Source organism: Calonectris borealis, chromosome 10, assembly GCF_964195595.1.
Source record: "Calonectris borealis chromosome 10, bCalBor7.hap1.2, whole genome shotgun sequence".
Taxonomy (NCBI): Eukaryota; Metazoa; Chordata; class Aves; order Procellariiformes; family Procellariidae; genus Calonectris; species Calonectris borealis.
In genome coordinates this window covers 19,733,697-19,871,475 of record NC_134321.1, presented here as the reverse complement: position 1 = coordinate 19,871,475, position 137,779 = coordinate 19,733,697, and the positions used below count along the sequence as shown (strand labels likewise).

Below are 137,779 nucleotides of genomic sequence, written 5' to 3'. Positions count from 1 at the left end.
TTAGCAAGGACAACTGGGTTCAATTAGTAGCGACAGCTTAATAGCTAAAGGTGGTCTAACTAACGCTGGGTTCTTCTGGGCTTCCCAACCGGGGCAGAGCCCTCCTCTTCCTCCCCACAGAGCACGGGGAGGGCGGGATCTGGTGGCAGTGGTGATGGGGACCCTCGTGGGGACATAGCTGTGCTGGTCCGGGGTGGCAGGGGCTGTGTAGTGGCCTGCAAGGGACTGTGTTTGTCAGAGGAAAAGCCATTTTGAGCAAGTGCTGCTCGCGCAGCCCCGCGAGGCGCAGCGGCAGCTCCTGGGCAGGGACGTAACGGGGCGGTTTGGCCGAAGCACGGTGAAGGCGTGTGTGCGTTGAGCTCGGCAGGGACGCAGGTGACAAGGCTGAGCATGGCCTGTACAGATAAGGACCATGCTGATGGTGGTGCCAGCGGGAGCGAACAACATGCCAGATGGGCAAGAGGGTGTTGTCCGAGCTGCGGTGGCTGGCACCCATGGCTGCTTTCCTGCTCGCCCGGCAGAGAGCAGACCCCAACGTCGCTTTCAAATATCCCAAAGGAGGGAAAGCCGGTGACATGAGGAAACTGAAGACAGCAAGATGTGGAGGTGAAGGGCCACCTGCAACAGCTGACAACTTCTACAGGGAGCAAAAGGCCTGGCCAAGCTGCGTTTCCTTGCCTCTGACACAGGCAGCCCCGGAGTGGTGTGGGGGACTTGCTCGCTGGCACCCTGGTCCTTGGTGCTGCACCCAGCGATGTGGAGGTGGGGACAACCATTGCGGTGCTGGTGAGTACGTGGGTGTGAGGGGAGGGAACGTGTGCGCCAGGGCAAGTCGTATCGTTTAGAAAGGGTTTGTAACAGCCCCCTCCTGCCGGAGAGGTCTAGGGGCTCTGTGCAAACCGGGGGTGAGGAACTGCTCAAGAAACTTGCTTCAGAGAACCGTGTGGAAGTTTAGATGGAGGAAGGGTCATCCTAACGCTTGTGCGTTAAAACAGAGACATTCGGGGACTGCATGGCACAACCAGCAGCCAGGAGCAGCTTGTCTGGATCTGCAAATTGGGAGGGTCTGGGTAATGGTGCTTTTAATGGGCATATGGATGATGACCCTGAACCACAGCGGCCCGATAGCTCTGTTAGGGTGGAAATAGTGAGGAATTACCGCGAACTAGAGCCTGAGTGAGTAATGCAAAATCTCAAAGTGTAGCAAGCCTTCACACTCCTCCTAGTGATCTCCAAACGAGGGCAAAGAATTTGACAAAATGTGCGGAAGGGGGCCCTGCCTGTTACGGAGGTCTGCAGCCTGGGCAGCAAGCCGGGGCTTCGGTCCTCGTGGGAGTCCCGGGCACGCGGGGGAAAGACGGGGAAGGCGATGACCTCCTGGGGATGAGCTCCCTAAAGGGAGCAGTCGTGGTGGTGCGGGGTCTGGAGGAGCAAGCCGGTGTTCTCGAGTCTGGAAATTGTTCATGCGCAAGGGGGGAAGAAGGGTGACTGCGATGGGACAGCATTTTCAGCGGCACTGGAGGGAAGCGGGGAATTTGGGAGCAGATTAGTAGCTGCTGTACAGGCTGCCCTGCGCCCGGGGGTACCGGGCACCTGCGTGTGCCGAAAATGAGCACCCACAGAGCGTCATTCCCAAAAGGAACAGGAGGGAGCCTTTACAACCACCAACTGCAGGGACCCTTTATCTGGTTTTATTAATTTGCTAAGTGGGTACATCTGTCTTGGTGAAAACCTGTTAACGACTGATGATACGTTATTAATTGGGAGATAATAAAACAGATAGATGTAAGAGCAGCTTCCTTTGGACAGATGGACCTCACTAAATAATGTATGTTCCTTGGCTTAGCTGCCTTCGCTTGCTCGCTCGCTTGTAATCCGCGTGATGTGCATATGTGAAAGGAGAGGCAACACAGCACTTGCCAGGGCTCAAGTCAGGAACAAGAGAGGAGCAGGAACAGACTGCAGTGAAAAGAGGAAAAAAAATTAATTAAAAAAATATAATTGCAGGGTGCATCTGTCTCCAATCAAGAGAAATCCTTTTTCTCTCCGTGGAGGTAGACCTACCTCCCATTGGTTATATTAATCATAGAAATACTAGGTTTGTTGGCTTCCATTGTTCTGAGGATCATAGTAAATGATTACGGGAAATCAGAAATACTGCTTGTGGCTTAAGATGTTGGAACAATACCGTGTTACTCGCAGAAGTGCGGGATTTCAAGGGGATGTGCTGTGTGTGGCTTGAAAATGCCACTTGCCTGGGCCGAAGAGAGCATCCCAGTACCAGCCTGGGGAAGATCAAGATAATCCCTGCATTTGATACTGGCTTAATTCCTCTTCCCCAAGGTAACCCAGCGAGTGCCTCTCTGTATTCCCTTGAAGTTGTGCGTGTGTATATAGGGTATGTAAATATATACGTAGGCATGATGTCTGCCCATGTTGTGCATCAGCCGGGGCATGTCCAGGATTAGGAGCCCTCCACCGGGGTTGGGATGAGGTGACTGGAATGAAGTTATTAACAAACTGGAACAGATAAATAGAGTAAGAAGCTCAAAGCGTTAAAAAGAAGCACCAAGCCAGAAAACATCGTATTCTCTTAGGAAAACAGCAGCATAGGTGGTGATGTGGAAACCCCGACTATTTATCATTGGTATAGTGGGTTTGATGTCTTTAGTATTTTTTAAAGAATGGTCACCTAAAGCCACAGCTGTATTGCAACTACCTTTATATCTTATAATGCCTTTGTTTGCATTTTGAAGATTATTCACAGCTATGCTGGTGCTGTTGCCACGTATAGCATGTTGCCTTTGTGCCATCCTGTGGTGATGGGTATGACTGAAGATTACAATTTCTTTTTATTTTTTTTGGAAGGCCCAGATAAGAGTATTGGAAGAGATCACAAGGTAAGTCCTGTGTTGGAGCAGTTGATCGGCACGGAGACGCACAGGAGGAGGACTGTGGCGATCTGGCCTGTATCAGAACTAGTGTGGCCAGCAGGAGCAGGGAGGTGACCGTGCCCCTGTACTCGGCACTGGTGAGGCCGCACCTCGAATCCTGTGTTCAGTTTTGGGCCCCTCACCACAAGAAGGACATGGAGGTGCTGGAGCATGTCCAGAGAAGGGCAACGAAGCTGGTGAAGGGCCTGGAGCACAAGTCTGATGGGGAGCGGCTGAGGGAACTGGGGGTGTTTAGCCTGGAGAAGAGGAGGCTGAGGGGAGACCTCATCGCGCTCTACAACTACCTGGAAGGAGGTTGTAGCGAGGTGGGGGTTGGTCTCTTCTCCCAAGTAACAGCGATAGGACGAGAGGAAATGGCCTCAAGTTGCGCCAAGGGAGGTTTAGATTGGACATTAGGAGAAATTTCTTTACTGAAAGAGTGGTCAGGCCTTGGAACAGGCTGCCCAGGGACGTGGTGGAGTCACCATCCCTGGAGGTATTTAAAAGACGTGTAGATGAGGCCCTTAGGGACATGGTGTAGTGGGCATGGTGGTGTGGGGTTGATGGTTGGACTCGACGATCTTAGAGGTCTTTTCCAACCTTAATGATTCTATGATCTGTAACCAGTGCTAAGGTGGGTATGAATAGGAGTGTGTGTGCAAGGAAGCAGGGGAAGACAAGGCAGAACAAGGGTTTGGAAGGATGGCCCGTGAGGGTGAGGAAGGACACTGTTCTGGGAGCACTGCTGCCAGGCTGTGCTCGGCACAGGGACATTTTTAGGAACAGGCAATAGGAACCCTGAACTTCATGTTGGCCAGTTTGGGGGGACCAAAAGGGAGGTTAAGTCCACCGATTAGAGGGTGGGAGGCATAGGCAGGGCACTTCTACTTGGCCCCCTGCCCAAGGTGGGGGCCCATCTTTGAGCTCCGTCAGCCACGAAGGTTGGTGTGCAGGAGGCTGATTCGGATGTCTGAGAGTCTCTGGAGCAAGAGCTGCTTTTTCCCTTTTCCCAATGAAAAACAAGTAGATAGTCTTTGATTTCCAATTTTTATTCATACTAATATTGATACAACAGGGATTCAGGACCTTGTAAGTGGAACATAGCGATGTGAAGAGCTGGAGTTGTGCTTTCTAAAAGGAAGAAAACAGCAAGGCGGGATGAGGGAAGCATTTGTAAGGGGGAAGGAGAGAAAGAAACCAGTGAACGTGCTTCCCTGCACAGCAGTAACCTGCTTCAAGGGGCGAAGAGGTGCAGCTGGAAGGAGGGTGGGGACGGGGCTGCCCCTCTCAGCTCCAGCACAGCTGGAGCAGGGTGACAGAGGTGAGTTGTCCTTCTGCAAGGTGGGAGCAGGACTTTTCTGCTCTGGATTGAATAAAACAAGTGCTGCTTTATCTCAGTTATGGCTCTCTCCGGAGTCCGTTCCGAAGAGCAGAGGTGACACAGCCTTTTGCTAACGTGTGGTCCCCGCTCAGCTCCCCCCGGGACCTCCACAGCAAGGGGGGTGCGGGCTGCAGGGAGCAGAGCAAGTCGGCAAACACAAACGCTCTGCAGCGAATATACACCATGGGGCTGCTTCCCTCTGCAGCACGGCCCCAAGGGGGTCCACGAACGCAGGAGCTCGTGACGTGCTTGCTTTGCAGAAGCAGCAGCTTACCCTTGCAGGTCTGGCTGGAGTGTGTGAAGATGGCCCAAAAAGCCCGTCAAGGGGTGGGCACAGGATGAGGTACCTGTCCTCCTGCAGCCTGGACCTGGGAGAGCAAAATGCGCGTTACTGGGGAAGTGCAAAAACTGAGACCAGAGCTGGCCACATCTCCCTGACCTGGCAGGTCTGTTTGGGGACCCTCTCTGAAATGCTCTGTGCAGCTTGGCATAGAAAAATATCACATCTCTGCAGCCCAGGCGCACCCACTCCATCAACGGTGGCGTTAAACCCCCTGTTTTTCTCAAACAGAGGTAAAACCTGATGCTCCACCAATTGGGTTTGTACCCTCAGCTGCAAGTGAACTAAACAAACCCAGCCCCGGGGATTTCTTGCCTAATACAAGTGCAGCTACTGCTGGGCATCAGGGGCACTGCACGCTTGTACAGGTGCGGCTGCACTCAGGCAAGTCCTCAACAGGCAGAGCTCTGCCGGGACACCCCCAAAAGCATGGGGACACCAGCGAGGAGATGATGAGTGGGCCACAGTTCTTCTACTGGTAAAATCTTTAGGAGTGAATACATTGCAATTAGCCATTTTTTACATATCTTTCAAACAAATCTGTAGGTCTTCTCTTTATCTGAAATGAAAGAGAAGAGTAATAAAAATCTGTATGTGCCGCTAGTTGAATATGGGAAGATACCCGATGAGTATCGTGAACGATTTTACTCATTTAATGTTTTAAGACAAGGAGTACAGGAATTTAATGTTCAGAGGAGGTTGTTGCTCAAATCATGCCCCCGTTTTAATGTAGGTTATATATTTCCATATTTATCCATGTACATACAAGAAAGACCATTCTATTCTTTGTTCCTTGCACTGGGGACATTATGCTTTCAAATGTCAACAAGAATAATCTTTGTGAAACTGCGCTTTCACGGACTTCCATCCAGTAGCACAAAGATTCAAAGGAAGATGAATGACATTATAATAAGTCACATAATGACCGGAATAGCTGAGATAAGCACAGACACAAGCCCTTGTCCAAATTCTAAATTGATTTTTTTCGCCAGCACGTTTTGAAAGGGATATGGTTTGGCCAAGCTGCTGCTGGGGCGTGTGTGGGGAAGGGGTTGAACGGGACGAGATGGCACCAAGCTGACCCACAGCAGCACCCCTCACCATCGGTAAAACAGTGCTGGCCCAGGGAACTAACACCACGAAAAAAAGCTTCCCTGCAGCGATGGGCAGCCACAGGACACGCACCTTCCCCGCTGACCTCCCTGTGCTTGATCTCTGCCATGTGTGCTCAGGGTCCTGCTGCTGCAGCTCATCCCTCGCCGCGTGCTCCAGGCCACCCTGGGCATGACGTTGTCCACCAACTCGCGCTGCTCCGCTGGCCAGGTCTGCTGAGGGTGGCTCCCTGCCTGGCACCCGCTCCCCTCCTCCCTCGGGGGGGTGCCCGGCTGCTGGAAGGGGAATCAGTTGTGCTGGTTACTCCCAGCTGAGGAAAAAGGCAGCAGCAGTTGGTAGGACAAGGGGGAATGGTTTTAAACTAAAAGAAGGTAGATTCAGACTAGATATGAGGAAGAAATTTTTTACAATGAGGGTGGTGAAACACTGGCACAGGTTGCCCAGAGAGGTGGTAGATGCCCCATCCCTGGAAACATTCAAGGTCAGGTTGGACGGGGCTCTGAGCATCCTGATCTAGTTGAAGATGTCCCTGCCCATGGCAGGGGGGGTGGACTAGATGGCCTTTAGAGGTCCCTTCCAACCCAAACCATTCTATAATTCTATAGCATTTCCAGTCTCGAGAGGAGATCTGCGGCTTGCCACAATTGTGCTGGCACGCACCAGCGTTGTCTTCTTGCACTGGGGCACACGGGGCTGGCCACGTCCCCAGGAAGCAGAAGTGGATCAGCAGCACAAAGACCATCCCAGCTGTGCACAGTGCTGCCGCAAGCACTTCTCGGTACCTCCAGGAGCACGCTTCTGCTCCATGCATGTGTTGCTCAGCTCGTTTGTGGCCTGGAGGAGGCCAGTCCCATCCAGCTAAAGTGCACCTCGCTTCCCCGCGGAGCGCTTGCGTGTGCTGCAAGGAAGCTGGGGAATGAGAGCGTTACACCCCCGGGGACCGGAGTCCCCCATCCCACACAATGGAAGGATGGGCTGGTCCAGCAATGGCAGAGCACTGGATAACAGCTTGAAGCTCACCCTCTGGAGCCACCTCCAGTCATCAGGTTACAAACACGGCTGTTGCGGACAACGCCGGTGAGCAGCTCCCGTGCTGCAGGCTGCCTGTCTGCCCAGGTACCGGGTGACTTCACATTGCATCATGCTGGGCTTGATCCGGAGGGAAGGAGAAGATCAGTCTGAGGAGCTGGAGTGCCTGTGTTGGGGTGGTTTGGATTCCCATCAAGCGGGAGCAGCAAGAGCAGGGTCACCCCAGCGCCGCGGTGCCCTCGCCGCAGTCCCACGCGACCCGAGCAGGGCCAGCGTGGTGGTAGTGACAGGTCCCACCAACAAGCTGGTGACAAAGCTGCTTCTAACTTTGGTCCGAGGTCCATTGGGGGGACGGGGCTGCCTACATCAGGCCGAAGTCCATCCAGGAGAGCAGTGTGGACCCAGTGCAGACCTACCGCAGTACAACTTGGGAGAGGAGGGCTCATGGCCCAGGCCTGGGCTTAAATGGAGCCCCCAACCCAACAGGCAGCGGGTGGGTGAGTGGGGGCCCAGGTGAGGCCAGTTAGTGCCCCCCAGGGCCCCAACACCCTCCCTGGCCCCGCTGGGATCTTGGGCCCCTTGGGCCCTTCCTATCGCTGGGGCTCAGCAGAGGGGCTGAGCAGCTCTCTGGGCGTAGGATGGTTACGCAGCAAAGTCCCTTTGCTCCAAAGCCCTGTTGCTCCAGCGTATTAATTTGGCTCAGGGGTGCACGTCTGACACCGATCTCCCGCCTTTCCCCACTTTACTGCGCTTTGGATTGTGTCCTGGAGCAGTTCTGGAGAGCTCAGGCTTGGGAGAGCGTCAGCTGGATTCCTTTCAGATGAAACCAAAGCAAATGTGCTCCAGGAATGCACCTCACCCTCCCCAGCCACTGATGGGCGTTCAGACCAGACCAGAGCTCGTCTGGAGTGAAAAACCCCATGTAAATGTATAGCACATACATCAGGTCCTCGGCTCTAGGGGTCTGCTCCCGCTGCACCACGCTAGCGCGCAGCCACCAGCGCCCAAATCCTCCCCGCTTGCCCTTTCCATACATTTAGTGTCTTGAGTCACTCGTGGACCAGAGCTTTCCTTTGGCGATCCCCCCTGCCAGGCAGCAGTGGGACGCTGCCTGCGTGCCTCCGCTCCCCTTCCGCCCCGCTGCATTTCGGTTTCCCAGTTCACAAGAAAAAAAAAGGAGCGATGGATCCGATGGGCTGCTTTACTCCCCTCCCCCCCCATTAGGTGTGCCTTGAGCTTCAGGAATGAAATATTCCGGCGAAAACCCGAATACTTTCCTATGACTCCATGCAAACCTGGCCAAATAAATCCAGTTACCGCTAGATGGCAATTGCTGCTCGCGGATCCCGGGCTGAGCCCACCGGGACGGAGGGTTCCCAGCAGCCTGGGCTGGTTTCATGAATGAAGGGCTGCCCCCCGCTGCCATTCCCCCCCCCCCGGCTCCTCCCTGCTGCCTCCAGCCTCCAGGTGCTTTGGGTTTGCTGGGGGCAATGCGCTGGAGGCTGCTGGGCTGGCAGCAGGGTGGGCTCATCACCGCTGAGATCCCGCAGGCTCCTTGGCTGGTGAGTAGCTGAGAGATGGGTTTAATTGTTCATGAGCTTGGCAGCCCAGGCTGGACCAGGCTGCCTCGTTTCTCGCCCCGGGAGACCCGGCTGGGGTCGCGTTCCCAGTGGGAGCTGCTCAGCCCGGGCGGCTGAACCAGGTCCGACCCGCTGTAAACTCGCCTGCTTTCACAGGCTGCTTCGTTGCATTTTATATCTCTGTGCAGAGTAACTTAGGAGTGACTTGTCTTTTCCCAGCTCCTACAGAGCTTATCCTGCCGCTCCGTTTGCCATAGTACGCAATGAGAAGTTTGGGGTAATAATCTTTTATGGTTATATCTATTAATGCCTTAACTTGGATTCCAGGAGGGTTTATTGCTATGGTAAAGCTCTCTGTCTCCAGAGCTGGTTTTTCTGGAACCCCTTGACTTTGGTGCTCTGCTTTGCTGCTGAGGTTTAACAGCCCGAAATCCCATCTGGGACAGATTGTCACTGAACATCTAGTCCGTGCTGGGGACTTCTCCGCTGCTCAAAGACAGCTTTGTCGGATTTCCCCCAGCCCCCAAAGAAAAATCAATCATTTGCCTCCAAGCAGTTGTCACAGCCTTGGTCTGAGGAGAAAAAAATAGCTTCCCTGGTCCGTGGGGGAATTGTCCCCTGCTCAGGCTTCATGAAATCTGTCGGGACAGGGAAATTGTGCTGCTTCAACCTCCCTCTGCGATGCCTCAGCTCTCGGAAACTTCGGGACGTACAATATAGCAGGCAGAAAAGAAACAGAGCCTGAGAAATGCCGGGTGCTCTCCAAAAGAGTCCTTTAACTAATGATCCTTCTACCTGGAAGCATTGCAGAGCCCGGGAACGGATGGCCGGGAGTCGGGAGCCTTACACGCCTCGAGCGTCTTGAAAGCGATGGGTGGACATCTCGGTGCGCTGGGGTTGCAATGAGGGCGGGAGGGAGAAGACTAAATGTTTGTTTGTCTAGAAACAAATAACAAAGCACTTGAAGAACTTAAATTAAGACAAAGAGGGTTATTTCTTCCTATCCTTGAAATAAGGCCACCTCTGGTGCGAATTACGGCTCCTGAAAGTGTGCGGCAGCCCCACAGGGCAGCCTGGCCGAGGGATGCACTGACCACTGGAGATCATCAGGAGGCACCTAACAGGCAGGGTGGAGCTGGGCTTCGGTCAGCCCCGAGCCTCAGCCTGCTCCGTGGCTGTGTTTCATTAAGCAGTTTATTGCCCATAAGGAATCACTGCATTAATCTGGCTGCTGAGCACGGGCATGAAATTTCTGCGAAGCTGGAAACCAGCATTTTTTTGTTGCAGCCTCGTGCCCAAGGGGAGGGGGAAAGTGCTCTAGGAGATTTGGGCACAGAACTGCAGCTCTCCCGCACGCATGCCGGCCGCGCGACCCGCGCGCAAGCCGCGGGGAGCTTTCTCTTTGCCAAGTGGAGCGTGTCCCAGCTTTCCGCCGGCCGGTCCTCGCACAGCCTTCAAAGGGAGGGGGGTTTGGCAGCCCCGATGGGTCACTGACTTGACACGATGGGTTGCTGTAACGTATAGATTCCTCCTGCTGAGTTAACGGTATTGAAAACGACAGAGGCACAAACACCCTTGTGATTTATGAGCTGGGGATGGGGAATTCAATTGGAAAGCCAGGGCAGAGATATCGGCTCTATAAGAAATATGGGAAGAATTCATCCCTAATCTAATCTCACCGAATTCCACAAGGATGCAAGACAGGGACCATTTGCTCCGGTTCCGGTTGAGATTTAAACAGGAAACCCCCAAGGATGTAAGTTGTTCTCCCAAATACCAATGCGCTTGTGTGTGGAAGCCGGAGAGGCGATGCCACGGTCTGAGCCATGTCGGCTTGCTGTAAGAGGCGATGCCAGGCTGTGGGGCTGCCAAGCTCAAGCGGAGGGAGCGGGAGCCAAGCCTGGGGTCCTCGGCAGGACTTGCTGCTAACGATGCTCTTTGCAAATCCAAGCCCTCGAGCCAGCAGGGCTGGCGGATGTTCTCGCCGGCGAGGGTTTCTGGCTGCCTCGCTCTCTGCCGTGCTCCTGTGACACCCTCTCAGGGGCTGTTTACAGCAAGGACGAAGATTTATTGTAAACCTTGGCTCCCAGACTCTCGGAGCTGCCTCTTCCTCCAAGTTTGGTCTATCCCCACTCCCGCTGGGATTACAGCGAGAGGCGGCTTCGAGAGCACGGGGTAATTAGGTCTTTACAGACACTCGCTCGTGCGGTTACAAACCTGGTGTTGAAAGCAAAGACACAGAGGTCAGCCAGCTGAGTAACCCCCTGGCCCTGGGGGCAGCTGGGAATGGCTTTTGGCCGGGGAACGGGGGGACATAGCCGGCCTCACCTGCCCTCTTTGAGGAGCCCTGCTCTGGGAGGAGCTGCTCGGGAGACCCCCGCTCCACCCTGCTCGGGGTGGCAAGGAGCTCCTGCAGAGGACAGGCTGCAACGGGAACGAGGGCGAAAACAGCGTTCCCTGTTCCGGACTGGGTCTCCGGCTTTGGTCCTCTCGGGTCCCTGTGAGCCCCCATCGCCTCCCCACCCACGTCTGCCCTGCTCACCGGAGCTGGCTGCACCTCCTCCGGCTCTTTTTGCCTGCGGAAACTGAAGCACCGAGTGGCAAAATGACCAGTGTGAGGTTGCAGAGCTGGGCTCACAGCGCAGGGGACCGAGTCATTCTGCCTCCCTAAAGATTAGATTATCCCAAATCACAGCCATAAAAATCCAGCATCTACCTGTAGCTAGATGCCAAGGAATGACAGTGGTACCCGGGAGGGAGCACTCCACACTCCCGGCAGAGATAAGCCTTTATTATTCCCCAATGTGGGCACTGTAGGACGTTTGGGCTCTGCCATCCCCACGCTCAGCGACCCCACGTACCCCCCGATCCACCCCTGCAGGCACGCCACGCGCGCTCCGGGCCGGCACAACCCAGCTCCGCCAGCGGGATGGCACGGCACGGAGCGCAATTGTTGCGAACGTCACCCCCAGTTGACTTGGGAGCCTGCCCAGGGTATGGTTTCCCTAAAACAATGCCGTTCCAGCCATGTGGGGTTATTGTTCTTGTCTCGCGCGCTGGCGAGCTGCCATTTATTGTGCGCAGGAACTACGCTGCTTCTCCCACCGTCGAGTTCAGGTTTATTTCCCCCTTTTCCAGGAGGAGACCACTGATGTCAGCTGATTTGGCCTGAGCGTTTTGTAGTGTGAAAAAGGAAAAAAAAAAAAAGGCTTTCGGTTTCAATCTGTCCATTGTCCACTGAGAGAAGAGCTGGTCTTCCCACGGTGCGTGCTCCCACACGGGCGGGTGGTGGCAGCTCTGCCACCGTGCGCTGCAGCTACCCGCTCGCTGGTGCACGGGCGGTGGTAGAGTCGGGCTTAGTGCTGAGCTGGTCTGTGGTGTAGGAGGCTGATCTGCTGTTTGGAGGAAGATGGGACGCTTGGGGTCAATCCCTGCCCTGCCAGGGTTCCCGTTTGGCCATGGGCAGGTCACGTTGTCCATCTGTGCCTCAGCTCCACACTGGAATAATGACAGCCATGGTGGCCTTCCACAGAGTACGTGGAGGACTGAGAGGCCTTCACATGAACTAGGGGTTGGACAGGAAGGATGTGTCCTGTGCCTTGGGCGTGGGACGCGGCGGTGGTTGCTTCTGGGCTGCACTGGGGATACTGGCACAGGGAGCCGTGCTGTGAGGAGGTACCTCTGCTTGTGACCATCCGCTGGGTTGGGCTCTCTCTGTTTCGGCTAGCCAGTTAAGTGATTGCAACAAGGGGAGCTGGCTGCCTCAGAGCATGCTGCTGCCAGCAGTCGCCCTGGTTCCCCTCGCACAAAAACCTCGGCAGCCCACCGGTGACCGACCTGCCCCAACCCCTGAGCGATGTGCCTTCATCTTCAGCTCAGCCTGGAGCTGACCTGGTGTCTCCTGGGGAAGAATGAATGCGCAGCCAGCTGGGGTGCACGGCCCGGCGTCCACCCACAGTGTCTCTGCTGGTCGCTGATCCTAGGAAACACCCTGCAGAGAGGCTGCAGCCTTGCTCCAGACAACTCCCTTTGCCACAGCAGAGCCGCTGGGCTGGGGACCGCGAGGTTGCTCAGCCACTCGGGAGCTCACCGCCGGGCAAAGAGGTGTCCCCCGGCTCCCCGAGCAGCGTGCCGGAGGAAAGGGCAGCCGGTTGAGGAGGCTGCCGGAGCGTGGTGCTCTGCAGGGGTCCAAGGCTTGCAAGCCAGAGAGCTTACCCGGCAATCCGGGCTGTAATTACCGAGGAGCCCAGCCAAGAGGCTCTGAGAAGAAGCAGATATCAGTGCAGGCACCCTCCATCCTCATTAAAATACTTTCTCTGGCAAAGCCCCCCACGCCTGCCCAGCCTGTTCCAATTAGCGCAGCGGGCCGGGGAGAGCAGAGAGCAGGGCTCCTGTTGATGAAAAGAAAACACTGCAGAGCTTTCAAGTGTCGGGGGAGGCGGGTGGCCCCGGCAGGGACAGCGAGAGGCCCTGGGAGCGCGACCGGCAGCCGTGTTGCTGGCTGGCAATGGTGAAACGGATGAGCCGGGTCACTGAGCAGCGGAGCAGGTGCTTCACAGCCAGCTCCCGCCTGGAATGGCCCTGGGATTATAGCTGGGGAAATGCGGCGAAGCCAACAGCTCTCTGCGAGGTGCTGTTGGATCCCTGCCCGATAGGTCTGGAGGTGGGGAGTAATAATCCCACTGTGAATGACGAAAATGCGTGTTACAAATTGTGCAGGTTTGCTGCAAAATGCCTTGGCAGCTTAAGGTAGCAATAGGCTCTGGCTTGGGAGTGCTGGAAAAGACGGCAGCCTGCCCGTCCAGGGAGCAGGGATGCTTCTGCGCTCCCCAGGGTGGTTCTCTGATGAGACACCCTGGGGACGGGGCTGTCTCCAGCCCTTGGCTCTCTCCTGGGGTACTTCAGAGAGGCCCTGAGGGTGTTGGTACGTGCGCACCAGGACCCTGACCAAGCCCACCACTTCCTTGCCAGGGGCCACCGAAGGACCAGCAGCCCAGGTGATGGCTGAGCCTGCCCAGGTTCGAGCTGGTGACCCAGCGCGGGTAAGCTCTGTATGAAAACCCTGGGTGTCACCCAGCCCCTCTCCGCAGCAGAGGCTTTTCAGCCATCCTGGGGCAAGAAGCTTTAGCAAACCTGTCCCTGGCTAGAGTCCATGCTGACTCCTGGCCTTGGAGCCCCTGCCAGGTTTTAGCACATGGGTGATTCACCCAGACCCAGCCTGGAAAGTCTGAAGCCCAGAAAACGGCTCCTGAGCGGGGCAGAGCTCCCCGAGCCTCCCGAGGGCCGTATTGAATGTCAGGCCATGTGGCGGACAGGTGACAAGGGTGGGTTTCAGCTGGCGGCATCGTGGTATAAATGGCTCTGAGGAACGCGGCGCTGCCTCTGGGGACTCCCGAGGCTCTGGGGAGCTGGCCTGGCAGCGCAGCGGGCGGCACACAGCCTCTTCGCTACCTTATTTGGGTACTTTTTCTCCAACACAACATCAGAGGGTGGCAAGCCCCTTCCCAAACGTGCAAGAATTTTAAGCTTCTCAGTTGCATTAGGAGGCAGGTCAGGAGTTAAATATGCTAAGTCAATCCAGAGTTTAATCACCAAGTTAATCTGGAGTTTAATACGCCAAGTCAGTCCTGGCTGGGCTGAGGTGAGCTGTACGGCTGCTGCCCGGCGTGAGACACGCTTGCTCCACGCTCGTCCCTGACCCTCCGCGTTGTCCGGGGGGGGAGCCCAGCCTTCTTCCTCCGAATTTGCCTCTGCGCCGCTGCCAGCTGGCGTCCTGGCATGGTTTGCCCCTGCTGGCAGCCCTGGCCTGGGCAGCACCCCGCAGCCGCCCGCCCGAGCTGGGGCTTGGCAGCAGGACCTTAGCACTGCTCTGCGCTGGGGATGCAGGCATGAAAGCCGTGAGCAGAGGTGGGGAAATGTGGCGCGGGTGCAGCAAGGAGAGAGCCGGAGGGTGTGGAGAGTCCCAAGAAGCCCCTGCCTGCCTGGTTTTTCCCCGAGGTGTATTTGCCCAGGCTCAGCAGTCCGGTGGCACGGGAAGCTGCCCCTACTCTGGCAGCGTTTTAGGTGAGAGGAGACTTGCAAGGTGCAGTTGTGCTGCATCTCCATCCGACTTTCTCTGCATATTGGACTTGCTACCTCCCTGGTGCTGGATGCCCTTGGGGTGAATTAGAGGCAGGAATGGTGGAGGTTACTCGACTGGCACTACCCACCTCAAGCAGCACGTTAAGAAACACCAAAAAGCCCTGCGGGACCTGCTGCCTGAAAACATGGGCCAATCCAGCCCATCGCCGTGCCCATCGCCGTGCCCATCACCATGCCCATAGCCGTGCCCATCGCCGTGCCCATGCCCATGCCCATCACCACGCCCATCACCGTGCCCATCGCCGTGCCCATCACCGTGCAGTGAGACAAGCCTGGCTGCTGGGCCACCTTCCCAGCCCAACGCCCGAGCGCCAAGCCAGAGCAGGCTTCACCTCTCTCTCTCAGTAGCAAAGGAAAGGTAGGGGCTGAGCCAGCGGCCTCCCGAGAAAGGGATTAGCAGGATGTCAAGCGAAGCCAGCTCCTTATCCCTTCATAAACAGTTATTAATATCCTGGCCAGCCTTGGGCTTGGTAATTCCCCGTTTGCTTTCAAAGGATGTGATCCCAACTGGAGCGTGCCTTAAGCTACGGAAACTTCAGGGAGACAAACACCGTTAGAGGAGATGCTGTACTTGCCCTTCCAAACCCCCCTGCTAAAGATAAGGAGCTGAGCCCGGCTCCCACCTGCCAAGGCCCCAAGCAGAGAGAAAGCTCCTGCCTGCGCAGAAGGGCGGGGGCAGCTGGGCTCTGCCGGGGCCGCGCTGACGGGCGGGTTCGCAGCGGGGATGGACACCGCTTTATCCGTGCAGAGGGGAGGAGGAAAGCCAGCTGCAGAGGCCGAGGTCCGTGTTTGTGCGGCGGCGCAGCTGGCGTGCGCTTAACGTGACGTGCCAGGTCTCAGGGACCAGGGATGTTTGCACAGCAGCACACGTAAGAAATAAAAAAGGGAACAAAGCGCTCACGCTCTGAAGTGTCACCACAGGCAGTGAAGTCCCCATGATACCACCCAGACCACAGAGCTGTCCCTGCCCCATCGCCGTTATCACCAGCTGCCCATCGGCGAGGAGCCCTCCTGCCTGGCAGGGGTGACGTGCCGATGGCGCGGAGCGAGCGCAGCCCGGCCGAAGAGTGCAGCCCGGTGTGCCAGCAGCAGCTGGAACTCATTCCTTCCCACTCGCGCCGCTTGGCACGCTTCGGCAGCGGTGGTTGGCAAGGACGGGTGATCTGCGGCTAATTGCGGTCGTGGGCTTTAATCTCAGGAGGCGGGAGCATAGGAGGCTGTCAGGAAACGTCCCGGATGGAAGGGACGCCAGCCTTGCCGTGCGGTGGCAGAGAAACACAGGCGAAGCCTGAGCAGCCTCAGCCTTGCTCTGCTATTGAACAATTCTTCCTTTCAAACCCTCTGAAATCCGCTCCCCCTCGACCTTTGGGGGTCTGCGTGGGCACGTGTGACCTGTGTTACTGAGGGGTTCAGTGAAACGCGCCATTCGCAGGGCACACCGTGACACCCCGGTGCCGCTCGAGCTCTGGCGCTGGCTTTTGTGGTCCCAACCTGTGTCATGCTGCAGGAGCATCCCGTGCCTCTATCCCCATCCCACAAGCACCGCAGGCTTTCCCGGCAGCGGTCCTGCCCCGGCCAGGCAGCTCTGGGGGAAGGCAGGGAGGGAGCCGAGGGCCCACCCCGCTGGCTTTGTCCTCCCGCTTGGAGAAGGGCGACAGCTGCCTCTCCCTGCAGCTGCTGGGGCATCCATCATCCTGCGCGGGATGGAGGGGAACAACCAAAGCCCTGGGCTGAGCAGGGAGGGTTCCTGTGCCTGCCGGGGCCGGGAGGGGGGCAGGCAGCGCTTTAGGAAGAGGGACAGCCGTGGGCGGAGGTGCATGCCAAGGCACACGACCAACAAGTGTTGGTCCAGCTGTGCACGTGGCGTGCCCACAACCAACGTGCGGATGTGCATGCAGGGACGGGCACAAGGGCTGAGCCGCGGGAGAGGGGGAGAGCCCCTGATGGCAGGGCACGGCTGCCTGAGCCCTTGCTGGTTGCCTGGCTTTGTGCCTCAGTTTCCTTGCTGGGGCGAGACTCCTTTCTCCCGGCTCCCAAAAGTGGCAGAGCAGTACCTGCCCTCCCTGGGAGAGAGGAGACCACCCGCACCCAGGGCTTCTGCGGGGGGAGGCAGGACCATCTCAAGAACGTGAGGCTGGGGTCTGGGATTCAAGGCTTGGCTCTCGGGAGCCTCGGGTGGTGCCAGCCCATGGCGGGGGGTCTCAGCTCCCCGAGGCTCTCCCCTCTCACAGTGAGCTCTAGCACAGCGTTGGTCACTGCGGCCGAATGCTGACACGGGTGCAGCTCCTCTCCTCCCCCCCGCTCCTCTCCCTTCAGGTCCCCCAGCTGCTGGGGTCCAGCATTTCACCTCCCGCCGGTGGCCCGGCCAGCCCCGCGGTGTAACTGAAGAAGGCACTAGGCTGCAAATGGCGCGTGGGGATTAGCTGGGACACAATCGGGGGCTGTGAAGGTGCTGGAGCACATGGCGGGCTGTGCTGGGCAGGGAGGCAGCACGGGGGGGCTGCTCTTAAGTGCGGTGGCATCGCCGAGGAGCTTGAGTTCAGTATGCTCTTCCCTCTCGGGAGATAATCCGTAGCCTGGTAAATCCACTGCCAGGGCCCTTCCCCCTCTGAAATTTGGGCTGGTTTACACCATTCGCGGCATCGCAGCAGATAGGCGTTGTCAGGAGGAAATTGGTGCTTTCATGGATAAACGATTCCCTCCCGTACCCGCATGTCTCAAACAGGAGGGATTTGTCTTTTCCCTGTGCTGCTCAGTTTCTGGCAAGACCTTCCAGGGGACTTGGTCTCCAAAGGGAAAAATTCAGCGCTGTGCCGTGAAACGGTGACTCTAGATGACAGCCCAGAGCTTTAAACCTGTTGGACTTCTGCAGGTCACCGGTGGAAGGGGAGGGAGGGGAGGGCACAGGATAACCACTGGGACCAGGGCATCCCAGTCAGCCCAGCGCCGCGGTGTCACCACCCGTGCCACCCACACCAAGGCACTCCTGGTGACTGCCAGCCCCCCGAAACAGGGCTGCAATCACCCACGTCCTCCCCCTCAGGCCCCATGGTGCCCGGAGTATGAAATCTTAACCCCCAGACGTCCCCTCGCCCAGCAGCCTGCCCTCATCAGCACTTCCCTCTCCAAACTGAGATAGAAATAGTCGCAGCTCCGGACAGTTGATTATTTAAAGCTGTCGGGAGTGTTTAATTTAACCCCGGTTTCATCATCAGCAGCTTGTTTCCATCCACTAGACACCCGCGCTCCCCCTCTCAGTGTAAACTCTGCCCCTGCCCGGCTCTGCACCTCCAGGCAGATTTGGGCAGAGGTTTACGGGCAGGGGACGTGACCCTGCCGCGTGTTTCCCCGGTGCCCCCGCTCTGACTGGCACGGATGCCAGGTCGGGAGCTGCTGCTGGGATTTTAAGCTGCACGCCGAGTCCCTCACCGCTGCCTCGGCACGATGGCAGGGAGCCCCCAAAGCTTGATATATAGAGGAAGCCTTTCTTATTGGAAGCTATCCTCTGGCAATTGGTTTTTTCCTTGCCCACTTTGAGCCCCTCCAGCAAGGTTCCCACTTTTTTCTGACCCTGCACCCAGCTCTGCCAGGGCTCTGGGTTCCTCCTGTGTGTGGCTGCTGCCGCCATCAAACCCGCCTTTGGCATCCCCAGGGCGAGGAGACGGAGCGCTGGTGCAACCGGGCCGCACACGGGAGCGTGCACGCCTGCCCCACCGCCCCGGCCCTGCTGCAGGCATGCGAAGCATCCCCGCTGCTCCCTGAAGCTCGCCCCGCGGCCACGCGTGAGCCTGTCCCGGCGGCAGGAGCGGTGCCCTGCCTGCCATCCGCAGAATCCCGACCCACCCTGGCATCTCCTGGAGCTCCGGGTCATGAAAGGTTCCTCCCAGGGCCGGCTTAGCCCAAACCTAAGACCAGCACAGGCTCTGCTCCATTTATAGAAAGCTGCAATTAGAGGCCAGCGTTTTCCCGAGTCCTCCAGCAACCGAATGCACGTTGGCAAAAAAAAATATTCCCTGTCGGATCCCAGGCACGTCCTTGCGATGACCCCCGGGATAGCAGGGCTCGCGCAGGGCACGGCCGCGAGCCAGCAGGACGGGCGCGGGAGGCTCTGCGGCAGAGAGCCGAGCATGGGGAAGAGCTGAAATTGCTGGAGCATCCCTGGCCCGGGAAAGCCGCTCGTCAGCTCTGCCTGCTGCGACGGGGTTTGCGGGGGAAGCGAGGGCCTGTTAGCAGGTCCCCAGTGTGGCTGGTGGGGTTCCTACCCGGGAACTGCCCCCCTCCACGATCAATGTGTCAAACAAGGAGCAATTTAAACCTAGCTAAACCCATCGTCTTTGTGGTTGTTTTTCTCCCTAGGCCTGGTTGGCCTGTCAAAACGTCTGCCCAGGAAAGGGGCAGATGGGTTGAGAAAGCAGCCCCAAACCAGAGAGGGACAGAAAACGGCACAGCCTCCCCCCCCGAGGTCACAGCCAGGTCCCCGGGTGGTGCCAGATCTCCTGGGATGGAGGAAGGCTCCGGAGCACAGAGCGAGAGCAAGGCAGCAGCGAGGGCAAGGAACGGGCAGGAGCGGAGCTGTGCCGAGGGGCTGCACCGCGGGCTGCTGCCTGCTCCCGCCTGCCGGGAGGGGGAGAAACCCCAACCTCCGCAAACCCCAAACCTCCTCCCGAAGCAGAGCCGAACGCTCCTTCTTGTGGAAGGCAGAGACCAAGGCAGTTGGGAAGGTCTGGCCGCACCATCCCTCCGGGACGGCAGAAATCCCCTGCTCCTTGTGCCAAAAGCCTCTGGCCAGAAATGAGAGCCAAAAAGCTCATTTTAAAACTTTCAGCCATGGGACTGAAAGAACATAATACAGAGCAAGAGGGGGAGTAAGTCAGAGCTGCCATTTAGGGACCAGGACGTTTATAAGCAGGAAAAAGCACCTAAATTGCCTGAATTAATTGCTGAGAGCTGCCAGGGCAGCCCCGCTCCCCGCGGGAGGTGTGGGAGCTGGCGGACGAGGCTGTGGAACCCTGTACGCCTCGGAGGGGGTGTAAATGTAAGAGAGTCCTTCCAGCCTGCAGCATCCCGGAGCCAACGGACGCTGGTGGCCTTGGAGAGGTCTGCGGTGACCAGGCCATTTGCAGAGCTACCGGCCGGAGTGATGTATCAGGTACACAGGCAGCCGCAGCGGATGCTGAAGGGATCATAAAAGTGGCATTTATGGACAGCACTCCAAAACATTAATTCCCCCTTTAATAAGAGGGACAAGAATTAACCCCAAGCTGAGATAAGACGAATATTAGAGGTCCCTCACCGGGCTCTGGCCGAGCACTGGGGGTCTCAGCAGATATTTAGCGGAGGATGCTCAAGCGCCGAGAGCCTGTTGGAGGGTGTGTACTGCTCCCAAAGCACCGCCTGCCTTTTCCCTCATGTCAGCCACCTCTGGGATACTCAAATCCGAGCGCTCCTGAGTACCACACGCCGTGGGCATGCCGGCACCGCACCACACCCCTCCCCGAGGCAGGCTGGAATCGCTGGTCTTCTGAAGTGCCTGGATGTGAAACGTGTTGGAGCTCCCGGCTGGCAGAAGGGGCAGCCAGTGAGCGGGTCTCCCCGCCGCGGCCACATTTCCCAGTACCCAAACTGGCCCTGTGAGCACCAGCCGCTCTGCCAGCTCCGGGAGGTGGAGGGGGCAGGGTGTCCCAGCTGGGACAGGCAATGGAGACAGGCTGGGCGTCCCCGCTCACAGCAATGGAGATGTTCAGAAACCCTCCTCGCCCTACCAGGACCATCGATGACTGCTGAGGCTGCCAGGCCAGCCCAGCCAGCGAGACGCCCGCCTCCTTGGGCCCCCGCTTTCCCTCCCAGCCCGGCTGGTTCGGGCTGCGTGAGCTCTTCAAGACCAGCCTTGTCTCCCCCCGAGCCCGCGTCCCCAGGGAGGGCTGGGCCCCGGCCCCTGGCAGCCTGCAGGTGCTCTGCTCAGATAAACGCTGACGAGGCGGTTGCGGCGGGCACTGCAGGGTCCCCCCCAGCCTGCGCCTCGCCGCCCCGGCCCGGCGTGCCGAGCTCGCCGCGGCTGTGTCCTCCCCCCGCAGCAGGCTGCACAGCAGCCCCGGCTCATTTTGCAGCGCTGTGGGTGTGCGGGGGGCTGGACACTTGTTCTTGGTGGCTCCTCTCCACCAGGCAGCTGGCCTGACGTCTTCTCGGGGACGAGCTGAGCTGCCGAGCCGTCACTCGCGGTCCCTCCAGCACCCTCCCCAGCCAGGGGCCAGTGGGACGGGGGTCCCGACCCGCACACAGCCCGCCGTGGTGCAGCCTTCCCCCTTCTCTGCTTGCAGCTGGCGGCGGAGGCGGCATCTCGGCGCTGGACCATGGTGCTGTGAGGGCGAGCTGCCCCCTCCCCAGCTGCAGAGTGCCAGGATGCAAACTGCCCCCGGCCACGGGCTGCCCCTCGCCGCGCTCCTCCTCTGCCTCCTCCTGCAGCAGCCGGGCAGCAGCAAGGCATGGAAGCAGCATGCCCCGCGCCTTCGCCTCGCCTACAAAGGTAAGGGGGCCGCCCAGGCGGATTTCCTTGGGGTCTGCGGCTTGCTTGGGAGGGCTGGGAGAGCGTCCTGCAGGCAGGGAGCGAAGGGGACGGCCAGGGCTCGGAGGAGGCAGGCAGTAGCCCTGCCGTTGTGGCTGCAGCATCTCCGCACGTTGGGCCCTCGGGATGTTTCATGGCTGCAGCCCTGAGCACAGCCCCTGAGGATGCCGGCATCGGAGAAGGGAGCTGAGCAGGGAACACCCTGCCCTGGCTCAGCGCAATGCCGGGACCAGCAGAGATGTCTCCTGCTCAGACTCACTCTGGGCATCTTACGGCGTGTCCTGGGCTGGAGCTGAGCTGGGCAGCCCCAGGTCTTCACAGTCACAGGGCAACGGGGACGCTGAGCCCCAGGCAGTGCTGCCGGCCCCTTCCTCTGCCTCCCACCAGCACAGTCCTGCCCCCGCTCAGCCCTTCTGCCCTTACCCCTCCTTTCCTGCCGAGGAGAGGCTGATCCGTCCTACAGATCATTTCCCTGCTGCACTTTACCCTTCCCCCCTGCATCTGTCTTGTCTGTTTAGATTATGAGCTCTTCAGGGGAGGCACCGTTTGCTCTTCTTGTGCCTGATGCAAAGCGGGGCCTCTTCTCGGTCATCTGAAGAAGCAGCAGGAGCAGAGCGACAGGTAGCACAGAACACACCCCAGCAGGGAAGTGCAAAAGGGGAGCGTCTCTAGGGAAAGGGTCTCTGCAGGGGAATGACCTGCGTGGTTAGAGCAGAGCCCTGCTAGCCCGGCAGCTGGTCACCCTGCCGTGGACCCGTAGCACGGACTTGGCCAATTTACCTGCTTTCAGTTTCTCCTATGTGAAAAAGAGCAAGTTGCTTTGAAGGCCAGAGAGCTCAGCACACCTTGGTGCTCAGCAACGGGCATGGCGGTTGGCAGGGCTCAACCAGCCCTTCTCCGTGCCTGTGAGGTGACAATGTGGCTTTCCCATTGGCATCGCGCTCAAAGGCCTGGGGCCATCCCTCTTGGCCTGCTCCATCACCCTGAGAAGCTGCTCTCTGGGCAGTGGCCACCGGTGATGCAGAAGATGCCCCTGACTTGTGGCTGGAGAGGGCTGGACCTCCCAGGGATGCAGGATATCCCTGCGGGGAGATGGTCCCTGCTGATAGCCCAGCTCGGAAACACGGTGCAGGGTCTGCCTTTCCTTGGAGCCGGAGGAGGCAGAGCAGGGCTGCTGGGGCAGCGGGAGCACCGAGGGGCCGCTGACTTCAAAGCCCCACAGTGTGCTGGGGCCAGACATGCCAAAAGCCCTCGAGTCTTGGGCAGAGGCAGGAGAGGAAGCTCCCAGCCTCAGGAGGGCTCAAGGACAGCGCGAACAATGGCAGGGGATGTGACTCACGGACAGCACAGGGTAGGTTCAAGGACACAACGCCTTGAGAAGTTTAGGTTTAAAAACCCCTAGGAAAAAAGAAATAAAAGGAGGCCTTTGAGCATCCGTCTACGGGATCAGCCTTGCCCTCAGATCCCAGCATGGGGGAGGCAGGCAGAGCCCTTGGGGGGCGGGGGGAGAAGATGCAAGCAGGCTTGCGAGAAGGAAATGACAGCACCGAAGGCTGGGAGAGCAAAGGAAGGATGGGGCACGGGGCACGGGGCCAGGAACAACAGCAGCGGCTCCCACCTTGCCGAGGAGGCGAGGAGGAGGTTTATAATAGCACGCCGGCAATCACAGCCCTGCAAGAGGCAGCCTCTGGGTAAGCTGGGTCAGGCTGGGTCAGCCCTGGCGCTGCCCGGAGCTGAGCCTCTCTGTTTTCTGAGGCCAAACAGCAGCGCAGCTATGCAGTGAAACCACAGCACGCCTCCCAGCTCCTCTTACTGCAATAATCCGGGGCAGGCACAGCTAGGAGTTGGCAAATGGGTCTTCTGCCAGCCTTTCATCTGCAGCCAGCCCAGAAGCCATCACCATGCGGCAAGTGCTCAGGAGCGCGGGAGGCTGGTGGGTCTCTGCTTATCGGCACCAAAAGCTGTGCTAGCGCGTCTCTTATCAGCCGATGGCAGTGAGGGGCTGGAGCCCAATTTAGCGCCAAGCTTCCCCTGGGCTTCAGGGATCTCCTCTACGGTCTGCTCCGCCTGATGGCTGGGGGAAGGGGAGAGGACAGCCCTCCGGCACAGCCGGGCTGTGACCCCAGGAAGCCCAGGGTCGCCCTGCACTGAGGATGCTGTGGCTAAGGGACAGGCGGAGATGATGGATGGGACAAGGCGGTTGCAGTGGTCCCGACAATAAAGAAAAACACGGTGGCCTTGGGAGATACTGAACACAAAGGAGAGGATGTTTCTCCAGGCTCACCCATCGGTTTAGCCACCGCGCAGCTGCTGCGGAGACCGCCTGGTTCCCTGCCTCGAGGGTCGGGGCTTGGATCAAGTGCCCTGTACGTACAGCTGGACTGGGGGCAAGAAGGGGCTGGTTTGTGCCACAGCAGCTTCCTGCGTGCAGGGTCTGGATCCACAGCGCTCGATGTCCCCTTGGTGAGGGGGCAGAACTGCTCCACAGAGTCAGGCTGAGACCCCCATGGTCATTGACGCTGCCAGAGGTCTCACGGTGCAAGCACAGGGCAATGAGTCCTCCCTGGGTCTCCCCACATACTGTCACAGCAGCAGGGAGGGCTCCTCCCGTCTCCTTCCTGACCTTGTCCTCGGACAGGGCCAGGGCAGGTCAGAGAGTGACCAGCGGGTGACGTTCCCTGGGACCAGCCTTGCCCCACTCTGCTTAATTACATATTGGATGAACCTTTGACCTTCCCTCCCACCCCAGCCTGACTCCCCAGCACCCTGCCCGACATTTCCCCCTGGATCCGGCAGATCCCAGGAGCGTTGGCAGACACAGGAGGGTGGGCAATGCACAGCAGCCCACTGGGGACCCAGCGGTGACAATGGCCCGCAGGCAGGGACAGGAATTCAGCTGTTAATCCCATTCAGCCGGTGGGAAATGGCTTGGAAATCTGCCCCCCATATCCCCGGTACCCAGAGGACACCCCTTGGGAACTCAGGGGATAGTGGGGGGTGAAGTGGGGCTGTGCACCATTTTTGTGGGAGCAGGAGGAGGGCCAGGAGCTCCCCGACACAGCTGGGAGCAGCTCCGGGCAGAGGGGGGGGTTGTGTCCGCAGTAACTGGAACTCTGACCCCGGAGGAAGGGGGGAAGGAAGCGGTAGCTGGGAGCAAGCCTGGCTGCATCGGCGTGGATGCGGGCAGGGACCCTGCCTGCTGCCTGTGGCCCGGCAGGTCCTTCCCCCGCAGGGAGGAGCAGACGTCAGTGGCATTTCCAGCTCGCAGGCACTGGCCCCGCTTCCCCTCTGCCCTGGAAACGGGGTGGAAGGAAGAGAGACGCAACCTTCCGGGGCAGCCGGGCCCCTTCGAACGGAGCCGTGCCCGTGCCCACGTCCGCCCCACCTGCGCCCGGGGCCGCACGTCCGCCCACGCTCCCATCCATGCCGGCCAGCACCGGCTCCCCTTGACAGCTTCCCTCCCTCCATTCGTGGCACGCTGCTTCAATCCAGATGATTTTGGGTAATTTCTCAGCCTGGGTCTTACAGACCACCCCGGGTTTCCAGCCGCACTCCACCTCCCTCCAGTCCCCATCCAGCAGCAGCCCACCTCCATCTCCCCTTCTCATGGCCCTAGTTCTGCACCTTTCCCTGCACAGCACCAAAGCCAAGAGCAGCCTTGCCAGCGTAGCCAGCCTTCACCCTATTCCTAACCAGATCCCACCACTTCTGAAGAGGAAAGCGATGTGTTATGATTTCTGGAAGCTCTAAGGCCCGCCTCGGTGCTGGTCTCCCCTGCCTTGATCCCTGGGAGCAGGCGCTCGCCGGGGCAGCAGCTGCTGCGATCCCGTGTCCGGAGCAGCAGCCGTCCCTGCCGTGCTGGGGGCTGCTCGCCCCGGCAGCCAGCCCCAAAACCTGGCGCTGCACGTCACGGACCGATGCGGGCCCCTGGGATGTTGTTTCAGGAGTGGATAACCCAGATACAAGAGCTTATTGTCCCTCTCGCACACCCACACGCCTGCAACTGTGCCGGAGGGGCCGTGCGAGCCGCCCCCAGGTTCTGCACAGGAGGAGCTACAGCCTGGAGAGCAGGGCCTTTCCCGCTGCCCTGCCGTGGGGGGTCCATGGCACACGTTCCCCCTCGGCAAGGTGGCTCTTCCCTCCAGCAGTGCCAAAGGGGAGCTCTTAAAAGCCCTTTTCCTGAGCCAGTCTAACACTGGGTTTAGGCTGTGTCTGAGGATGCGGGGGGGAGGGCAAAATGTGGGGTGGCAGAAGCAGGGTCAGAGCAGCACCCGGGACACAGCTGGGGGCTTCCCTTACAAGCTCCCTGGGCCAGTGACCGGCCATCCGTCTGGCTGTCTGTCCTGGTGCACCCATCCGCCTGCCCATCCTGCTGCACCCACCCGCCTGCCCGCCCCGGTGCCCAGGGTAGCGCCCGGCAGCCAACAGACACCTCTCAGACTAAGAGGCTCAGGGGTGGCCAGAGGAGAGAAGTGTCCAGGCTGGGCTGTGGCGGCTGTGTTTCCATACAGCCTTTCCTTGGATGCTTTGCCCCAGAAAATAGCCAAAATCTTTTTTATATAAACTCTCTCGATCTGAAGCTCAGGGAAAACGTGCTGGGAGTTACGGCAAGCGAGTCTCCTGTGCTCTCAGCCCTCTCCCCATGGTTTCGGGGTGTAGAGGCTTTGGGGCTCCAAGAGCTCCTCTGAAAGTCAACCTGGAAGCTGAGCAGCCAGGGCTCCTCAGGCTGGACCTCTGTCCTGCCCCGCGCCCTGCAGACCAGCCCAGCCCAGGGCAAGGTCAGGGTAGTTTTCCTCTTTGCAGGGGTGTTTCCTCCAGGTAGGCTCACAGGAGGAGGCTCCGTGATGAGCTTTTGGTGTTCTTCTGCTAAGGCAGTGGCAGGAAAGTTGCATTCCCTTGGGGCAGGGGTGGGTGGCCAGAGCTGTCCCGGAGAGGGGGAGCACGGGGCCTCTGGCTGCTTGTTGTGTCGCTCATGGATGGGTTTCTCTTTCTCCCACCTTCTGCTCCTCAGATCTGCTGAAATCCAACAGCTCTCGCCTGTTGCTGGCCTCAGGGGACGGGCTGGATTTCCAAGCCCTCTTGGTGGATGAAGACAGGGCCTGGCTGATGGTGGGAGCCAAAAACCACGTCTTCCTGCTCCACCTGGACCATCCCAGCAGAGAGCCCGAGAAGGTCAGTGCTGGGAGGAGGGTGTGAGCGTGACCCTGGCCAGGCTGGCCCCTTCCTCCCCGGGAGCCGCTCCTCGTTCCCGTGCCGGGGCATGGAGGTGAACGTGCTCCCAGCCGGGCTGGTGCAACATCGCCAGGGACACATTGACACCAGGATGTCTCAATCAGTGGGGTCAACCCATCCCTGGCGGTGTTGAGCCCCGCAGGGACGGGACGACGCCGGGGAGGGACAAGGCGGCTTGGCCAGGAGAGGAGACCTGGGTGGACCCGGGGCGAGGTGGAAGGGCAGTGCCCGGAGCCCTGCTGTCACACCTAGTCCCTGCTGCTGCTGCAAGAGCTAAAACAACTCCAGCAGCGAGTCCGCTAATGTCATCCCAAGACATCCTGCTGGCGGGGTGCGCAGCTCGAGCCCAACAAAAGGAAAGCCCATTAAGGCGCTGCAGCCTGGCGTTCCCACGGGCCGGGATCCAGGAGAGCCTGCCCACCGACCGGGCGTGCCGTGGCCCACCCAGGCTCTGTCCCCACGCCAGATTCGCTCTGAGCCTATTTGGCAGGCTGCCCGCTGAGCTCAGCCGGGCCCTGGGGACCCAAAGGGGTGTCAGACCCCGTTGCAGGGCAGCCCCGTGTCCTCACCGTGCGCCTGAGCCTGGCAGCCGCTTTTGGCTGAGCCCGTTCCCACTGGTGCCCGTGGGAGCCAGCTGACCCAGGCAGCTCACGGAAAGCAGGGGCTGCATCGGTGGGGTTTCTGTGTTGCAGATTTTCTGGCCAGCCTCCAGGGAGCAGGTTGAGCATTGCCAGCTGGCGGGGAAGAACGTGGAGGTAAGCAGGGCTGGCAGCCCCCGGCTCACGGCCTTTTGCGATTCGCCATGGATATTAAACACCCACATCACCTCCAAAGGGAGCGTGGGGTCTGCCTGAGACGAGGGTGTTAAGCCAGACGGAGTTAAGCTCAGCCAGAGGAGGATCCGGCCGGGGCTCCCGCAGCCCAAGCGGACGCACCTTGGGGCTGGGCACGAGTGCCCAGACCTGGGCTGAGCTCACTAACAAACATCTCCCCTCGAGCAGACGGAGTGTGCCAACTTCATCCGCCTCCTCCAGCCCTTCAACAGGAGCCACGTGTTCGCCTGCGGGACCGGCTCCTACCAGCCTGTCTGTGCCTTCATCCAGCTGGGAGCCCGGGGGAAGGTGAGGGACACCCCGGCCAGCCGCGTCCCCACTGCAGAAGGTGGCAAGAGACCCCCCCCAGCGAGAGGGGGGCAGAGGGAGTGCCAGAGCCTGGGGAGGGTGGCCAGCCAGCCTGGCGCACTCCCTGACGCTTGCATGGCCTTGCTGCGCATGGCGAGAAGCAGCCCCGGCTTGGCAGTGCCTGGGTGCCCCATGGGGATGGGACCGGGTCCTGGCAGCCCCCTCGAGGGACCCACTCGTTGCAGAGCTGAGGACACCGGCCTCCTTCCCACTCTTCTCCAGCCTCCCCCTGGGCTGACAACTCCCCTTTGGCTCTGGCAGGGTCCCGGGGCTCCCCCCATGCGGTTGGTGACCCACTCCTTGGAGTCGGGGAGAGGACGGTGCCCGTACAGCCCCCATGAACCCTTCACAGGACTCCTCGTCGGTAAGAGAGAGCGGGAAGCAGCGGTGATGCTGGAAGTTGGGAGCACTGGGAATGGTCTGTGCTGGGAGGTGATGGCAGCAGTGCCTGCACCCCTGCTCTGCTGCACATGGCTGCGGTCCTGGGCTGGTGCCCGAGTGTGTGCGCGTGAGAGGAGCCATCCCGCAGAGCCCGGTCCTGCCCCGGCTCACCCCGACCTCGCAATTCCTGCACAGAATCGCGAATGCGGGGTGCAGATCGAATGGCACGCACACGGGGGTGTGCGGCGTCACCAGCCTGCCCACCTCGTACCGGCACTGTGGAAGGGCTAGGTGGGTGTGGGGCTAGAAGCCATGCTGGGTCACGGGTCTGGAGGAGGCTCCCAGCCAGGCTGTGCCACCTCCACCCTCCCCGAGCCTCTGAGGATGCAGGGGTGTCCTGCCAGTGTACCTCCAGCAGTGGCACCCCAACCCACCCATGCCCCTCCCCTGACCCCGCAGATGGGGAGCTGTATTCGGGCACCTCCAGTGACTTCATGGGCAGCAGCGCTGCCTTCTTCCGGACCTGGGTCCATGGGGCCGAGCAGAGCTACATCCGGACGGAGCAGAACCAGGACCACTGGCTACATGGTAGGAGTCGGGGGACCCGTGGAGCGTGGGGGGCTCTCCTGCCTGCTGGGGAGAGGCTGGGACCAGCGCTGGGTCCAGAGCTCAGTGGTCTGCCCCCCCGTCCTCTGCGGGGGAAGCACTGATGAAGCCTCCGGTGGGACCCACGCTGCAGCACACACTCTGCAGCCTGAGCACCAGGAACGGGGCTCTGCCTTCTGGGTAGCAGGGTCTCCGCGGGGCACCCTGCGTACCCTCAGCACCTCACACTGCTCCCGAGGGCTTCCAAGGGCAGTACAACAGGGTCGGATCAGGGCACAGGGCCATGTCGTGCTGCTCCTTCCCCCTCAGAGCCCGCGTTTGTCGGTGCCTACGCCGTCCCCGATACCTACAACCCACACGACGACAAGGTCTACATCTTCTTCCGCGAGACGGCCATGGAAGCTGGGCAGTGGGAGAGGCGGCACATCCACGCCAGGGTGGCCCGGGTCTGCAAGGTCAGTCACCAAAGGCCAGCATGGTGTGGCCAGTGTCCCACCAGGTGGGCTTTTACCTCCTCTGGGCCAAGGGGCATCCCAAGCAGGGGCCCACAGCAGGACATGAGGGGTCCCCGCACCCCTACCACAGAGCAGAGGGCTCAGGGCTGGGGGTATCCCGCTGTGGGGACCGAGGAGTGCACGGCGGTGGGGGAGGCTCGGAGAGGCTGGGCTGAGCCTGGCTCTTGGTGCCCGCCAGAATGACGTCGGAGGGAAGCACAGCCTCATCAACCGCTGGAGCACGTTCCTCAAGGCCCGCCTGGTGTGCTCCATCCCCGGGCCCCAGGGTACCGAGACCCATTTCGACCAGCTCGGTGAGTGCACAGCCCGCTCGGCAGCTGGCAGCACTGCAGCTCCGCCACGGCTGCTCCTTCCGGTACGCCCCAGGGAGGTGGGCATGGCATCGAGGATGCCCACCTGCATCCCCTGGACCTGCGCCCCAGTTCCAGGGCGCCTCATCTCCACCCCTCTCTTTGCAGAGGATGTTTTCCTCCTGCGCACCAGGGACCCCCAGAACCCCCTCGTCTTCGGCCTCTTCACCGTCTCCAGGTGAGCGGGGCTGCGGCTAGCCCCTGCCTGGGGCAGTCCAGCCCCCCCAGCTCCCCAGTGCTGCCCCCCGGGGAGCCCTGGGGGGAAGAAGGGCAGGACCAGGACCAGCTGGGAGAGGAAGGGCCACCAGCCATTTCACTGCTTTCCCTGCCCAACTGCCCACCAGCCCAACTGCCAAACCACCAGGTTTGGCGTCGGCACAGCTAGTGGTCCCCCAGGCTAGACTGGCTGTGCCAAAGGGATTCCTGGCACCTCTTGGGTGCCATGCACGACGCTGGCAAGGGGCTGGCAAGGGACAGCGTGGGTGTGCATGTGCCCGTCCCCCGCGGAGCAGCAGGGCACTGACAGCCCCGCGCTCCCCCCGCAGCGGTGTCTTCAGTGGCTCTGCCGTCTGCGTCTACTCCATGGCCGCCGTGAGAGCTGCCTTCAGCGGCCCCTTTGCTCACAAGGAGGGATTCGACTACCGCTGGGTCGAATACAAGGGCCGTGTCCCCTATCCTCGTCCTGGCACGGTAAGGGGCTGGGAAGCAGGGTGGGGGGGAGTGGAATGGGCTGGCCTGGCCCTAACGTGGCCCCCTCCATGTTGCCACGCAGTGCCCCAGCGAGACGTACGACCCCCTGCTGCAGTCCACCAAGGACTTCCCCGACGAGGTGATCAGCTTCATGCGCACCCACCAGCTGATGTGGGAGCCCGTGTACCCGCAGGGCCGCCAGCCCGTCCTGGTGAGGGTCAACGTCCCGTACCGGCTGCGGCGGCTGCTGGTGCACAGGCTGGAGATGGAGAGCCGGCACTACGACGTGCTCTTCCTCGGCACAGGTGGGAACTCACCCCAGCTCTGGGGACGCTGTCAGCCCATGGCAGCTTGCATGGCACACCAGTCCTGCCGGCTCGGGGGCTCCCAGCCCTGACAGCTCCTTCTCCCGCTGCGTTCACAGATGAAGGTAAAGTCCTGAAGGTGGGGCTGGCCGGTGGGGTGAGCCGTGGCACCGAGGTGATCAGCCTGGAGGAGATCAGCGTCACTAAGGTATGGGAGTCCAGGCCAGGGCTGGACCACGCAGCCTCCCATTGCCCCGTGGCTCCCTCCCTGCAAGCTCCTGCGGCAAGTCACTGGCCTCTGTCGGGGAGGTTCCTCGCATCACTGCTGGTGGCTCCCACGCGCCCTGGCCGGCAGGCAATGCTGTGAGCAGGGAGGGGACCCAGGGGGACGGCAGGCAAGTCATCTCCCAGCCCCCCATCCAGTCCCTAGGGAGGGACACTGGAGCCCAAAACTAAAATGGGAGGGCTGAGCCCAGGTTTGAAAGCACGGCTGCCCTGGGCAGGGCTGCCCTCAGGTGCCCATGCTGAGCAGGGCCAGCCCAGGCTGCTTGCACGGAGCAGGAGGAGCTGGGAGCAGGGAGCTGGGAGCAGGGCCCTGGCACCCTGCCACCTCGGGGTCCCACCCCACTGGCAGGCTGGGGCACCCAGGAAGGACTGACACGGCTGCAGCACCCTCTCCTTCCCCTCCAGGTGCCTTCTCCCATCCTGGACATGAAGTTGTCACCGAAGCGGGTGAGTCCTCCCTCCTGCTTCTTCCTAAGGCAGCCAAGGGACAGGCACAGGGGGCAGCTGGCCCCAGCCCTTCTGCCTGGGTCCCTTGGCCTCAGGGCTTGCACATTTAGGGAATGGGCTCCTGCCAGGGCAGCCTAGGGGGTGGCAGGCTCTGCCCCCCCCCGTCTCCCAGTGTCCCCACCCCAGCACGGGGCAAGGAGCTCCATTCCCCAGCTAGCCCCAGTCTCCAGCCATGGGTACTGACTGTTGCCGCTCTGCTTGCCCGAGCAGCAGGAGCTGTTTGTGAGCAGCACCCACGGGCTGCTCCAGCTCTCCCTGTACCGCTGCGAGCTCTATGGCAAAACCTGCACCGACTGCTGCCTGGCCAGGGACCCCTACTGCACCTGGGACAGCAAGACCTGCGCCCCATTCCTGCTCACCGAGAAGAGGTGAGCGTCCGCCCGGGCCAGCCCTGCTGTCCCCCTGCAAAGGGATGGCGTTCGGGGCAGGGAAGGACAAGCCACCGGCCCTGGAGGCTTTACCTGTCCACCCAGATCCCTACTGCCACCCTGCCCAGCCCTCCCTGGTCCCCCTTCTCCCAGCCACTCGGCCGTGGAGGGGTCCCAGAGCCCGGGGCGGGTGCCAGCCCACAGCCATGTCTGCTCTCCCACAGGCGTGCCCGCTGCCAGGACGTGCTGAAGTCTGACCCGCTCAGCCAGTGCCAGGACACCGCGGAGGGTGAGCGCCCGCCCCAGCCCCTCCCAGGAGCCCCAGTGCAGGCAGCCAGCTCTGCCCGGGGGCCAGTGATGCCCAGGAGGGCGAGTGGCACGGTGCTGGGAAACCAGTGCCCACCAGCTGCACCAGCACCATCTACCGCAGACCCTGTGCCACCCGCTGTGTGCCGGGCGCTCCGTGCTGCCCTCCCTCCCCACCCACCACACAGCCCCCACGCAGGGTACTCACCCCTTCCCCTGTCCCGTCACCCGCACAGGGACCGCTGCCATGGAGAAGCTGGTTTTTGGGGTGGAGAAGAACTCAACCTTCCTCGAGTGCCTGGCGCGCTCCCCGCAGACGACCATCCGGTGGCTGGTGCGGCACGGCGAGGAGACGGGCCCGAGCGAGGTAGAGGGGACAGGGCGGTGGGGATGAGGCGCAGGGGTGGCTCGGTCCCTGGAGACTGACCCACGGCACTCTGCCTTTGCCCTAGGTCAGGAACAACGGCCACTTCTCGGTGCTGGAGCAAGGGCTGCTGATCCGCCAGCTGGCGAGGGAGGACGCGGGCACCTACGAGTGCCAGGCGGTGGAGCGCTCCTTCTCCCGGCCCCTCACCCGATACAGCCTCCGCGTCATCAGGCAGGAGGCCATGGAGGTGCCACCTTACAAACGGAGCAAAGGGGCTGAGCTGGGAGGGACTCACCAGAGCCCCCGGCCCCGGATTGACCTGCAACCGGGCTACAAGGGCTTCCCGCGGGCCCTGGGGGCACCGGGCACCAGCCTGGATGTCTACTGCAACGCCCTGCGGCACCAGGAAAGGCAGCGGCAGAAAGCCTGGCACCAGAAGTGGCAGCACCCATCCCCGGACAGCAAGAACGGCCGGGTGCGGAGGCACCCCCAGCCCCTGTGAGGGGGGCAGAGGGAGCCGGGGCCGCCCGCAGCTCCCTTCCCGGCCTCTCCAGGGCCCCTCTCGCACGCGGGCATCAGCTCCGAGACACCTCTCAGCTTCCCGTGCAGAAACGCCTCGCTGTGACTACCTCAAACCCCGCCAGTCCCCGCTGCCTCTCCGTGTGCCCCGCTGGGCACACCGGGGCGAGGGCACGCAGCTATTTACGCCCTGCAGAATATTTATTCTCCTTGTTTTCCCCTGGCCCTTAACGACGATCGTTATCAGCAGCAATAATAAGCACGGAGGACAGAGAATGGAAACAGCCAGCTCTCACAAATGGTTCCCTAACACCCAGCAGCACCCAGCCCTGCCACGGACACCCGTGCACCCAGCCTCCCTCCCCTCTGGAGGCGGCAGGCCCCAGCACCGCGGTGCCCCGGTGCGGGGCTCACCTGGGCGGCTGCGGAGGTGCCAGCGGAGCCCAAATGCCGCTGGAGGCAGGGGGGCATGGCTGCTTGCTGAGCCCGGGCTCCAGCAACAGGGCACCTGGGGTTTGCAGAGATGCCTGCGCCCAGCCCAGCTCCGATCCACTTCAAACCACACTGCTTTTTAAAATTTTGACGTTTATTTTACCAAAAAAAGAGAGAGAAACAACAGACAGTTATACCAACTTACAATTTATTATTTTTTTAAAAAATGACATGAAACACAAGTAAAAATAAATACATCATATAAACAACAAATTGTTCAAAGTCTCTGTTCTGGGAGATCAGGCGAGCACATCCCGTTCGACAGAGAGAAGAGGGAAGCACATGATCATGCGTGGGGCCAACCGACCGACCCACCCTGCTAGCGATACTCCTCTTTCCAACCACAAAAAGACAGGCCACAAACTAAGGTGGTAGTAAAAAGGAAAAGAAAAACAAAGAAAAGAACCCCAAAACAACAGAAAACCCAAAATGAGACTCAACGATGGATTCCTTCAGGCTCCGGTGGATCTGCCAGAGACTCCAGCTCCGCGCCGGGTGCCACCAAGGTGGGAGCCACAAAGCAGCAGCGCAGCCGGGGCGGTGGTGGTGGTCCGGGAGGCGGCAGAGGTTGCTCTCCCTCACTTGCACCGTCGTCCCTTCGAAGGGAGCGCTTGCTCTACTCGAGTTGCAAGGAGCCATCATCCCCACTGTAATCTAGCCGGACTACGTTCCCCTTCTAACCTCTGCCCCCCACCCCAGCCCTCCCCCCCCAGGTCCTTCCAAGACTGGATTAACAAAATTCATTCCAGAGTGGCGAGAAACACCAGTTGTGAAGGTATTTGCTGTACTTGTCCCTTTTGGCCTGGAAGCCATCCACAAACCAACAGCAATTCTCTTGCATTCCGCCATTTGCTGACATCATTAAGCCAAAATATACATCTTTTCTAGCGAAGCCCCCGTGGAAATCCTGTCCTTTGCTTGCTGGAATATTTGCTTTCTGTGAGTACCTGCGTCCACCCCACCGACCTCCCAGGCGCGCCGGGAGGCCAACGTGCAGCGGATCCTGCCCAACACGGGCCAGGCGGGGCTGTGTTGCCCCCACCCCGCAGCCCCCCACGATGCCTCAAAAGCCACACAGGCAGGGGGGGCAACAAGACCACCAAGACTGGGGCACACAGCAGCCACAGCCCTCCCTGTGCCCGTGGCATCACGTCCCGCAGCGGTACCCAGCCTTCGCCCGACTGTCCCCGGGAGTGGAAACCTCCCACCTCAGGGAAGGGCTGAGGGCTGGGTGCCGACGGGGAGGGCAGCTGGCTGCCCCCGAGGGCCCTGCGGCTCTGCCCTGGCCTCTGGGCTGTGCTCAGAAATCTTCCTTAGCGTCCAAAAACCTCAGCGGAGAGTCCTGCACTGCTGTCCTCAGTGTCACCCGCAGCCCCGCTGTGAACTGGCAGCTGCTTCCGTCCGGTCATTTGGAGACAGAAATTCAGCAGCAATAGAAAAATTTAACCCGTGCAGGGAAAGCCCCTGTTCCAGGCTCAGGAAAACCAGGACGGGACCCTCTGCAGCAGAACCATGTGCTGAAGAGGAGAAAAGTCGGGGGGGGGGGGGGGGGGGCAATGAGGGGAAGAGGGGGTCCCACAGGAGAGGAGTTTTAGGGCTCTGAGAGGACCCCCCACTCGGAAAGCCCCTGGATAACCCGCACGCCCTCGGGGCTTCAGTGGGGTGGAGGAAATCCTTCCCACAGCGCCGTGGGAGAGCAGGTGCCTCCAGTCACCTTGGAGCAGCCCCAGCCACTGCCAGCCCCCCTGGTCGGGGCGTCACGGCTCTCTCTGCAACCACCTCTCAGCCGAGGCTCTGACGGGGCCCAGGGGACCCGACCCCTCGTTAAAGGGGGTGCTCAGGGCTGGTACGTGGGGCAGAGAGGTGCCGCCCCATCCCGCCGTGCTCAGGGATGGTGGCTGGGGCTCCACTCAGGCACTTGCTGCACAGGGGCACCGTGCTGCAGCTGCCTGGAGCCGCGGATGTTGGCCAGCGAGAGGAATCCCCTTGCAGCGGGTCGCACCCGGGGGCAGCCGCACCATGGGAGGGCGGTGAGGGGTCTCCAAGCCACCACGGCCACGCAGGAGCCGGGAGAGCCCTCGCACCTCACCCTGGTGCCGGGAGGTTAACGGCCAGCCCGTGGAACGAAGCCTGTGCCCTGCGGCAGCCGAGCGCCGGCTGCCTCCAGCCCCTACGGCCACAGGGCTTGGGCTATCCCGGGGAGGACATCAGACGGCAGCATGAGGCTGTGGCAGGGCCTGCTCAGGAAGCCCCGGGTGCTCTCCTGGAGAGGCAAGGAGCAGAGAAAATGGCGTGCAGTTACGGGCACCACATCCAGAGCTGCAGTGCCAACTGCCCCCAGCCAAATCTTCATGCCTCGTCTTAGCACAGAGCCACAGAAAAACCCAGTTCAGAGAGGACTCGGGAGGGTCCCTCGGATGAACCCCACTACCCTGACCACCACCAGCGAGGACCGGGGCTGCGGCAGGGCTCTGGTCAGGGTCTGCTCACGCTCCGGCCTCCCCCACGCGCCCGCAAGTCTCAACACTTGCTACTCTCGACAAGGAAAGCCCTTGCCTAGATCCATTCCCCAAATCCACCGGAAAACTGACAGCCTCACAGGGATGCAACGGACATCTGGGCAAGCTTGTCATACAATCAGTGTCACAGGGTTGTGCATGAGGTGGACACACAGAGCACAGGAGGGCATGACTCACAGACGCAGCACTGTCAAGTCTTTGGAGAAACTTGCATGAACACCATCAGTTAATTTGCTTTGTTACTTTTGTGGGGGGGTTTGATTTTTATTTCCATGGTGCATCCAAAGACAAGTTGTCCAGCAGTTTGCTCAGAACCCCTCGGTTTTCAACTCCTAGGATATGTTAAAGAAGAAAGCACTATTTTAATGTTTGTTTTTTTAAAAAAATAATTAAAATAATTTGCATAGCTAAACTGTTGATCTAAGGCTTCTATGAATGGTGTGGTTATGTTTGACAGACAATGTCCATTAAACAGAGAAAGACACTAGGAAAGCCCCATAACATTTTTTATTATGTTTTTGTAACACGCGTGCACACACACACCCCTCTCTCTCTCTCAGGAAGGGAGGTCCCCATCTTCCAGCATCCCTTTGATGGAGGATGTTGGGACATCCTGCCCTTTCCTACACCCAGTTGGTCCCAGCAAACACCAGCGACTGCAGCTTCCACAGCCCGAGAGGTCCCCTACAAGCTACCACTGCTCCAAGGTCCCGGCCACGCTCCAGGGACGTCCCACACAGGCAAGCACATCTCCTGCCTGGTGACATCCAGATGCGACACGGAGGTTCCCAGATTTCAAGTCTCCATCCTAACGCGTTCACACACACAGTCACACACACCGAGTCCAGGGTGTAGCCCAGCCTCTCCTAAGGAGCCCTGGCACCGAGGCGAGCAGCCAGCGCGTTCGCTGTCGGGGTTAGGGCCAGCCTCTGCACGCCTGTGGCAGAGCAGGGCTGGGCTGAGTGCCGCTCCCTGCGTGGGGAAAGGCGCTTCCCCGGCAGGAGCTCTGCCTTCCCAACTCCGCACGCCTCACAGCCCTCCTCCTCACTGGGAATGAGCACTGGAGGCTTCCACACGTGCTCCTCCACCTGCCCCAACACGACAAGAGGACTCCCTCCTCCCTCCGGCTGCTGCAGAACACCCGGAGCAGCTCCTCCCTGCTCTGGCACGATCCCCCGACGGGGCGCATCCAGCCAATGCAACACAGGTCAGCTACCGGCAATCTCCGCAGCTGGCCCTGCTTCGAGGCTATGCTTTGGTCAGCCGGCTGCTTCTCCCCACACAGACAACCCAACAAGCAACCACTGCGTGATGGAGGCCAGCATTTTATTTTTTTTAATATGGAAATTAATTTAAAAGTAGAAAGAAAGAGTCCCCCAAACAATAAATATTAAGCCTTCATGAAATAAATTAATGTAGAGATTCTGTGCAGGGGGAAGTCACTCCAATCACAGATTCAACAGCAACCGGCACTGGGTCCAGTGTCCCCTCCCAACCACCTCCACTGCCTGGTGCAGTGGAGAAGCAGCAGCGAGCCCACCTAGCCCCAGATCTGGTGGGCCACAGTGAGGCGAGATGTGGCCTTCACGCAGCCTGGCAGGGCCGCGGAGCCGGGGAAATCGCCAGGATTCCCCTCCGACGGCCACCAAGACGTCTGGGATTGCTCCACGCATCTGGCACACAGCGCTGGCATTAGAACCACAGGACCAACCTACCTTGGATGGGACCCTCCAGGAGGGCTCAGGGGAGGACAGGACCCTCCAGAAGGGCCCAGGCGAGCCCCCCACCAGAGCCCTGCCCTCCTCGCTGCGGCAGGAGCCTGCCTGGAGCCCTCACACTACTTTCACATGAATTTGAAGAGGATGTCAAATTGTTTGTGGGGTGTTTTTTTTTTGTTTGTTTTTGTTTTTTGTGTTTTTTTTTTTTTTTTACATCAATTCCCCCCCCCACCCCAACATACACGACGTAGAAGACCCCCCACTCCCTCCCCAGTAAAAACGCTTCATCCCCAACCTCTGCTGGAGTTGCCCCCCCGGCCCACACCTCCCGGAGTGAGAGAAGTTCACAGATAAGGCAGTTCATGTGAGAGGGAGCTCGGCCCTGCCAGCGGTCAAGCCCGTGCCTCCAGGCCTGAGAAGGGCAGTGACTCGCAACACCAAGCCTCGCCCTTCCAGACAGGACAGAGAACAGAGACAGACAGACAGACAGAGCGTGGGAGGGAGGCACTCCTATGGTTTGCATTGCTGCTTTCCCTCCTCCCCTGGCTTTTGCTCCCCCGGCCCTCGCAGGTCCACTCTATCCTCCTCCCATCTCCCAGCCCCTAATACAATTCAGATCCTTGACAGCTAAAAAACAACAAAACAAAACGAAAAGAACAAAACAACCCCCACGCCACACCCTTCGCATCCTTCTCCACCCACTGCCGTGGCCCAGAGGGGAAATCCTGACTCCCAAAAAGGTCCTGCCATTTTTGTCTCCTGGCGGAGCTGAGACCAAGCAGGAGCTGGGCCCATTATTTCCCTGTGATCTCTATAACATCGTCGTCTTTGTCCTCATCATTAGAGCTGCATCCCACCTCTGGGACCTCCTGGGGTTCAAACTGAGGCACCTGGGACCGAAGGAGGCCCCCGGCCGGGTAGCCCGAGTGAGGGGACATGTAGCCAGGGTAGGCAGATGCCATGCTCCTGGGAAGGCTGCTAGGCAAGACGGGGCTTGGGAAAGGAGCAAACATCCTGGGCTCGGGCAGGATTGACTGCGTGAAGGGAAGCGAGTAATTGGGCAGCACCCCCGTCAGAGAAGGGTTTAGCATGAATGAGGGGACGCTGGCGGTGGCTGAGGTAGCAGCAGAAGAGCTGGCGGTGCCGGCTGTCAGCAGAGGGTCAGTAGTCACAGGGAACACCAGATGAGGGTCTGGGAGTAAATTGGGCAGCTGGTAATAAGAGGAGCCAGTGCCCATGTACAAGGAGTTTCCTGGTTGGGAGGCAAATGGATGGGTTAGGTTGTGGTTTAAAGAGACAGGAGGCATGGCGAACCCACCAGAGACGGGGTACCCGTGTTCGTACGGCTGCACCGACGATGGCAACTGGCGCTTCTTCTGCTGCCTGCGGGCTTGCTCCTCCGGAGCCGACGGCGAGGTCGACTTGCGCTTGTTGCCCCGTAAGTCCAACACCGAGTGCGCATCGACATGCTGGCTGGTGGCTGGCAGGGCTGAAGACACGGAGGGAGCCATGCAGTGAGTCCCCACGCGCTGCTCGGCTCCTCGGGCTGCTAAGCCGGGCGCGTTGTCCGTGCGAGCAGGGTGGCCTTGCACCGCGTTGGTGCTGGGAGAGCTGTGCCGGGACTCCCGGGCAGCTGCTGCCTCCGCGTACTGCTGCAGCTCGCTGATGATCTCGGGGCTATCGGGGGATATGGGCCGAGTGAGCTCCTCCGCGCTGGGGAGCTGCGGTGATGAGGCACTGTGTCTGCCATTGCTTGTGGACTCCAGCGAAGAGCTCTGGGAGCCTGGAAACAAGGAGATGGAGCAGGTGAGAAAGACAACCTTGGAGATATCATGGGAAGATTGTGAGGTCAGCTCCGAACACAGGCATGATGGAAGGCAGCCAGGGAACACCGCCCCAGACACGTGGGTAGGAAAGCACGTGAGCAAGCCCCACGCAGCGCTCACAAGCCCCTACCTGAGGCAGCTGTCCGACGGTCGTCATTGCCCTTTGGCTTCCCAGTGGTCCGGATAGCAAAAATCCGCCCGTCGCTGGTCCGGATATATGTCCCTGGAACAGAAGCAGAACAACTTCATTCACGGTTTCTGTGAGCCCGTGAGGTTGCCCAGGCAGGAATAGGACAGCAGTGCTGCGTAAGGCCAGCCCACAATCATGCAGGAAGAGCAGTGGGGGGCTTCTGCCCCCTTCCTCACTCCTCATTTCCACCCTTTCAGCTTTCCCGGGTTGGAGCTCACCCCCTCCTAATGTGCTGCCGGTGGGAAATGTGGAACTTCGTGCTTGAGACGAAGTTTGCTCTGGGAGCACCGGGAAGTGTGTGGCCGCCCCAGTACATGCAGTGGGCGTTGTGAGAATGAGACACCCAGCCACAAAGTTCAACAGCTCCTCTCAGAGGCAGCAGCAGCCACAGTTGCAATAGCCCTGAAGCGTCAGCTACAACAGCACACCCAAAGCATGGGCTGCAACAGAGCCACTGCAGAGTCCAGATCTCCTCCCCTTCTTGTTTCTTTTCCTCTCACGGGACCGATTCATGCTTTTACATCCTTCTCTTTGCTAATTAGCGTTGGCTAAGACCCTATCCACAAGTCCTACTAAGACAGAGAGACTTACCTTTTGTCCCTCGGATGATGTGGATGCTCTCGCCAGCACTGATTCTTGCCTGTACATCAGTGGATGTGTTTGTACCCGGAATCACAATATCTGGCAGCGGGAGAAGAAACAGAACAGTGTCTGTGAAATTACACGCCAGCCACAGACAGGAGTGGGGAGGTGCACCACGAAACCCCTTTGCTTGCAGTGCGGTTGTCTCTCCTACACGCTGTGCTAGAATTAAGCCCTCGGTTTATTTCTGAGCAGCATAGGAAGGCAGCAGAGGCTCTGAGGAAGCAAAAGCCACGCAGCTCTGGCACAGCATCTCCCCTATCCCAAAAAAGGGCAACTGGCAACAGTATTGCCGGCCCTCTCACGGGGAGTTCACTCCCAACAACCTGCCAGGCCCATGCCCCTTGCACACCTGCAGGGAAAGTCCTCCAGGTACAAGGGAACCACTCAAATGCAGAGAGGCAGTATCAGTGGCTCTGATGCCCGTCTGCCCACAGCCCGCATGGGCATCAACAACTCACCCTGCTCCTCAGTTCACCATGGGTATCACAACTCAACTCACCTGTGGTGGTGACAATCTTCTGCACAAAGACACCGGCTCGCTGTAGATAGTTGATGGGGAAGTTGACAGCGGGGTTGGAACTTGAGGTTGATCCTGCACTGCCCATGGGGACGTGCCGGGGCATCATAGGAATGGGGGTGGACTGAACTGGGCGGACGCTTGCCACCGGCTTGTCCTCACCCTTGAGGGCTGGTCGCCTAGTGAGAGAGGAGGGAGGAAAGTGCAGTGCCCCCACTGACAGGGCTAAGGGTCCTCTGCCCCCTCATTTCATGTCTACAGCATGGGAAGAAGGGAAAGAGGCAGGTACTCACCAGTTCCTCTGGCTAAAGGCAGGGATGCTCGTCAGACTCTGGTCGCTGGCTGGGTAATACTGTGCGTAGGACGGCCGGGTGTAGGGGACGGATGCTCGCTTTTCCTCCTCATAGCTTTTCTTGGCTGCTTTCTTCTCTGCCTTGGTCAGCTTGTGCTCCTTCCGGTCGATCAGCAGCGACTCATGCTGAAAAGGCTCCTGCAACCCCACAGCACTGAGGTTTTGACACCAACACACCACAAGAGGGAACCAACATGCCCCAAATGGCAGCCACCCGGTCTCTGCATCAGCACTGTCTCCATCCCAGGCTGGAGCAGGGGAGAGGGGAGTTGGGAGGCAGAGCTGGTCATGGTGAAGCATGTGTGGGGCAACGCTGTGGATGTGACCATCAGCTTGAAGAGTGACAGAGTCAGCTAAGCCATCGCTCACCGTTGCTAAGCCCGCCCAGCCAAGGCCATCGCTCACCATGAGCACACAGCAAAACCCACAAGCCAGAGGCCAGGCTAAGAGCGCAAGCACAGAGCCTGCCGAGACGTCACACAGCCACCAGAGCCCATCGGCACCCGGCCACAGGCCCACTCTGCAGCACCACCCTGCCAATGAAACTCTTCACAACACAGGCAAGTGCTGGCTATCCCAGCTTTGTTTTAGAGCCACCCCAGGAAGAGAGCTGGCAGCAAGCTGGGATATGCCACTGCCACCTTCCTGGCACAGCACCAAGTTGAAGAAAGGGGTGCCCTACAACCTGCCCCCAAACCTGTCCGGGACAGACGTGGCTCTAAATGTGTAGAAGACATTGCAGGGAAGGGCAGGGCTCTTAGGGCCCTCTCTAGAGGATTTTTTACCTATTCCCACCAGCACACAGATGCGTCCTTCTTGCCACCATGTCCCCATCACACAGCCAGACTCCTCCAGATCTCCTCCCACCTGTGCACTGCTGTGCCAGGAAGGAAGCAGGTTGGTCTTACCTTGGTGATGAGGTGAGGATACTTGAGACAGGCTAATTGTAGAACAGACTCTTTCATCTTGCTTGGATTGAGGGAGAGCTGAGCAGGGTCGGATTCCTCTTCCACAAAATGCAGCAGGTTCTCCACCTCCCGTCGGGTGAAGTTCAGCACTGGGTTCAGATCATCCACCACCCGATCTGGAAAAGAGAGGGAACAGAGTGAGCAGAGAAGGGAAGGGATGGGTACTGCTGCTTGCTGCCCTTCCTACGCTCCTCTCCTAATAGAGCTCCCTCCTTGCCATCTGCACGATCCTCAGAAGCCTTCTGTAAATGTCAGGGCAGGGAGAAAAATCATCAGCCATGTTCAGAGATGAGCCTGTTTGACCAAGCCAGGCTGACAAATGCCTTGTGCTCCAGACTGCACAGCAATGCAGTGCAGGTCACTGAGCTCCTGGCATGCAGGAACATGAAGCTAATTATGGATGTGTCCCATCTCACATCGCAAGGCTGAAAACATACAAGCCCTGGGACAGAACCGCAGCCACATCAGTACGTGCTCTCCCACAAATTCCACCAAAAAGGTTCAAGTTAATAACCAGGTGCTGAAATTTACAGAACTCTGTTGAGTCGAAAGCTCAGAAAAGAGCCATGGTCCCACCCTCACAAGAGCCTGAAAGTTTTCCTTGGACCTTCCTTTCTGCATACAGGGCAAATAGGAGCACACGGAGAAAACATTTATATCCAGGACTCTCTTGGGAGCCAGGCCAGCTGCCAGGGGACTCCACCTCGAGTGCAAGACAGCATACTGAGCCGATCACGCTGGGCTGCTGCCTCTGGAGTTGGGTTTTGAGACAAAGGAGGACACAGGCAGCAGAACTCTTTCTGGGTCACCACAACCCTCAGCTGCATGCTCTACGAGAGCAGCTCGACAGCTGGCACAAACCAGCACAAAAGATACTTTTGGTACAAGGGCAGGTCAGAACTGGAATGAATTAATTATTCTTGGCTTCTAAGTAAGCACTATCAGGCAAAGGTAGCAATATATGTTTTAATTTTGCTATTTTCCCTCTCTTGCTGCTGGAGAAATGGAAGTACAGAGTTATTTAATAAGTAATGTCCAGTTTAAGACAAGTAATGCCCAGGCAGAGGGGAAAACAGGGTGACTACCCCCCAAGTTTCCAGTCTCTTGTAGCAGCCAGGAGACTAGCAGGGAAGGTAAATGGCACCGCACTGGACTGGCAGCACAACCCTGCTGGAGGATGCTGGCTCTACAACTCCTACTGCTCTGCCATGCATTTCTTATAGGGTCTCATGTCACTGCCAACTCATAAACATCAAACATAGCATCTCTGTCACTTCTTTGGCTGTCTGGTTTTCAACCTTAAAAAAAGAAATTACGAAAACCACAGAAACAGGACTTAAAGGAACTAAAAGGAGTGACAGCCAAGAGTGGAGTGCCATGTCCATCCACACTTACCTGACATGCCCTGCTTGGAGATCTGACGGTCATAGATCTTCTTCTCAAGGGTGTAATCAGAAACCAATCTGTAAATGTGGCATGGCTTCTTCTGCCCGTAGCGGTACACTCGGCACACGGCCTGGGCGTCATGGCATGGGTTCCAAGAAGCATCAAACACCACCACTCTGTTTGCTCCAATGAGGTTGACACCCAAACACCCAGCACTGGAAATTAAAGGCAAATTTCAAATTGCTGCCTTGGCCAATTTTCAAAGCTTCTAGGCAGGACAGTCATCACAGCCAAGAGTCCATGAAGTGTCTATGGAAAGTTCCCTCCAGTCATACAGGCAACTTCAAACCCATGTTTGGTTTCCAAGACTGTTGTTAAGTTGTTGCAGAGGACTAAGGCTAAAATTCTACACCCCTAGGGAATCCAGAAGCAGATGGCACTATCATCCCATGGAGTCTTGAGAGCACGTTACAAAGGAAGTTAAGAATTGAGAACGCATATGCATACAGAGCATCAGCGTGAGTCCTCCACTGTGCCTTTCTGCTCCAGCCAACTTACCGTGTGGACAAAAGGAAGAGCCAAACAGAGGTGTTGCTGGGGTCATTGAACTGGTTAATCAGTCGTTCCCTTTCTGAGGCAGAGGTGCTGCCATCCAGTCCTGAGAAGAAAATTAAGGACACATTTAAAAGCTCTGTATGTTTGGGGGAATCCCATCAGAATAAAACCCCTTCTGAAACACTGAGCTTTGGCACTGGTTCCCAACCAATTCTAGGACTTCCTCAAGTCATGCACTCCAGGACCTCAACTGGACCACTCTGTACCTCTAATTTGCCTAGCTAGGCAGGTGCAAGGCAGCCAGCCAGATTGGGATTTGTTCAATCAAAAGATCAAGCAAAACATGACTCAAGCTTGGCAAGGCCAAGACCGGGAGTGCTACAACACACCTAGCCCATTAAGGCTTCGTATTAGGCAAGACAGACAGCAAGCAAGAGCAGCAGGCACAAAGGCCTCACGTACGCTGGAAGCTCGAGGAACCAAGAGAAAGCAAAATTGTGAAAGCCTTTGGCAAAATCCCATAGACTGGGTCTGAGCACAGAAAGTACTGGTCTAAAGGAGTGCAGCGGGGTATCATGTCTCTGTTCCTGGGCAGCAGCTTGCTTCTGGCAGCTCTGCAAAAATCAGGAACACCATATCCACCACTCCTCTCAGTCCTGGCCTGTAAAGTAGCCACACAAAGCAACAACCCATGCCAGAACAAGATTTAAAGCTGGGGAAGAGGAGAAGAGGAATTCACAGCCCTGAGGTAGTGAAAGCATTCCACAAGTGATTCTGGTTTGGGAAGCGAGATCTATAAAACAGCCAAACAAGAAACTAAAAGTACCTTTTACAACTTAAAAAAGCACTAGTGTGTAAATGAGATGTTAAAGATGTCTAACATCATCTGAGTAAGATGTCAAAAAGAAGGTTTAGAAATTATCAGTTAGTTGCTATCAAACTGACACTGTCTTCCCAAGCAATTAAAAAACACTCTGAAAGAGACTTCATCAGAATAATGCTTCAGAAGAGCATTTTCACACCCAGGGACAAGTACAAGAAGATGGCGGGTGACTTTCAGGAATTAGTCCGTCACAGAGGATCAAACAGTGTCACACCAAAAGAGAGGAGGATTGTCTGCACTCACTGTAGTAGTTGATGTTTCGGACCCAGTTGTGAACTCCTCCATCTGAGCCTGGAGGACTCGGCATTGGTCTCTTCGCCAAAAACTCTTCAATGACAGATAACGTGGACAAGCTCTGGCTGCAAAACCAAGATCGCTGTTCAGGAGAAAGCCCCCACAGCAGCAAAAAGTGCAGCATCAGAACTCTTCCCCAAGCATGACAGCATTGACAGCTGTCAAACCCTGTTTGTGGCAGCACACCTCTCTCACACCACTAGTAAACTTGATAGCGGCAGAAGTACAAAATCCATGGAGGAAAACCAGGATCTAATACAACAAAGGAGAAAAGGGGAACTGCCACACCACTCACCCCATGTAACAACCTCCTAGTACCAGAGAAGCATTTAGTGACTGTAGGATCAGTTGTTGATACTTTGCTTACCTGAAGACCAAGATCTTGTCTCCAAGCTTCACACTTTCCTCAATTAGGTGGAACAGTAATACCATCTTGGGTGAGTTCTCCAAGACTCCCGTCTGGTAATCACATAAGATGTCTTTGGCCTACCGAGAAATGGGAGATTATTACAGGTGGAGTTGCTCATTCCCTGTTTAGTTCAACAATCCTGTCTCAAGGTGAGAGAAGTAAGTCATTGCAGAGTGGTTATATACAACCAGCCAGGTCCGGGTGACAGTGTTACTCCCCCAACTACTGCTGCTACCTCCCATTTCAGAAGCTCCAAATGACAGACTTCTTGGACTATGGATGAATGAGCATCCTCTTAACCTCTCATGACTTTCTATCTCAAGACCTCTTCTCCAGCCCACTAGATTTACCACCATCTTATCAAGATTAAACTTTGCCCTAACACCTTTTTTAGAATAACAAAGTTCACAGCCTTTTTGGTCAGATGAAAACAATGGTGTAAGAGCGTTGCCTGCACTCCGGCCTCATGACAGTCCCAAAATCCTTACCCAGTGCCATGCAGACATGCTTATCAAGATGCTCTGTGGCAGAGAAAATGGATGCGAAATCCCCAACTCTTAAACAGAGGAGTCTTTTCTTTGCTCTAGTTCAGAAAACTGCCCTAACAAAAAGAGGTACAGTCTTTCAGAGTAAGTATCTAGTCTATGTTTATCATAACTCTCCAAATGAAGAGTTTTCCAGCAGTGGTACTCACCCACTCATAAGTAACGACCTGATTTGCTCTCTCCTGAAAGGGGTTGAAGCCAACGCTCTGGAGGAACCTGCTATTGGTAGCTTCTCCAACTGGTGATGCCAAAGCATTACTCTCTGTTTTGACTTTCATTCCCTGAGGCTGGCAGCGGGAATTAGTACTTGCTGTGCCAAGGTCATCCACATCCAAATCCTGCTCGTTTGCCAGATTCTCCTTTTGCAGAGCTTCATACAACACATCTGGATGGTTCCAGATCTGAAGGAGTAAAAAAAGAAAGTGGTTAGGCCTGCACTGGCCTGCTGCCTGCCAATGATTGTGGACTGAAAGCCCCCACAGTTATTCAAAGGAAAGAACTAATACTTCGATCACCTCATCACCAACACCACATGGAACTGTAGGGCACTGCAGAGAAAGCCAGTCTGACCGCATTAAGGTAGCAAAAACAGAAAACATGACTCTGCCATGACACAAGGTATAAACGATCTTAACAAAGGCTCTCCTGAGTTTAAAACAGCCGAATTCTTTCCCTGAGAACAAAACAGAAGGCCACTATGCACCCCACAGAGCACAAACGCAAAGGAAGATGCTTGTTTGCACTGCAGCAGGTAAATGGTTAGGGTATCTGCCCAGTACCGGTTCAGCTGATGGCTGCAGGTTTCTTGTACAAATTTGAACAAGACATTTAGCATCCCTGCACCCCAGTTCTGGAAGTGGGGATAACAATTCTGCCGGGCCATTGCAGGGCATTCTGGGCAGAGAAAATGCACCTGGCCAACCACACTTTTATCCGATGTTTTCATCCATATTCCTGCCTTTCCCTTACATACCAGAATATTTCTTTGCAGCTCCTGCCAAAACCTACCTTACAACAGACACAGAAAGCTTTGAGTGGGTTCAGTCCCAGCCAGCCGCTGTTGCCTGCATCTCGGAACCGGTTCATGAACTCCGTATAAAGGGCCCGCTGGATCTTTGAAAGACGTACCAAAATGACGTGTTCTTCCTTAGATGGGAGCTGAACCTTCAGGACATTGTGGCCTCGCCTGTGGAGAAAACAAAGAGAGATAAACAGAGGGAAGGGAATTTCCCAATCTGATCTCTCTGTCGCTGCCTGTAGGGTAAGATTTTGACTTCTTGCCCACCTGGTTGCAGGGAGAAAGACCTCTAGTTGCATGCTTCTCTAATGAACAACACTTCCGAGATACTCTCCCTGCAGCCAAATACCAACTGTAAGCACAATTACAGAGATCTCAAATGTTACAATCTTCTAGCACAGGTCACAGTGTTACGAGGGCGGTGAAAGCCCTGTTTTCCATGGCAATTGAAAAATAAGACCTAAGGTCTCTTTTTAGCTCTGCCAATGACTAAGACACTCCATCCAAATCACTGGTCCAGCATCTTAGAACCCTCATCTGAGAAACAAAGCTGATTTGTTTCCAGAGTGGTGGAGACACTGTCACTTTTCATAACTGAGGGTTTGTGAAACACTTTCAGATCCTTGGGTAGAGGACGTCAGAAAGTGCACATCCAAATTAACTATTAAGACATCAAAATAAACCTGAGGTCACTCTGGTGCAGTTAGAGGTGTCGTTCTCCATTATCAGAGTCTGTGGTACCAAAGCAAACCAACTTTACTTCTACCCCCAAGGCAAAACAGAGCTATAAGGACCACTTTGCAGTTGACAGATTGAACAAGACAGAGATTCTGAGAGAAATATGGAGCTGCTAACCTAAGAATCTCCTCTGTGGTTTTCTCTGTATGCTTAAGACCCTCCCACAAAGACAGATAAGGTACCTGTTTAAAACTCAAGCCTAAGAAGCTGGATTGATGGGCCGAGGTCAATTGTATGAGATTTAATAAGGCCAAGTGCCGGCTCCTGCACTTGGGTCATAACAACCCCAGGCAACGCTACAGGCTTGGGGAAGAGTGGCTGGAAAGCTGCCCGGAGGAAAAGGACCTGGGGGTATTTGTTGACAGCCGACTGAACATGAGCCAGCAGTGTGCCCAGGTGGCCAAGAAGGCCAACAGCATCCTGACTTGTATCAGAAATAGTGTGGCCAGTGGGAGTAGGGAAGTGATTGTCCCCCTGTACTGGGCACTGGTGAGGCCGCACCTCAAATCCTGTGTTCAGTTTTGGGCCCCTCTCTACAAGACAGACATTGAGTTGTTGGAGCATGTCTAGAGAAGGGCAACGAAGCTGGTGAAGGGCCTGGAGCACAAGTCATGTGAGGAGCGGCTGAGGGAACTGGGGCTGTTTAGTCTGGAGAAAAGGAGGTTCAGGGGAGACCTTATCGCTCTCCACAACTACCTGAAAGGAGGTTGTAGTAAGGTGGGTGTCGGTCTCTTTTTCCAAGTAACAACTAATAGGACAAGAGGAAATGGCCTTAAGTCGTGCAGGGGAGATTTAGATTGGATATTAGAAAAAATTTCTTCACCGAAAGGGTTATCAAGCATTGCAACAGGCTGCCCAGGGAAGTGGCTACGTCACCATCCCTGGAGGTATTTAAAAGATGTGTAGATGTGGTGCTTAGGGACATGGTTTAGCAGTGGACTTGGTAGTGTTAGGTTAACGGTTGGACTCGATGATCTTAAGGGTCTTTTCCAACCTAAATGATTCTATGATTCTGTAAGGCAGCATGATTAGCTGTACTGCATAAACTCAGCAAACAAGCAGGCTAATTTGACATGCAGGAGCTCTTTGCACGGACTACACCGTTAAGAACTCCTTGTGGACTCACCGCTGCACAAAGCCTTCCAGCAGACTATGCAGGACATGACTGCGATACCTCATGAGACGGACATCTTGAGGGGTGCTGTCAATACACTGCCCATTCAGGATAGGGCGCTCAAACATGTTGCTGAATTCCTGCCGTGAGCCTAGAAAGTCAGGTCGGACAAAGTCTACCATGCACCAATACTCAATGAGGTTGTTCTGGAGCGGGTAGCCAGTCAGCACCACCCTCCGGCGGGAGCGGATGTTCTTCAGGGCCTGCGAAGTGCTGGCATGGCAGTTCTTTATCCGGTGTCCCTCATCACAAATAACCACATCTGGGCCAGGGCGAGACAAAGCTTTCTCAATCCCTGAGGACAAGGAACATCAAGTGTTAGTTAGAGATAAGTAAGACAAAGTTCTGGTTTTATACGGTCACCAACTTCACAAAAAGAAAAAGAGGGGTAGTTCTGAAAGACAAAAAAAGCAGCATTCATGGGTGGCAGAGAGCAAGGCTGATTCAGGAAATAAAATGTGACTAGACACTAGCTCCGATCACTAGCTCCGATCTAGCATAATGTGGTAATGACCAGACATGACTGTCCCTTGATTTCTGCTCAATGACCTGCACTGCATCAAGTTCGGCGTCTTGCATCAGATCAGACTGGTAAATCTCACACGGACAAATCCGCAAGGTCGGTGTACTGACTTCCATGCTTACTTGCAGCTATGGCAAGAAATGAAAGATTCAACCAAAGCTCAATAACCTTCTGTCTCCAAAGACACAATCCTGCCCAGCAAAGTTTGATCATTCCAGGGATGCTAGAAGCAAGTTATAGGCTGTTTCCCTGTGCTGCCAGAGTTGATAGCCAGCTGGACAACAGGATCACACTTTCCCTCTCGAGGACTGGCCCCCCACCTTTCAGAAGCTCTTGCTGCCGGTCTTCCTCATCCAAGTCAATAATGACAGGGCCAGCTTGTTTCTTTGTTTTCTTCTTCCTGCCAGTGGCAAAGGACTTCTTCAGTGAGAGGAGACGGTACATCTCATATCCCATCAGCAGCACACCACCCTCTATCACCCAGTCATTCACCACCTTTGCACGTGCAGCTGTTGTCCTGCAAAACAAACAAACAAACCAACCTAATAAACTGTAAGCTTTCTCTCCAGTTTCAGTTTGAACCACTGGATTGGAGTCTGCTGAGAAAAAAGACCCGTTCAATTAATTAAAGCACTTCCTCGCATCAAACCAGACAGAAGAATACAATGAAGTTTCTCGAGGAGACAATGTGGTACAGAGGAAAAGAAAAAAGCCTTTTATGTGCCACGGGTAGCAGGGTTGAGAATGACAAATCCTTACAGGAACTGAGCTGTAGAAGTCTGTCATGTACAAAAGCATATCAAATTTGAGAGCATCCTTTCTAAAGAGCTGTTGAGGAGACTGCCTCTGCAAAAACCGTTTTCAGAACGAGCTGCTAATGTACGTGGTTGTAATCGTCTAGTCGTTTATCCCTTGTTGTCTCTTCCAATGCTAGTGTCCCTCAAGTATTCCTTCCCTGCTAACCTGCTCAGAATTGGCTCAGATCAAGACACTGTCCTCACTCAATCCTCCCAGAGCACACCAGATCCCATCCAATACTAAACACATGGCTGGAGTAGCATCAGCAGATTCAAAGTACATTCCACCCAGGAGGTGAAGACCTCAATAGATAAGTGTATGAACGCAGCCGATGAACTGAGAGTTCCCTAGGATCACTACGCTGTCCTGATCCATGCAAAACAAATGACCCAGAAAGAAGCAGAGATCCACGAGCCAAGAATACACTCCACACCAGGCTGTAACTGCAATCACTGATCTCTCCCTTCTGGACAAGGAGGCTTTGTATAACTTGCCAGAATCCTTCAATGACAACACAGTTCACAGAAAGTCACAGTGTCGGGTAGAGGAATCCCTAAGTGTGTGAAAAATCTCAGGGAGAAACCCCAACATTTAAAATACAAGAGACGTGGTACAGGGGGCACATGCTTACGAGTCCCAGGACTCTGACCGGACTAGCAGTGTACCACCAGAAATAAACCGTAGCACTTCTGCTCCTCTTTGCAGAAGTAGCTCTGTCTCTGGAACTGGGTTCCTGATCTCAGCATATACGGGAGAACAGAAAGGTGTATCAGCAGTGGGAGAAGGAAGTACAAGATATAAATATCGAATGAAAGAGACAGTAAATCTCTCCCAGGTACCAAAATCCTCCTCTCAAGCCGGTGTCCACAACAAATGCAGAGTGGGAAAAATCTGGGAGTCGAGGGCACAGAATTAGCCCAAACTAAAGAGTCTCCAACAGCAATTCTGATAACAGTTCCATATGATGCAGTCCAAGAGCTCAAAAGGGCTTTTACTGGCACCTACTTGTGTTCATCATTCAGGATGTGGACTTTGAAGGTACGGGGCTGGACCTCTTTGGAGTTATAATCAGCAGGAAGGTTTTCAGGTGCTGGGAGCCACATGTTGAATTCTGCTAGCCAGTTTTGGAGCGTATTCACCTGAAAAAGTTAGCCGTAGAAGGATTAAAAACCCAATTTGAGTCACTCGGGATTTTAAGAGCAGAAATGAGAATAGGGAATGACACGCAGCTGGGCCCAGACAGAAGGAGCAGACCACAGCATGCAAACTCAGGGACACAGGGAATGAAAGACGCAGAAGAAGAGCAAGGGTACGACAGAGCTTGATGTGAGACAGGACACTAATCAATCTCCTCTATGCAAAGAAAGAAGTAGTGCAAGGAAGGCCCTCAACCAGCCCTTCACACGAGCTACTTACAGGTACAATGGCAAGAACAGTCTTTGCCTCCGTGTGCCGAAAAAGTACATCCAAGAAAGAGATGACCTGTATGGTCTTGCCCAGGCCCATGCTATGTGCTAAAATACACCCAAACCCACTGCTGGTTTTAAATCTCTCCAAGGACTCGACCAAGTTGTCATACAGGAATCGGATCCCACCAATCTAGACAGAAAAGTAGAAAAGGTATTAGAATGGTGGGAGAAAACAACAAGATGGGTATGTATTTACAGAGTGGCAAGCACATTAGGATTGCATAAACCATGGAAAATATAAAGGGCATGGTTTCAAGTTCACTACAGTATTCTAATCTAGGGAAGACTCAGAAAGTCAGTATTTTTAGATACTCATAAAACTTTCTGAGAATATAACAATAAATCAAAATTCATTTGTAGCCAGAGAATCTGAATTGGGGTTGATTAGTTTGTTTATAAATATAATTTTATTTTTAAAATTTTAATCTAAATATACAAAGGAAAACATTCCTTTCTGTGCCAGATACCACCACACTATCCATCACCAAGACACCCAGGTAAAAAACTTCTCGGGCATCACAATGAATTCTAATTGTTATAAAATATTTTGCTTTTGAGAGCTGAAGGAATTTTGTTACACGTACAGCCAGAAACAAGCAGTACATTCTCATCTCTTTTATCCTGTCATTGAAGATGACTATGGGCTCTTGAAATACTCTGGTTATCATATGATAACAATAGCCAAACTATACAAAGCCCTGGCCTTCCCTTAATTTGTCCTTATCATTTGACTGTCCACAACAGCCAGCACAACAACCAGACTGGTCACAGGTCTCACCGAAGAAGTTCTGCTGAGATTACAAGGCAGGCTTGCCTGAATTCATTGCATTTTCAAGGCTAATAATAAAGCCTACCTGATGGGGTTTTACTGCATGTGCAAGCTGGGGAGCCAGGAAAATGTCCTCCTCATTTGGTGGATGATTGATGTTGACAATTACTTGCCCCAGAGCATCTGACTGATTTAAGGCATCATTCACATGAGAGCCACTGCTCTCTTCACTGCCGTCGTCCTCCCCTTCATTGCCAGAGTCACTGCTGTCCACAATTTGGAGGGCATCATCCTCTCCTGAACTCAGCTCAATCACTTCTGTAAAGTAACCAAAGCAGGAGAGAATAAGGGCAAAGGTTAACTTCACGTCAGGGTTTATCATGCATGGAAAAAAACTCATATCTGGAAAATAAGGCTACCACCTTTTGCAATTCCACACTGGCCTAATGACCTATTCTGAACAAGCAGGCACAATACAGGCCCGCATCAGGCCCCTCAAGCCAGCATATAAAAGCAATGAGTTTCCCCATGTTTCAGAGAACATTAATTTGGGCTGATTCAAACAGAACATGAGACAGTTTCTGTAAGTGTTTTACTTTCTCCTCCATGTGTCCTCTTAATTCCCAAACCCAGACATGCATTTTATCTGTTGATACAATGTCTAAGGACCACCCAGGAAATCAGGCAGAAGTACTCTACCAGAGTGGTACAAAGGAGTCAGGTTAGATCCATTTGGGACAAGGGACATAAAACCCACTTTTAGTTGCAGATCTGAATACTTAGATGCTCCTTTTATACACAGCAGATGATGCCACTCTCATGTAAGCATTCTTCAGCACAGCACTGAGCAAAATTAAGTGCATTTATAAAGCAGAAATAAACACAAGTTCGCAAGAGTGCCTGATAGGCCAGGTTGTAAATGTCAGCTTAGGACTCAAAGGCCAGAACTGGCCATATATTTGGAAATCAATAGGCCTACAAAAATCTGAAGTGATTCACTACTAGAGCATCTTACTAGATGAAAACAGGAGACTTGTGGCTAAATAAACAGCATATTGCGAGAAGACCAGGGTGAGGCAGTTGGTCACTTACCATCTTTAATGCTATTTTTTCCTTTAGCATCGTCTTCACTGCCACTGCTGGTACTATCTAGGCAGATCACTTCCTCAGCCAGGACCTGAGGGGGGAGCTGGGTAGCCTCTGCTGTTCTGAAAACGATGTCCTCTACAAACATAAATTACAAACAATAAGTAATTCATAATAATGGGGAAGGAGACAAAACTGTTCAGAAACCAGACAGTATTTCCTTCCACTTTTGCTCCAGTAACTTAGCCCTGGAATTTTCCATAACAGACTCTCACTGTCTACAGTACTGCTATGACTCAGCTTCCTGGGTCACAATCTCCTGCTTTCTCAATATGCCGAAACAATAGCCCATTGCTGATGGCACCCTCTCTATTGCATGCCCCGGCTGGGACACACTGACCATGCAACATGCTAAAGTCCCCCTTTTTTTTTAATTCTTTTTTTGGGGGTCTCGGAAGTAAAAGCTGTTTTTCATCCAGCAGAGAAAGTACCAACTGCTGAAGGGATGCTAACTGTCCTTTGTTAGTAGGGACACTGTAATAATTATATCCCACATATCATAAACAACTTTTGCTGATCAAGACCATTTGTTTGTATGTTTAAGTATTGCCATGTAGGAAGAAAGGGTAACTAATAGGGCCAAATAAGCACCGCTGCAGTGACTCAGCAAGCAACGACGTTCTTCTGGGGCTGCAATCTACTCCGCAACAGTTAAAGCGTTTTAAATAGCTCTTATTCCTTCCCTCCCATGCAAAAATGTTTTGAACACTTGCACTTAAGGAAGAATATACATTTTCTCAGGAGGCAAAGTCAATTCAAGAACTCCTTACACCCGACACAACTTCCACTGCACTTCTCTGCCCTTTACACCAGTCTGAGAGGCTGTGCTATAAACTAGATCACTGAAATGATCCAGGTTAGAAGACAATGCAAGATGACATATTCACCAGAAGACAAGGGTGATGCTCAACCATTTATACTGCCTGTTTATTTCACTGCTTGCTGAAACATGCAAGAAAGTACAGGGTTACATCATGAACGTATGTGCGACCAGTCTAACATCATGAACATAAGCACACACAGCCTATTCTTCCACTATCCCTAGTACCAGACTCATGCATTACCAGACCACAGTACCAATATGATCTGGACCAAGGACGTGGCATTTCTGTCAAGTCCGTTGGTTTAAGCTTCCATACCAGTTGGAAAGACAAGAGAGACCTTTCCAGCATCCTGCTTACACACAATTAACTTGTCAAAATATCTTCAACAAAAGTTACCTGGCACCTTTCACCATGCAGCCACAGCATCTTGATTCAGAACTAGCTCAGAAGTGGAACTGACTACACTGAACCGGCAAGTGGTTTGGAACTGCCGTTTCAAGAGTTTACACTTGAAAGTCCAAGTGCAGCATCGAATCATAGAATGGTTTGGGTTGGAAGGGACCTCTACTCCAATCCCCCTGCAATGAGCAGGGACATCTTCAACTAGATCAGGTTGCTCAAAGTCCCGTCCAACCTGACCTTGAATGTTTCCAGGGATGGGGCATCTACAACCTCTCTGGGCAACCTGTGCCAGTGTTTCACACCCTCATCATAAAAAAATTCTTCCTTATATCTAGTCTGAATCTACCTTCTTTTAGTTTAAAACCATTACCCCTTGTCCTATGGACAAGCATGGCACTACCTTGTATCCTTAAAAAAATCTTGCTTTGGGTGGCATCTCCCACTGCTTACCAGGAAGAAACTCTAGGGGTACAGTTGGGATAGTGGCTGGATAATCCTTCCGCTGCTGCTCTAGCCGTTTCCTTCTCTCCAACTCTTCCTGCTGGGCTGCTTTTGTCACGGCTTCTAGTTGGTCCTCACGCAACAGCTTTCTGAACACAGGAGCAAACAGAGAAACATGATTTGGTTACACTCAAACAATTTCTTCCAAAAACCTGAATGGCTGTACAGCTGGCTCAAAACATGATTGACAAGCTCCAGGTAGTCTGTCAGCTACGCAGACTAGGAACATCATCACCAAAAGCTATAGACAAATTCTACAGCTATTTCAAGACTGTGCTTCCCAACAACAGGTGACACTACTATTACTGAAGGAAAAGATAAAAGTTTGACAGAAGCAAAACAATGAAAGGAGGAAAAATGTGAGTGGGTAAGTACACACTTAAGCTAGGTTATCATAGACTAGTTCTTCTGTCTGAAAGGATGTTATTTATTGCTATGCAGTTTATAAACAGAAAATGCACAAAGTCATGCAAAGAAGATATATGGGAGGAAAAGGCATCAATTGCCCTGCAAAAAGTCATCACCCTGATTCTTCTCTGACGTAGTATTTTCAGGAACTAGGACCTGTAATGGTTTTAACAATTGTTTCAAAGGATGCTCTCAAAGCATCTTACTTTTACAGGTACTTTTCATTACTTCCGAAAGTTGCTTTTCCCCTACTTCAGTTTCACATGTGCAGCCCTGGAAATGAAGGCTCTTTTGCCAGAGGAGAGATGCAGTACAAGCAGTGGTAAAATCCAGCTCCCCCAAACTAGGTCTCAGTTTCCAACGTCTAGTCAACGCTCACTCCTTCGACTTTAAGAAAATCAGTCTGCACAAGCTTAAATATGAACCAAAGACCACCAGCACATTACACACAGGGCAAATGAGCCACTTGCTGCCACATGTGTTCCTGCTCCATTATGACTCCTCTGAGCATTTTAGATCCCCTTGAACAAAATTTCATAGTGAATTGCCACCTCCCAATCTGTCCCAGAATCTATGTGGTAACTTACGCAATCAAACAATTACTGCTTTAGAAAATTCAGGTGAAATTGATTTCCAATATTTCAGTCACCAGTCACAGCGTCAGCATTCCTGCCAACAAGTACCCAGGACAGTAGAGGGAAGGACTACATTTTAGGCTGTTTGCAATAGGATCCTCATCAGCAGGTATCTGAAACTGGATATTTACTTAATGGTGGTGCTGTTTTTCAATTACATGTCTTAAAAGTCATCAGCAAGTACACAATTTTTGCAATATATTCCATAACCAAATATTCGCTCTTCTGAAATGCCAAACAAGTCTGCACCCACATGCAGCACTCCAGTCTGAGATCATACTACTCCCACTGGTGAAATCCTAAGGTTTTGGAAAAAAGAAGCCATCTGGTTTGCCAGCAGTGGCAAAATGTAGCTCAGAAGCAAAGTCCATTTCTACCCAAAAGTCTATATAGGACGCTAGCTCTTTCTGTCCTGCTGCCGCTAACCTTATGTTCCTCCGCATGTGAGACGGTTTCTGAGCCCTCTTCTTTTTGGTGTCCTCAGAGGCCAGGCTCTTGTGCTGGTTCTGCAAGAGTCGCTCTGCCCGCTCACTCTGAGATGAGGTAGTTGAAGTAGAGCGCTGCCATTCTCCATCCTCCGTGTGTTCAACATGGTCACCGCTGAACACGGTTTCCTGGGGTTGGTCTGAAAAGAGAAGGAGGTAATGACATGAGAAAAACTGTGCCAGACTGGCAGCTGGCTTTTACACGAGCATTCATCAACCAACAACCCCTATTCTCACTCATTTGCAAACATGTTTCTCTGAGGGTCAAAACTGGGGTCCTTTACAACAGTGCCACTCAAAGAGTGTTAAAAAGTTTTACGGTGAAGGGTCTGTTCCCAGTGAAAGCCAAGACTAACACCACTCAACACAGCCCAAAAGTGCCCTGACAAGAAAACAAGGCAAAATTATTTCAGTCCACGTAGGGCACTTGCTGCCCCTAAGGGCCTGTTTTCTTACACGGGCCCAATGAGCTCCAATTAAGGAACTCATAAATATCTTTTTCTTTGTTTCACAACATTCATGTGGGGCAGAAATTTCCATTTATATGACACCTGTGTAACCATTGTCCAAGTTAAGAGATTATCTGGTTCAAACACTGGGCCATAGCTTAGCAGGCAGCTCAGTGGTTTTATCACCAGGGTCCACTCTCATGATTTAAATGGTAACTTCTGGCAAGCTTTTTTAAAAACAAGAAGTAAGTGGCAATACTCTTTCCACATTATAAACCACATGCGCTCCTTTTTTTCTACATTCTCCTATTTTCAGACTTGGCTGATTTCAGTCTTAAAGCACTATGTGAAATGACACCTTGTTCTATGTGACATTTTGCTCTTCAACAGGCTGCCGGTGACCAAGCTAATGCTCACAGAGCACAGAAAGGAAATGTTTCTGTTCAAAAGCTTCCCTTGAAGTAAACTGTTTCTGACAAGCCTTGTAATAGCTTCTTTGAAGCATCTTGTTCCCTCGTGTCAGGCGAAGAGATACCCTGAACCTGGTCTCAATCAGCTTTCTTGTCTATACTGTGTATCTGAGCTAATGACTGAACTGCAATGACACTTAGACAGAACTTTGAACGAAAGAAGGGAAGAAGACATCAACGCCAAAGAATGTGGCAGATGAAGTAATACAGAACCAACAAGCACCACATTGTGACTCCGTGGGATCTGGAGACAAAGAGCATCCCTTCTCAAAAAGCTGGGAGCTTAAATGAAGGATGCTTCAGTACAGCACATTGCACGTACAGGCACCTCTACAGCTGCCACGTTAATATGCCTATTAAATGAACCTTACCACCAATATCACCTCTTAAAATTGAGATGACAAGAACTAGATTCACACCTTGGTGAAAAGCACCATCTTTGCAAGCTTCCTCTCCAGACATCCCACCAGACCTGCCCCAGCATTTGGTTGAAGCCTATGTCAGAATCCGTTTAGGACTTCAGGGCTCACCCCACCATGGGCCAACACCAGCAGAGCAGCTCAACCATTTCTGTGAACATCGGTCCCAGCAAGTCTTACACATACCAGAAAAACAGGTATCCACAACTTATGTGATGAAACAGATCTCACGATGAATGCAGGACAGAGTTACGTTGCATGTGAAGATAAAGGCAAAGGAGCTCGCTGCTACAGTCACAGCAGTTCTCCTACCACAGCCAAGGTCTTGGAGCCCTGTCCTCCCACCATGCCTCCTTAAACTTACAAGCTCAGACATCACACATCACATTCACTTGCAGACAGAGAACTGTGCTGGGAATAAACCCAGTTTCCCAGGCTTCCCAGACAACAGCTCTGCTATTTGAGCTAGAGACACATTTTGGTCACATTACCTGCAATTCTTCAGCACTGCTTCCTTCCCCCCACCCCTCCCGACTCCTGGTTATATAACTAGATCAAAAGATTGGATGAAATAGGGCAAAGGGAAGCAGGGAGGCTGCACACGTGACCGCATTCTCCGGGATGAGTCATTAGACCAGTGACTATCCCGGAGACAAACACTGCCATGGTTACACTGCTGCCATCTCACCCTGGGCCCAGGGGACCCTGACAAGGCATTAGAAGCACAAAGTCATGCTCGTTTGGAAGAGGAAGCACTTCTCTCCCCACACCCCAGCAATTACCCACGTCAGCGACTCTGCCACCTGCACCGTGCCGGGAAAGGGTGCCTTCAGGACGAGGGTGATGCTAACAAAATCCAAAGGTGAGGCCATGATGCGTCTCCTCTGTTTTCATATTTGTTGTGCAGTCCCTACGTATACTCATTCCACCTCTGCATTTTACTTTTCTTTCCTCTTAATCATGTGTAATACAAGCTCTGGTGAAACATACACACAGCTGGATCAGACAGGTTTTTTTAAAAGATAATTCTCATCTGAACAGAAGCCTGAAGCCTAAAATCTCATGATAAATTTGGCCCTGCACTGAGTACAGGCTCTCACCCACCACAGCCATGTCTGCTCAGGCTGGCGTTTGTCCTGCCAATACAAGTTCTGAGGTGAGGAACACACTCTGCGCCTCAGCCCGCATTCCTGACCCATATGCATCTAGATACGGAGATCTTTTCCACGCTGGTGACATTACCGAACATCACACTGATTCAGCCGCAGTGGGGTTCAGAGGACAGCCGGCTTCCCGAGGCTGGTCCCATCCTTGCCACTACAATGAATAAAGCTGCTTTTCACAAAGCTTAACTAACACAATGATAAAATCACAAGTCAATTCCATCTAACCATGCAACAGCTCCCACCACACCTGTGACACAAGCTGGCAGTTACTAGCAGGAATTGTTTTGTTGCTGTTTTGTATTAAACTCCTGATTGTGTACACAGCCTAAATCTTACCGCATATGAAAAGCAAGACTCCCCGCTGCAGCCATGTGGCTGCACTCCAGCATGGTGAGCTCCAAGATGTATAACTGGGACCCACACTGGGACAGAAACGCATTAAGAAACAATAACCACACACACAAAAACCTATTTTGTACAAGAACAGGTTTGGTCTTTGGGTTGGAGGGAGTGTGGGAACAGCCTCGCTGAACAGGTCCCATCAGGTAATCAATGGAATAATCCCCGCCCCAATTCTGCCAAGCCTACATCTACAACAGGAATGCAATTATGGTTTTGTAACAGGAGCTGAACACACTACTCTGACATGGCTATACAAGTAGCTTTCTACACAACACACAAATTCGCCAGCCATGTTTGCAGGTTGACAATTGCCTGATCATGCTTACGCCGTTAGCGCACTCTAGGAAGACCTGGGCAGTTATCCACATTGCCTCAATGAGAAAAGCATTGCCACCAGCCCACAGGTAACAACCTAGCACAGCCTTGCACAAGGAGATCAGCCACATATGTCCAAGCACAGCTGGGCGAAAGAGCACGCCCAAGTCCACTCAGCAGAAGACAGCCATGGGTCAGTCGTGGTCGCCGACGAGGACGTAAAGCCATCCCATGCTTACACGCTGTGGGCATTGAGAATCAGCTGGAACACCAATTGGTGGGTTCACACCATCTCTGTTGCTTGTTTTGCATGGTGCTCACCAGAATAGGCACCAGATCTACAAAGACTGTCTCCTGAGGGTAGCGGTGACAGCATCAATGCAGACAGTGAGCTTGACAAGCAGCTGCTCCTTCAGGTGGCTTACAGCTCTCCGTCTGAGAGGTCCCCAAGCAGTTCCCACTGGTCCTTGGTTACGGACACCTGCATACACCCAGGCACTCTGTCCTGCAAGGTACCCTGTACGCCAAGAGGGGCACAACTATCCGTTCTCATGCGCTTCATAGAGGTTTAAAATGTGCCTGCACTATCAAAACCCAGTAGACCCGATTACAGCACGGCTCTAGTTCATGCTGCAGACCAGGGGTTGCCAGTTTTCTTTGCTCACTAAGCAGCAGCAACCACCGCCCCCAGCTGTACATACAAGCAGGGGGAGGCATTTGGCTTCTCGACCAACACTTGCATATTACAGTTTAGAAGTCCCTGTAAGGAAAAGAGTCGTGACTGCTCTGTGTAACTCTGCTTCAGATGCTCCCTGTGGTATGGTGCCAGAGCTGCCCCTAAATACCGCACACAGCCGTGATTCATAATGCATAACACAGCAAAAGATTTGTCCCACAGTGGGACACTTCCTATTGCATCCAAGCTCACCTCATCACCTCCTTCTTGCAAAATACTCTCAAACTTCCCATAAAACAGCATGGGATGCAGCCTGGAGAATATTCTCTAGCATCTTTGATTCAGCAGTGAATTGCTCTTGACACATACAGCCTGCTCTGCAAGGGGGCTCAGGTTGCTGTGAAGTGTCACAAAGCAGCAAGTACATTTTTGGGGGTGTGAAATTTCTGTAACTAACACAGTCTTCTCCTGACACCAAGGTGTGTGAGAAACAGTGTTACAGCTGCATCCAATCTCAATGCTCCAAAGCAAACGACAGTAAGTCCAAGTGTCTGTGCACACACAAGTAAACATCCACAGCTCCAGCAACAGTCCAACACTCCTAGGAGTATAGAAATTGCCATTCAGGATAAGACCTGAGGGTCCCCTACCTGAGGCTGTTGCACAAGAAGGTGCAAGAGACCCCTCAGTAGACAAAACATTGTGTAAGATGATTACTTCCTGGCCTCCTCAGTTATTCAGAGGTTCATCCTCCTCCTGGGAGGCCAACTTCTCTGCCAGGGTAACCCCAATGACTCCAGGGAAGGCATACCACTGAAAACCAGACACCTGTTTATTTCTAAAATCATTTCACTACGGAAACTCAGGATGCTGAATAGCCCTATTTTGCTGAGTCTTTGGGCATTATTTCCTACCCCAAGTACAAGGATGTGCATGCATGGTAAGGAAGGTAGCTGCATGCAGAGCAGCAAGGAGTCAATTCTTGCTTTGGGAGCTCTCCTTTGTCTTGCACAAAGAGCAAGGAGCAGTTAAATATTATTGCAGGCATTCTCGGAACTTCCATGCAGTTTGTGGGCACTAGCTTGTCAGAGACTAGCTAGTACTAGCTAGTACTACTACAGCCGGTACTGAGCTGTCAAAGCAAGAATGGGAGGAGCACTGAGGGATGGCAGAAGAAAGACTAATTGCACAGCTCCAGCTGCAACACTCGCAGTCACTGACACACTGAACTACAACTGTGCCAAAGGCTAGAGAAGTGACTCTGCAGAGCACGCCCGACTGCAAAGGCACTGACAGGCTGGAAGATGTTCTCTGGGGTTATGTGATGTTTTCCCAGCGCACTGGGCACTGGAGAGGTGTGTAGGTGATGCCAGAGTTCAGCTGTACTTGGCACCTGAAAAACAACAGTTCTCTAACTGCGGCACAGCAATCATCTCAGAGGCTGGCAACAGTCAGAGTGCTCTGGCTCATCCTGTATTCAGCTGTGGAATATAAATTAAATATTTTCAGAATATTCTTTCTCTGTATGCAACTGGTGCAGCTGCTGTATTGATGCCATGCAAGAAGGGAGGAGAGGTGTCTGCACAGAGCACCCTCTCATAGAGGTGGCATTACAAAAACACTTGAGCACCCCAAGGCTGGAGGCAGGAAATTCCTTGTGAAACCCCTCAAGGACAGTGTAGGCGAAAGCAAGGGGGAAGCTCAGACTCCCTTCCTCCAGGCCCTACCTGCTGCAGCATCCAGGAGAGCCACAGAGCCTCCTCCCGCCGCTTGACACACATCAACGCCTGGTTCCTTCCCCCCGAAGCACCGGGAAAGCCACCCCGCGAGGGGGACGGAAGGGGACGCAGTCCGTCCGGAGACTCAAGGCTGTGGCTACCCCCTGCAGCCGCTATCAGGGCAGCTAATTAGCAACAAGAGTTTGTTCTCCTCAGAAAATAATCGGGCTCAGTCTTCGGCGGCAGGACGGCCCCTCCCAGCCACAACTGCTTAACAAAGCCCTAATTATGTAAGCATTATATAACCCGGCACACCTACCCCCCCGCGCCGGCCGCACCGCAGCACCCGCTTGGCCGCGCTCCCCGCCGGCACGCTGGGGCCCAGCACACCGGGCGCCTCTCGTCCCTCTCCAGCCACGAGCAGCCGCCCACTTGCTGACAACAGGAGTGGGAACCAGCCTTTTGCCCACACCGGTGGTTTCTTGCGTGCACGGGGTACTCCTGTGCTTGTCTGGGTGCCCCTCGTGGATGTCCTCTCCTCGCCAGGGCCACGGCTGCGGGGAGCTCCCAGGCCAGGCATGCTGCGCCCCGGCCAAGAGGGCAGCCACGCCGTGCGCCTCGGGCAGCAGGACCCGCAGCTCCCAGCCCCTCTCTGCATGCTGGCCCTGCTCGACTCCAGCGAAATGCAGCACTCTGATCAGGGGAATGACCGATTTCCACCATCGCCCTCGTCCCGGCTCCGCTGCCTGCTGCGGTGGTTGGTGTCCTGCTGAGTCACAGCCACGGTACTGCGAGACACAAAGGCATCTTTCGGGCTAAGCCTGCCCAGCCCCAGAGCCTGCCTGCTCCCAGGGGAAGCATCCCTCGCCTGTCAAACGGCACGTACGTCAGCTCTAACATCTTCACTCCTGTTGCTGATTTATCTAGGAGTTAACCACCTCAGGTCTGCCGTTCATACTTGTCACTGTAATCAGAGACAGAGACTGTCGTATTGGTGTAACGAATAGCGCTGCTGGAAGTCTGAGTAACACATTTTTCATTTCTCTAGGTATCTGTAAAGCGATCAGTCGCTGCGGGTTCAAGGCACCTACGTGAAATCTGCAGATTGCCAGTGAGAGATAGCAGGCTGCCTCCATCCCCAGCCCAGGACCAGGGGACGGAGGGGAGAGAAATAAAACGAGCTCTGAAGAAAACACCACCAGCAGAGGCTCTGCGGGCCACAGCACGGCGAGGGAGCCAGACCAGGAACACACAAAAGCCAAACCCATCTCCAGACTCTCCTTCTTGGGCAGGAAGTAAGCCCCAATCAATGGAAAACTTTAAAAGATAAATTATAAGGCAGCACTGCCCTTCTTTTTTTCCTTCAGAGGTCTTTCAGCGTATCAGTTACTGATGAGGTTATGCTGCAGAATAAAACTCCTTTCCTGGCCCGAAGGAATCCTTCAGGAGCAAAAGGCAGCAGAATTGAAGGGCAGGAGCAAGGAAGATACCACCCAAACACTAAAGGGAAAGGAAGCAGCCAAGAAGTGCCAAGAGGCAAACTGGAACATCAAACAGCCAACTTTGGTGACAGACAATATATCTTCTAACCCTGGGATTATGCAAGCAGAACCAGGCCCCAAGTACCCAGGAGCTCTTGTTCTGGCCGGGCCTCAACGCTGCGGACGCCGAGACCCGGGTTACATAAACACCAAAGAGCACTTATATAACCATTGTATGGCACGGGCTCGCAGCCACCGGCACCCCGCGCCGCTGGAGCGCGGCAGGTAGCTGCTCCAGCCAGCCCTGCGCCTCCGGGACCTCGCACGAGCCCCCGAAACGCGGCCCAGGTGGGGTGCCCCTCAGGTTGTCCTCCCTCTCGCAGCCACCACGGAGGAGAGGTAGATGGTTACTCCGGAGCACCGGGCAATCTCGTGTCCGTTTTCAGCTCTGATATGCTCTAAGGAGGGTTGTGAAATTTCAAATCATTTCAAAACATTTTCATAGTGCTTTGAGACAGCAAGAACTGGAGAAATGCAGAACGCTGCTACCTGGCATCCCTCTTCTAGATATATAATCAAAATTACTTTTCCCAATAAAAGTCCTCAAACCTAAAATGTAAACTGCCTCCTCCTCACGAGCCCCCCCCCCCCCCCCGCACAGACACTGCGGGCGTTAGTCAAGATGGGGAAACAAAGCCAGGAAACGCACCCGTTAAGGTAGCGAGAGAAGCAGGGATGGGTTACATTTGTCCTTTAGCCGGGGGTGTGTGAGAGCAAGCGAGTTACATAAAACCACTGCACCGGAGTCAGGAAGTGTTTCAGGCTCGAGTTCTGGGAAGTTTTCAACAAGCTGCGCGCAGGAGGGAACTGAAACCTCCTCTTTCTGGTTATCCCAGTTAACTAGTAACCCAGAATATAGTTTTGCCAGCCACATTAAAAAAATTACCATAGGGATCTAAACCACAGGTAACTGTATTTAACCTTCAGACCTTACTTATTTTCATAATAGTTCAAAACCTTAAAAAAAAAAGAATCTGTTCTTTTCTATTAAGGTGAATAAATATTGATTTAGGTAACAAAGATAAATTTGCCCTCCCAACTTCAGAAAATAGATGCATATGGGGGCTTGACATGTTCCCAGCGTAGTGAATCCAGCTGGCTGCTACCATGACTCTTCTAGGGATAAATTTCAGGGACTAAGAAAAGAGGACGAGTAGGGGAGCAAGCATTCTGCATTATGCAATGATTACATAAGCATTAGTTTACACTAGGTAGCTGGGAGTTGTGGTATTAGCTTTATACCAGGATACCCTCAGAGCAATGAGAAATAATAAAGAAGGGATTATTGCTGCCACACGCTCCCAAGGCCACCAAAACGGCAAACAAACAACAAGCCCAAGCCGAGCTTTAATCTCTGCCTCAAGCCCTCATCAGAGTTTCGTTCAGGACCTGTTAACAGGGAGGGGGGAGAAGACATCAGATACTCACTCATAATTTAAAAAAGCGGCATGTGAAATAATCCAAGAGTAAAGCATCCTTCAGCATCTGAGTGCTCCCTTGTTGTTGCTCATGGTGGCAATGATATAAGAGAGGAGAGATTTCAAAATTATAATACCTGGCATTTGCACTCTACTTCAGTGTCAGCTGAGTTCACAAGCATGACACGGTCCTCACAATAACCTGTGAAACACCCTCACGTCCATCTTGCAGAGAAGGAAACTAAAGCAAAGAAATTAGGTAGGCATCAGTGCTGAGTAACTCCGAAGTTGTTGGCTCCCTGTCCTATGCTCCGACCAACAGGCTCTTTTTCCTTTCCTTAAATATAATTTCCTACTTGGAAAAACAAAATATAGTTTGGATTTTTTTAGAACTGTAACAAAGCACAGAACTTCAGCTGCTGCACTCCCTTTTTCTGCTTCAGTCTCTAAAATAATTTCAGAGGAATTTTTAAGGACTCTTTTTAATGAGGGAGGCATCACTTGGGAGAAAAATGCAAATTGTTGAGTTTGAGCCTGTGTGCCACCACATTCCACTGGCACTTCTCCCATCAAGTGCAGCCAGAAAAGTGACCGAGAGCACTGGAGAAAGCTAATAAGACCAGGATGAAACACCATCACTCGAAGAACAATCTGTTTCTAGTTTTCCTTTTCAAAATATTGGTGCTGCTTTGTGCACTGCTAAAGGAGTTTGACAAAGAGCTGCAAAGTTGTTCATGGTAATCAGACTCACACAAATTGAAGCCACAATGTCACAAGGACACCCTCATCCAAAATACATAACACCCCAAAAGCTAAGCTCATTACAGCCTGGAAAAAAGACAAGCATTGGTTCCTTCATAAGGCTGCTAAAATTACAGCTACCTCTATGGTCAAAAAAGCAGCATACGTGTATATGGGGAGGAGACAGGGTCTTTTTAAATAAGAGACATTTTTCTTGCAGGGCAATAGCCTCTTTTCAAATGGAGGATAGGTAGCGTACTGCAACAAACCTTGACTTACTAGCTGGTGGGTGTCACCAGAAAAATAATTAAAATGTTCTCTAACTTTCCAGAAACATTCATAAAATACTAAACAGATAGCACAGCACTGCATATACAAAAGCACTTGCTACTTTGAAGACCCCAAGGAAGTGTTCAGACACCTGGAGTGAGAAAAAGCCATGTAAACCAGAAGGAAAAGAAATACTGACCAGTGGTTGAAGCACAAAGGCAGGGAAGAACATGATGCCTCAGTTCTGCCCCAGACTCACTCTGTGACCTTGTGCAATTTTATTGTCCTCTCTGAGGACAACACGGCTATGGAAGTGGGATGGAGACCCTCCTGGATCCACCAGCCAGAGCACAAACATGTTAGATCAGTTACAAATGCTTCCTCAAAAAGAGATCATTTTCCCACTGGTAGAGCAGACCGTAATAGACCTTGCCCCAGACTTTATAACTTGATGAGTACAGTGCTGTACAAGGAGGCGTTCATTTGCACTCTTGCTCTCTTATGTTTGTACAAATGACCCCAAAATATCTTTCCATCCAAAATTTTTGGAAGGCCTCTAACCTTGCGTTCTTTCTCCATCTATGTGACCTACACTCTCATTTCCAAAGACAGCTTCCCCTCCCCTGTCTTCTCTTTTTATACCTATTATCTAGACTGAGTTACATAAGCCACTTTTATCACCCAGATTCCTCATTTATCCAAACTCATTTTGTATCCTAATTCCTTTCTCTTCTCAATTCACACTCTCCCAGAATTAGCTTCTTTGTCCTGCCACCACAACCAGAGAACTAAGAAAGCAAGAAAAGATTGATTTTTTGCCAGAATCCACCCCTCCCACTAACGGACAACAAACACTGCATGGCTTATTTCTATGAAGACCACACTGCACTGGACTCCTATAATAAACCAGGAACCCCGAGCTGGAACTCCCCAAGAATGGGGACCATTTTTGACCTGCATAGCATGAACTCTGGAGGTACTTGCCACATGAACAAGGTGGAAGAAGCTTGCCTTCCCCAAGTACCTGGCCTCAAAGTAACAAGTTAAATTACAAATTTAGAAAGTCCTCCAAATCTGAACAAAGTTTTTTCGCCAACACACAACATCCTCCCACCAGCAACCAAACTAAGCGCTAACCATCCCAAAACTGTAAACTGGTGTTAGGGCTTCACCAGCATCTTCCATTTGCTGGGGGCGGGGGGGTGTTGAAGAGAGCCAAGTAGCTCTTAGTCTGTTAGGCACTATTTAGGGGATCTGGAGCAAGCACCAACAGCTCTGCCTGGTGCCCAGACTGCTGCCCAGTCAACAAGTCACCAAATATTTCACTGACAAAAGAACCTCTCAAAACTCTTATTGAGTAGGATGTTGGGGGAAAGTATACACAAAAAGTTGAAGGGGGTGGGGGAGAGGACACTGGATATAAAATCATACCGGTATTAACAACTGCCTTCTCTCTTGCTAAAAATTACTTTTGCAGCATTACAATATGACAGCAGCAGAAACAGTAACAGCCAGACCCAGAATGTCACATCACCAAAGTCTTCAGAATTAAAAGCACAAAGAGAGAAAGAGCTTCCTTCTTGATCCCCTCCATCAAGCCAACAAGCACAGCAAGACTCTGAAAATTCAACCATTTCCATCCCTGCCTGGTAGGTAGCAAATTAAAACCTAAGCCCCACAGAAGCGTCTCTGTTCTGCACTTTGCTAGCCACTGAGCAGGGCGCTCCAGCACAGAAGTGGGAGAATGAATGGTCTGGAACAGGAAAGCAAGAGGGAAAAGAAAACAGGGGGGGAAAAAAACCACCCCAAAAACAAAACCACAAAAAACCAACCGACGTCCTACCTGGAAACTGCTGAGACTCATCCAAGAGTAACATGCTGCTCAGTGCACTGAGGCAAGACCTCTGCCCGTGACTCTGCCCCAACACTTGTTCAATGTGGCCGCACGCTCTCAGCCCTTCTGCTATTCTTGTCTCAGGGTCTTCAGGACAAAAGTTTCCAGTCACTCCCGACAACTCGTTATCTCTGCCCGCAGCCCAGCGAGCACTAAATCCACTCTCACTGGCTGTTCAGTTCGCAAGCGGGAAATGCCTCCTGATAAAACAGTCCAGGGTACAGGCAGGGAAACCTGCACTTTAAGTTTCTGAAAATAACTTTGGTAAATAGCTCCTAGTGCTTGAATCCACCCAGCCGGTGTGACGGTAATCAGTACGCATATATCCTCCCTGCACCCAGCCGAGACGGACCAGGGTCACTGTTATATAACTAGTTAAATATGCCTCGTGTTCAGCCTAAATAAAAATTGTCACTATCTCCTCCCCTGCTTGGAAAGTCAAACAACACAGCCCTGCCCGAGGTAGCTGCTGCTCCACTGGGGACCGATGCCTGGAGCTGCGCTGCCCGGCTGGTTTGGCTTCGGTACGTGTTCCTGATCAGCGGGAACAACTTCAGTTACGCCCGGGAAAAGAGTTTTAAAAGCGAGAAGAGCAGGGAGGCTGAGTGGGTGTGTACGGGGGAGGTCTCTCTCCTCTCCTCCCTCTCATCTCCAGCGAGCGGCAGAGCTGCACGCCGTTCGGATCGGATCCCATTCACTCAGCCTGTGATCCAGTTCAACTAGTGGCAGAGACCAAGACCGAGAATAAAATAAAAATCCTTACATAACCATTCAGGCTCCGGCGGGGCCCCGCGCAAGGGGAATCCCAACAGACAACAGGACGTTCAGCGCAGGGGACACGTGGGACCAGAATCGCGCTTCCAAGTTTCCCAGCACAAAAGGAAAAGAGGCAGGGGGAACGAGTTGCAAAAAGAAGTACAGCCTTTTTGGCTTTGAAAACAGTCTTGGTATCTGTGATTTTATGAACTATTTGCATGATGCCTGCTAACTCCCAAGAAACCTGGACAACTGAGACTGAAACCTGAGCAATTCCTTGGGAGCTGGTAACCTGTTTGCACAATAATAGGCGAAAGAGCATCCTGTTGACTTCGTTAAATCAGCAGCAGCTCGTACAGCACCGCTACTCTGCAGAAGGCTCTCAGTGCAGCAAATGGACTATGAATGAGATTCCCCAGTTTTTAGGAAACAACCTTTCAGAATTTGTGGAGTGCAAGCTTATTCTAAGTAAGCCTTCCTCCCCATCATCTATCTGCTCCAGAAGGACAGATACAGGAGAGAATAAGTACAGGAGAGAATAAATTCTTTAAAGCTGTGGTTAAACCCCTAAACCCCATCATGCCCAGTCTTCTTCAGTGCTACGGAGACTTTTTCCATGCCTGATTCCCTTCACAGGCATACCCAACGCCAGTAACAAACAACAAACCTGGGCTGATAGACACGTAATGAAATCAGCTCGCTCCTAGCAAGCATTTGTCCACGTAATGAAGTCAGCTCTTTGCTTGAAACAACTGGCAAGTGAGAGTCGGGAAAACCAGGACGAGCACAAGAAGCCCAAAGCAGGCTGCGTCTGAACAGCTCTGGAACAGATCTGCAGGACTTCAGGACAACGTGCTGCACTCGTAAATGTTGGGTCCGCAAACACAGCCAGGGCAGAGCCTCGTTACCCTTTGTGTGACTCCAGACATTTTTATCAGACTTTTCATTCGAGAAGGTGACAGAGCGCAGTGAACGCTTGCTACCATCAAAATATCCTCGTTGCTTCAGGGTACATCACAACTTTGAATCAAACACAAGGTGCTATTCTCATAATTAGGGCCATATAAATTTTACCAAAGAAAAGATAAACTGTATTAAAATGAACTCTTAATTTTAATACAGCCTTTCACCTATGTCACAGATTCAAACAGCCTGGCTGGTACACAAGAACATACAGTGTTTATCAAGGGGGAAAAGAGGGATAAATATATTAAGAAAAGCACATAGCTGAGGATCTTGCAGCAGGCCTTATAAGGACTTTGTAGGGTTGGAATAAATAATCAAACGTGACCTCAGCATCTGACCTAACAGATTTATGAAACTGGGAAGCAAGATTTAAAGACAAGTATTTGTGTAAATACAGCTGGGTACTTTCCAAGGCATGCTTATTACAGCAATCAAGCACAAGGAAAATGGAAGTTCAATACACTGGGGGAAACAGGCGACCTATACCTGTCCTTCTGCTCAGAGCAATAAAAAGGGAATTTCCTTCTTCACCTTAGTGTGCAAAACGGAAAGGAATTTTTCTAGCTTTTCTACTCACAACAGCCACTGGTGAGGCCATTACTGTTAGCCATAATAAATACGTATTCACACAGCCAAGAATTAGATCTGCCAGAAACAGTCAGTTTATAAAATGATCTCCTCATGGAAGGTAATCTTGTTATAGATAAGCCCATTTACTGAATAGCTTTTCTGTGAGGCCAGCCTTGCCAGTAAGGAAGAATGTTCTCCCTCCCCTACAGGGTCTGAAATCTTACCTAGCTGTCATACCTCACCTACCTCATGCTCAAACCACAAGCTCTTTGCAATTGTACGACTGTGCTATACATCAGAAGAGGCTTCTCAAGAAACTGTTGTCACTTGAGAGGTTCCCTTGCAAACAACATAGGAGATTTGCCTGTTAAAAAAAAAAAACACTATAAAATTTGTATTTTCATAGAATATCAAGATAAAGGCCCTTCACAACATGGTTTTTATTCAACTGACAAGTCTTTTCAGCAGCAATGTCAGCATCCCTGAGCACTGCAAATTCATAAGGGTTAAAACTCACACCTAAATCTGCCTACACACACAAGAAACTCAATTGTAAAGTTTTTCAAGACACTAGCTCCTCTGTATAGCAGAGAACATTGGAGATAGCAGGGGGGAAAATCAAACTAAACTCAGTTCAACTAAAAAGTTTCAACAAATTATCCTGAAACATACCACAAGTGACTCTCCTTCCCCATCCTTTCAAGCTGGAGTAGCTCATTCCCCATCCCCAGGCCTGTTCTCCACCTTGAATGTGGTTCTCTCAACCCACTGCTCCCCTTGCTGAGCTCTGCAGGCCGAGCAGCTCCAGGACTGCTCAACACTGACCTGATCCAAGCACGCCAAGTGCAGTGCAGGTAAGAAGCACTGGATCCATAATGTGCCACCATGCTCTTGGTCCCTGCAAGCTGGGGTGGTTCCCGTCTCTCCAATGACTGCCCCGTGTGCTGTTCACCCTCATCGCTGCCCTGCAGAACAGAAGAGACTTTCCTTGCCCGCCCTCGACTGCTCCACGCTGGCTGTGCAGTCCCCTCCCCATCCCACAGCTTTCTCACAGGCGTGCTCCACATCCACCAGCTGCTTCTGTACACCCCACTGATCACCAACAAGTAGAGAAGCTGCCTACAAATCTGAATTGTTTGTGAGTTACTAAACACAAACCAGGCTTGACAACCAAATTTCACTCGATTATCGGCTGCTAGTAGCACATACAAATATCATTACGGCTACTTTCTCTGTCTTGTTTTCCATGTTGTTTTAGCAAACACACAAGAGTGTTAGGTTTTAGTTGGTTATGTTTTATGTGGTGTTTATCAACCTAAAACAGTTCAGACAGAATCAAACTCCACATCACTTTTTGTTGGCAAATGAGTATTGCTGCGCTTTGAGAATCATTTGCTTTTTAGACAAACACTGCACTGTAAGTAAAAAATCCTTTTGAGTAAGACCTAAACCAACCATGGAAAACCACAGGACTCTTCCCATTAATGTTAGTGAGTTTTGGACTGAACTGTAAGGCGTGAAATTTCATCAGTCTGTTTTTTCTCATTTTATTTGTATTCATATAACCCTTGGTTTATTTTCTTTCCCGCATTCATCTAAATCATAACTGGGGGGAAGTTGTACATAATGTAACAAAAATCTGATCACACAAAACACAGGTATTGATGAAACGCAGTGCCTTCTGCAAACACTTTTCAGACTATCACGTGGCAAAACATATACAGCTTCAGACTTCAGTCCCAGGCTTTCAAAGGTTGTTGAAATGTACTGAAGAAAACAAGCTGTTATTAGACAAGATGTAATGATTTTAAGTCGAAGGATTTATACAATAGATATTTATCATCATCTTAATCAAAGCTAAATCTATTGAGTTACAACCCCAGTTATATTCAAGAAATTGGTTCTCATCTCATCCTATAACTTGGTACATTTCTGCTGCTGAAGATGACACAATGAATTTGTGCACCACAGAAGAGTGACTTTGTACAACTTAAATTTCATTCCAGTTTTCATCTAAGTGCAAATTTTACATAAATCACGAGCTAAGAGTACACAAAAGTGCCATTTTAAAATTGCTTCTAACAGTTCAAGTATTTAAATATTTTACACAGATGAAGATTACCTACAGATGTTTTAATTGCAAAATTTGTTTTGACAGAGATTTAAACTACAAGTTTCTGTTCACCTAGCCCAAAAAGATTTTATCTTGTAGCATTCTCCTGTCTCATTCCTATTTGCATATTTGCAAGTGAAAATAATGTCTTCTGACTCCTACTTAGAATTTTTTTGAGACTGAGTCAGTGAACTGCATGTTGAAGAAAATGTGAACAAGACATTTTCAACATCTGTAGTACAAACTACTGTTATTAAAATAAAAAACGGGTATTGCATCAAAAAACTTTGATCCAAACGATGAGCCAGACACTTCTGAAAGTTCAGTGTGGCAGTTTTCTATGAAGCCTAAACAGGAAATTAAAACAACAAATAAAGCAAATAACTGTGATGTGATATTGTGTTTTAAAATCTGAAGAATACTTCTAATTTAATTAAAACAGTTCTCCCTCCTTCCAAACTTATTGCTGCTTCTTGGCTAAAAATATTATACCTGTACAACATATAGCTACATGCACATTTTATTTAACCAGTCATTACAAAACAGCACAATACCAGATAAATTAAGGAAAAATGAAAATAAGGACCCTTGCATAGTTTAAACTCAAATGCAAAAGAGAGAAGTGTTTCACCCAGGACATTTGAAAATAAAAGGGGCGCTGCCTAAAACGTAAAGCAGAGGATTTTGACTCCGGCTTCATCACGTTCATCGGGCAACCTTGGCAAAGTCACTTTGCCACTCCTTACCTGTTCAAGAGGGAAAACACCACGTTACAAATTTGCTAATTAGTTTCCTTGTGATTTCGTCATGGTTTCGGAAGTTGCCAATGACGGAGTATGGTATCTATTAGCTATGACTAGCTGCTGTACAAAGCTGACTACTGAAAACGTACATGGGGAAAAAGGTACCAAACGTGACAGAGAAGTAAGTGTGACTGTCCTTCATTAGAGATTCTCTGGCTGCCTTGTGAAAAGAGAAAAGCAAGTTTTTGGCCAAAAAAGCACAACCCCCATATCCTGCAAAGCCTATCAGAAAAGCAGGAAGAAGCAAGATACTTCTCCTCTCCATGGAATACTTGGAGCAATTCTTTGTTCAGCTAATAACTGCTCGCTCACTGATCCTGCTCCCTCTGCATTCATGCTACTCTCAAGTTTGTGGCAGCTTTAAGAAAAGAGAGCATGTAGCTACAGGTAAAAAAACATTTGAAAAAATCCATATATATATATAGAAAATGCAGAGCCATGGACGTGGGCTGTTCTTGAACCGCATAGAAGGATTTCTATTTTGTAGTCCATCATACGCAATAGATCAAAAGGAAGGAGGAAGAAAAGAGGAAAAAAAAGCATAGCTAGTTATACTACCACATCATTTCACGACATCAGCCAGTCCCTGTGCCCAATCGGCAGGTCTGAAGGAAGCAGAGCTCTGGCATCATCACCTCCTTTTAAAGAAGTAAAGCAAGTCATTACTCCAGGTTATGTAACGCTTAGCCTATGCCAGACTCTGTGCCACCCTCTCAAAAAGGAAGCCGCTGTCAGAGAGCCTGGGAGGGGGGCAGAGGAGTCACGGACGTTTTCACTTGGAGCTTCCCCCTGCTTAGGATAAGGAGAGGAGACCGGGAAAGAGTCCGCACTTTCGGACAGAGCAGGCAGATGGCGAAAGGCTCAGCGTCTGACCTGCAACATCGTCAGTCTGTAATTCCCTGCGAAGGGGGCTGGGGGGACAGCACTCCTCAGGATCTCATCCTTCCTTCCCACAGCAGCCGTCGAGCCACACCTCACCCCACTGAGAATAACCTAGTTCACAGGGTTAGTTAAAATGCTGGAATCAGTCAGTAAAACCCCCACAAACCCCAGGTGCCACTCCTCCCACACTCCTCTCCATTCCTGTTACCTTCCCCTATTCCTCCCAGATTTATGGGCAAAGAGCCTGTAGACAAGGGACTTCCACCTGCCTCTATCACCCTCCGACAACTGAAACTGCCCCAACACAAACAAAATGCCCGGCAAGGCAATCCGCAGCTTTGGGTTCGGCAGAAAGGGAGCTAACAAAGCGTACAGTACTGGCTGTTCCCAGCAAAGCACCCGAGAGGATTTTTTTTTTTACTGTCACCAGTTAGTGAGTCCAGTAAAGCCACTTCAAGGGAGCTGGGTGCCTGCCACGGGGTCTGCACGGGCACTAGCAGCTCCCATACAACGTGCTGGGTGCGCAGACACTTGCTGGCTGGGCAGGTCCGAACCCCTCAGACTGCACACAGAAACACCGTTTGTCCTGAAGACTGTACTACAGGGAGACTGCCAGAGTAAAAATAATGGGTAAAATATGCAGCCTTCTCTAACAAAGCAAAGTTCCCAGAGAAATCAGCGGGGCTTTTGCCTAAATGTGAGCAGCAAACTTTCTTCCCTGCACTTCCAATGTAACCTTTCTGCACTACTCAGTAACAGGGATTGCTAAATCTGCAAATGCTAGTATCCAGTCTCCTTTCACCTTTGATACTAACTATATGTTTTATTCAGCTGGATTGTGGAAACAGCCAGCTCCTAACTTTCTGGGTCTTAGGAAACCAACACAAATCTCTAATGTAAGATTTGTGGAGGTGGAAAGTGTATGCTAAACAGACACAAAGCAACTTTGGAGATGCTCTTATCCCTTTTAGGAATTGAGAAAACAATAAAAACCTCTCAACTTCTTAGTTATAGCAAGTCACCTGAGAAATGCATCCAAGATCTGCAGTTAGACGCAGGTTTGCTGACTGAGTTATCCACAACCAGCTGACTTGAGGTTGAGCCCCATCGTCTGCACCCATATGATAAAGCCTATTTAAACACTCTGATCCATAAGGATCATTTTCTAAGATAATGCAGTTTCCCATAACAATTTGATAAGGTTTAAACACATGCCAATATGCAGGATATTAATTCAGAAGTAAATTCTTTCACATGTAGCAATTACTTTTGTATCTCTATGATACCACACGTGCCATCCTCTTTGCATGCAACTATTGGCTTGGAAGACAGTCTACGAAAAGTCACTGTAAGCATTAAAATCTAGCTGGTTGTTTAAGAACAGCAAAGCGCACAGTGGTACATAGAAGTTCAAGTTTGGTTTCCCAGGCTTACAAATATCAGGGCCATTGCAGAGGCAACAAACTTACTTTTGAGGTTTGCCTCCCCCCGGATATGCCCTTCTAGCTCCTTCAGAAATAGTGCTGGTGGACTCTAGAGGGAGCTGCATCCAGCCACAAGTAACCAAAAGAAAAGAATCCAGATAGGAAAGCCCATCAAGAAGGAAAAAATGGAAAGATGTCAATCACCACTCTTCTCTTCCCCCCAAGAAATCCACCTTGCGCTCTGCAAACAGTAACTTGTAGATTAAATTATAGGATTATTGCTTACTGGCACCCACCACTCTGGCATATGTACACACAGAATACGTTTTAATCAGAGCTTAAAATTAAAGGAACCCTCCTGATCGTCTTCAGTGCTTTTCTAGATTTAGGGAAGTCCTGACTTTTGTTTCTTTCCACACCTTTTTCTCTGACTCGCCCACTTTCAATCAACAAAAAGAGCCTCCTCTCCACTCCAAGCTTACTCCAACAGACCTGCGCCTTTCCTTAGCCCCTGCCACCAGCCTCCAGCTAAACAACAAGGACAAGAGATCAAAGCACATGTATCACCAGTCTGAGGCAGAAAGCAAGAAGCAATCAAGTCCACTGTGCCCAGGTACTGCAGCAGATGGGAACACCTCATTAAATGGTTCCTCAAAGAGCAGCTATCGTCTCTGAGGCTGCCTCGACCTTGGGATGCCCATCTACCCTCGATACCACCCGAAGACACAGCTGTGAAAAACTGCTTTCTAAAAGGAGTTGAGAGATTAAAGAAATAAGTATGTATTTGCTCCTCTTCTTCCTAAGGAATGCACTTCATTTTCTAGTAGATAGGGAGGACAACTTAAAACCAGTGTTTCCTAAGAGAAAATGGTGTGCAGCCTGGTCAAAAGTAGAAGGCAAAAAGATTTCAGGTTGCTGGGACTAATCTCCATTTACCTATACAAGCAGGACCATCCAAACCAAATAAAAAGTGCAGGTAAATGACTTTCTAACAGAGCTCCTTTTTTTTTTCTTTTTCCTCCAGCAGCATGGGCCTTTCTAAATCTGCATATAAAATGATAAAGAATAGCATATCATTTAGCAGGGTATTATTCAGGAGACTGTCTCCACACTCTGCCTCTCAGTTTCATACAGGTGAGTATAACATGACCTAATTTATAAGAATAACATCAGATGAAAAGCAAAAACTTGTGTACATGAGCAGGAGCAGCCTGCTAAATGAACAGATTTATACCAAAGGCTTTCCTCTCTTCCCCTATAAGGACAGAAATTTGCTCTGTTCCCAACCCCACACATCCAGCTGGGGACTCCCCCACACACCGCAGTTTTGTTTTGTTCCAGCACTTTGTTGGGGAGAAGAAAAGATGGAATGACTTTGGGGTGGGAAGCACATGAATAACACTGTCTTCCAAGATGAGCAGCAGCTCCCCGCACCTCAAGAACGCATTCATGTATCATTCAAAAAAATACTAACCCACACTTCCACATGACTTCAAAAACAGATTTCCAAAATAATTTCAGCTTTAATAACTCCAGGTGCTTATGAACTTTCTAGAAAGTATGGCGTTAACTACTGATTCTTCCCCTCAGGTTAGACAAGAAAATTATCCAGGCAGCTACAAACCGATTTCACTTTCAATGTAACTGCACCCCTTGCTACATGCACCATGATGATGAGCCACAAAAAGCCCCAAAGGAACATCACATTAAACAAAATCCAATCTTGCTATAATTTCATGCCAACATTTTTTCCCCCAATCACCAAGTGAAAATTGTATGCAAAGCTGATCTAGCAGCACCCCTTTAAATAAACAGGCTTTCCTCTAGCAAGAGTTCAAGGAAAGCAAAGATCTTTTCAAACCTAAATTTACAGTGGCTGTCATCTGAAGTCAAGTACTCCTGCCTTGGTATCTTGGGAAACTCAAAAGTGTGAGTACCAAGTGGCATACTCAAGTTCAAACAAAAAGCATTGAAATACATTCTGGATCATGCTCCAGAAACAAGAGGTAACTGTTTGAATCTGTCATGATGCTATCAAAGGTCATAGACAGGGATGAGCACAGTTTTAAGAGGCTAGGGTGAGGAAAAGGGTCTCTTCTCTCCCCTCGCTAACCTCCTGTGCCAATCTTTTAGAGGTTCTGAGACTTGGCCCTGGTGCCTTCACCCTGCTAGGAAGTTGCAGTGCAAAAGAGCACAGGCACCTCTGTGTCCTCCACTCTCCTGCGATTCCGTACCACCAACACAACTGTGCTCCTGATTCAGGCCTCTCTTAGGGTCCATATGTCCACAGAAACCCCACACAGAGCAGTTTTGTTTCGCTCCAGCTCTTTGTCAGGGAGGAGCAGGAACAGTATGACGTTGAGGTGGGAAGAGGGAGCGCAGGCTGCCTCCATCTTCTCCTGTTCTCCACTAGTCAAATAGAGATGCCGTGGAGCTGGCACACCCCCAGCCCTGGGGAAAGAAAGAGGGGATGGGACAGGAGAAAACACGCAAAGTGGACAACATAGTGCTGAAGACAAGGCTGTGTGGAGGTTGTCATGTCACAATAGTAGCATCTAACACGCTATTATTTGGTGTTTCCTGGTATGTCTGTACATTAAGAATTGCAGTACTACCCTGGTATTGGAAAATTGTCCACTACTATACCCCAGAAGTAGATTCCAATCCCTGCCCGCTGTACCACACCCCCTGTAATATAAACACAACTAGTACCCTTTGAGAACAGTGTCTGAAAGCCTGTGCTCATTAAGGTATCTTTCAGAGAACTGAAACAACCAGCTCTTTACACTTTTACCCCTGAGTTACACTTTAAAAAAGTGTTTAACCCATATACTCAGAGGTAAGAAAACAAGCAACTTGCCATGACTATTAATAACAGAATTACAGCAATACATATGAGTAAGAGACAATGAATTCTAGAGACTTCAATCAGAATAATCCAAAGACATTCAGAAAGTGAAAAAACAGAGCACTACAATGGGATTCGTTCAAACACTCAACAATTTTCCTTGGAAAGCTCTGAGATACGAACAGTCCATGCATTTAAAATGATCTGTAAAATCCATATTGGACGTTTGTTTGTCTTTGCTCAAATTAGCTTTTATTCCTTTGGAGCTCTACACAGCCCTGAGCAACTACTGGGATCAGAGAAAAAGTACAGGACTTGAAAAAGCCCTTTATCTCTACAGTCAGCAGTACATCATATTTCCAGTGAAAAGGATTTAGGGAGTTAACGAAAAACGTTATTAGCAGTCACACACTGATACCACAAAATCGAACATGATAAAACTAGTGCTGCTACCCACAAGTGATGAGAAAACAGATGCAGCGGGCAGGGATGACAAGGCTGGAAAAGCAGCGGAAGCCTCTGGTTAGGATTGAAGCGTGCTGCTAGGATGGATGTGCAATCTGGCAGCCACTGGGAAGGGGTTATAAGTGTCAAGGTAGGTATTCTACCTACCTTAGAAGAAGTGTTCTAGAAAAAAAGACTAAAGCTGTAAGTCTCCTAACACAGATTCATTAACTGACCACCGCTGAAGAAATGTACAAAGGACATAAGCTATGTGGTTATTAACTCTCACTTATTCAGAAATATTCAGAAAACTTGCCTTCTGTGCTCTTTTTCTTCCTTGAGGGCAGGGGGAGACGGTTTAAGAACTGCTTTCATCAAGACTGAAAGTTTGTACCATAAAAGTCCAAAATAAAGTAAACTCTAGACCATCTATGAGACAGTCTATACTAAATGCAAACAAAACTTCAGGTTCTCAGAGCAGAAATGAGAACAATTGCACCAAAACTGAAGATCGCAGTTTTAATTAGCAGAATGTGAAAGAACACAAAGAAAATTCTGAAACTGAAACCACCACAAGTATTAATTCCACACACAATATATATCAAAAAGACGAAAACAGGTTAAACGTGCAAAACACAAGTCACTGCTAAGTCTGAGACCAGACTATCCACCATCAACAGGTGTGGGTAATACTACATTAACCCTGGAAGGCTCATAAGTAATCTGAGTCACCACCAAAACATGGAAAACCTACATTCCCAAAATAAAGCCACTATTTTGCAAGCAAGCAGTAAAAATGTTAGTTTTATAATTGTTATAATCACTATTATTTAAAACAAGTAATCAGTTTCAGTTTGGAGAAAATGCATACGCAGTCTGTCGCTCTTTCAAGGAAATAACTGTGAAAGATTTATTAATCTTCTAAATCTTGTAGTGTTAGAAATATGCAAAAGCCCATCCACAAGGGAATGATCCCCCCAGGATCCCCAGCAGAACATCTACAGAACAACCACAATAGCAGGAGGGGAGGAGAACAGCACAGCTGGGAACAGGGAGAACGAACTTTTAACAGAAATTACTAAAATTGAGCTTTTAAAAAGCTTCGTAGTATAAACATTAGAGCACTTCCTTCCTTCTTGTGAATAAAAGTAACTGTCTCTTCCTAAGAGCATTTTTATGAACAAGGGTCATCTACAAAGATAAGGGGACTATAAACATCAGATGGGCAAAATAAAATGATCCTCTTAATTCTGAAGTTAGCTATATTTCATAGGCCAAATAGCAGGAGACTGGTTTTATATTAGATTTAAGGTAATATAGATGTCAAATGGCATTTCTGAGGCCGTATGTAGCTGTGAACAGATGTCAGGAAAAGCAGAGCGGACACCTCCACAGAAAACAATAATTACACAGCTAAGCACACAGAAAGCATCCTGATATTCTGGCAGACAGAATTAAAGCTGAAACAATCTGAAACCTCAGAGGCAATCTAGCTTTGCTCAGATTGTGTAAGAGAGAGTTTTTCCTGTACCTAATGAACAACCATAAAAACATTTTATGTTAGTTATATGTAAATTGTCTTTTTACTCTTCCACATTATTTCCTTCATTTGTTAAAATTTATTTTTAATTAGCCACTGAAGAAATGTAAAGCATAAACATGTTTCTAGTGTTTTAAGATGAAAATAAACAGCTGTCATTAATGGTTAGCGATGTTCTATATACCTACGTTAATTTTGTTTGCTTTGGAAAGAATAATCCTGATAAACGATTATGAGTATTCAGCCACAATAATATAGATGTAGATGATAAAATACATAGGTCTATGATAAAATAACCATGGGGAAAGAACCACTTGGACATGACATACAGCTACTCCTCTCTGTTAATAAGTGTTTCGCCCACAACGCCACGCTTCCTATTGCTCCGCTGGGTGCAGGTTCCCGTGAACAAAGCGACAAGGTCACCACCAGTCCCTTTGAGACAAAGTAATCTGTGGCCCTACAACTCTACCTCCTGGGAATTCCCTTGTTTCTTATCCGAACTAACACTTCTACTTCTGCTACTTTCTCATTAGAAAAAGCCATCATGTGATTAAAACCAGAGGAATAAAATTCATTTGCGTAAACATTTTATAAGCATTTTAAATCAAAACAGCATCTTCGAGTAGCACGTGGCTGAAAGAATATTAAAAAAAATCCAAAACCAACACTTGAGAACAACAATGTACTTTGAAACCAAAAATACTTTAGTAACTAGAAGAAGAGAGAAGTATCTGTCTTTGACACATTCTACACTAAGAAAAGGAAGACTATTCTCAGTAGGTTGAAGTAGGTGCATTCAAAAATCTGCACACCCTTTGAAATTATTAAAAATCACAATTTTAAAGGAAGGAAATACAGCATTCCCTTAAGCTCAGGCTGTAGTTTTATGATAAAAGGAGTCTGGTGGCAAATACAGCACGGGGAATTCCCATCCCAGCCATTCACTCCTGTCTACGTGCCCTAGAACATCACCCCTTCTGTTGGACCAACAAACATATTTCTAGGATCATGCCATGAACCAGAACAGTTACCTAATCATGCTTAAATGTAACCTGCACAGCACAGGTCCACAAACAGCCATATCGGTCCCAACTGAAGAGGAGAGCGGGGCAGTTATAACTAGGTGAGGATAGAGGGTGACAACTTACTTAGTCAGCACTGCCACCTTTCATACTGTAAAACAAACAAACCAACCAACCCCAACCTGCATGCTGACAGAAAAGAACATTTTCCGGTTGTTAAAGATGATTATTGTAAGTGAGCAATAATTGCCCATAGCGTCCATTAAATTGTTTACCTATAGGCAAGCCAGTGATGATGCCGAATCCTTTTAATAATTATAAATTGATTTATTTACTTCTTTATATAATTGCTTCCCCAGAATCTGTAGCTTTTTTAAAAATTCTATCCTCCTTACAATTTATGCTTGCGGCTTGTTTCCATGATGGAAATTTTTTTTGGCCAGGAGTCCAAGTTTAACCTACATTAAATCCCTATTTAAACTAAACATACACATAAGCACTTCTCCCTACCAAGCCCTGGACAAATCCTAACCCTTATGCTATCTACCAAAATCATTCACCAAAATCAGTAACGCCAGTTTTGTATAACAAACGTATGCAGAGATTCACAACCCCCTTCACTTACCACTCTCATCAAGTAAGTCCTCCTCGTCATCCCCATCGTTGTCCTCCTCCATCGCCTCCTCCTCATCTTCCTCCTCCTCCTCTTCCATATCCTCCTGCTCCAAGTCCGGGTCCAGGTCCGGATCACTCCCTGAGATTGACTCGTCTGACATGATTCCCAGTGGTGCTCCTTGTGCATTACCTGCTCATGTTCTACCGTGAGGCAGCCCTGCGAGAAAAGGAGAGGTACGTAATGAGCCCAGCAAATCCCAACCTTTGAGCCTCAAGGCTCAGAATCATAGCAGGATTACTGCATATAAAAACACAAATCTGCCATCAGTCTTTTAAATAACAGTTATCAGACTGTGCACAAAATCCTGTGTAGAAAATGGATGCCATAAGCAATGTATCATAATGATATAGGCCCAGCATTGTAGAATCAATATCAGAACCAATATATTAACTAATCACTCAAAAAACCACCTCTTTCTCGGTATCCTTAACACGTACACAGCAGAAAGATTCCTGGTATCAATGTCTGATTATACAAAGATGCAAAGATAAATACATTATGTGAATAATTTCACAACACTACCGTCCAAACATGAAGCACAGAAAAAAGGATCAGACTCAGAATCCTATACGAATACCTGTTACCCTGACCCCCGAGGCCTGCAAACGTCATCGCAGTATGCAGACCGGGGGTCGCAGACAGAAACCACCCCCCTGACTTAGCTGTACCCGCTGCGAAGGTCACCCAGCTCCTCACCACAGACTGCCTGAAGTCTCCGTTCTGGCCAACAGAACAGAGACAGCATTACCTTAGTAACAGTACGGACAGAAGACAACACAGATCCAGTTTTTAAAGGTTGTATGTCCCTTTGTAAAGCAGGGTAAGAAGAAAAGTAAACACAACGGAAGGATGGATCAGAGAGAATTTGCATTTCCTTCCTCTAAAGGACAAGACCGGAGCTGGCTGTGCATAGCTCCTCTGTTGCACTACTCCAGTGCATCACAGCAGAAATCATGGTACAAAACAACATAAAGCCTAAAGAGAGGACCAGGGCAATCACGAAGTCACAAGTTTATCTGTTCAATCATGCACTGTCACTTCTGGACAGTGATGGGTACTCCTCTTCCATACACAAAGAATTATCATAAAGGAGCTGTGTAAGATGGATGAAAAGAAAGAAACACAACCAAGAAAGGAAAATAAAGAAGGCATCTTGATCTCAAGGAACATAAAACAAAGGATGTGTTCAAAAATCAAGCCTCAGAAGAATTACTACCCACACATTCCCCAGAAAGCTTTAAAGAAACAAGAGGGAAACATTTCCTCGTCATTCATTTTCCACTGCCCCCTGCTTACACCACATTTCCAGTGTAAACTATAAAACGTTGGAGAACTAATCAGTCACTTTAAAAAAAAAAAAAAAAAAGAAACTTCTAAGCAGATAAGGCAGCATACATATCTACAAACACTCCAAGAAACAGAAAAATTTCATTTTCAGCTGTGTTTCAGCAGTAACTAGCTGAGCTTGGAAACTTGAAGGTTAAAGACACAACTCAACGCCCCTGTAGCAGGGCTGAAAATCTAACTGTCAGGTATACTGAATTATTCCAGCTGAAGTCATCAGTTCCTGCTTTGCCTCTCTCAGCTCCTCAGTAACATTGAAGAGTGTCTGAAAGAAAATAAACACAAGGGAAGAACAGGCTTTGCGGAGATTGCTATTGGAATAGGAAGCCTTTCACCACTAGGTCCCAGGAGCACTTTACCACCAGGCAGAGACAACTGAAGTCCCTACACTATTACACGTGTCGCACAAAATAAGTTGGCTTAGTCAAGCAGATGGCAGAAAAGGCCAAAATCTAAATTAGCTCAAGTGGAACCCTGCCAGTTTACACAAGCCAAATAGATTTATTCAGCTTCTGTGGTCTGCTGGTAGGCAGGTACCGAGCCCTGCTGCTGTCAGCCTGCTGCAGTGCGGTGACCCCCGGGCACTGCAAGGTCCGGCACCGCTTACTTTCTGATGTCTGGTGACTTCAGTCAAGGACTGCAGACGCAAAGCGATCTATTATCAGAAGTTTTTCCTGACAAATGCCCGTTCTGAAGTCTATGTGTATTCCAAAACAGCAGCTTATTTTTACTTTTAAATAGCACCAATGTTCCCTTCCAGCTGGTATTCAGCCTGAAGGAAAACAAACATTGTTTTACTCTTTACAGGTTGTACTCAGGCCTGCAACTGTAAAGCTGCATGTGTTTCCTTACATTTCCGAAGGAGATGGTCAGCAGCATTACCTTTGTAGATCTCTGCTGGTCACCTGGGATTTCAAGGGGATTTATTTATTCCCATGTTGTCCATACTGTGCTATAAAGCACCGCGCATTCTATCTGCCAGAAACCATATCAACAGAAGCATATCAAAAAAATTCCATGTTTTACTATCCCAGCAAACTAAGCACCAACAAAAAAAAAAAAAAAAAAAAGGCAGGAATGAATTCTCATCTACAAACGGGAAAAGCAGAAGTGCTATAATGCCACTGAACGCTCCAGGTCAAAGGACGACACGATACAGTTTCTCCCAACAGTACCCCCCTGTCTATCATCTCTCATGTTTCATTGCTTGTCACAGAACCTTAAAAAAAAAAAAACCACCACAAAACACACTCGGAAAATTGTTTAAAGGAAAGGATATGGGTCCTTGTCTTTCTATAAATAAAATCAAACCCAGTGGAGAGCAGTTATCTCTCAGACTGGAGTACAAAAGGGCTCTAATCTAAGCTTTATTCTTGTAAGTACGTGTTCTTTATAAGCGAACTTTTGACACCCGTTCAGCAGCCCCAGCCATAGGCAGGAGAGTTAAACAGAGGCTTTTGAAAAAACTTAATTAAATCTTGCAAAAGCTGGGTGAAACAAAGATGGTTAACTCCTCCGTGCCTACTGTCATGTAGCTGTCTTGTCTTTCTCCCTCCCATCCTCCTCCTCGGCTCTGGCAGCTCCGCAGCCGCTCTCCATTGCATAAGCCCCGGGTCCCAGGAGGGCTCCCACCCTGCCTGGTGGCACCGGGAGCAGCAGCAGGGACACGGCACGACAGGCAGGTAGGCGTTACACAGCCGCGAGACTGCCCTCGTTTCTCACACCGATCTGACCCAGTTCGGAGCCTTCCACCAAGGGGAATTACACAACAGGGCCAGATTGTAGCTGCCGCTACTGTTTTATGGCTGAGTTATTCCAACCTGCCCCATCTCTTGCCTTTGCACACACAGGCGCACCGTACTCAACATTTAATCGCTGTAGGAAGGGCACTTTGCTAGAGATAAACAGATTACCTTTAACTAATCAAAGTTACCGTTTGCCTGGCCTTGCCGGCTGTCCCACATCAGATCAACCTGCGAGCCTGCTGCCCTGCCGCACAAAGGCAAGCTGCACCCCGAGCGGCACGCCGTAGGGGGGTTCCCAGCGCCAGGGAATACAAGCCAAACCTGCGGCACCACAGTTTGTAACAGAAAGCCAGAGGTCCGTACGGTACAGTGCCCAGTTCAATACCTGGTGGGGCCGCTGAGACAACGGAGTGGGGTATCAGGTGAAAATGCTCTGAAAAATTCCTCTTGCTTACTCAGGGAGGAGAAAAGAACTGTTATGTTTATCCTACCCAGGAAGTTAAACCCTGCAATCAACTGCACATCAAATTAACATCCAAGACAGCCTCTCTCATGTATTATGTCCTGGCTTCCAACAAAGATAAAAATAGTTCAGCAGTTTTTTCGGCTTGACTTTTTTTAAGGTAGAACATTTCAGATAGTAAGTAAATGCCGTGTGGCGATGACTGCCGCCTCCTCAGCCTGCACAGCAAGGAGGCCCCGTTCTGGACGAGGAAACTTCAAGGGCTTGCAAATTTGGACACCTTTCTGTTGTCCTCGTGTTTTTCTTTCACTCTGCAAAGGTTTGAAATCACCATTTCTTCTTATGTGTGAAGTTAGAGAGAAAGTGAACTTCTTCCTTTCTAAGTGATAGTTTTTCACCACAGGGTCACACATGCCATGAGCCAAACTATTAAGTGAAACAGCAAACATCATGGGATCTGATGACCTTGCCCATTTCTGTACATCACCGCTTTCATCAGAGGACTCATCAGCACTATAAAACTAAACTATTATTTAATTAACTGTTACAAATACAAACAAGTAAAAAGGAAGGATGCAGAACAAGGCAGACTGGGGTCCTTCCCCACTTGAGCCAGGAGGAGCAGGACTCCCCTGTACCTCCAGGAAGCCACAGAAGCCAACGTGGTTTTGCAGAAGCTCTTTGCCTGCTACGACACCAGTGATTTAGGCACAGGACATGCTCATTCCTGAGTACTCACCCATCCCATACAAATCCCTTCAGAAAGGGCAGGTTTAACACTAATGCTACTACAGTGCTGATAGTAAAGAGGATTCCATCACCTCCCCAATCTCCAGGCAAGTCCAATATCTGGGACTCATCAAGATTTGTCTCTTAAAGCCTGTTTTGTAACCAAGACTTCACATTGGTCATTGTGGTGCCTGGCCATAGAAACAGGATCAAGCATGCTGGCAAATCACAAGAGGAGTTGCACAGACAGTTTAATAAAACCAGGTATTTCAAAGTCAGTGCTGCATAACGCTCTTCAGTTTCTGCTATACAGTCATGTTTTATGGTAATAATAATTTCCTTTATCTTTTTTTTTTTGTTTGGCAGCAAAACAGCAAAATGGTTGCTTGGTTGGGGCCATAAGATTTCTCTTACATACTCAGCTCACATACAAACACTTCAAACTGATGTATACGAAGGTAACTGCTGACTACTCAGGAGAAATCTCATCTTTTTGCTAGATTGCATGCTAGCACAATTTTGGTACCTTATAGGTAGCCTTCAGTAACTAATGGAAAATTATTATAAACCATACAGAGGGATCACTAAAGAAGTCATGAGCTTAAGCTTCTCTGTAAGATAACAGAATCTTGGAACAGTTTGCAACTAATAACTTGCAATGTTATTGCAAAATAACAATGAATACTCTTCTGTTCAATTTAAAACTCTAATAAGAAATAAACCGGAGATCAGTGGGTTTGGACAGTTTGATTCTAACAAATGTTAGAACTTCTCTAATTTACATCATGTAATGTATTAACATCTCTATTTTACATTATCATGTAAAAAATGGCAGGGGAGGGGAGGATCACTTAAAAGGATAAATATTTTCTCAAAAAAGCTAACAGTGTTACTGACCAATACTAGTCTAGCAGATCCCCTATATGTTTTTAACAAAGCAAATGTAAGCGTTTACTGAAAAATCAACAGGAACTTCCTTCGCCCAGCGATAACCCCCACAAATTGTATTTAAAGGCATCCTTAATTGATTATTTTGTGATTTAAATCCCTTCTTCCTTTGCAGTTTGAGACTGTTAAGACTCGAGCAATAGTTTTTCAGCTGTGACTCATGGATAACAGGTAGCCACACACTGCTATCCGGGAAGGAAGAAAACAATTCTCCTCCTTCATTTCCTCTTGTTCAAATTGCAATGAAACTAAGTGGCATCGATCCCCTTCCGAAGTGATGTGTTTACTACAGGAATATTAAACTGGAGAACGGAAAAAGCAGCAGCCTGTAAAATCATAAATTGGAGAGCATCTGTGCCCTGGACCACCCCGCTGAGGAAGGCAAGTGTGCTTCTCCCCACCCCTCACAAACATAGGCACAACACATCTAGTCTTTGCCCACATTTGACACGAATATTAAGGAGCCCACTATGATTTGCGGGGAACAGGAATAGAGAGAAAAAATAACAGAGTGCTTTAAAAAACACTTCCATATATCAGTTTTGGAAGAGTTGCAGGACCTGCTCTTTTATTCTCTCTAGGTTAACAATCTCCTTCCTAAAAGGCACCACAATACTAAAAGCAGCCTGAAACTGGTTGTTCCCTGACAACAAAAACAACAAAAGCTGCTGCAAGAAGGGGTGGGAGAAAGCAAAAAAAAACCCTAAAACCAACCCATAAAGAAAAAAAAGGGAGAGCTAACCCTTCCCCTCTGCTGACATGACAGTGCTGGAACAGAGAATGTGACAATGAACATTACATAAGGCCTGGCTCCCACTGCGATCCCGAACAAAAAGAGCTAGCGCGAGTCAATGGCAGCATCTGCAGATCATTACGCAACCCGGACGGGTGGCAGCGGCACACACCGGCATCATCCATCAACTGCTGCAACCTCCTGCCACAGGGTCCTTTCTCTCCTGCGTTTCAGAAGGGATGCGAGTACACCCTACTGCCGATAGCATCGATGTTTTATAACCTGTAAATAAAAAAAACCTGAATACTCTTCATAAGATGTCAGCACTCACTTCCACACAGACTTCGTAAGGCACTGACAAGCTCTTTACCTCTGGACAGAGCCAGCAGAAGGAGGAAAACTATTTTTCTGTTTGTATATATGTATGTATATAATTATTTGCCTAAACAATGTTGCATTGCTTTTAAAAGCAATTTTATTTGATCACATTGAAGTAGAAATTGGCTTCCTATAAATTAACTCTTTCCTTTGAGATACTCAAAATGTCCTCACCAGTGAGTCGCCCTATCTAGAAGAGCGGTTTGTTTCGCACTGCATAAAATTTCAGGCTATCTGAGGTAAGCAGCATGTGATCGGTTTTGCTTCCAGTAATTACTGATACTCATCTGGATTAACACCATGACAAATGAACAGAAATTTTGTCTCTTACTTCACAGAATCCCCATTTATGTTTTTAGCTCTGGCAACTGCTGCATAAATGGCACTTGCATTCCCTGCTAAAGAAAACGTTGAGAAAAGGAAACTTTCCTTCCCTGATCACTGCTTCTGCTTTCAAAGCAAACAGCATTTTGACATAAAAGCCACTTTCAAGTGTGCTTTTACAGGTTTTGCCCTCCTCTCCTGTGAGAGGAGTAAAATCCAGAGAAAAGACTTCAAATGATGGGGAAAACTCAACAGTAGGGCATGGCATGCCAGGCTTCCAAATTATATTGAATACATTTTATATAGCAGATTAATTTGGGGCGAATTTGCCGATCCTGCATTAATGATAACCATTCTCAAATTCCAAAAGATAGATTATAAAAGTCAGCTCATGTGAGAGGTATGCCAAGCCTTCTCTTTGTGAGTACCCAAACTATGGCAAGAGGTGAGCCAATTCCCACAAGCAAGGAAGATCCAGATAACCAAAAGATCCCTCTAGGAGTTTAAGCTGTTATATATAGGTGCCAGAGAAGAAGTTATGTAATAAATCAAGAATAAATTACATAAACAGAAGCACAGTGGAACAGAGAGGAGTGAAAAGGCAAAGAGCTAATCTCCTCTCAAGTAAAGATCAGTCACTGTCACTCCATGAGGACAAGCTATGGCTTTGGTCATTGAGATATGCTAACATTATGGCTTACCTCCTTGAAGAGTATCCCTCAGAAACAGACTAATATAGCTCATAAACAACGTTTTCATCTTTCAGAACGAGGAAAATTGCATGTTTTCCCAATGCTGAAAGGCCTAGTTGATCTATCCTGTTTTCTCAGTATCGCCCCATCCACACACTCTTCTTTCTTTGCCTCCCAGAGAAGCACATTCCATTACGGGGGAATGATTCACCGCCTTTGACTGTGTCTCTGCTCAGGAAACAAGTTTTCCCATTGGCAGCGGTCCAGGGCAACCCACCATCCCCTATGAGACAGATGCCAGTCACATTGCACACTGTCATCTACAGATCACAAAGTAAACACAATTTAACTTCCTTTGGTCATACGTCTGCATTTCACTACAAAGAGCTGCAGAGGACTGGGAGTTTGTTTTCGATGCCTCATCTTTCTTCCTCTTCAGAACTGGACTTAAAACCTGTGTTTTTCATTTATGCAGTTTTTAGAAAAAGGAAGAATTCAACATGGTTTTGTTCCTCTTTATTCCCTACCCACCTCCAGCAATGATAATTACACTAGTGACAAGAAAGCATTGCTTATGCCACCTACAGTTTACCAAAGAAACTTGAACACAAGCAAAAAAAGAAAGAAGAAAACCAAAAAATCCTGAAGTAGGAGGAAATGGAAATAAACAGTTTTGAACTCGCATGATATGAAGATGACAATTAACATATGTTAGACCCAAGTTGCTCCAGTCTGTCAAGCAATCAGACATTAAACTAATTTTTATTGGATTCCACTGTAGATTAAAAATCCATTAAAGGATTAAAAACTGTCAGAAACATGGGTTTCTTTCAGAGTCATTCCCTCCAACAGAACATTCTACTTGCACAGTGCTGGAAAAATTTATAGTAAATGCCACTTATAAAGGTCATTTTTCTGCTGGTTTTAAGAACAGAGTCACCAAAACCCATAGATCTTTGCCTTTCCCACTAAACAGGTCAAAATAAAACAGTCACACCGATCCTTATCTATCCTGCACAAATACATTTGTTTTGATAATGCTTAGGATTGACACTATAGGCAGCTCACATGGAAAGCAACTGGATGAAATAGCCTCCCGTGGTTTTGTCCTTAGTAATGGAACCGCCACTTTGGTTGCGTTTCGCTGGCTCAAAACCTCCCAATGGTTTGGACAGGCCTGCAAGGGAAAAGAATGCAGCTTACTGCCTCTCACCATACAGTACAAACCATCCAACACACTCTTCAGGGGAGCATTTGCATATACACACACAAAGCACCCCAATTAGAGATAATAAGTATTATTTCACAAAAAAAAATTACCTATGAGTCTCATTATACATATTGCATTTTTAGCTTATAAAATTGTGAGTATATGACTCCACATACTTGAGCTTACTTTCAAAAGCTGTTTAAAAGCAGCACAATGCAAGTTTGGTTAAGGAGATAGGCAAATATTAACATAAAGATAACATACCCTGCAGGTCACCATACCCTTTTGGTAAACATACCCAACGTACGTTAAACAGGACATTAATTATCTTTACGAACAGGCACAAGCATATCCAATGCTAAGACAGGAAGGTGCAATTGAAAAGGGACATATTAGCAAATTATTAAAAACACTGTATGGTGAATAAGCACCATGACAGTCATCTACAGAAGTAGCTGCTGGCTACTAGACGCCACTCTTTTAGAGTAAAAATGTCACTATCTCCCAAATGTATAAATTCACTTAACTTTCATAAATGCTAGGAATGTCTTTTGTCGTACTGGTTCGTACTGAACAGACAATACCGTATAGATATTCATACCCATGCAGAATCTAAATGTTATGTTTCCGAGATTCAGAAGCAGAATGATAAAGAGCATTCAGCTGTGATCTTCAAAAAACCATAACCTTTTGGGTATTCTTTCTCTCAAAGTTAAGTGCAAGTTTCAATCAACTACTTTCCCCAAGTGACCACTTTTTCTATCAAAGCTCATTTAGCGTTTGCAAATGCTGCTTCACTGGCTGCCGTACCCGGCGAGCAAGTACAGAAGGAACTGCAGGCAAGCCGGTTCTTCTAGCGTCCTGTTGACATGTTACCATCCCAAGCGAAGGGGACCACATGTTGTAAGAAGTCAACATCCCTACACTCAGCTGCTGATATCTCCCAAAATATAACAGGAATGGAATTTCTTGTCCCATATCTATTTTTCCTCCCCGCCTCTTGAATTATTAGTTGGATTATTGAATTATTAGTCTTGAATCAAGGTTGCCAAGTCATTTTACTCAAACTACCCATTTGTCTAATGGTAGGAATTGTTGATCATTATTGATTTGGGCTGAACTCAGAAATTTGAATAGTAGCTCTTCTTTTGATGGGAGTTCTTGGGTACAGTTAATAGCATTCTTTAACAGAGAAAACTAGTTACATGGCACTTCCAGAGCAGATTCACTGGCAATGCTGTAAAATCTCACTCAGTTTCATTCATAGTTCTCTCTGTGCAGAATGAAGGAGGCAAATGATAAAAGTTCGAGACTTTCTAGAGGACGCACCTTCTCATCACAATAAAAGCATATATATATTCACAAAAAGGTTCCACACTAGCAGCAGAGGCTAACAGCTCTGTATCTCATTCTGTTAAAATAAGCATTTCACTGACCAGAAGTATTGATTTAGTTGAAATACAAGATCTCTCTTGTTTTTCACGAGTGCTATGGTAAGTACAGGAGGAAGAAAAAGGCACCTCTAAACCATTTTTTTTTAAGGGAGAGTCAGAAAAAAACAATTTCTTACCGAGTCTGCATGACTAAGCAGATCACCCATTTCCTCCATGTTCTCTACTCATTATCTGGGTATTGTTTCTCTCAAATAGTTAACTATAGTCATTATAGAATAAACAAATTCAGATCACATAATAAAGGCCTTAGCTACTCACATTCCTTAGAGAACAGGATGTGAAGTTACAGTGGACAGAAACTTAAAAATGCTGGCTAGGGTAAATCTTACTATGCATTGTCCAAAGTTAAAAGCTTCCCCCCGTGAAAAAAAAAAGACAGCTTCCCCAGGAAATTCTCCTCCAGAGATAACAGGCCCACATCCCAGGATTGAGGGAAAATCAGGAAAAAAGTCTCGTCTGGGATAACAGCTTTCCCCCAAATATCTCATCTCAAAAGTAGCTAACTTCTTCAACCCCAGATCTCCTCTATTCTCTGCAACAGTCAGATTGCCGTCCAGTTTTCAATTGCTTTACCCTGTTTAGAGCTTGCGGTACACTTCATACACTAAGTGCTGAAAGGCACTGATTTTCTAAGGTTTATTTTTTGGTCCTGTTCCCTCAATTTGTTGACCCCTATGGACAAGAAACTTAAAACTCAACCGATGACACCACTCCTACAACAACTTCTTGATTTAAGAAAATATTCTTTGATCCTGCTACCTCCCACACCCCAACATCCCCTGCACAAACAATCTGACTTTTCTTATTTCCTATGCCCGGAAGCTTGTGCTTGAGGTTGCTGAGGTGCGCTCCCAGCCCTGGCACTTTTTTAAAAGCAGGAATATACAACTATTACACTACCTCTGGAAAGGAGAAGCCACAGCCAGCCACCTTTTCACACAAGCGTTAAGTAGCGATGCTGCAAGAGTAATCTAAACCCCTGAACAGTTACGTTACACTATGAGTGCTGTTTCTTTCGCTTTCATCAGCAACTGATGCAAATAAGAAATGCAAAGACTAAATAAAAGAGGAGAGAGTGATAAACAGAAGATGGCAACCAAAACCTGATGCTAATCCCACCAGTTTGAGAGACTGACATGCTCTGACATTGACAGACAGTTTTCAGATTTCACAGGCACCAGAAGGGTAATAAACGTTTGGCCTTGATTAAATTACCCATTTTCCCTCCTGCCGACTGCAGCTTCTCAGGCCTCGGACACACTCTCTGCAGCAGCTGCTCTTTCCCACTAGCACCCCACTCCGTATTGTGCCAGCACAACTGTCTGCCTGGCCGGACAACAAACTGGTTCTGCTCAAAAACAACCCAGAAGCAAAATTCAGTTCCCAAGTGTAATTTACTACAAAGTTGCCTGAACTGCTGTGCAGGCACAAAGGAAAAAACAGCCAGAGGGTGGGAATGAGCAGCCCTGGGTACGGCCTGACCGAGCCGGCATCACTGTCCACAGGGCCATGGTCTTAGCAGCCAGAATGCTGCTCCAGTACAGGGGACAGACAGCATTTTGATGTGAGAAATTGAGATAGTCCTTGTCACAAAGCTTCCTTAGTTTCGTTACAAACACCCATCAAAAGGACGGTGCACGTATCAGAGGTGAGACATGAACATTCGCATACTTAATCCTCTCAATTGTCTCTTTCTTTAAATAGTCATGGTATCACTATGTGGTTTGTGTGGAGAGGTATCTATTTCTGAAGTTCATTTTGTTGTTTTTTTTTAATTGAAAAATCAATGCAATTGCCACTCAAAGGGCAAAAGTACCATAAATTATATCATGCAGTTAGAGACCCTTGCGGCACGCATCTCTCTCCCCATAGCAAATACTTTTAAACTGCCCAGAGCTCAAAGCAAAATACCACTAGACGTCCTCATGTAAGTCCTCAACATTTAACATATTTAATGATAGCCTGTATGAAAAGGTCCTTGCAATTACATGTGGGTAGCAGTAAAGGGGCAAAGAAAGGGTAAGGCTCTGTTCTGGGGAGCAGGAAGATAAGCTGCCCTGACCTAGAGAAACTGGTAACTAGCACTGACAGAAACTTCTCCAGGTCAGGCAGGTCCTCTCCTAAAGGCACTCAAGCAGGACTGATGAAAGGAACACCTCTATGTGGTGACAATGGGAAGCGATGCAATCTGCACCATGAGAATAAATGGGTAATTTCTTTAACCTCATGAAGAGGAATTTGCTTTGGCCATGATGCTCTTGCCTGAAATCAAGGGCTAATTTTTAGTACCTGAATAATAGAAAATCACTTCCTTCAATCCTCTACCTTTCTTTGTTGTCGTGTTCTTTGTTATCATGTCTGGGATAAGTAGATATTCCTGAGCTGTCCTAGAACATAGACCTCTTCCCGAGATCTTCTTCAGGGAATCAATATTTGATTTTATTCTTGATCTCAGAAACCTTTGCTTTGTTCCCAATCTACACTATACCTTGCTGTCTGCTTAAAAAGCATGGCTCCCAGCATGCACTGCTTTCTCCACTTAAGGACCAACCTTCCCACAAGAGCAGGGCCCCCAACCCATCCTATGCAACCAAGGGCCACTGTGGAGTTCTGGCCATAAATACATACTGGTGTACATAGCCTCTCATGCATGTTCCCTGCTGCTTTGTGCTTGTTTCACTCAACACTTGAACTTCACCCAAACTGCTCAAGGGGGCATAACCATCTTTGCCATGAAGTCCTAAAAGCCTTCTCTCATCCCTTCTCCTGCTAGGAATGAAGTGGCCACTCCAGAAACTGCTACTCTTCGTCTCCATTTTCTGACCCAGGCCACAGGTAACCCCTTCCACATTTTACAACCTCATACTAAATAATGTCACAGGCACGTGAAGATATGGGTGAGGAGAGAAGAGACAGGTCCCCTCAGCAGCCCTGAGAAAGACACCTGTCTGGTATAGGATGTAGGAGGAGTTCCAGCACAGTAGGACAAAAACTCGTAGAAAAAAATAGAATCTTTATCTCCTGTGTTCTACAATCCTTCCCCCATCCCCCAAATCTCATCCAGACTCCTGGACAATTAACTCTGTTCCCCCTCAATCTTCCCTGCCATAAATAATGAGAGAGGTGGAGTTAGCTGGTAATACTCATGGGGAGCAGCAGCATGAAACTGATGGGATTTCACAGAGGAACAGCCAAAAATTGTTTGCTTCCCCTCTGCCCCATCCTTTTTTATCGTGCTTTTTTATTTTCCAAGACATTAAACACAAATCTAAAAGCCACCCATGAAGAAAACAAAAACTAGAATCTGTAAGACTTCCAAAAGCCCATTAAAGGGTAGGTTTGAGTTTCTTTTGGCTAGCATGTAACAAATACAACCCAGCTAACCTGAAACCTAAAGACAGTAAAAAATGAAGGCAAGATAGCAATATTATTTTTATTCAAGGAAAAGACATCAGAAATTTCAACTTTCAAATCCATTTTCTGTAAGGTAAAGGTGACGGGTTTTTTTTTTATTAAGTTGAAAAAAAATACAAGCTGACGTTTAAAAGGAAGATTCATTATTTCTGGAAATCCAGAAAGAGCGTCTGTATTCAACATTTTTTTTTTGTACCAGTTTGAAGTTTCCTTAAGGAAATCAGGAAAAAACGTTAGCTAAATTGCAGTTTCTTCATTCTCATTTCTCATTCTACTCCAGTTCTTGTGGTGCAATTTTTCCACAATAATAACAACAGTTGTAGTTAAAGCAGCAAGACTTGAAAAACTAGAGAATTCCATTAAAAGTACATGACAGTATATTTTAAGAAAAACTGTATTCCCAAATATCTAAAAACTGAAAGAGACCAGCAACAGGATCATTACTTTCAGAACCATTCTAGTTCACAATTATTACCTTTAAGAGAAAAAAAGAGAAAGAATCCTCGAGTTTAAGCCTTGTGTCCTCCCAAGTCTTGCCTGCTGTGGAGGCTGACAGCCCTCCAGAATGACATACAAAGCTCAAAAATGTTGTCTAGACTATGATTATAACTCATCATTGCTGCCTTGCTCTTGCCAATCACCAAAATCTCAGGGCTACACAACGAGTTGCATTAACTCTCCAAAGCTTGCATTGAGGCATGAGACCCCAGGCCAGATGCAAGACTCCACCAGTCCTTCAGTGATGCAACTGCCTACAACAGCCACAGGCAAGGAGAAAAATGCACATGTGAGGAAGGACTTTCTAACTTAAAACACTCCTAGAGCAGAAGTAACTGTACAGATGTCATGGTTTAAATCCAGCCAGTAACCAAGCCCCACCCAGCCGCTCACTCACTCCCCCTGCAGTGGGATGGGGGAGAGAATCGGAAGGGTAAAAGTGAGAAAACTCGTGGGTTGAGATAAAGACAGTTTAACAGGGAAAGCAAAAGCTGCACACACAAGATAAGCAAACCAAGGAATTCATTCACCACTTCCCCTTGGCAGGCAGGGGTTCAGCCACCTCCAGGAACGCAGGGCTCCATCACGCGTGACGGTGACTTGGGAAGACAAACGCCATCACTCCCAACGTCCCCCCCTTCCTCCTTCTTCCCCCAGCTCTATATGCTGAGCATGACATCATATGGTATGGAATATCCCTTTGGTCAGTTGGGGTCAGCTGTCCCAGCTGGGTCCCCTCCCAGCTCCTTGTACCCCCCAGCCTCCTCGCTGGTGGGGTGGGGTGAGGAGCAGAAAAGGCTTCGACTCTGTGTAAGCCCTGCTCAGCAGGAACGAAACATCCCTGTGTTATCAACACTGTTGTCAGCACAAATCCAAAACACAGCCCCATACGAGCTACTGTGAAGAAAATTAACTCTACCCCAGCCAAAACCAGCACAAAAGAGAAGCCAGAAGATCACTATTTTTTTTAAAAAAGGAGTCATTGTTAAACTGCAAGTAAAGAAACTGTTCACTTATAACAACTTCTGTCTCCCTTTCTTTACTGCCTTCTCTTTGTCAGCAAAATGGGTCAGACAAGATAACAGTAAGGAGAGCGAGAGATACAAAAGGAGAGGCACAACCTCTCCAAGAGGCAAGGAAATTCAAAGATTAAAATATAAACAGCTTCCCTCAACAAAAGGATTTTATCTTTAAGTCTTCCTGCACAGGACAGTCCAAGAGTGCAAAGAAAAGAATACAAGACCTTGCCTATCTTGATGAAATAATAATACAAGCAATAGAGGGGGAAAGGTAGCACTTGGCTGGAAAATGCACTGAGCAGGTGACTTCTTCCACCAGGACAGTCTCTTTCAGTGACAAGAAAGTCATTTGCTATAGCACCTGCCCTTCCCCAAAACCAGCACTACTGAACATACATATTACATCTGATGCTTGCTGGAAATGTCTTTTCTGCACAAAAGCTGTTCGGTGTACGCACCCATTTCCTACCGAAGTCGAGTGAGCACCTGGGGAAAAGGCCATCTAGCAGCAACCTGCCACAAGCAAAGCATCCAGCTCCTGCAGACTGTATTTCCCATGGCCCTTCCTCCGTTCACATGACTGGGCATGCACTCGTCCTGCGATGGGGGAAAAGATCAAGATGTCTGGAAAGGTGCCTACCAGGAGTAAGCTGCTGTTATGACCAGACGAGTTCCCATCACACTCCCAAGAGTTTAGGAAAACATCCCAAACCAACTGTCCTGATGTCCACTGAGAACCCACAGGCAATCAATCATCTCCATAATGGCTAAGGCAGGAGAGGACTCTCAGCTTTTTTTCCTATGTCCTTCACCACTTTGGCAGAGAGGACACAACAGAAACCATTTCTTTTGGTGGACAAGAAACACGCTGATTTCATACTGGCATACAAGACACTGCATCTTTATGCATTCACACTCAAACTGCCTCTGCCACCATAAGCACATGCAATTTCTTCCCCCAATGAAAAAGTAATTTTTATAGAATATAATGACTTAGCCCCCAACACTGACAATGTAAAGTTTACCTCTCACTACTGGTGAGTAGACTTCTTAAGAGTATGTTATCAAACTTTTGAGGAAAAAGTCTGGGGCAGATATTCCAGTTTGTTCAGGAAATGAATCAGCCATCCCTGTCCTTCCCCATACAGCCCCTTTCTTTACCCATCCTCAAAAATGACAGTGCTTCCCAAAAAAAGAGATCACACACATTTGATTTCATTTAAGTACACGGTTCATACAAGCACATTTATTCCCTTGACAGAAAATGTATACTTAATAGATTTAAAGGAGTGCTATAAATCAACAACTATCATAATCAGATTATTTGACTAACTGCAGTTTGGGCAAGAAGAGATACCTAGTCTGAACACAACTGGGCGAGATCTGTTTGGCATGTGCAAATACTCCTGTACTTGTGTGGTGGCATGTGCACTCGTACATTTACAAGTACACGTACAGCGTATATGTGCAAATACTCCTCATGTATATCTTTCAAATGATATTTCATCCTGACTTGATGACTCTGAGAGATGGAGACATCCTAATTTCCCTTAATAGTTACAAGCATCTTCCTAATGCCTTCAGTGGTTGGTTAATCACATTTGTTGTTAACAATCTGTGCCTTTTTCCTAATTTGAAATAATCTTTTTAACTTCCAGGCACTGGCTGCTATCATATCTTTTTCCACTGAATTAAAGAGCCCATTGGTACACAGGCTGTTTTGCCCAAAGAAAATTGAGAAACTTTTAAATACCTCGCGATAAGCTAAACCAATTGAGCACTTTAAGAAAAAGTTTTATGAGTGACTTAATCACCCAAACAACACTGAACACATCATCTTCGTTGCTTTTGAACATCTCTTTAAAAACACTAACATTAAACCTGGCCAAAATATTCCCAAACTGATTTCACCTCTGCCCTTATTCAGTATTTCCTGTTATTATGGATGCACATTAGTATTAAAAAAGTAATTAGCTTATTTTAGTAGCCCTCATATCTACACTGTTACTCCAAGGACTCACATATTGCCACACATCTGCTCTGCTCCTGCCATCCTTCACAAGGTCACTGGTTTCTGGAAGCACAATTCTTTATTCTAGTCCTACAGCCTCCAGTCCTTCCCACAACAGGCATAACTTTGTTCTCCAGCTCTATAAAAACATATTTGGCCATATCAGACCCAGTTACCCAAACGATTCAGAGGACACTCTACAGCTGCCATTCCTTCTTCATGCTTCACCACTCAGCACAACCTTTACATAATCCACAAATTTGATCAGTTCTAATTTCATGTTTTCTTCTTCAGGCCACTGATCAAAATACTGCAAAGCACTAGACTACTATAAATCCCTGAAAAATCCTCCATTCATATGCTGTTTCCCACATCTACTATTTTTAATCTCGGTTTTGACTCACTGACCATACATGAGACCGTATCTGCTGAACAAGATTCACTTTTCAACAATAGCCTCATTGATTAGTATTAGAGAGTAATGGGAATATAATTATCACATAAATCCCACACGTAAGTATATGTTTGATACAAGAGCTTTAATTATAATTTTTTTTAACTTCCAGAGCATTGACTCTCACCAGCCATGCAGCAGTTTGAGTAAATCCTACACCAGCCCTCTATAATCAATTCCTTTTTGAGTAACATCCCGTTTTCCAAGTTGACTCAGCAGGCTGTGTGAGCACCTCCACCCCACGACCCCTTTCCAGGCTTTTTCAGGTTCATATTTTGTTTGGTTTGGGGTTTGGTTAGTTGTTGTTGTATTAGCCTTTGAGTGCAACACACAGCTAGAGCCATTCACATGAAATCAATACCCTTTAATAACCTATTTTTTCCAGATTCAACAACTCCAAATATAATAACCCACACTTAATTAATGCTGATATCCTGGATAAGACTTGAGTTTGTCAGAGACTGGAGAAAATCTTTGATGAATGATCATGTCTCTAAAACATTATTTCCACGGTTCTGATGGGCTAGAAAAGCTTTCTTTGCAAGCAAAAATTTTAGGTAAAAGTTTTCATTGTTAAGGGAAGAAAGTACAAGTCAAGATTATGGAACAGGTTGCCCAGAGAGGTGGTAGGTGCCTCATCCCTGGAAACATTAAGGTCAGGTTGGACGGGGCTCTGAGCAACCTGATCTAGTTGAAGATGTCCCTGCTCACTGCCGGGGGGTTGGAGGTACCTTCCAACCCAAACTATTCTATGAGTCTATATTACCTCTACCATGTTTCAATTATTTCCCATGCTGTGCTTGCCCCGCAAACTCTTCGCACCTGATCAGCCATATTGGCTAAGTAACAGAAAGGTTCTGTAGTTTCTGTTAATCAATTCTGCCCTTGCATAGCTTCAGTTCTTTGTTAATTAGATCAAGCTAGCTTTCCACAGAGAATGCCAGAGTAAAGTTATCTGCCTGTAATCTGCCAATCACTACAAAACCTCTTTAATTGCTTTTATAAGTTTAGTGCCTCTCTTAAGGCTCTCTTGTTACATAAAGTGCATCGTTTTGCATGTTAGGCCTCAATCAAAGTCCTCCTCATGTTCAGCACAAGTTTCGATGTATCTGTATCACAAGAAAGCATGTGGGTATATTGAGCTTTTCCAGCTTTGATTTTCTACTTATCTGCCAGCAAAAGTCCACCAGCATAGAACCAATTACAGTGGCAGAAGAGAGCTTCTGTTAATATGCTTAATCCTTGGCTAGAAATTTCAGTTATAGTAGTAGAAAGTGTTTTGTGCCAGTGTATTGCATCTGCTAAAGCTTCTACCAGTACCACTGCGTGTGCATATGTACAGGAGGAGGAAGACAGAGTCACATCAAGTCATATCAGCAAGAAGCTGGTTCATCTCATCAACTCTCCTCCTTTTCAAATAGGTGTTCAAGAAGCTAATAACTGCATTCCACAGCTCAAAAACTCCTTCTAGGATTTAGGACAGCAGTAGCGGGCACTGTTTATAAGGTTTGAACGCTGTACTCCGTGTTTATACTACAAGCCACACTGATAGCATCTACCATTCCTTCAGCCTCGTTTTGAAGCAAATGGCTACAAGTCTTCGCCTTAAGATTTCTGCATCCTTGAATGACATCTTCAGTCATGAAGTTATTCAGCACTTTTCTCAAGCACAGAATCAATACTTCCCCCAGACAGGTGCATACCAGCCTTTACATCTTTTCTGATGTTTGAATAATTAACTCTCACTAATACCTAAGTTGGTTCATTCTTCCTTTCTTTGTTTCTGCATTCAAACTTGCAGATACACCTGCAGAACAGCAGCTTTGGGACAAGCTGACAGGCCACCACAGGGTGCTTCAAGTCACTGCTCCTACTTACACATTTTAGAGCATGTTGAAAATGCTGTTGTTAAATTTAAGTGATGTAATACTTTTTTTTTTTCCCCTCCTTCAAGTGAGTTCTAGTTACCTTCAAAACTCCACAAGATTTTTGGAGGTGTCAGACTGACCCCAACTCCTGCATTACCACTGAGCAAGAAGATGATCTAAATTATCACAGCTGCTTTTAGATTACAATAGCACTGAATCAGTCTCGCTTGCAGGACTAAACTGACATTCTGCTATTCCACTTCAGACATAAAATTGAGTCAATGGGATGTCTGACCTTCAAGAATTTCTAAAAGCCTATTTGCTATACTTTGAGGTATTTTTCAAAGCAACAATTCTTGATAAGTTTTATATCTGCATGGCTGAAAGCAATATATACTTTTGCACCTCCCCCCCCTTTTTTTTTCCCAAAACTTGTTTTCAACTTCAGATATACTAATTCTGTTAGCAAATATGTGCAAATAGCATTCGCTGGTTACCACATATGAAATATTGATCAGTAACTTTCTCAGTATTACTTAGAATGAGAAGTCACCAGCTAGCTAGTTTAAAAGAACAATGACTTAAAAAAAAAAAGTCCAACCAGCTTCTAAAGGTGCCTGTTCAACAGTTTTTCCCCTCTCATGGCTACCTGTAATTCCACCTTCTTCCTTCTCACAGTATGTAATGACACTTGATTTCATCAACTAATTCTGCCCCTTTCTCAAACAACAAAGGGTGTTCTTTATTGTTTCCCTTCATCTTTAAGATTCTGCTTCTTAATAAGCATAAAACCCTAGAAACTAAACTTAAGGTTTCTAAAAGTTAACAAGAAATGAAATTTTCATTCGTTTTTTCAAATTACCTAAATATCAGATTCTACACATGCTATCTACAAGTGTGAACCCAAATATTGATTTCTACTTCTTCTGTGTTGGTGCAAGTACTTAATAAACACTGATTTGGGGGCAGGGGGAAACCACAGTTCTCTATAAATTCTTTTATTTTTATATAGCTAAAAATGTTGCTTAAACACAACAAATTCCTGTCATGCAATGAGCATTCTCTGAAACAAACCCACCTGTAATTAACATACTCAACAATCAGGAAAATATTACGCAGAAATTATTTTGTGTAAACAGAAGACACGTCTCAAAATTATATCTGTACCAAGTATCTAGGAATATCAAATGGTACTTAACCTCTGCAGAAACTCAGTTCTCCAGAATTAAGTTTAAAATAAGAAACTTTGTTAGCAGAGAATATTTATCCTACAGGATATTATATCCCAAAAACTTCTAAGCACCCGAGGGAAACAAGTTCAAAGAAATTACACGAACATAACTGCACTCTTAACAATACTAAATGTTTCATTTAACTCATACCCATAACCAACATTATTTGAAAACACACCTACGTTATTACATTCTGGATTTGAATTTGATCAAATGGGATTCAACTCAATCCTCATGGGAAAAGTCTCACTCCACTGCCACTCCCTGCTTAGCCTAGTAACCCGATACATCTCAAAGAGGTATTTGAAACACCGTAGTTTTGAGAAACAAAGTCAAGGCAATGCAACAGGCAGACCTGCTGGCTGGGAGGCACAACCAGTCAGGGTACGTGTGACAGCAGAAGAGTTAGGAAAGGTCAGGTAGCCACAGTCACCACTAGCAACAACTGGAATGTGGGGGAAAGGATGGAAAAACTACTGCTCAATGCTGCAGAAGGTGCAATTTCAGGCACATGCGTATACACAGGCACATACATGTGCACACATACACATTAACGAGGCTTTTTTCAGCGATGCATGGCAGGAGGCTGAGAGACAATGGTTGTGTGCATGCGTATACAAATACACACATGCACATACATGCATATGTACACACAAACACAAAACGTAATGCAGTGGACAGCAAGCTAAAGATGAGTCAGCAGTGCGCCCTGGCAGCGATGCAAGCTAACAGCACGCTGGGCTGTACCAGCGGGAGCACGCCTGGTCAAGGGAAGCGATCACTGCCTTTCACTTGGTACTTTTCAGACCCATCTGAAACACCATGTGCGGTTTTGGACACCCCCACTACAAGAAAGACACAGATAAACCAGAGTGAGTTCGGTGGAGGGCTAGCAAGATGCACAGGGGGATAGAGCACTTGCTGTGTGAAGAGAGGCTGTGAGAGCTGGGCTTGTCCAGACTGGAGAAGAAAAGGCTTTGGGGAGCCGACAGCAGATCTCCCACACCTACACGGAGGTTATCAAGAAGACAGAAGGCCATGCACAGGCTCCGCACAGCGGCGTGCGGCAGGAGGACACGAGACAAACTGCAACAGCGGAGGTTGTGACCTGACACAAAGAAAAGGGTTTTCTCTGTGAGGACAGTCAAGCACTGGAACAGGCACGCAGAGACTGATGAATCTTTGTCTTTGGAGGGTTTAAGACCTGAATGAACAAAGCCCTGGTCTGAACTTGGTGTTGATCTCACTTTGAGCAGCAGGTTGGACTAGACACCTCCTGAGGCCCTTTCTGACCTGAATTATTCTATGACATCAACTTGGATCCTGGAGAACACTATAATGGCCTGTAACAATTTTCTGTGCCAGATTATACCTTTCAAATCTCCACTAAAATGCAACTACTATTGACATGAGACAGAAAACATATTGTTTGGTTCTCCTCCTCAAAAGAGCACATGATGTTCCCATCCAAGATCTGCAATACTCTCGAATATCAGAACTGGAATTTCAAGAGATTTTAGGGCTGCAGAAGTTACCAGTTACCGAAGTGTAGTACAAATGGAACACTGTGGCTAAACATTCAGCTTTTTTTGGGGAGGATAAGGTGGTATTCAGTCTGAGGCAGTGTTAACCCAGAAAACATCACACATCCACAACAGCTCTTCCTTAAAGCAGCAACTGCATTTTTCTTGGAAATTTCACATTCAGCACATACCGTTAATGAACAGCCCCTATATTCTGATGCTGATAAGGTCACATGATAAGAAGCTATGTTGTTCGCTCTGTGTATTCAGCTCTGTGTATTCAGGATGTATAGCTTCACACCTGGGGAAAGAAGCCTCACTTAGCAAACCAAGGCCACATCAGAGCTCCCATCAGAAGCACCTGCAGTGGTCTAAGTGGCCTGTTCTGTTTTCATCCCTCTGCTGGGTGCTACTGCCCCTAGAGCAGAACTACCAAAACAAAGGCTGTTTATTCTAAACTAATTGATCTTGCATTGAAGCAGACAGAGAGTGCTCACAAGGTCCATTACTCTAAGTCAGGGAGGGGAGGGGAGATACCACCTTCAACCAGGCAGCAGGAACGTGCAAAACCAAGACAGAAGTTTCTGCAGCGATTTCCTATGGGCTAAGTGATTATTCACTAGGCACGATGCTTGGATGACCGTACAAAGAATATCCAACAAAGAATATCCAACGTTAAGAAAGTTAAAAAGACAAGCAAATGTGATCATTAGCATCTTATTAGCATAAAAAAGGGGAAAAAAAAGAGCTCCATTATTTCCTTTTGAAGATTTCTTTTTTTGCAATAAAAATTCCCCACCTGCATATAGACTAAAGTGATGTACTAAAAACTTTTTAAAGCACCAGTTTTGTACAAATCGATGAAGGGGCAGGAGGGGAAATCAATGGCGTTTACGAGTATCTTACAAATGTGAGCACCGAAACATCCAGTCACCAACGTAACCACCAGCAAAAGCAGCCCATAAACTATTCCATGGAGGAAGAGAGTTAAAAAGCACTAACCGCTCAACAAACCGAGCCGTCTCCCTCCAAAGCTCACCAACAAGTCTCAGACAGACACCAGATTATTACTTTGCGTGTCTGTTTACCAGTCCTACAGACCACCGCTGTTCAGTCACAGCAGGAGTGTGACAACCACCATACCCTGCCACAGCTGGACTATGTCAGGCCCCTCTGGCTCAGTACCCCCCTTCCAGTACGGACCGACACCCGAGGAGCCACGACACCCCACGGGAGGCAGGTGCAGTCCCCCGAGCCGGCCCGCCCATGCCCCCCAAAATCAGAAACTCGCTTAGGCCCCGAAACTCGGCGGAATGCTGAGGGAGGCGAGCCGCGCTGCCCTGCCGGCCCCGAAGCCCGGGCTCGGCGGTGCCCGGGCCGGCCGCCCCGCTCCCACGGTAGCCGGCGGGGCCCGGGGGTCGGGTGCAGCCTCAGCCCGACCCTCGCCCCCAGGCTCAGCCCCGGGCCCAGCCCGGCAGCCGCGCAGCCCCCGGCTCCCTCGCACCGCCGCGCCGGCAGCGGGACCCGCCCCCCCCCAGGCCCGGCGGCGCTGCCCCGCCGCTCCGCAAGAGCCGGGGCCGTTGCCCCGCCGCCCCCCCGCCCCCGGGCCCGGGCCCAGCAGCCGTAACACCTTCAGACCGGGGGGCCATTTCCCCGCCGCCTCCACTCTGCCCCCCCCCCGGGCCCGGCAGTCGTTGCCCCCGTAGCCCGGGTGTCCGCTTGCCCACCGCCATTGCCCCCCGGGGCCGGGCGGCCGTCGCCCCACGCCGCTCCCCACACACCCCCGGCGGGGCGGGGCGGGCGGCCGCGGGCCTCCGCCGGCGCGCCCCTTCCCGGCCCGCTCCCATTGTGGCGGCGGCACCCCCACCGCGCCGCGCCGCCGAGCTCTCACCTCGGCGGGGGGCGGGGGGCTGCGGGCCGCGGCGGGCGCCGGGAGCTGGCGGCCGCCCGCCCGCCTCCGTCCCGGCCTCGGCGCTCAGCCGCCGCTCGGGGGCCGCATCACCCAGCGTCCGGCCCCCCACCCCCCGCCGGAGCAGCCGCAGGATCCCCCGGGCAGCAACAGGCGCCTCCGCCGCAAAGGTTCCGCAGGGCGGAGAAAAGTTCCCCCTCGCCCCAGCGGGCGGGAAGGCGGCGGGAGCCGCGCGGCGGGTCGGGGCGCCCCGGCCCTGAGGGGGCCCCGCTCCCCTCGGCGGCCGTCAGGGCCCGCTCGCCGCGGGACGGGGCTGCTCCGCGCCGCCGGGGCCCGCACGAGTCCCGCGGGCCCCATCCGCCGCCCGGGCAGGCCCGGGAGCGGGGCCGACGGTCCCGGCGTACGGGGCCGGGAGCCCACCTAGGGGCTGGAGCGGGTAACGGCGGGAGCCGCGCCCCGGCCGCGCAGCCGGGGGATGCGGGGCCTCCCCGGCCGCCTCGCTCACCGGCGGGAGCCTCGGCTGCCTCTGCCGGTGCCGCCGGCTGTGAGGAGAGTTACTTCATGGGGCGTGGGGTGACCCCCACCCCCCGCGAGATGCTGTTAATTAGCCACAGGGTCCCATGGTAGTTAAGGTTGAGGGGCCTCAGGGCGTCTCTCCTCCAGTCTCCCCCTCAAGGCAGGGACAATACAGAGCTCAGCTCTGGGCCTTGTCCTGTCAGGTCTTAAAACCCTCCGCGTATGCGATTCCATCAGCCTCCGAGCCCTGCTCCAGCGCTGGACTTCTTCACAGGAGAGAACTTTTCCCTCACATCCAGCCTAATGCAAGACACATTTATGTTTACAACCACTGTTTCTCAATTCTCCTGCCATGGACCTGGCTCTGCCACCTCCATACCCTCCCCATCGGTACCGGACGACCACCACTGAGTCCACCCAAACCCTTCTCCAGCTCAAACCACCCCGTTCCCTCAGCCTGTTGTGTCCCAACCCTTTCACAGCCTCCACAGGACTTGCTTAAATTCGCCACTTTCACATATTGGGGGCGTCCAAAATTGCAGAGAGCATTTCAGATGTGATCTAATGAGTGCTGAGTAAAAGGGGAGCTCATCACTCGCCTCCACGGGCTGGCCGTGGTCCCATGGACACAGCCCAGCATGCCGATAGCCTTCGTCGCTGCCAGGAGACGCTGCTGACACCGCACTGAGAGCATGCTGCTGGCCCTGTACAACAGCAGGAGCCTGGTGTTTCCTTTTGTTAAAGGCAAGAAAAAGAACAAGACCAGCAGAAAAAGTGCCTGCCTGGTTCCCCAGGCCGGTACTCAAATATCCAGGGTGTGAAAAATAAAAGTGGAAGTCTGGTGTGTCTGACTCTGGATACGTAGTGGCAGCCTGGGCATGATCAGCGTAACTCAACCCTTAGTCCTTCAGGGGTCTCCTGGATTTCAGGCAAGCCAGAGCTGATCCAGAATAAAAGGACCATAACACCACAGAGCCATCTTGCAAACAGTGTGCCCCTGCGGACTTTGCAAAGGCATGAGGTATCACAGAAAGCCTTCACCCTCCTCCCCACCTAGAGACATCCAAATCCTCCATTGGACCTTGTTCTCTTAAACCTGACATGAAATTCCAGGTTTTCCTTCCCTGTCCCAGCCTGTCACACAGAGGAGACATTCAGAGAGAGGGATGACGGCAGAGGCCTCAGAGGCAGAGTGGAATAAGTACAAGTTAAAGCAGGCAGAAGAGCCCCCAGCAGAGCAGTGAGGAGTTCTTACTGGCTTTTATTCCACATTACAACATTAAAAAACTCATGCTTCAGGCATTTGCTCCACAGTAGCGTTGACAAACACAGTCCAGCTAAGGATGGCTGCTTCAGGGGCCACTCCTGTAAGCACTCCAGCAGCTAGCACCTTCTCCTTGTTTCTGTGAAGTTAACTAAGGCAGCTAAAACAGACCTAGAAAATTATTCTTGGCTTCTGTAGGTGTACGACCGCTATCTTTCAAAGTCAATGAATCTTTGCGATCAGACAGCCATGTTGTCTAGCGAATGTGTTGGGCTGGGTTTGACACAGGGGAGCTGCCTGCACAGTCCCGCTGCAGTGTTTGCTGCCTTCACGCAGCTCCACATCACTCATGCCTTCTCAGCAGGTAGCTCACAGTCCAGCCTCAGGACACCCACATTGACCACACTGAAGTAGATGCCACCAGGAACTCACACCACCACCACCATTCAGTCCAAGCAGCAAGTGTGAGTTATTACTGCTGGTTTGCAACACTGAGGCTGGAGTTACACCATCCAGATAGAACTGGGGTAGAACGCTCAGGTGTTATTCCTCAAGGGAACATAAGTACCCTCAAGTCCCACCATACGTGGCAGCTCTGGCTCCTTAAACAGGTACCAGCTGTCCTTTACCATCACTGTGGAAGATTAGGTTGAAGGAGTGACCTCTCCCAGAATAAGCAAATTAAGAAATGGTCTGAAATCTTCTAAGTGGGATCAGTGCTTCCCACCCAACTTGAATGGAGCAGCCATCCACACAACCTTCCAAGTCCCTTCACACATATATCAACCATCACCAAAAGTGCTACACAGACAACAAATTCATGGCTCCTCAGGCCAGTGGCTGATTGTTTACCGCAGTGGTGTGCCCTCTGTCCTTGCCTCACGTCCTTTGCCTCAAGTGAATACCACTGGGCACCTGCAGCAGGCTTTGCTCTGAGCTGGGCAGGCACCCAAGAATGGGGAAATTCCCTTAGTGTGGTGTTGGGAAACACCAAAGCAAAGGGATGTGGAGCACTGCCCTCCCTTGCAAGACTCCTAGCCCGCAGCGGTTATGCCAGTCTCAGGACTGACACAGAATCCCTGGCTTTTGCCAACCCAGCCAGTGCACAGGCCCAAGGGGAGACCCATAACATCTGTAGAGCAGTTGATTTTGACCTGGTCTTCTCATGACTCGGCTGCACACCAGTATGCGGGGAACTTTGGCACATATGAGCAGCGACAGATCATTGCCCACCAGGGTCCCAGGCTTCCTCCAGCATCCCACTGCCCAGCTCTCCTGTAGACATCCCTGCACATTCAAGGTACAGCAGAGCCTCATCTCTAGGGATAAATAGAGCTGACAGATATCCTACAACTGGGCCCCAAAAGAGCAAGGCAGATGTTATCTTAATACAGGAAAGGCCATCAGATTCCAAAGCAACAGCTTCAACTTCTATCTCTTTAAATGCTCGTATCATCTACACTCTGAATTGGGTTCCTGGGCAGTATCAGTTACATGGATTAGGAGCTGCAGAGGACATTAGTACAATTCCTCTTCCTGAGGTTTTTACAGCTTTAATGGACAGGAAGTGTTGCTGGTGAGCCTCCAGCTTCTGACGCTCTGACCAGAACCCAAAGCTCCCCGTCTTCCCTTTGTGTTTTTTTTCTGTCCTAGAATCACTCTCAATTAACAGTACAAAAATAAACCCGATGTCATCCATCCCTCCTAAGCTGCACATGCATTATTCATCAACATGCCTTAATTGATTCTCTCATAACCCTGAGCACTTCTGCACTTGGCTATGTCGTTCTTGTCCAGCAGAGCACAATTTATAAGTTTTATGCTACATGGAAAAGGCACTTTCAAAGTGTTACCTTTCACAGCTTTTCTGATCAGAGATTCAAGTTAGATCTCAATACACAGAGCCATCAGGCCTCAGTTTTGTGTCCAGACAAAAGTGTGCATCAAGTAACTCTGCTGCACTGATGCTCAGTGTCCTGACTGGGAAGTCAGCACTGCTCTAGATACTCTGGACCCTCTTCCCACACCATGGTCTTTAGAAGAGGTGAAAGACAGGATTTGGGAAGGACTCTGCACCTCTGAATAAATGCTCTGAAATGTGTAATCCACAGAACATGCAAGGAGTTGAAATGCGCTTGCACAAACTTTCCATGAAAGTTATAGAAGCATCTCCTAAACCTACTCACCCTGCCGTAGGGGACAAGGCTCTGTGAAGGTTGTCTCTAGAGCAGGAGAAAAATACATATCCCATCAGGAGGATAACAGATTTGCCTTCAGTGCCTCTGGGTTCTTCCATCCTAAGCTCTGTCCAAGAGTTCAGGAAACTGAAAGCCTGTGATGGGATGCTTGGAAACAGAGCAGATACTATTAAGGTACGGTCCACAGACACAGTCAAAGTAGCAGGTCTGAACAGGAGCATAACAGCAGGGAGCCAGCATGCGACACCCCATTCAAAGCAATTAATAGATCACTAACTTCATCACTGGCACAAATGTGTTGGCTTTGATGGGACCATAAATCACAGCAATTGTTTCTGAAGTACTTTGGAGATAGCATTACAACTGCTACAGCATAATTCCTACTGCTGGTGGACATGCTCTTTCAAGTGTTGGGTCTAATCTGTGTTACTTTACCTGACATGGAGGAGGCACAGTCATCAGTGTGCCGTGGTGACCTGACATGGAGGAGGCACAGTCATCAGTGTGCCGTGGTGACCTGACATGGAGGAGGCACAGTCATCAGTGTGCCGTGGTGACGCTACTCTTGCTTCCTGCAGACCTTCCCTGGCCAGTGGTGCTACCAGCACTCTGCATCACACCACCATTCACCTGCTTAACCACATCTGTGTTGCCTCCCTTTCCACATGCCTTTACTTGTCTCTGATTTTCCCCATTTCTTCATTCGGTGGTTGCTCTGGATACTGTTCACTGTTCCCTTTGCTTGCTGCTACACCATCCCACTGTGGGAGAAGGGAAGGTGCTCCAGCCAGTCCCTCACTCACAGCAGGCACATCCAAACTGCAGGATGGGAGACCTGCAGGCACTGCCAATCCTGAGAGGACTCAACCAGTCATGCAGAGGGAAGGAAAGTGAAAAATCAGAAACAGAATTTCACCCTATTTTTAACATCACATTTAACATAACATTAAGCTTTGTGCTGAAGGACTTAGTCAAGGAGTTACCAGGGAGCCTCATCTCAGAAGAGCCTGTTAAGTTTATGGTGGTTCAGCTTCACGGACATTTAACCAGCACCATGATATTCAGCTTGGATTTCACTTGCACTTCAACACTCAGTCTGCAACCTTCTCCTTTCCCCACTAGAAGGGGCTAAGAACCAGATACTGGAGAACAGAAACAAGGGAGTTTCGTTATTGACAAGTTGAAGGCAATCCTCATTACATGAAATGACTTGAACGCTTCCTCTGTATGTTAGGCTCCGTGCTAGCCCAATCTAGAAGAGATTCAGTGTCCTTACAGAGCAAGATCTCTCTGCTTGGAGAGCAAGCATTTATTTGCCTTTCTTAACCCCATGGTGAGCTGCTTTGGGAAGGATTACAGTATTGAAATGTTGTAATGCCATTGCATAACTTAGCACAGCTCACTTAAAACACTCTTCAGCCTTCAACACCCCATTCTCAAACACTGGGTGATAGTTGGGTGCAGGAAAGTAAAACAAGGCACCACCTCTTCTACAGGAAGCTGGAAAGGTTTACAATTTCAGGTCAGGTCAGGAAAGGGAGTAGCAAAGATGTGATGATATACAGAGTAACAGGAGGGAGTGAGGGCAAGATAGGGTGCTTTGCTCATAGGAGATGCAGTGGTATATTTAAAGAAACAAAAGTAATGAATTTAAGAACTAATGCAAGGCAACACCTGATTAGTAAAGGTCACACAGTTGCTCCTGGCAATCCCCACAGCAGGATACCTGGCTAAAGCAGGCCTCACCCTGCTTACCCACCTACTACAAGGACAAGGACTGCGAGGCCAGCAGCGAAACCCACCTGCAGAGCCTTGCAGTGCTCAGACCTCCCCTAGAGGGGGGCAAAGTTAAACCTGCAGCTCCAGCCCATGTAAGCACATCATTGAATTACCTGTGAAGACCCATTAGCAAATTCACAGCAAGGTCAAAAACATTTTGAAGTTATGTAGTTGTCTTCTTGCTCTGCTTAGCCAGCGCCACAGAGTGATGCAACTGAGAAGTAAGCAAGCAAAATACAGTCTTACAATAAGGCATTATCAGATTCTTGTTTATTTCTAAGCCCAGCCTGAGAAACCAGACATCTCCACACTCCCTCCTAGGTTCAGCTCACTCCTTTTAAGCCCTCCTTCCAAACCAGTTGGTTACAGCAGGTGCAGCAAGGTGAGCACAACAACATCCACCCCCACTCCACCCCCAAAATGCACTGACCCTTTCCTGGCCAGCGTGGGCTTTCTGCATCCCAGGGCATTTCACTCACTTAGGACAAGAGGAGGGCACAGGGTGAAAAATCACCTCCTCACCTTCCTTAGTGGAAAATAAACCCAGTGGATGATCAGGACTGCCCTGCTCCCAGCTGTGCTTTGGAAGCTACAAGGAGAAGGCACCAAGGGGTTATTCTTTCCAGCAGACAGCTCTTGGCTTGTCCTTATCAGAGGTACAACCAACTTTTATGCCACTCCAAAGAGACAAGGCAACCTCCTTCTACAGAGAGAGGAGCTGTGTCACAGAGCTGGAGGAGGCTGGTGTTTGCTTTGCTTTTGCCTATAGCCAGCTCTACTTTTCTGTCATTAGCTGTGGGGCAGAGAAGATGACACAATCCATGACCAATGCCACTCCTCTACCAAGACGTCCTTTCCAATGCTACAATAAGCTTCCTCCTGGGGAATTAACTTTGATAACACTCCGTACAAGGGGGTTTTCCCCTGTATGATAACACTGTCCCTGTGTTGGGCTGCAGATGTCAGGGCCCCAGTGGGCCTTAATGACCCTGACCAGCCTCACCTGGGACTTCCACTCACACCCCTCTGCCCATTGGCACAGGGGCTCTATTTAAATTCAACCCTGGGCACTTAGTCCTGATTATGCCCCATTCTGGTTGGTACTGCTCAATGTGGTCTGTGGATTTGTTTCTTAGCTTTACTTTGGCTCTGCCTTATTGTCATGGGCTTGCCTGATGATCTGGGTTCTTCATTGGTGTTGACTGCTGCCTCTCAGCCTGCCTGACTCAGGTATTGTGGTATGAGCACTGACTGGTGAGACCCCTGCCCTACTGGTCCTGGGATCCTCTTGGCTCCTAGTTTCTTGTCCCTTTAAAAGCAGCAGGTATTTGCTATTGATAAAGAAGTGAGGGACAACTCACTCCCTGCTCTTCTCCCTGTGCTTGAAGCTGTTGGCCTCTGCCCTCAGTCTGTCTGTTGATGAAGACCCTGGGGCTTTACCATGACTATGGGCCGTGTATGAATGATGCTGATAGGTAGGATGGTTATAGACCAGGTAGAAACAGCAAGGTTTTTCTGTTTTTGCTCATTTCACAACTGCACTTTAATTGCTTATCCTGAAATTTACCCTCCCAGATGAGGATTGCAAAGGAAGGAGTTTGTTTTGGGAGGGGGGGAAGGATATGTGCAATTAAATGACTAATAATAAAAGACTTTTTGGTTTTGAGCAGGTATACAACAGGCAGAAGGACGATGGGTGGATTATCAAGGTTTGGGAAAAGAATTTAGTGCACTTTTCATATTAATGCTGATAAGACCTACATTTGCTTCTTCATTCTGTAGACTCATCCAGGTTTACTATTAATCTGCAGCCATAAAACAAGATAGCTGGCTCTTCTCTTTGCTTTTCAGTATGCTTTCCACTCTCTTCTTTGTTCTTCCTGTGGGAGCTAATCTTTTGTTCATTAGAACACCTGTAATCACTGCAAATTCTTTGATTTAAGCAGCCCATATGTAGGGATTAGTGTTGATTTCACTTTTTATTTATTAGCAATAATGGTTCCTTTTTAGTATTGTAATCCTGAGGCAATGCACTGTGTAAGACTCCTTAGTCATACACGACTGCTTGTTCAGGCAATGAAGTGTTAGTGTCGCCAGGAACTGCTCCTTTCCTGATGCTCCACTGGTATCCATGGCTGCATCCCATCCGGAGCACTGCAGCCGTTGCCCACTATCCAGCATGCAGAGCCTGGTGTACTGAAGGGGTTTCCCCAACACTCTGTGTGCTGTAATTAGCATTTTAATGTTTAAAACTCCATACAACTAAATGCAAGCCACAGTATCTCCTGATTTGTAACCACATTTTCTTTGTGGCTACTCTGTTCTCCCTTGTTTTATTACCAGTATGTATTAGTCACATTTCTTGTGATGCCAAAACATCATTCTAAAATATTGCTGGAGTTGAAGATGAACATAATCATGCTAATGGCAGAGATTTATGTGCTTGAGATCCACAATTCATTATGCTCTACCATCCCAGCATGCCCTGTCTTTGGGAAGGGATCTTCGCAGCAGTTATTCCGGCTTCCTCACTCAGTGGGAAAATACTGGTGTAATTCAGTGCTCTCTGCAGTCTCTGTCCTCCTGCAGTGGGTGGTATCTGAGTTTTGGAATAATCTAACATGACTGTAGTCTGCTTTTCCCCCACAATAGGTGATTTCACTCATCTGAAAAACAACCCCTGAACAACAACCATTTAAACTACATCAAACAGCATTTCTTCCTTTCATTGACTCCTCTGGCTTTACAATTGTTTGAGGTTCAGAAGCTTAAGGAAACATCTCTGTTTCAAAAGCACATTTTCATTCCTGCAAGGCTCTCAATCTCTGGGGCATGATTTAACAAAACAGTTTTGATGGTGGATGTATTTAGGTAGGGAAATTATGGAATTGTGTGTATGAAGGAGGTAATCTTGGGGCTGCTTGTATGCATAAAATGTTCTGATGCATACAGTGGGAAGCAACATTAACATGTTATTGCTTCCCCTGTATGGCTGGAGCCTGGGCAGGTGAATGACCTTCCCTGCTCAAATGCAACCTGACCTGCCCAGCCAGGCCATTGGCAGGCAGGAGGGGAGGACAATGCAATCAAGAGGCTGGGCAATTATTTTTGGAAACTTACTGTTTACAGATCAGAAAAGCAGTTAAGGTGACAACACACCTGTTGGAAGAGCTTTGGGAATTGTACAGCACTCCCTTTCAGGCACTACCAAAGGGTTATGAAACAGCAAATTGTTGCCCTTTAATAGTCCAGGGACTGGGACATGTGTTCAGCATGTGGGGGAATGGGACTTGGATACTTCCCTTTCTCCAGCTTCTGGTAGAGGAAGCAGCCTCTGGGATTCTCCCCATCACCCTATGTGATGGCCCAGCACAGGAGCCACGTAGATGTCCAAATGTAGCCTTTCTGTACTGTGCCACTTCCTTGCTCCCCTCTACCCGCCTTCCCTGTCTATTGGTGAGAACAAAAGTGGAGAGTAAATTAAGCCATACAGTTTACATTACTGTCTGCACCCTGGTCTAGACCACACAAAGGATGTTGAAAAAGATTAATTTGCTGAAGTTAATTGGCACTAGGAGGGGGAAGGTATTAGTAACAGTTTTATTTTCAGTTTATTTCCAAGCATCCAAAATAACTATGCAAAAAAGGCAAATTAATCAGCAAAGCACCCATGCTGCAGCCAAGCTGCACACACCCATAGTGGGGGATTGTTACAGATGGCTGAGCCTGGAAACACTGCATAGCAACCAGAATTATGTGAATTATTAGGGGAGAATTAAAGAAAAAACAGAAAAGAAGAAACAGAAGAAGCCAGAGAATGACTGGAACTGTAGCTGCAGAGGGTTAGAAATCAGCGAAGTAATAGGAGTGAAGTTTACCCAGACAAGTTTGCATGTACCTGCCAACATCCTATGGATGCAGCGACCCTGGTGTGCTTTGACATGGGGTCACAAATGGACGGGACATGGGGCAGAGGGCTGCAGCAGGAGGGGACAGCCCTGGTCGTTCCTTTGCACAGCCGCTTGCTCCACAGGAGTGAAAAGCAGTGGGCAGAGAAGGTTTTTTCCACTGATACACCACTGGAAGACCACCAGGCAGAGGAGGTGTTTCTGAATGTGGGTGCCGTGCTCTCAGCTTTGCTGGGAGATGAGCTGGAGGCAGGGACTCTGGCTCTCGGGGTGCTTTGATGTTATCAGGAGATCTGTGCACCTCTCAGGGCTTTGCAGGAGAAGAGCAGAGCTCTTCAGCTCTCCCAGGCTGAAGATGTATTCCACAGCACACAAACTTGTTTTTCTTAGTCATCGTTCATTTTCTTAGTCATATTCAACTAGTCCACACCCTGAGTTTAAAATTGCTTGCATACAGTCTGGGTGCAGAGCTGAGCAGGAATGAATTGCTCCCAGCTGGTGCCTGCATGGGAAGGAGATTGCTGAATTCCCAAGAGAGGTTTGGGACACAAGTGCTCCCAGCAGTTCCCCACCATCAAGCAACCTGAGATGGGATGAGAGGCCCTGAGCAGAACTTCCAGACCTGGATGCTGGAACTGTGGTGGAAGCACAGGGTGAAGTCAGAGTGTCCTTCCAGAAAACACAGTTCAGGGATGAGGATGCAGCATCTGATACTTACATGGGGAAGAGGGGAGGCACAGCCCTCCCTCTAGCAACCCCACCCCCCCGCCAGCATGCTGCAAATCCCTTCTGGGGATTCTTTCTAACTGAGCAAATTCCCACCATCAGGTATTGTTTCCTGAGGAAGGGAGGTAGAAGCTGTAGAGTATGATAGCATCTGCAGGGTGACACATTCTCCTACATGCACAGGGTGAGGGGTACAACTCCACTGACTACAAAAATCCATGTGTTACGAAAGTCTTGGTGAAGGTTCAGCCGGTGAGGACCAAGAGAGAAAAGCAGCATTGGGAATAGGAGCAAAAGCTTTTCTCTCAAAGTGTGGGGAGCCTCTGCAGCCGGTCCAGCAAGCCAAATGGTTTTGTGAACTTGCTGGCTGCAAGAAAGCTAGTCTTCCTCCTCCTCTCCCATTTTGCAAGGCTCTTGGGAGAGTGATGCTGATCAACTCCAGGCATGGAGGGAACTAGTTCAGAAGAGCTGGAGCTGGGAGACCTCAGCACTCCCTTTTTAGCTGGTTGCCCTTTGTGAAAGGGAGACATGGGGAGTTGCATGGTTATATGTGGAGACGCTGCTCTAAAGCAAACACTAAATATTCATCTCCTGGATGGTGGGTAACCACAGCTGATTTGTAAAACTTTCCACAGCGGGCAATATTGTTCCCTGCAGCTCTCCCTTGGGGATTCATCTTCCAGGAGATTCTCCCATCACTCATGGGCAGTTTTCTATAGCCCAGAAGAACATAATGCTAGTTAACCGTAACTAGCGGGAGAAGGTTCTGTATCACAAGGAGCTCATCGGGCAGGTAGTGTGGCCTGATACACCTGTCTGCTACAAAATTGGCTGGGAACAATCCCAGCCAGCATGCTGGGAGAGGCTGGGATGGAGATGATTCAAAATGTCTATGGTGAAATCTTGCCTTTATTATCTTAGTCACTAACATCCCACATATTTCAAGGAGACCAGCATTTTACTCCCACGATCCAAAGACAAAACTAAATAAACCTTGGTATGCACAGCCACAATGCAAAACTCTGCTTTATGGAAAATAGCATCCTAGCCTCAAAAAGTGGCTAAATACGCCTCCCTCTTCCTTCCTGGCTCAAAGCTCTATATCTGTATTGCTAAAATCTCCTGTAAGTTCTGCTGTCCACACAGTCTGTAAAAGCCATAAGCGTCTCTCATCACTTCCTCCCATCTTTTTAACTTCTCTTTGGGCTAAAGCATTGTTTCCCTCCCAGACTACGCTGAAGATTACTGCCCAGACACTACATTACATGTAATGTTGTATTATGATAACCATACAAACATTACATTAAACACAAAACATAGACTGTCAAATAAGGTTATACAGGGAAATTTCTTGTCAGTGCTATCCAATCATACTGTATGTCCAAGAGTTCAAAAGGATTTTTTTCTCTGAAGAAGACTTGAAGCAGAAAAAATCAAGACAAATAGTCTCAAAAAAAAAAAAGATACATTAATTCTTCTCAGTGGGGAATATCAAAATTATCCTTCCAGAATGCCCTTACTTCATAATTAGTTGCATTTTATCACAATTTAACAATCGTATTGCAGCAGTTAGACACATATGCCTAAGAAATGGCAATTAGGCCTGGAGTAATGTACCACTTTTTAGACGATATTGTTTGCCGGGTTTGAGGTTTGCCATGCAAATGCAACTTGCAGTATTGTTGCAACTCAAGTGTACTGACAGTCTCTGAATGATACACACTTACATGTAAATGCTCAGTACTAAAATTGGTACTTTTCTCGTTTGTTGTTCCTTTGTGCCCAGAAGTGGTAAAAACATGTCTTTCTCAGAAAGCTCTTCCATTACAGAGTGAGGTGAGTGCGTGTTACAGACAATACGCTGGGCTTTCAGCTTGAATGGTAATGCAGAGCTTCACATCACCCATTTATTATCATTTTCAGTCATTACTGGGCATCCGAAGTGCTCCTAACCCCAGCTCCAGAAGCAGAGAGGACATTCAGATATTTTTCTGGTTATCATTTACCCATGCTGGTTTTAGAATAAGGGTAAGGACCTGCATCCCAACACTTATCTGCATCCCAAAAGGAATAGGCTGCTGTGTAAAAATACCGTGCGCTCCTATAAATGCAACTAAATGTTCACAAACAAAGCTCCCTGGAGGGCAAAGCCCATGAGTATGTCTCTGCAGTTGCTAACACAGTGCACCGTGCCCCGGGAGGCAGTGGGATTTTTCTCCTTTGTGGATTGGCACTAGATTGAATTCCCAAAAATTCAGCGATTTTCCCTTCCCCTTCTGCCCTGTCTTCAAGTGCTTCTGTTTTGTTCATGCAGAGAAATTTATGAAACTTCTTTCTTGCTATATTCCCTCCCCGCTGACTAGGGCCACAAAGCGCCTGGAAGAAAGAAGAGACGCTGTCATCTGCATGACGGGTCGAGTGGAAGAGGGAGGGGAAGAGCCCTCGAGCCAGTGCTGCCATCTTGACTCGGCATTTTGAGTTCAGCAGCAGAACCAGCACTTTATGAAGTCACCCACGACAGCGGGGATCAGGGTCTGCCGCTGTTAACATCATGTGCCGAGGCCCACCTGCGTTTCCAAGGTACGTGGGCTTGGTGGTGCTCAGTGTTTCAGTAAGCTGCCCTGAAATGACCCTGTCCTGGAGCCGCAGAGGCCATTTGGGGTCAGGGCAGCACAAAGAGAGGTGTTGCCAGCTTTCGGGTGAAAAAACGTGAACTGTTTCATGGGAAAGGGAAACTTAGGGCAAGTGTCTCGGGTAAATCTCAGCACAAGCCTCCTGCAGCCTGTCCCTCTTCACGCTTTACATTACCTCACTTCAGCTGATGATTTTTCCCGTGTCAAAAGCTGTTGAATACTGTATGCTGCCAGGGCAGCTTCAGGGCTTCTTCCTAGGTGTGGCTGAATTTAAGTGAGAGTAAAGTGGTCTGCGTTCAGACTTTACAGTGGTCCAGGTCCAAATGTCTTGGTGATTGCAGTAGTGCCGTGCACACGTGGCTCCTTGGAGCTGATACCTGCAGAGCTCTGAGAGCTGTAACCACCACCACTGCCAAGCTAAAGATTAGGATTACCAAATACTGAAGAAGCTACATATGACAAACATCATGTAGCTGTTACTAAGACCTGTGATGGAATCCCTCAGTGATTAAACAACTAATGAATCCAAAATGTACATGTTTACACACATCTTCAGTGCCTGTAATCATTATAGCTCACCTTCACCAATTTGCTTATTGTTTCCCAATGCATCAAAACTGTCACATACAGACACTTGACCCAATTAACTCCTGTAGAGAGAAGTCATGACGAGAACAGATATATAACCTGCACTTAAGGCCTGATAATCTCTCTTAAAAAAGAGAAAAACCAAAACAAACACCTCCTTCCCCTTAAAAACCAGTTTTCTGGTTTTCTTAAGTTTTCTTAAAACCATACTTTTTCCTGGTATTGTTTAGTCTTTGTTTTTTAAAGCTGCTGATGTTACAAGTAATCCCTAAGATCCTTGTTGCTGGAAAACATTAGGAGGAATTTGTTTATATTCCCAGTGTGTGTCTTGCAGGCATTTCACAGCATGCTGTGTATAATCTTTTCTTGCTTCCTCCTGTATGAAGAGTTTTCTTTGCTGATTGAGTGGCTGTTTCCTATAGTAACAAAACAGCTAAAAAAGGAAAACCCTTGTTAAACCACAAAAACTAGCAAGGGATTTTGTGTAATGCCTGAAATGAACTTTTAACTCATTCCCAGTTACAGAAATGAGTTTAGTCAGAAAACCATGTCTTGTTGCCATAATGCCACTTTCTGCATACTTACTATTCCTTACTTTTTTCATGTTCTCCCTTGTATATTCTGTGTGCATGGTTTATCTGTGCACTTCCACTCCCCCAAAGGCACTTTCCCGATTGCTGGATCATGGCTGCATCCCCCTGGGTAATACACAGCCCATACATCATAGGACGCATCAATAACCCCACTTTACAGTGATTTGGGAGAGAGGAGAGGTATGAATATCTGCTTGAAGCTGCTAGATGCCTGTGAGAAGCTGAGCATAAAGCTCTCAGCAAGACTCTGCCCAGCACTAGCTACCGTGCAGCATTACTGCAGTGTGGTCAGGATTCAGGTGTCATGCTACTGGAAAGCAAGAGGTTTATGCCAGTGTGCGAACCTCTACTTCACGCAACAGTGATCACTTTGTATTATTTAACTTTCCTGTTGACTTTTAGCTTGCGAACGCAGATGTGCTGTCATTCAGAAGCTCAGCTAGGCAGAGTTATGTGCTCTTGGCATCAGACTGAGTGTCTGAATGGAGGGGTTTGGCACTAGCCTGTTTGGAAGAAAGCTGTTTGCCTGCTCATGTTCTCATTAGTATCTGAGCTGATGAACTACATTCTTCTGCATTTCTATGTTCCTAGATATAGATCTGGCTTCTCTCTTCAGTCTGGGTTAAATTCTCAGCCAAACCATTGCTCGGGGGAGCTGGCTGGTGGGCATGTGTCTGCACTGCTGAATTCATGCAAACACTTGGAGAGCCTGAGGTGCACTGTCTGCCTGATGGCAAGTCCTGCAGACCCTGTGAGTGTCCAGAAGAGTCAGCATAGCTGGCCACGACACAGTCCTTGATGCTTTCAAGAGTGAACTGCTTCTACTGATCTACAGTAGCAGAACAATGCACAATAGTAGCTGGGCCTCTGCCAAAATGTAGGTCTCTCCCTAGCCCCTCCTCATAAATACCTTAGCTGGTTTTAGCTTGTGTTGCTGTGTTAGCTCCAGCCCAGAGAAAAACCTGCCCCAGAAACCATGCCATCACTCTTCTTCTATCACTCTTTTCCCTCCCCGCAAATAACAACCCTTGAACTCCTTTTGCAGTAGGTAATGTCGGCCTGCTGGCACTGTCCCTCACTCCATCTCTATGTGGGAAGCAGAGACGTTTTATCTGCCGCAAGAAACTTCTCTTTGCACTTTGCTTGGCCTTTTCTGCTGGAAGGAAAACCCAATGCTCTCTCCACACACAGGAGCAGGCTTAGCTCTCAGAAGAGGTGGCCACTGCATTCCTTGGAGCAACTTACACCCCTGCTGCACTCTGTGCATTGCCTCTTCACACTCCATTCATGAGTTGGTCTCCCTCGCCATACCCACTGTCACTCAAAAACAGCAAAGGACACCAGGCAGAATCTGATTGAATGAACAAATTTTGTTTGCACTTTTACATTTTATTTTTCCATCCAGTTGTTGGATGTTTTTGCTCTATGTGTGTGCACAGAAATGACTCTTTCTAAGCATACTGGCCCCAGATGATTGCTTGATAATTTGAGCTTTGGGCTATTTTGCTTTCTTTCCTCTCCTCACAAGAAGATGCTGGTCTGGTGTGATGATCCTGGTGTGCCACCTAGTGATTGGACTATTCCCTCGTCATGCACCATTTATCATGGGCACTGAGTGCACATATTTTGGCCCCATTTGCCCACGGTCACCTGATCGCAGGTAACCTGGGGCAATGCCTGCAGCCCCTCAGTCTGTCCAGGCAGGGAGGATCCCACTGCACTGCTTTCCCCTCCTTACTCCCACTTTCTGTCTCTTTTCTCCCATCTTTCTACTGTAGTATCTGCCTTCTCAGATGTAGGTAAGAAACAGGAGCGGACAATTTGCTGGTATGCTGGCTGCCAGCTTGCAGGTCACCCGTGGCCATAGTCTAATCCATCAAGCAATATTTTTTCACAGCATATGACAATTTAGCATTATATACATGGCAAACAAGTGCTGTTGGGGAGTCCTAGACAGTGTTAAAAGCCCCTGTGGCATGAAGGATATCACTGCAAATATTAGCTGCCAAGGTACTGCATCACACCTCATAAAACAACTTCTGAACTATTCGGGCAGATCAAGCTGAAAGAGCGATAGATGGTACCAAGGCTGGAGCTGAGGCTTTTCTGGGAGAGCTTCGTGTCCGCTGCTCGCTTCCCAGGTACCCACGGGCACTGCAGGAGACCGGCAGGGTGGAAGGGAGGAAAGCACTCCGCAGAGGAGTGCATGGCAGCCGAACTGGTGTGCAGGCAGACTGACCTCCACTGCACTCCTGGAAAATGTCCTCTGTTCCCAGGTGCAGCTCCCCAGACGTCTGACCTCCCGCCTGGTTTCTGCAGTCCCCTGGGGCATGGGAGTTGTAAAGAAACACCCTTCAGTTTACAAGCATCTTAGCAGGGCGGGTTCAGACCCTCCCAAAAGCTCTGTTCCTGGCATTGTACCCTTCCCTAGACGCTGCCAGGGAATCCAGCTGGGTGCTGTGTGTAGTTGCAGCAGCAGTGTGATACACACAAGTGCTGAGAAGGGACTGAACTCTATTGCTGGACTTACTACTCACCTGTTATGAGTCACGCAGCGAAATCATGCTGCAGAGGTTGGTAGCTGCTAAGTCAGTAACTACAGTCTCAGCTACCCTACAACAGAAACTCAATTGCAAATAGAAATATGGTGATGAGCAAACTGACTGCCACAAGCAGATGGGGTAATTAATAAAAGGTGAAGTGTAGGAAGTCAATAAACTTTGTCAGTGTAGATCTGTGTTGGAGGTCAAGGTAAGCAATTAACTCTCCTGAAAGCCTAAAGGCTTCTTCCTCTCATTATAGGGCGGTGAGGAGTCTCTCTGAATGTTGCGAGCATCCTCATCACAAACCTTTTTCTCGTTCTCAGAGCAAAGGTCTGTTCGGGCAGGCAGGTGAAGCTGCTGCCTGGAGGCTGGGTCTGGGGCGCTCTGCCTTTGCCAGCAGCCGTGAGCGGGTGAGGCATCCCAGCCACGTGCTTCCATTCTTAGCTGTACTTGAGGCTTCCTCTGGAAACACAGCTTGTGTCTCCCCGGGTTCTCTTACCAGTGCCGTTCCTCCTTCAATTCTACAATTAATTGTCCTTAAGACTAGAAGCTTATTAGAGCCTGATGAAGTGGTTTTATCCTCTCCTTTATAAATTGCTGATCTTACCACAGTATTGTGAGGTGATCTGGGATATGACAGCAATGGAGAGAAGTGGTTACTTTGTTAAAGAGAGTTCAAGCTTTGATTCAGCCTTAAGTCATTGTTACAGTTGACCATTGTATGCGAGTATATTGTCTTTCTGGCTGGGGAGCCCATGGAGGTGAACATGCAGAGATAACCCTCCCCTCCTTGCACACCACAGCCCTCTCTCTCAGCCACAAGATCCCACAGGATCAGAGGTGCAAGCTTACTGCTGGCCTCCTGTTTTTATTGCTCTGCAATCCACAGCAATGTTTTTTTTTTCCTTCTTCAATTGCAGTATTAAAGCAAAGTGTTGGTGTGAGGGTTGGGGCTCACTCGCTACGTCCAGTGTTCAGGGGGATTTCTGCAGCAGGATTCTCACTGCTGCAGTCGCTATCCTGCAGTTAATCAAAACTTCACAGGCAAATATTGTAAGTGTGGTAGCAGAATCTGTAACTGTCCAAACACTGCCTGGGGCAGAGGTTTATACAGTTGCAGTGTAAGAAAGGGGGTTAATATGGACACTGGGGGGCAGGAAGCATCTCAGCTGGGAATGGTGCCAGCACTTATGAAGCCTTTCCCTGAGAAGGAGGACCCTGTTTCCTCTTATTTACTCGTATTTATTCTTTTAAGAGAAGAGCTTCTGCCAGTACCCGGGCAATTACTAGAGAACTGCAGTGCAAGCTGGGGTTTCATTGCTTTTAAAGAGAAGCCAAATTAAAGGAGAGCTCATGCTTTCTTAGCCCTACAAAGTGAGCCAGTAGGACTCTCACCTGCCCTGTGGGGAACAAGGATGTTAGCCTGAGTACTTCCCAAATATCTCCTGAGGCCTAGAAATGCAGGAGCTGGAGGCCTGAACACTTCAGGCAGTTTGAATAGGAGGTTGCAGCAGAGCTGCTGGGGGGTAGCTGCAAGCTGTCCTATTCCAACAACGTACCAGGCTCTTGCACTGAAGCAGCAGGCTCCGAGGCTCCTTACCTGCTCAGGTGAGCCTGGGAACTGAACCCCACTTTCTCTGAGAAGTGACCCTATCTCCAGTGCACCACAGATGTGGCAGGAACTGGAAACTTTAATTTTGCTCTTAGCCCTTTGAACTTGGTTGATGAGGAGATGGGAGTGCTAACCTCTGCAGCCTCTTCCTGAACAGCTCTGTGGCTGGCCTAGAGGCTGCTGGCTGCCTTGCAGGGGGAGAAGAAAGTCCAGCTGTGGATGTGCTGCTCTTCCCTGTATAATAGTGCTGCAGGCAGGTCTGATACCTTTGATCCTCCAACCAGCCATGGGTGCATGGGTGAGAAGTGTACCCTTTTAGGTCTTCCTCCCTCTCAGAAATGGTAACCTTGCTGAGAGTGCATAGATCTTCTCCATGTGTAACTTGATATACCAGGGGCAAGGGACAGTGCAGAATAACAACTTATTACCACTGTAAAAGCACACAGTGCCCCCCAAAGAGCTGGGCTACTTCCACCACGGAGCCAACAGACAAGGAAAAAAAATCTCAGAGGAATGGAAGACTTTACATGGGGAAAGCAAACAGGGATGGGGCTACACAATGCTGAGGGGTTTCTCTACACACAGACTTTCTCTCATTGCATAGCTTCTCCTGTGGGGTGTCACATGAAAGGACTGGGGAGAGGACGGACTCCCGCAGCCGGGAGGAAGGGTGGGGATGTGGGAAGAGGAGCTTGCCCTAGAGGCCCCGGGGAGCCTGAGAAATCCTTCAGTCCAGCCTCCGCTTCCTGCTGTGGGGCATGGCCCAGGGCGGAGGTGGAGGTGGGTGCTTGGCACTGCTCTGGGGTTTGGCTTCTGCTGCCAAAAACGGTCCCCGTTTAACTGGGAAGAAATAGGATGATGTTCCTGTCTTGCAGATAAGAGGAGAAACCACTCTGGAGAGGGAGCGAAGGCAGGCGTGCTCGTCATCTAAGCTCATCTTCAAGCTGCCCTCTCGCTAAAACACCCCGCTGCCTACCTGGAAGTAACGTTAAGCAGGTGAACAATGCACAAGTGAACGTTCAGCCTTGACGTGAGAAAGGCAGAAAAAGACACAGCTGGCAACAGTCCCTGCCATGCCCGTTGGGGCTGGAGGATGGGATGGCGGCGTGCCCGTCGCTATGCCGCTGTCGGGGCAGAGACCCCGGTATCGGGGCCGGCAGCCGCTGCTCAGCGGCTCCTCAGGGCCACCTGGAAAAAGCAGGGTAAATAGCCTCGCCTCTCTCCCAGGAAAACACCCCTTCGCCTACGAGCCGCCGCAGCCGCGGTGCTCTGGGCTGGGCTGAGCTGAGGGGGCGCAATGGCGGCGCCCGCAGCGAACTACAACTCCCAGCCTCCTCCGCGGCGCCGCCTTCGACAGGCGCATGCGCAGAGGGCTCACCCCACGCGAACTCCGTTTCCCGGGAGGCCGAGCGCGAGGCCCTTGCCACATCCTCCCCCTCCCTCACCGCGGCTCGCAACGCCGCCTCGCGCGTTGTGACGCGACCCCTAGCGTGGTGACGCGCAAAGTGTGTGCCCGCCATAGCAATCGCGGCCGCCGCGGGGTGTGCGGGGCCGAGCGCAGGGGCCGGGGGCAGCGGCGGCGACCCAGCGGGGCATCGGGCAGGTACGGGGGCGCCGGGCTGGGGGGGGCTTCGCCGCGCCGCCGCCGCGCTTCCCCCGGGCCGGGCCCGGCCGGTTGGCGGCCGCGGCCTCCGCGCCGGGCAGGGGGAAGGGGTCGCCTCAGGCCCTGAGGGAGCCGTCAGGGGGGGCGGGTTGGCCTGCGCGCCCCGCCCCCGCGCTAGGGGGCGCCCTCCGGCGCGGCGAGGGGCGGCGGGGGCCCAGCGGGGCGCCGCGCCTCGTCCCCCCGCGGCCTGTCAGCCTCCCGGCGCGGGGGGCGGGCCTGCGCCGCGCCCGCCCTGCCCGCCCCGGTCCCCCCCCGCCGGCCGGCCCGCCCCCTCCGCCGGGGCTCTTCTTCCTGCGGCGCCGGGGCCCGCGGAGGCACCGCTCCGCGCGGGGCTCCGCCGGGCCTGCTCGGGAGGAGAGGCTCTCCGGCTTGGGGTTCCCCCCACCCCCTTTGCTAACCTTTAAACCTTCGTTTCGAACGGGCAGCGCCGGCGGTTCCTCCCGTTGCGCCCGCAAGGCGCGCCGCGGCGAGCGCCTGCACGCTGGGGGCGTGCTGCCGTGTTAGACCCCGTAGGAGCTGTCATTAGCTGCACGCTGCCCTTGCCAGATCGAGCCTCGGCGCTCCTCGGGGGAGGTACGGTCCTCGTGCTTTTCTCGCTAGCAGCGTAAAGAGGAATTGATGTTGAAACGGAGCGTTGTTTTTTTACCTTCCTTTGTAGAGAGCAGCAGTTTGTTCCTGTTTTTTGTGCTTGTCCTGGCAGATCAGCACATAGTTCCAGGTTTGTTTTGTAAAAGCAGAAATTACAGGAAACTAAATAACTTCATCGTTCTCCCTGGCCTTAAAAATATTCTAACTGTAAAAAATTACGAATTTTTAAACAACTATTTAAAGCAACATTAGGAATGTGTTCTGTAAGAACAGTCAAATTGGAGTTCTGTTAGGGGTTAAAGTGGGCAGTTGAACAAACGAGGACTTCTCTCTGAGCTGCACTCACGTATGAGACCAAAGCATGATTTTATTCTCCGTAGATTGTGAAGATTCTGTTAGTTCGGGGCATGCTTTCTTCCACAAGTGAACTTCAGTGTTGACAGTTCATTATGCTTCAGCATTAACTTTGGCATGGTTATGTCAGACTCAACAGGTTTAGGCAAATAGCTGTCTGGTATCTCATCCATTTAAAGAATAATTGTGATGAGAGGGAGATTCTTTTTAAAAAAGCAAGGAATTCTTTGTGTTAAAACATAAATATGGAAGAACATATAGATATACTGCTTGGCTTGCTATGTATTTAACTAGATTCCAACACACAAGTTCTTCATTTTCCCTTACAGTGTTATATTGTTACGTTAGACTTCTCATCTACATTGTGTCCTCAGCCGTACTTAGAATCATGTTTAGGAACAAAATGAAACTTGATTATTTAAGCTAGGTCAAAGTGTAGTTATTAGAATTTGAGTTAGCTCTATACATGTGGATGTGCAAATCCTCTTGTAATTTTTGTCCACGTATGAATTTAAATGTGCAATCTTTCTACAAAGTTGATTAAAATTGATTTTTTTTTTCCTAAGGTATGATTTTTGGTTTTGTTATGTGGCTGTTTCATTTTCCATTTAAATTGCTAAGGTATGGATTTTGCATTTGTTTCCAAGTAACTAAATTGTTGGTTTTCAGATTTTACAAATAGATTAATCTTCACCTAAGCGGTGTCATACTTTAAAATGCATATCTGTATTGAAGTCAGTGTGTTCGGAACCTCACAATCCTTTTCATGAACACAACACAAAATCAATAAGTGGAGGAGCGAAAGGGTGAAGCTGAACTGCTTGAACCGTACTGTGCACTTATCAAGGTTTGCAGTTAGAGGTCAGTGGGACTTGTATTTCTTCGTTGTTCAGAGATGTCTGACTAAGGTGACTCAAGCACAAGTCTGAGATTTCAGAAACGTGAGTACTTCTAGGTATCTGTGTCTGAATACTTCTTTGGGTTTCCCTTTTCTGTCAAATTTTTACATCTAAGTTCAGAAGAGTAAAATGCTCACAAAACCTGTGCTATGATATTGGAATACTAAGTAGTGTTCAATATTAAAGCAGTACTGCGTGCACCACTGTGCTGAAACACGCATATGCAGATTTTCAGTGCGAGTGTTCACAGTGAGTGATAGTTAAGGTTGTAAATATTTGTCTTTCAAAGTCAAATTCTTTGAGTAAGTGCCTTATGTTTTGTTTATATCAGTTCTATTGATTCTAAATATGATATTTTGACAATAATGGTGTTTCAAAAAAAAATTCCATTCCTTAGCTTATTAGATATTATAATTGAAATCTGCATTAGGCCATGATTTTCAAAACTTATTAAAAACAAATTAAAAACCCCTATGGATTTAAATCCACAGTGAGGTAGCTGCTCCCTGTTCTGCTAGTTCCTGGAGAGCAATTTAAGATCGAATTTGTTCACCAGCTTGTCCAAGGGAAATAGTGAAAGTCAGAGTTGCTCTCACAGGCCTTCCTCTCCAACAGGCTGGGTACATTTCTGACAGTTACAGTTTAGTTCATGCCATTTATGATCTTGTCCTTTCTGCAGACTTCTTCACTTTGATTTAAGATGGAATTCTTGCAAAAAGCGAGCGCAGTAGGAATTGGTTTGGTTCTTGTATTTAAAAAGTCATTCACCTGTCATAATATTCCATCCATATGTATTTTACTGCTAACATGCGTTAGTATGAGAACTGTGAAAGTAGATGCCTTGGCGAGACATTTACTTTCATTGCTGTGTGCCTATAGAAAGGGTGGCATTTTTATGTTTTAACTTTATTTCAGAAAAATGCTTGTGCATCAGCACCAGTTATTTAGATGCATAATGTGCATTAAGTGAGGTAATAGTCCAGGTTTTAGGGACAGCTGGGATTTTTCTATTTTCACTTGGTTATGGTATGGCACTGGGTGTCCCAGAAGGCAATGTGAGCAGTTCCTGTGGTCTTCCTGAATGCAACTTTGTTGACCTGTTGCAGGTATTGCTGGACCTTTCTTGTTTGCTAGCTGGAATAATTAAGGGTTGTTAGGGGAAGTAAACTATTCTTCAGATGGCAGAAGAGCCTGTACAGGCCTTACACAAGCTCTGGGGACACAAGGCACTTTCTTCTGTATCCCTTGGGTATAGAATGAAGGTGGAGATGTCTGAAACGATTGAATGCAGATACCGTTACAGCACTTACATTCTGAGGCTCAGAGTAGGTTTGTCTGAATGTTTATCTGTGATATTTAAAAGCTCAGAAGTGCTGCTGGCAAGTGTTGTTGAGTTAATGAAAAAAGGAATAGAGCTTTATGAGCTTGGAATAGTTTTCCTTTTCAAAGGTGTTTCAGGATGTGTACGTGTGCGTATGCAATCTCATTATGTTTTGTTGCCTGCATTTAGGTAGTGTTTTTTCCAAAGCACTTTATGCATTTGCATCAAATTTCCCAGTCTAGTTCTGTGATGAATGAATAATGAATGCTCTAGATAAAATCATAACTACTTGTCATTTAGAAAACATCATCTTCCTTTATGCTTAGGAAGGTTTTTTGTTAGCATGTGCTCATTTCATATAGTACTTATCAAAACGGTGTTCTTCAGACTGGGTGTCTTGTAGTCACAGGTTTATTTTTCCATAGTCTTTGGGTGATGATTTTTGTGCAGTTTCTGCCGGTTTCATCTTCAGCCGGGTTGTTGTCTCCCATTTAACTAACCAGTCACAATACATTAAACTTGGAAGCACTTATGAGACAGCAGGTAGAGCTGTAGGGTTGTTCATCCATTCCCAGAGTGAGAAAAGGTTTTAAACCAATTAGAGGTATCCAGCACTCAGTTAAACATGGCGATTTTTTTCACAATGAACTTGGGCTATAAATGCTTATGTAATCCATGCTGACCTAGGGCTCCCTTCATAGTCTGTGATTTGACTGATTCCTGAATATGTATTTCAGGAGCTGATGTGTATGTCACTGTCTTAAACAGTATTTAACATTGTTTTGGAAAGTTCTTTCTCTGGGTCAGTTATGACAAATGGATATTTAATCTCATGGCAGATGGATATTGGCCGTGTTACGGCTAATGAAATGCTGGAAGTTCTTGTGTGTTTTCGGACGTGAAGGAATTTCTTTTGCTTTGATTTCTCCCCCCCATCTCCAATACAAGGTCAATTTATAAATTAGGATTGGGTGTTCCTTCCTCCTGAAGTTGCAACTCTTCACAGCAATCACAGTCTGTCAGATTGGAAACTAAGCGCATGGCAGTGTTTTGAGGCAGATTGTGTTCTAGTTTGGTCTGTTGATATTTCTAGTAGATTTTTATCAGACTGACAAAAATTGAAATTTAGAGGCTTAAACAGAATCTAGAGTGATAGTTCCCTTCATTAAATGGTACCTTAACAAGTCACTCAGTATTGTAGGGGGATCCCACATTTGAGGATGGGAAGATAAATCTGTCAGCTGCTGTCTTGCAAGTAAAGGCTGATCAGCCTGAAGTAATTGCTCCAGTGACCATTCTTCCCTCTCACTAGAGCCACTGACTGTTCTTGGAAACCTTGAACAAGTAGTGATGCAGCGACCTGCTCCGTTTCCCAAATACCACTCTTTTGGTGCTCCTTCCACTGCCCGCAGTTGCTCAGTGCTGCTGCCTTCTGCCTCCTTGGCAGTGTGAAGGCAATATGATTCTTGGCACTTTCACTGCTGTCTGGAGGGTGTTAAACTGGAATAATGACACTGATCGTAATCTTGCTGCCCTAGCTTTGTTGTTTCTTCAGTAAATCCCTGAGCAACAACAAAGGACTAACTCAGGTCTGCTCATGGAATTGAGGTAGAGTTTTAAAAAGCTTCAATGCTGAACACACTTGTGGTTAGGTGTGCATACTTCCCATCATGGTCAGGGTTGTCATATACCAGTTAAGACTTGTGTTCAGAGCATGCGCATGTTCTTTATTCTTCAGGCAAAGGACCAAAAAGAAACATCCAACTTTTAAAGTGAAGTTCAGCAGTATTCTGTCACATAATCTTCTCTTTCTCACTCCTTGTTGCTGAGTATTTACTTACCTCTTCCAAATGACTTGTGATCTTTGATTTAGATTATTTTAATGCATATGGCAAAATTGTGTGGGATTTCTTGCTCATTTTTCTGCCCTTTTTTTTTGTTGTTGTTACCTCTGCCTTAGACTAAGCCATGACTTCAGGATCTGGGCATGTGGACTCCAAGGCTGAGCTCACTGCTTTGCTTGAGCAATGGGAGAAAGAACATGGCAGCGGGCAAGACATGGTCCCTATTCTCACCAGGTAAGATCTATTATTAAATAAATTCCTAAATCTGCGTATCTGAAGTTACTTGACAGCAGCTTTTACCATGTTTTTGCTTGAGGTTTTTACATACCCGATGACCTGTTGGTAATTCATTTTCTTGGTCTGGAAGTTGAACTGTAAGTGTGGTATTTAAATACGCACAATTTTTTGGTAAGAAATTTATATTGTAAAGATCTTACGCAGACTGTCTTTAAAACATGAATTTAATTCTCTGAAAAAATAGAAGTCAGGGAAATCATTAAATAGTTGAAATAACTTTGGAATCCTCACCTGAAGCTTGTAAAACATTGATCAAGATCAAAAGCTATGAGAATGTTGTTCCATCAGAGTGGTGGTGTGGGGTTTGTGATTGTAGTAACATTGATCAGATTAAATGAAAGGATGAGAGTGACTCATTGGATGAATCAAGGGGATTACATTGTGAAGATTTTATTGAAGCTCATAGGGCATGTTTAAAGTGAAATTTTAAAACTTGATGATTAATTTTTCTTTAAACTGGATGTTGATTGACTGGCATTGTATTGTATACGTGAGGAAAATATTCCCTGGACCAATAAATTATTTTAGGAGATGTGTAGGTACTAGTAACACCATTAATTATAAGACATCCTCTATTACAAGAGAAATGTTTGAATTATCAATTGCATTTGTGGTTTCCCAAGCCAGGCCTCTCTTGGGCAAACTGATACTACTCTTGCTTTAACGGGAGATTCACAGAAATTCCACCCAATTCCTCCCTGTGCCTCTGCTGGCAGACCTGTGGCCTGCCTCGTATACGCAGAACGACTTACTGCAATTGTACATTAAGAGCAATCCAGCTTTCTGTACTGCGCTGCTCTGCATTGTTGGGTCAGACAAGTCAGTGCACAGATTCTGAGCTGGCACTGGGTGGAAATAACAGGAATCTGGTGGATCTTCTTTGCACAAATCTGTGCTATGCCTCACCTACTGGGCACAACTTTTTTGCTGTTCTTACTATGTTTTAAAAATAGCAGCACAGAAGAGGAGAATGAACAGCAGAAAGCCAATCCTAAATACTTGAAAATCATGAGACATGTTTGGTGTATCTTTGTGTATTGTCTGATTTGTGTCTTGAAGGAAACATATGTGCTATTTCAAGGCTTTTTCTTGCAGGCATAAACAGCAGAAGTTTACTATATTCTAAGAAATTTAAAGAAATTTGAATTAAACGTGTCTTTTCTTGTGTTTATACCAGTCTGGCACTTCATGCTCCTCCTCAGCTCCTTGAGTTCCCTACATTATTTATGCCCAGACAAGTCTGATAACTCTCTTTTCGTTCCTCAAGGTTTCTGTGCAGCAGGCAGAGTGGTTATGGATGGCAAAAGCTTGGGTATTTTGGCTTTAGTGGAGATAATACAGATTTATTTAAGGTAGATAGCAAGGGGATCTACTGGCTCCAGCCGAAGTTGGATTTACAGTGCTTCAGGTATCAATGAAAGCCATACGTCTTTTTGGAGTAGAGGATTTTAGGTACATCATATGTTTAAAAGAATTTGCTGGAAGAGAGGAATCCTCACCAACTGGAGCTTGCGTTAACTGATGTCCTGAGGTAGAGTCGTGCCCTTGCATATTGTTTTAGACTTAAGGCAGAGGAAACTGTGGTCATGCTTGTTGGTGAGTGACGTTTTTCTACTTCTTTCCGCTTTCTGAGGTAGATGGAAGAAAACTTCCCTGTGTGGATGGGGGCCTGTTAAATGTGATGCCGAGGCAGCATATGTGAGGGTGCAGTAGTGAGAGTTTCAACAGCAATAGGACAAGAACAGCAACAGTGTGGTTTATAGGCCACAGCTGAATTGTCACTTCTAAATAAGCTAGTTTTCTGGATTTACGAACTCTGGAGTGTCAGAAGGTATGAATTGAAGAAATTGCTTGGAAAGCATGTCAGCAAACAACAGATATTTAATATATATGGTTTTCAAAAACATTGTAAATTGAAATGATCCTGCAGGAGCATTAGTTCATAGTCTGGATGCAAGTCATGTTCAACCATTCTGGCAAATCCTGGGAATCAGAGCCTTCACTGCATCTCAAGAGCCTCTTTCATAAAGGGAATAAATCAGCAGCTCAAAATCATACTTCATCTCCACATACCAAGTGTGTTGTGGTATGGGATCCTAGAGCATCTTACACTGTTGCAATCTGTTGTAAAGGCTCAGGTTGGTCATTAATGCCAAATGATGGCATAGAGCAATATTAGGATGGCTTTATATTATGCTGTTTAGAACAGCGGGAGTCTTGCAAAGTTGACATACTTTTATGTATACCATTGCCCCTTCCTTCCCCACCCCCAAAGTGAGCTCAGCTTGTGGCAAGTGAAAATGAGGATCTGACTAACTTTCCAAAGATGATCGCAAAGAAAGTTGTAAAGAGAAAAAACAAATTAGTCAGAAGTGGGGGGAAAGAACCCCTACCCCCATGTAAAACCTAGATCTTGTCTGCAAACTCTGAAGTGGCTAGAGAACCAATATAATGCCAAGTGAACGAAGGAAATCTCAAAACCTGAATAAAAGTTGTGGGTTTGTGAACTGGTTTTTGTTAAAGCCCTGTGTACTACATGCCTATGTTATGAGGTAGGAATGAGCTTTGTTAGTTATTTGATTCTCCTGTTGCTTCAACTGAGAATTGACAAAGCTGTTGATCTAGATAGATTCATCCAAGTCACTTCACAAGCGACCTTTGTATGCATTAGTTAAAAGAAGGGCATTATAAGCAAGCTTGATTTTTTTTTTTTTCTTTTTGAAAGTAAATTTTAAAGAGGCAGTGCTTTTTTATTTTGGTCAAACAATTGTGACTAATTGTCTCAAAACCCCCCTGTAATTGGTGATTCATGTGCCTGTTTCATCTAGGCTGTGATAATGTTGTCGTCCCTGAAACCACTCGGCAGCTTCAGCTGGCATGCTGTTTGGCTGCCTACCTAAACAGGATGGACTGATGAGAATGTTATGCTCACTTCCCATGCTTGCTCCTCAGTCCTTTCTGGCACACAATCAAAATGCTGATTATCACCTAAAAAGACCTGACAAGTCTAGGGTGCAGCTTCTCAACTCCCTGTTTGTCCCAGTTGTCTGTCAACAGGTACCCCTCAAGTTATTAGTTCTCATGGAAAAAAATGAGGAGCTGGCAGTGGAGTATTTAAGTAACTTGCTTTTGCCAGAAATTCATGAGAGCTCAAGCTGTGCCACCAGTTAGCAAGGGACACAATTTGTATCTCTTCACATTCAGGCTTACTAAAAGTAAATATTAGAACCCCACAGGATAAACAGTTTACTGAAAGGTAATTGTCAGATCAGAGACAAGCAGGAAAGTTCTCTGCTCATTTCTGATAAGCTAATTCGCTGTTCCTACAATCTGGGCAGGCTTCATAACATCATCCTCTGTCATACTGGCAAGTCAGTGTAGTTCACAGAGGCAGAACTAAATACATTTTTGCCTCTAATTGGAACCTTGGAACACAGGATATTTTCTGGAAAGTAACAGGAGTGGAGTAGAAGTCAGTGGCATTCTGTAAGGGAAATCCCCTGCGACAGACAAATATTTTTCCAGGGATTACTGCAGCCTTCCAGCAGTTTTCCCTCCCCTATAATAAACTCTGCCTAGATCACTACCCTGAGGTATTAAGACCTTGTTTTAAAATGCTGTGCTGCACATAGATTCTGCACCACACTCTAGACCTCAGTAGAGGGGAGGGAATGAGGTTTTATACCAAGGAAATAAGATTTAATTTGCTAATGTTTTTTGAATACTGCTCTTTATTTCACCTCAAACTACATATATTTCTGCTGTAACACTCCATGGAGAAAGACAGTGGATGACTATGGAATTATTTATTGCTTGACCATGAGATAATCTCCTTGTTCTCGATTTTGTTTAAATAAAAATAATAATTCATTCCCTTACTGCTCATTTTAAATGAATTACAGCATAGGATTTCTTGTGTCTGCTGAGTCTGCTTCTCAGTTTAGGGGAAGGCATAACTTCAAAACAGCCTTCAATTTTTGTGTGATACAGAGGAGCATTTAATGTATTTTGAAGGTCTATGAATATGGAGCTGGCTGAGTTTCTCCTTGTCTTATCCATTGCGGTAACTGACACATGCTAAAAAGTTGAGCTTCGATGGAGCTGATGGGATAAACTGAATAGAGATGACACAATACTCTATTAAATATTAAATACTTTTATTGTTACACAATATTATTAAAATTTAATATGCAAAAATAACAGAAAATTGTGTAGGCAGTTTGAGCAGCTGCCCCTGCACAGACTGAATAGGAAGGAGGTATAAGTCACCTGTCAGGACTTACTCTACTGCAAAAGAAAGACTATGTGTGAGAGGAATACTACTCAAGCCCTTTATTTACTCTAGTTCTCTACAGTATGTGTTGTAGAACATCACCATGTTATTTACTCTAACATGAGTAAATAAAAGGTATTGGCCTCTCCAGAGTGTCATTCTTGTGCATCACTGGGATGTTGATATGGGTTCAGCGTGTTTTGGAGCATGGTGGGGGGGATGAGATATTAGAGGCAAGTCTCTTTTTTTCACCCTTCTATTGTGAACAGTCTGAAGTCCTCTGGTGGCACTGAACACCGTTCAAATGAAAGTTGATGAGCTGTTTTATAGTACTTTGACAGATAGGCTATTGTGAGGAGCTGTGTACTATGAGAAGACCAAGTGTGAAGTCTGCTCATTTGTTGTCGTTCCTTCTGCAGAATGTCCGAGCTGATTGAGAAGGAGACTGAAGAGTACCGCAAAGGGGATCCAGACCCATTTGATGACCGACACCCAGGTAAGATGTCCTGAATGGTTTTGGCAGCACCAACTCTGTCACAACAGATTCGTGGTAATTCATATTTAAGATAAAGCAATTTTTAGCCTGAATGTGCCCACTGCTGATCAAGGTCTGATACTACTTCTGCAGTGGGCAATTGTGCTCTGTAGTGCTGATATCTGGCAGTCTTGATGTTTGCTGCAAGATTTTGAGGCTCTGGGTAGAGTTTTGGAAGAGTGTTTCAGAGGTTGATTTATGACATAAGGGTATGATCATGTTAAGTTGTAGTTAATGTGAAGTAGTAGGTGTTAGATGGACAGAGAAGACAGTCTGTCTCAGGTTATCTTGAATTTGCTGTTCAGTAAGTGGAGTGCTTTAGAATAGTTACGTACATACTGATGCTTTTTATCTTGTTATCCTTAGATTTTTTTTTGGAGATGACTTATTTCCAAGTTACTGGAACAGTTTGCTTGGCACCTGCATCCTCACTGTCTACAAAAAAGAGAGTTCCATACTATTGGACCACTAAAATGTGTTGTGCTTTGACTGGTAGAAATTCTAGGGAGGTAATGCCTATTAGAAAAAAACGTTAAGTCGGTGAATAATTCATATGATTTCTTCTGTAATTTTCCTTCTGAGAAAGGTCCTGCTAACTAGAGTATTCCACAAACAATTTGAAGATAGCAGTTCAGTATTAATCTTGACATCTTGAGGTAGGTAGATAAGTCTTCTGTTCTTCCCACAGGTCGAGCGGACCCAGAGTGCATGCTTGGTCACTTACTGAGGATACTTTTCAAGAATGATGATTTCATGAATGCGGTAGGTTTGCTCTGAGAACTGTATCTGTCAATTCCTGACACCTTACGGTTTTTGTGTACTCTGTACTGGTTGACCTCAGTACTTGTTTAATTTTACTGATGTAGGGACTATCTCTTCTGTAGCAGTGATTTTTAAAATGGGTTTAAGTGTGACTCATTTGCCACTGTTAAAGTGACTCAAGGAAAGGGGAGTTCATGAGCTGTTCAGGCGTGCTGGAATAGGTGTAGTAACAATTGAATTAGTTCTTCTCAAGGTTTATCAGTCTCTTTAAAGAAAATGTAGCTCCTGTAATACAAGTTTAAAAGCATAATTAATTTCTGTGATGGAAATTAATACCACTAATTCCAATGCCTTGTCTCTGACTACTTGGAAATGCTGGACTGCTTGTAGGAGCAAAGGAGTATGTCAGCTCTAGAAGACTCAGGCAGAGGATTAAGAGGCAAGAGTGTGGCTTTTCTCTTCCATTGCTATACTCTAACATGAGTTAATAGCTAGAATTTTTGTTACCCTCACCTCCCTGCAAGCACCT

At 49.4% G+C, this 137,779-nt stretch overlaps 3 protein-coding genes across 22 annotated transcripts in view; 2 read left to right on the top strand and 1 right to left on the bottom strand.

The window, feature by feature from the left end:
- Positions 1 to 20,475: 20,475 nt before the first annotated feature.
- LOC142086331 (semaphorin-3D-like) lies at positions 20,476 to 36,114 on the top strand. Of its 2 annotated transcripts, XM_075159281.1 has the most exons (18): positions 20,966 to 21,040; positions 21,598 to 21,700; positions 26,091 to 26,251; positions 27,004 to 27,066; positions 27,313 to 27,432; positions 27,754 to 27,856; positions 28,333 to 28,461; positions 28,789 to 28,934; positions 29,173 to 29,287; positions 29,453 to 29,522; positions 29,890 to 30,034; positions 30,117 to 30,339; positions 30,459 to 30,547; positions 31,030 to 31,071; positions 31,342 to 31,499; positions 31,724 to 31,788; positions 32,042 to 32,172; positions 32,258 to 36,114. In XM_075159281.1, the coding sequence occupies exons 3-18, from the start codon at positions 26,186 to 26,188 to the stop codon at positions 32,672 to 32,674; spliced, it is 2,082 nt and encodes a 693-aa protein (XP_075015382.1). In that variant the 5' UTR covers positions 20,966 to 21,040; positions 21,598 to 21,700; positions 26,091 to 26,185; the 3' UTR covers positions 32,675 to 36,114. The 2 variants fall into 2 exon arrangements, with proteins under 2 accessions (XP_075015380.1, XP_075015382.1); XM_075159279.1 differs by lacking the exon at positions 21,598 to 21,700 and having other exon boundaries at positions 20,476 to 21,040.
- RAD54L2 (RAD54 like 2) lies at positions 35,933 to 106,437 on the bottom strand. Of its 10 annotated transcripts, none has more exons than XM_075159269.1 (24): positions 104,637 to 105,115; positions 97,816 to 97,954; positions 90,831 to 90,939; positions 82,356 to 82,562; positions 56,822 to 57,020; positions 55,302 to 55,441; positions 53,572 to 53,703; positions 52,565 to 52,797; positions 51,658 to 51,840; positions 51,247 to 51,380; positions 49,764 to 49,960; positions 48,873 to 49,215; positions 46,999 to 47,176; positions 46,140 to 46,391; positions 45,404 to 45,522; positions 44,986 to 45,101; positions 43,863 to 43,962; positions 43,314 to 43,519; positions 41,859 to 42,034; positions 40,892 to 41,088; positions 40,581 to 40,777; positions 40,028 to 40,117; positions 39,377 to 39,469; positions 35,933 to 39,203 (listed from the first exon to the last, which is right to left on the bottom strand). In XM_075159269.1, exons 4-24 carry the CDS (start codon positions 82,504 to 82,506, stop codon positions 38,215 to 38,217), a joined length of 4,425 nt encoding a protein of 1,474 aa, XP_075015370.1. In that variant the 5' UTR covers positions 82,507 to 82,562; positions 90,831 to 90,939; positions 97,816 to 97,954; positions 104,637 to 105,115; the 3' UTR covers positions 35,933 to 38,214. The 10 variants fall into 10 exon arrangements, with proteins under 10 accessions (XP_075015370.1, XP_075015379.1, XP_075015373.1 ...); XM_075159278.1 differs by lacking the exons at positions 97,816 to 97,954; positions 104,637 to 105,115 and adding an exon at positions 93,642 to 93,766 and having other exon boundaries at positions 35,933 to 36,034; positions 38,739 to 39,203; XM_075159272.1 differs by lacking the exons at positions 97,816 to 97,954; positions 104,637 to 105,115 and adding an exon at positions 106,337 to 106,354.
- A 19,696-nt stretch (positions 106,438 to 126,133) lies between these two features.
- Positions 126,134 to 137,779, top strand: part of DCAF1 (DDB1 and CUL4 associated factor 1) — a 53,976-nt gene continuing 42,330 nt past the window's right edge. For 6 of the 10 annotated variants that reach the window (XR_012675082.1, XR_012675081.1, XR_012675083.1 and 3 more), the window contains exons 1-4: positions 126,136 to 126,317; positions 131,500 to 131,617; positions 136,373 to 136,449; positions 137,177 to 137,250. Coding sequence is in view for 6 of the 10 variants with exons in the window: in XM_075159259.1 (XP_075015360.1) it covers positions 131,508 to 131,617; positions 136,373 to 136,449; positions 137,177 to 137,250 (261 nt within the window). In the remaining 4 variants the exon portion in view is untranslated. Of the gene's footprint in view, positions 126,318 to 126,754; positions 126,951 to 127,040; positions 127,096 to 131,499; positions 131,618 to 136,372; positions 136,450 to 137,176; positions 137,251 to 137,779 lie in introns of those variants that run through there. The other 4 variants (XR_012675084.1, XM_075159264.1, XM_075159260.1 and 1 more) reach the window with 4 other exon arrangements.

What these genes read in the sequence shown, in the direction of transcription:
- LOC142086331 (XM_075159279.1), top strand. Translation starts at nt 20,917, where the DNA reads ATGCAAACTGCCCCCGGCCACGGGCTGCCCCTCGCCGCGCTCCTCCTC. An exon ending in AGCTGGGAGCCCGGGGGAAG is followed by an intron (nt 27,433 to 27,753) that starts GTGAGGGACACC and finishes TGGCTCTGGCAG; the next exon opens with GGTCCCGGGGCTCCCCCCAT. An exon ending in CGTGCTCTTCCTCGGCACAG is followed by an intron (nt 30,340 to 30,458) that starts GTGGGAACTCAC and finishes CTGCGTTCACAG; the next exon opens with ATGAAGGTAAAGTCCTGAAG.
- RAD54L2 (XM_075159273.1), bottom strand. Translation starts at nt 82,506, where the DNA reads ATGTCAGACGAGTCAATCTCAGGGAGTGATCCGGACCTGGACCCGGAC. An exon ending in CTCCAAGCAGGGCATGTCAG is followed by an intron (nt 42,035 to 43,313) that starts GTAAGTGTGGAT and finishes TCTCTTTTCCAG; the next exon opens with ATCGGGTGGTGGATGATCTG. An exon ending in CCGTCGGACAGCTGCCTCAG is followed by an intron (nt 39,204 to 39,376) that starts GTAGGGGCTTGT and finishes CCTTGTTTCCAG; the next exon opens with GCTCCCAGAGCTCTTCGCTG.